At 39.6% G+C, this 121,896-nt stretch overlaps 1 protein-coding gene and 1 pseudogene across 1 annotated transcript; one reads left to right on the top strand and one right to left on the bottom strand.

The window, feature by feature from the left end:
• Nucleotides 1–36,112: 36,112 nt before the first annotated feature.
• CPD (carboxypeptidase D) lies at nucleotides 36,113–116,061 on the top strand. The gene is made up of 21 exons (XM_032428535.1): nucleotides 36,113–36,930; nucleotides 42,670–42,917; nucleotides 64,963–65,105; nucleotides 65,649–65,818; nucleotides 66,729–67,078; nucleotides 67,760–67,951; nucleotides 69,457–69,624; nucleotides 86,330–86,439; nucleotides 91,228–91,330; nucleotides 91,816–91,958; nucleotides 93,551–93,720; nucleotides 97,690–98,013; nucleotides 99,803–99,998; nucleotides 102,580–102,715; nucleotides 103,835–103,966; nucleotides 104,767–104,862; nucleotides 104,966–105,030; nucleotides 108,733–108,864; nucleotides 109,399–109,584; nucleotides 109,994–110,093; nucleotides 111,931–116,061. The coding sequence occupies exons 1-21, from the start codon at nucleotides 36,194–36,196 to the stop codon at nucleotides 112,155–112,157; spliced, it is 4,128 nt and encodes a 1,375-aa protein (XP_032284426.1). The 5' UTR covers nucleotides 36,113–36,193; the 3' UTR covers nucleotides 112,158–116,061.
• LOC116647754 lies at nucleotides 66,048–66,188 on the bottom strand (annotated as a pseudogene).
• Nucleotides 116,062–121,896: the final 5,835 nt, after the last annotated feature.

The following is a 121,896-nucleotide window of genomic DNA, read 5'->3' on the forward strand; positions in this document are numbered from 1 at the left end:
GTTATTTTTCTGAGGAGATGCTTTCTGGCTTTTAATTAGCTTCTCAAAGGAGTCAAGATTTTTAAAAAAGAGATTAAAACCCACTCTTTCACAGTAGTATGCCCCACCTTCAAAATGCAAAACATCTATTACTCTCGGCTGAGGTCCCATTTCTGCTTCCTCTCTATCCCTTCACTCCCCGGCACAACCCTGGGCCCGCTGTCCCTCGGAGATGAGTAGATTTTGTCTGCAAACATCCCCTCCGTCATCTACACACCACACGGAGATGTCATCCGACCCTCCACAACCTGCCTACATCAAAACCAAAAATCCTTCTGATCTAGCCTACATTTTCCTCGTTCTACGTCTTGGAACGGACAACCCAGGGTTGACAGACCGGAACACCTTTCAGAGACGAGGGAGAACGTGGCAGGGATGTGACCTTTGCGATTGACCACTAGAGGTCCCTCTCATCTGCAGTGGTTTTGAAGTTAGACTGCTAGGGGTTGGAGAAGATGCTTCCCCGAGCCGCTGGGGAAGGTCGCGGCCGGTTACAGGCCTACGGTTGTATTCCGGCCGAGCAGGGGGTGGGGGGAGCAGCCACGTGATTCAGCGAGAGTGACGCAGCATGAAATGGCTTCCTTGGACGTTGGACGATGTCTTCTGGTATCAGGCTCAAAGGCAGAGTTTTTATTTATTTATTTATTTTTATTTTTTATTTTTTTTTAAAGATTTTATTTATTTATTTGAGAGAGAGAGTGAGAGAGAGAGCGCAAGAGGGGGTAGGGTCAGAGGGAGAAGCAGACTCCCCGCTGAGCAGGGAGCCCGATGCGGGACTCGATCCCGGGACTCCGGGATCATGACCTGAGCGGAAGGCAGTGGCTTAACCAACTGAGCCACCCAGGCGCCCTCAAAGGCAGAGTTTTTAAGCAGCACGGGTTTGGAGCTTCCTTCTCCTCCACAAAGAAAAAAAAAAACCACACACACACGACGTTTCCCCGCTCACCGTCACCAGGCAAACGTCCAGCTCTCTTTGGAACACAGTCTGGCTACAGAGGCGCATTTACCGGAAGCGAGTGAAGCTTCCGCTGGAGACTCCCATTTGCCTGCTCTAAAGGCCCTGACCCTAGTAGCTTTATATTTATAAGGTTGGATTCTTTTCTTTAAAGAAGGTGATCCCCCAAGTCTATAAACACCAGGCCTCCTAGGGCCTGGATGTAGCTCCTCTGGTTCCAGGATACCGGATTTCAGAGAGGAAGGGGGCCGGGGCCAGTGTCAGAGGGAGGCCGCCCTGGAGACTAATGAGGGAGAGTTTCCTGTGGGATGAGGAAGAGGTTCATACATGTGTCAAACAACGAGGCAGCCGCTTAATTGCTAAAGAACTGTAACTGTGGGGGCACCAGAAGTGAGGGAGCTCCCTCTTGCCTGCCTGGAGCTTTCCGTGGCCATCGGGAGCTTGCCAAACCTTGAGGGGCAGGGTGGTTCACTGACCCGCCTGGAGCATCCTGTTGGCTGCTTTCTGAGTAAACAAGTGGTCTTGCCAACCATTGTGTAGATTTAGGGTGGGGGGAAATACTTCAGTCCCAGAATTCCTACGAGCTGTGACAGGCCATGAAGTTTACAAAAGAGTAAATAATTAATCAGGGTTGAATGAACAATGCTGTTTGGGAGGTATAGATGGATTCTGGAATCCAAACTAAATCAAGATCCACAACTTTAGAAGCAGGTGAGTGTAAGGAGCTGGGAGTTTTTTCTGAAAGAGAACAGTGCTGGAAACCTGCAGCCCGCAATATGTTGGAACTGACTGGTACCCGCGGGTAGGAGCTGACTCTGCGCATTTCTTCTCCATTCTGCATTCAGCTACTGCAACCCGGTAGCTTGAAATCAGCCACGCTGGGAGTATTTACACCACTGAAATTGGCAACTGCTACAACTCAGGGCTCTGCCCGCCGGGACTGGTTGTTAGATATTTCCCAGCACATCACTGCCGTTACTTTACCCTTAAAACCATCCCTCACTGCCCCCCCCCCCCCCGGCCCCGGACAGACCGCAGAACCTGAAAGCGTGCCACCCTGTGCGTGTGTATTTGTGTATGGGTAAACACACAAAGGATCACATTTGTACACTTCCCCTTTGTAGCCAGCTGGGATGTCAGCAATCTTCCTGGTTCTGTGTTGACATTTTTAGTGTTTTTCTACTACTTAGATCCTGATCCCAGACAGTGATCTCTCTCTCTCTCTCTCTCTTGAATTCACAGTTGTTCTCTCCCTTATATCGTGAAGTCTTCATTACCTCAGGGATTAAGGAGCCAATTGTGAAAGCTTCTGAGGCCATAATATAGTCAGGACAGCAAATCACCTGAGCTGTCCGTAAGTGAGAAGTACAGACCGTATCAGCAACTTGCATGGTATTGTCCAAGTGGAAATCATGTTAATATTCGGTCAGTGTTCTTTCAAGATGCAGGTTCTCACCAATGCACATCCTGTTCCCCTAGCCCTCGGAGAAATTGGAGATGAGCATCTTTGTGTCAGATGGACAGAACCCAGGAACGTTATGTCACTTCCCAGCCTGAAAGTCTTGAACTGCAAAATATTATATGGGAGACATAAGACGGGGACTGACATCTTCGTGTCTACTTTAGGCAGATATTCCTGTAACAAATAGTCTTTGAGGAGATCATTATTATCCCCAATTTCCAGACAAAAGAATGGAGGCCCAGGGAATTTAAGTCATGTATTCAAGGATATATAGCTAATAGGTAGTATAATTTTTTAGTAGTAACTTAACATATCTAATATATACATAATATGGCAGAACTTGCAGGAAAATCAATCCCTTGTCCTATTTCTCTCCACGCACAGCCTCTCCTAAATCTGCTCCCCAAGGCAACGCTTTTTGTTTTGTTTTTTTTTTTAAAGATTTTATTTATTTATTTGAGAGAGAGAGTGAGTGAATGAGAGAGAACAAAGTGGGGAGGGGCAAAGGGAGAGGGAGAAGCAGACTCCCCGCTGAGCGGGGTGCGTGACATGGGGCTCCATCCCAGGACCCCGGGATCATGACCTGAGCTGAAGGCAGACACACTTAACCAACTGACTGAGCCACCCAGGTGCCCCAAGGCAACTCTTTTTAGACTTCTACTGTTCCTTCTTAATATCTCTATCTTTAACCAATAGGCTTATAAGTAGAATGAGTGTAGTGACTTTGTTTAGTTTGTTTTATGTCTGTATCCTCATTGCTTTAGGACATCATAAAAATTTGTTGAAAAAATACCATCATTTGATGTAACAGTTGGTTTCCTGCTATGTAAGATAAGGATCTGGTGTGCTAAAAACATTTCCCTTTCACCTCCCCCACTGCTTCCCATTAAGTCTTTATCAATATGTTTACTTCCTCAGCTAGTAACCTTTGTAACTCCAAGTCATGCACATACTCCTTTATTTCTTATTCCACAACTATAAATACTACCTTTGGACTCCAGCGTGAGGGTCCTGGTTTCACGGCGGGTCTGTCTGACTTGAGGACGCACAGCTTTTCCATCCCGCTGACCACTTCTGGGCCAGTGAGTGTCCCTCTGCCTCATTTTGGAAAATATATTTAAAAAATAATAGGCACTGGGTAATGGATTTTGAGCTAGAGGTATTCTTGGGCCAGCGTCTACCAACAGAGAACGGTCTGAAGATACTGGAGTGAAGTTTATGAAGCTAAAGGTAAGTGTAGTTCAGAAGCATTAAAAAATATGCACAGTCCAGAATTCTGATAGCAGGTTTGCTGAAATTCTCCTATTGCCTAAGGTGAATTCCTGCCCTTCCTATAAAACAGGACTTGCATTTTACATTAGGGAGGTGATGGACCCAAGAAACTGGTAGATACTCTGGGGTCTATCATCAGCACAAAATACCCCAGAAATGCCCCCCCCATGTGTGCCTGGAGCCAAGTTATTTCCTTGGCATGCGGTGAGAAAGAGAGTGGGAGCTGAGCATAGCCCTGGCATAAGCCTGGGTGTGGGTTCCATTAGAGAAAGTAATTGACACCGAGAAGCAGAGGCCATGAAAGGAAAACAGACGTGGCCTTTGTTTCCCAGGGCCCTCTGGCTGACATTACACACACAACGCAAACACTGTCCACGTTGGTGCTTGATACGGACTTTTGTGCCCAGTCCCTGCCTTCTTCCAGAATACAGCTTCACTTGTCTTTTATATGTACTTCCTTGTCCCTGGCAAGTCCCACTCCTTGTTCTTAAAGGTACCTGCTGGCTCTGCATAGCTGAGTTAGACAAGGGCTTGACCTACACATCTGGAACCTGCGCTTGGGCAACACCCAGGACAGATGGCAGGAGAGCTCAGTTCTGAGCCCCACAGGCACCTGCTGGTCCTGCTATCTAAAGAGAACCCCAAGGACCAGCCCCTGCCCTAACCTAGCCTCATCCCTACAGTTCAGCAGGAACGTCCCCCTCTCTGCAGATTGTGGGGTTGCCAGGGGGAACCTGGCAATGTTTGCTTGAACTCTTTGCCCTATATTTAGAGACAATACCTACCTACTAGAAGAATATCATAGGAAGTAGTGGGGGAGCGCAGGTCATGGCAAGACTAGATTTGAGTTGTATACACTGAGGGTCTGGACTTGAACAAAGCCACATCATCAGGACTAGAATCAGTTAGGAGTAACAGAAAAATCTAGAAATGACTTAAAAATGCAAATCTATTTCTCTTTCATATTTTAAGAAGTCCAGAGATAGTCATCCCAGGATTGGTAAGGTATGCCATGGTATCCTTCTTGCATATTGCTTTAGCCTGCTTGGCTTCTAATCCCGAGGTTATCTCAACAGGGCTGCTAGAGTTCTAGTCATGGCGTCCACATTATAGCCAACACAAAGGAAGAAAGGCAAAGCGGGGCTTTGCTTTCTTAAGGCTATTGCCTGGAAATAGCTCACACCAACTACTTATATTGCTCATACCAACTACTGCTTATATGTCATTGGCCAGAGCCTGGTCACGTGACCACATCTCACTGCAAGAAGACCGATCATTGTTGTTTTCACTCCAGGCGGTCATGTGCCCAGCTAATAATCTGGGATTTTGTTACTAAGTACAAAGGAAAATGGAGATTGAAGGACAACCAGTTGTCTCTAATCCTTGATGGAGCAGATCAATAAGAGATCTGCTTATTTGGGGTTGACTGGCCTAAACAAACATTACACATGTTGGAGAGCCAACTCCCAAGGACAAAGATGAAACATCCTCTCAGGTCACACCCACTCCACTGACCTCTCAGGTCAGGTCAGACCAACTCCATTTGAGGGATTGGGATAATTAGTATCCCAATGTATCCTGGCTAAGAAGGCATGCTATCTAAAGATAACCTTTGTCCCTGCCACGGGAAAGAAGAGCAATAGGCTTAGACCTGTCCCAACACACAACTGAAGGAAGCAGGGGGAAACATCTCTAATAGATATGTACCCAAGGGCATTGGACTCCAAATTAGGGTTTGATTTAGACCTTGCACCTATCTTCAATGACTAACATGGTTGGTCAAAGTATGCCTCCTGGATCACAGAGCACTGAGAATTCAGGCCATGCCAGATGGAGGAGTAGAGAGCTTCACTGACCAAGACCTGGTCAATCATGTCAATCATGGGGCACCCCTGATCCAGGGAAAGCCACACCCATGGAAGTATATGGATACTGTGGCAGGCAGTCTCTGAGAGGACCTCAATGATCCCTCCTTCCTGTTATCCATACCTGTGTGTAGTCGCTTCTCCTTGTGTGTGGGCAGGACTCACTGCCTCATTTCTAACAAAGAGAATATGGCAGAAGCTGTGGGATGTCACTGCTGAGAATAGGTTACAAAAAGACTCTGGCTTCTGTCTTGCTCTCTGTTTGAACACTCACTGAGGGAATCCAGTTGCCCTTGTGCGATGCCCTTGGGGAGGTCCACATGGCAATGAACTGCTGTCTCCAGCCGACAGCCAGGGATGATCTGAGGCCTGCCAACAGCCACCTGAGTAAGCTTGGAAATGGATCCTTCTCCAGTCAAGCCTTGAGATGACTGTAGCTCCCACCAGTAGCTTGACCACAATTTTGTGAGGAACCCTGAACCAGAGTCACCCAGCTAAGCTGCACCCAGATTCTTGCCTCGCAGAAACTGTGAGAGCATGTCTATTGTTGCAAACTGTGGAGTCTTGGGGTAATTATTTAGGCAGCAGTAAATAATGAATATAGGTTGTTTAAATCTTAGAAATTCTGTGAATTTATTCCCATTCTCAACTTTTAAAACCTGTTGCTATCTCAGCCTTGAAGTGCCAGGTTCAGGCCATGCAAGAATGTGATCACAGAGCTGAGATAATCCCCTTGAAATTAGAGAAATATCTCTGCAAGCAGTGTGAGTGTCACGAAGAAATACTATAAATCACTTTCTTTATTTAAAAAAATGTGTGGGAGCGCCTTTCCGCAGCAGACGACATGCCTCTGCTTAGAGAAGCAGAGTCTCGTTTCTTCTCACAACATGCTGAAAAGGCATTCACTCACTGGTCGCATTGCATATTTGCAATCTCCTCTCCTTCCTTCATCCCTGAGTCAAGGTCAGGGCACCTGTTGTTTGCTTTGTTCTCTGTGAGTGAAGCATTGTGTGGATTGGCATTCCGGTGCAACCTTTTATTCCTAGAATAACGCTCTCCTTTGCTAAGCATATGGCCAGGTTTCCATCAGTATCGACTCCAACATCTATTTTTTCACAAAATAATTATTATAGATGAAAACTCTCTTCTCCCGTAGCATGAATCTGTAGCGATGAATAGAATAAAATGTCATGGAGCATTTTTCCCTCCTATATTTAGCGCACATATGCCAAGGTCTGTTTTGTACATAGAACATCAGCCTTTTCCTTCCTACGTGAAGGGAAATATCTTTTAGGATGCGCACACATAGTAATTGCTTTTTTACATTGTATGCTGTTGAATTTTTGCAACAGCCTAGAACATCACTAGATAAACAACTTTTGTTTGCTTTCCCTTCAAGCATAAAATGTGTCATTAGCTCCGTAATTGGATTTAGACCTTTTTGGCAATAGAATGATTTATAGCCTTGTTTTACTGCGGAAGTGTAGATTTCAATAATGTTGCTATAGTTATGATATTTTCTGTCTGCCTTTAGAAACAAAATTCATCAATTTGGAAAGCATTATTTGTTCTTATTCTAGAAAAAATTTTATTTCTTTATTGAGAGGTCACCATCTTTTGTTTGAAAAAGACAATAAAAAGTCCTGGGTGGCTTTATGTTCATATCTGAACAAGTTCATAATAATCAATAAACTGAGGAATAGAGATGAATAAATTGCTAGCCCAGGAATATCTAATTTTCAGATACCCACTATCCCTTTTACTATTTGCACTATTATTTTTTGCCTACTTGTGCAAAATAATTACATTTTCAGATGTCTATCCTATAACACACAGAGTCATGCTCTATATTTTCACTAGAGTGCTATTCACTAACTTTATAATGCTATTTTGATTTGTGGTATTCACGTTACTGTATTCGTGATTTTTATTTTATTTATTTTATTTTTATTTTTAGAGAGGGAGGGGGAGGGGGAGAGGGAGAGAGAGAATCTTAAGCCGTCTCCACGCATGGAGCCTGACATGGGGCTCGACCTCACAATGGTGAGATCATGACCGGAGTCGAAATCAAGAGTTGGACGCTTAATCGACCGAGCCACCCAGGCACCCCTATTCGTGATTTTTTAAAAAAGCTTTAATAACAGGTTGATTGAGATATAATTCACATAAAATTTGCCCTTTGAAAGTGTGCAACTCAGTGGCTTTCAGAATATTCGTAGAGTTGTGCAACCATCACTGTTATCAAATTTTAGAACATTTTCATCACCCCAAAAATAAACCCTCTCCCCCCATTAGTAGTCACTCTCTATTCCCCCCTTCCCTCCAGACCCTGAAAACCACTAATCTGCTTTCTGTCTCCACAGGTTTGCTTATTCTGGACATTTCCAATAAAAGTAATCACACAACATGTGGTTTTTTATGTCTGACTTCTTTCACTTAGCATGTTGTTTTCAAGATTCCTCCATGCTGTGGCATCTATCATGACTTCATTCCTTTTTATGGCCAAATATTTTTCCATTATATAGATATGACACATTTTGCTTATTTCTTCATCAGTTCATGGACAATTAGATTGTTTCCTCTTTCAGCTCTCACGAATAACACTGCTACGGACATGCATGTACAGGTTTTGTGCGGACGTGTGTTTTTGTTTCTCTCGTGTATATACAGAAGAGAGGAGCTGCTGGGTCTTATGGTAACTCTATGTCTAACGTTTTGAGAAATTTCTAAACTGGCTGCACCATTTTACAATCCCCCTAGCAATGTATGAGGGTTGCAATTTTTCTGCATATTCATCATCATTTGTTATTGTCTGTCTTTTCTATTTTAGCCATCCTAATAAGCTTAAAGTGGCAGCTCATTGTGAATTTTTTGATTAACAGCTTTATTGAGATATAATTCACCTCCATACAATTCATCCACTTAAAGAGTGGGCCCAGGGGCACCGGGCTGGCTCAGCCGGTGGAGCATGTGACTCTTGATCTCAGGGTGGTAGGTTGAAGCCCCACATTGGATGTAGAGATTACTTAAAAATAAGATTTTTTTTTTAAAGCGTACCATCCAGTGGTTTTTCATACATTCACAGTTGCGCAATCATCACCACAATCTGTTTTGGAACACTTTCATCATCCTCAAAAGACACTCCATGCCCTTTAGCAATCTCATTGTGGTTTTCATTTGCATTTCCCTTGTGAGTAATAATATTGAACATCTTTTCATGTGCTTATCGGACATTCGTACATCGTCTTTGGAAAAATGTCTGCTCAAACCTTTTGCCCATTTTTGTTTTTTTTAAGATTTTTTTATTTTGAGAGAGAAAGAGAGAGAGAGAGAGAACATGGGGGGGGGGCCGAGGGAGAGAATCTTCAAGCAGACTCCCTGCTCCTGCTGAGCTCAGAGCCCAACATGGGGCGTGGGGCTCGATCCCACGACTCTGTGATCATGACCTGAGCCGAAACCAAGAGTCAGACACTCAACTGACTGAATCACCCAGGCACCCCTTGCCCATTTTCAATTGAGTTATTTTTCTTCTTATTGTTGAGTTATAAGATTCTTTATATATTCTAAATACAAATCCCTTATCAGGCATCTGGTTTGCACCTAGTTTCTCCCATTCTGTGGGTTGTCCTTCTACTTCCTTGATAGTGTCCTTTGAAGCACAAGTGTTTTTAATTTTGAAGAAGTATAATTTACCTATTTTTTTCTGTCACTTATGTTTCTGATGTCATATCTAAGACAACATTGTCTAATCCAAGATCACAAAAATTCACTCCTATGTTTTCCTCTAAGAGTTTTATAGTTTTAGCTCTAACATTTAGGTCGAAGATCCATTCTGAGTTAATTTTTTACATATGGTATGAGATAGGAGTCCACATTCATTCGTTTGTGTATGGATATCTAGTTGCCTGGGCAGCATTTGTTGAAAAGACTAATTTTTCTTCATTGAATGATCTTGATACCCTTGCCAAAAATCAATTGACCCAAAACAGGAAGGTTTATTTCTGAATACTCAATTCCATTCCATTGATCTATATGTGTCTATACTTATGTTATTACCACACTGTTTTGATTACTTTTTTTTTTTTTAAAGATTTTATTTATTGGGACGCGTGGGTCAGTTAAGTGTCTGCCTTTGGCTCAGGTCATGATCCCGGGGTCCTGGGATAGAGTCCCGTGTCGGGCTCCTTGCTCAGCGGGGAGCCTGCTTCTCCCCCGGCCTGCCGCTCCCCCTGCTTGTACTCCCTCTGACAAATGAATAAATAAAATCTTTTTTTAAAAAGGTGGAGAGAATAAGAGAGAGTGAGCACAAGCTGGGGGAGGGGCAGAAGGAGAGGGAGAAGCAGACTTCCCACTGAGCAGAAGGCCCCATGCGGGGCTCAATGCCAGGACCCTGGGATCACGACCCCAGATCATGACCCTAGATCATGACCCCAGCCGAAGGCAGATACTCAACCGACTGAGCCACCCAGGAGCCCGTTTTGATTACTTTTTACTAGGTTTTGAAATTAGGAAGTCTGAGTCCTTCAACTTTGTTCTTCTTTTTCAAGATGGTTTTGTCTATTCCAACTCCCTTTCATTTTCATATGAACATTAGGATCAACTTATCAATTTCTGCAGAAGAGAACACTGGTATTTTGATAGGAATTTCACTGAATGTGTGTAACAATTTAGAGTGTCATCATCTTAACAAAATCAAGTCTTTTGATTCATAAGCATGGGATGTTTTTCCAGTTATTTAGATATGCTTTAATGTCTTTCAATAATGTTTTGTAGTTTTTGGTGTACAAGTCTTACAGTCATTTTGTTAAATTGATTCCTAAGTATTTTAACTTTTTTGATGCCATTGTAAGTGAAATTGTTTTTTCTTTTTTTTTAAAGATTTTATTTATTTGAGAGAGAGCATGAAAAAGAAAGAGAAAGAGAGAGAGAGACAGAGGATGAGTAGGCAGAGGGGGAGGGACAAGCAGACTCCCTGCTGAACAGGGAGCCCGATGCAGGGCTCGATCCCGGGACCCCGAGATCATGACCTGAGCTGAAAGCAGCAGCTTAACTGACCAAGCCACCCAGGTGCCCCTGAAATTGTTTTCTTAATTTCATTTTCAAATTGTTCATTACTAGTGTATAGAAATGCAGTTGACTTTTCCATGCTGATCATGTGTCCTACAACCTGGCTGAACTTGTTTATTAGTTCTAATAGTTATTAGTCTCCATTAAGGATATTGTGTATATAAGATCAAATTAAATCACCTAAAAATATAGTTTTACTTCTTCCTTTCCTATCTGAATACTTTTATTTGTTTTTTCTTGTCTAATTGCCCCAAATGGAACATCCAGTATAATGTTGAATAGAAGTGGTGAAAGCAGACATCCTTGGCTTATTCCTGTTTTTAAGGAAAAGTTTTCAGTCTTTTACCATTAAGTATAATAGTAGATGGGTGTTGTATTCATATTTTAATGAACTACTTTTGAGCTGCTAGTTCTTTTTTTTTTATATAGTTCAATATAATTTAATAGCAAACTTACAGGAATAGCACAGAAGACAGACAATGTTAAAAACATGTACTTGCACGTAGGACAAGTCAGTTAGAAAAGTATAGTGAATGGATGTAATCTACTACTTATAAAAATGCTATAAACACCAGTTAGTTGCTGTCAATAAGAAATTTACTTGTTTATTATGCTAAGCGAAATAAGTCAATCAGAGAAAGACAATTATCATATGATCTCACTGATATGTGGAATTTGAGAAACAAGGCAGAGGATCATAGGGGAAAGGAGGGAAAAATGAAACAAGGTGAAACCAGAGAGGGAGACAAACCATAAGAGACTCTTAATCTCAGGAAACAAACTGAGGGTTGTTGGAGTGGAGGGGCGTGGGAGGGATGGGGTGTCTGGTGATAGACATTGGGGAGAGTATGTGCCATGGTGAGCGCTGTGAATTGTGTAAGAGTGATGAATCACAGACCTGTACCCCTGAAACAAATAATACATTATATGTTAATAAAAATAAAAAGAAGAAATTTACTTGTTTTGGGTGCCTGGGTGGTTCAGTTGGTTAAGTGTCTGCCTTTGGCTCAGGTCATGATCTCAGGGTCCTGGGATCCAGCCCTGTGTCAGGCTTCCTGCTCAGTGGGGAGCTTACTTCTTCCTATCCCTCTGCTGCTCCCCCGGCTTATACTCTCACTCTCTCCTCTCTGTCAAATAAATAAATAAAATCTTTTTAAAAAAAGAAATTTACTTGTTTTTTAAAAAAATCCAAAATCCAAATACTGGCATTGTCCAGAAAAATTTAACAGGTTTATTTGTGTGGTTTTTTTTTTTAAGATTTTATTTATTTATTTTTAGAGAGAGAGAGAGCATGAGCAAGGGGGAAGGGTGGAGAGAGAGGGAGAAGCAGGCTCCCCACTGAGCAAGGAGACTGAACCAGGGCTCAATCCCAGGACCTCGGGACCACAACCCGAGCAGAAGGCAAACATTCAACCGACTGAGCCACCCAGCCACTGCTTAACAGGTTTATTTGTAATTGTTATAAAGTTCAACTGCTGAAACATGTTCACTGAAACATTCTGACTTGCGTTAATGCTTTATGTCCCTGCCTTTCTATTAAAAATTCACACACACACACACACACACAAATGGAAAAACTGCCAATACCTGATTTCTGCTCCCTACTTTTCCACTTGCAGTCATATACTTAGGTGCCTTTTAATCCCATGGGAAAAAAATATCTAACATTCAGAATTACCAATAACAGGAAGAAGAGAATTTTTTTTTTAAAGAATGAAATGTTTTCCATCATAGTGGATTCTTTTTTTTTTTTAGATTTATTTATTGATTTATTTGAGAGAGAGAGAGAGAGCATGCAGGGAGGGGCAGAGGGAGAGAAGCTTCAAGCAGACTCCCCAACAAGCAACTGGAGCCTCACACCGGGCTCTATCCCACAACGCATGAGATCATGACCCCAGCTGAAGCCAAGAGCAGGAAGCTTAATTGACTGAGCCACCCAGGCGCCCCCATCATAGTAGATTCTTTTTTTTTTTTAAGATTTTATTTATTTGTTTGAGAGAGAGGGAGCACAAGTGGGGGGAGGAGCAGAGGGAGAGGGACAAGCGGGCTCTGTGCTGAGAGCAGAGCCCGACGTGGGGCTTGATCCCACGACCCTGAAATCATGATCTGAGCTGAAATCAAGAGTAAGACGCTTAACTGACTGAGCCACCTGGTTGCCCCCCATCATAGTGGATTCTTAAGCACGTTCTCCACATAGGCCAGGTGCTAGCTGGATGTCTTTTGGCATAATTGTTATATGTTTGGCATGGATAGCACACAGGCTGGTGTCTCCAAAGAGGCCCATCAGATAGACCTCGCTTGCCTCCTGCAAAGCACCAATAGCTACAATCTGGAAGTGCAGATCTGTTTTGAAGTCCTGAGCAATTTCTCACACCAGACTCTGGAAAGGAAGTTTGTGGATCAGAAGTTCAGTGGACTTATTTTTTTTAATTAACATATAATGTATTATTTATTTCAGGGGTATAGGTCTGTAGTTTGATGGACTTCTAATAACGTCTAATTTCAGAGTGCCATGGGACCAGGCCTGTAACGATGAGGTTTCTTCACCCGTCCAGTAGAGGGCGCACTCTTGCGAGCGGCTTTTGTAGCCACTGGCTTCCTCTGTGCTTTACCGCAGGTCCATTTGCAGGCAGTCTGCTTTGTACCAGCCATGGTACAAAGACCTCCTTAATTACCCCCCTTCTCCTTGGGCTGGGCTTGGCAAGCTCGAGGCGGCCCTGGCGTTAGTGAGTGACGAGTGACGGTGGCGAGGAGGCCTGAGCTACTAGTTCTTTTTAAAATCTTTTGGAAATATGGTGCCCTGGGATAGTGGCAATGAAAATGCAAATTTAAGCATTGTTCAGTCAGTGTTCTTAGTTGCAAGCAGCAGAAACTAACTCTAGGTGATTTAAGCATGAAAGAAAATTTCCTAAAGCGATCTTGCTGGGACTGATGGAGAAATAGGCTCTGAGAATCGTCAGAATGAGGGGTGTTCCAGCAGTAACCAGGACCACAGCCTAAATATTACCATAAATCAGTCCGGGAAGATCCTGTGGCTACAACTGTGGAACCACTGAATGCCACAGGTTGGCTCGTGCTCCCCAGAGGCCCTGGACACTGCCTCACTGCTAAAACCGTAGCCCCTGCAAGTGGATATTTCTGCCACCACGGCGCCACCAGCCACCACAACCAGTTCCTGATTCTCCGTGTCACTTGTCCACAGTCCAAAGTTGGAGAAAGGACGGTGCAAGACCACGTCTACACTTGTGTCTCAGACCCGTTGACGCTTCCCAGCCCGCCTTTGGAATAAGACTGGGGCAGCTCAAGGGTGCAGCAATCTGGTTGGAAGGAGGTCTTGTGTTGAAATTGCATTTGCAGCATTAACAAATTGTGTTTCCTTAGACTGTGTATTTATTTAGGGTGGCTTTGGGCATATAATGGAAAGTAGGAAGAGGCTGGTGATGGTAGAACTCTTCCACAAGTCACCCTTCGGCATGTAATTCAGACATACCTAGGTTTAACTCCTAGCTGAACCACTTAATTTAGTTACGGAGCTTAGGAAAATTACGTGAGTTTTCTGAGTCTTGTTTCTTTCTTTCTTTTTTTTTTTTTAAATAGATATTTTGTGGGTTTTTTTTTTTTTAAAGATTGTATTTATTTCAGAGAGAGAGAAAGAGGGCACAGAGGGAGAGGGAGAAGCAGGCTCCCCACTGAGCAAGGAGCCCAACGCAGGACTCGATCCCAGAACTCTGGGATCATGACCTGAGCCAAAGCAGATGCTTAACCGACTGAGCCACCCAGGCGCCCTGAGCCTCGTTTTCTTTGTCTAGAAAATGAAAACATAATAGTACCTTTTTTACAGGGTCATTGTGGGAGTCAGAGGAGCAATGAACATAAAAATGAATAAGACAGTGTTTGGACATAGAAACGTTAAGAACTGGTGGCTGTTGTTTATATTCTTGGGTCAGTCTGTTTCTTGGCTACCAGGTCTTTTTTCTTGGAGTCAGCAACAGCCCGTTTTTCACTCTAGCTTTTGAACCATCTCTGGCTCCTAGACTTTTGTGTTCCAGCTCCCAACCAAAGCCAGTGTTTCTGAACTTGAGTATCTGACCTACTCAGAAGCAGCACTGCCTCATATTGAACTTGGTATTGGACGTGTAGTCCTGGCCATGTTATCGGCAGAAACTGTCGGGCTTAGAAATGCCTCTCCACCCCTTCCACAATTAGCCAGGCACACTGGCAAGAGACAGAGCAGAGAAATCAGGTGTTGTAAGCACAGGCTCTGGAGTTAGACTGCGTAGACTCGAACCCACCCGTCTCCACCACTTATTAGGTATTAACTTTGGAGAAGTTATATCATCTCTCTGTTTCCTCTTCTGTAAAATGGGGGTAATGGTATTATTATTTCATGGAGTTATGATGATTAAATAAATATATTTTTTAGAACAGTACTAGGCCAGGAGGAAGCTCTGTAGTACTTGCTTTTATTTTATTTTATTTTATTATTTTATTTTATTTTTTAAGTTTGAGACTCAAACCTAAGCACTGAAGAATGAGGACACAAGGCAGGAAAATTATAACTGGGAGCTAAGACGCTAAGGTCAGATTGTGCCCAGCAGAAAGCCTGGCTCAGGCCGAACAGGGAGCTGCTGGTGCTGGCCTACTGGCAGAAGAACGACAGAATCAGAGCCATGCTTTGCAACAGGGGTCTCCAGAGGGGGTATGTGTGCTCATTCCTGGGGCTGTATTAGATGCTACCTGGGATACAGAAAAAAATATTACAATTTCTATTTATTTTTCTTTAAAAAAATGAAACTTTTCTGCAATCTACTGTATGGACTGATGCTGGCAGCCACACTTATCCATGAGAGAGGTCTCCTGAAAGGAACTTGTGTGCCCTAGGGTATCGTCGTTAAGGCCATTTTTATGAAAACAAAACCAAAAAACCCAAGACTTTTAAGTAGTAGAACCTTGGTGGTTGTTGTTGTTGTTGCTTAGTAAGTTCTGTGCCCGAGGTGGGGCTCAAACTCACGACCCCGAGATCAAGAGTCACATGCTCTACAGACTGAGCCAGCCAGGCGTCCCCTAAGTAGTAGAATCTTTGTAATATTGTATAATGAGTTAGGGAGAGACGTAAAAATCAGTTGTATCAAACAGGCTCATAGGTCACTTTGGGGTAGAGGACTTAAAAGAATTGCCAATTTAAAGATAAATTACAGGGGCGCCTGGGTGGCTCAGTCGGTTAAGATCTGGGGTCCTGGGGTGGAACCCCACATCGGGCTCCCTGCTCAGCGGGGAGTCTGCGTCTCCCTCTGCCTCTCCCCCTGCTCATGCTCACTCTATCTCTCAAATAGATAATTAAAATCTTTTTAAAAAAGTAAACACTATGCTACCTAGCAGATATTAAAAGAATAAATACGTTTAGACAGTATCTTTAAAGAAAAGGTGGTGCAATGTAAAAGTAACTGCTTTTGCAAAGAAACTCTTTATTCAGAGACCATTTTGAAAATGGATGCCTGGAGGGGCGCCTGGGTGGCTCAGTGGTTAAGTGTCTGCCTTCGCTCAGGTCATGATCCCAGGGTCCTGGGATCAAGCCCCGCATCGGGCTCCCTGCTCCACGGGAAGCCTGCTTCTCCCTCTCCCGCTCCCCCTGCTTGTGTTCCCTCTCTCCCTGTGTCTCTCTCTGTCAAATAAATAAATAAAATCTTAAAAAAGAAAGAAAGAAAGAAAGAAAGAAAGAAAGAAAGGAAGAAAGAAAGAAAGAAAGAAAGAAAGAGGAAAGAAAGAAAAAGAAAGAAAGAAAGAGAAAGAAAATGGATGCCTGGAAATGTTTCCATTGTTATTTTATCCCTGAAATTGATATAACTGTATTATCACCTAGGAAACATTTGAATCTTCATGCTTAAAAAATTTTGGAAACAAAGTCCTCTGATCTATTCATATTCCAGACATAGGTTTACAATACCTTTCAATTGGCTTGCAAGAATAACTCTTTGACAGTACATTTATTGGCTGAATTTTGATAAAACTGCATAATTGGTGGATGGAAATGAGTATTAGGGCCTAGTAATGCATTTTTGGTGCATTTTAATACTACATTACTTTGTGAGACTCTTTTTTCAGCTATGGTGATGAATAAAACCTTTTTTCAAAATAAACCGAAGTTAGAAACATATTTGTGAATCTCTGAGTCACAAATTATTAAACCAACATTAAAACAAAAACAGTGAAATTTATTCAGGTATAGAGAGAACAAAAATGTTTTGTATCTCTGACATGTCAAATAAAAATTTAAAAATATTCATTTCCTCTCTATTTCTTTTTAATTTATATTCTTCTGCACATTTTACAATGTTCATCTATGTTTCGTCGTATGCGTACATTACTTAGAAATAAATAAATATACTAGAGATTCATGCTCAAGCATTTTTGTTGAGAGGGAAGTCTGAGCCTGTGTAGGAGATAAAGGAAGAGGGAGGCAAAAAGATGTTAGGACCCAGACCAGTCCAGCACCTCTGCCTCGTAACATCCCAGGTCAGTGGTAGTAAGAGAATGAATGAGGGTGGTGACATTTTGAATGGAAAGGGACAGTTTCAGGAAAATGAGGTGATGAGAAGACAGCAAAAAGGTTTGGTTACTAATGGCACTTAGAAAGCAAGGAGAGGGGCACCTGGGTGGCTCAGTTGGTTAAGCATCTGTCATCGGCTCAGGTCATGATCTCAGGGTCCTGGGATCGAGCCCCACGCCGGTCTCCCTGCTCAGCGGGGAGTCCGCTTCTCCCTCTGCCCCTCCTCCTGCTCCTGCTCTCTCTCTTAAATAAATAAAGTCTTTTTTAAAAAATCCACCATTTAAAAAAAATAGAGAGCAAGGGGAAGGAGGTATCAATAACTGAACTGAGGACAAAAAGTTTGGGGCATAAAACAATGAATTTCATTTTAAGCATGTTGAACTTGAGTGCCTTTTGGGACCTTAAGAGAGAAGATCAAAGGAGCAGTTGAAAAAAAGAGAGTGGGTGACAGTGGCTAAAAACGACTTTCCAGTCCATATGTTTTACAGTTCTAACATATTGCTGTAAAGATAATACACATTCATGGGAGACAACGGATTTGACTTCTTAAAATATGAGTACCCTTTAGAGGCACACATATCTCTCTTTCTCCTTTAAGGACTTCCCACTGTAGCAGAAGATGGGTGAGAGAGGGAATCGGGAGGCTTAAGGTGGAGACACTGCTCTGGGAAACTCAAATTCCAAACCCACTCTACCACTCACTGGTAAGGCAACTCTGGAGACTTACTTAATCCTCCTAAGACTTAGTCCCGCCATTATTAAATGATGGCCTAATAATAAGTATTTTATAATGCTATTGTGCTAATTGAATGAGCCACATAAAGTACTTATATCCTCGCCTTATACCGTTTTTAAGCATTATTTAAGCATTAAATAAAAATTGGTTCTAATTATCGTCTGGTCTCCGTAGTTCTTGGCAAACAAATTGGCTGCTGTGGTATCTTTCATCTCAGGCCACTATATCAGAGACTACACATTCACATACTCATAAAGCCTGGACCTTGTGTTATATCTGTCCCCAAATAAGTGTTGTTTTCTCCCCTTCAATACTTCTATAAACAGTGGCACCACGCAGCACATTTGGGTTTTTTCTAATGTTTCATATAAAAACTATATACTCACATTCACACGCGCACACGCACACACACACACACACTCACACACATACTAAAGACTATCCACAAAGTTTTGAGACCTGAGCTGAGAAAGAACATTAAAATTCCCATATTTGTGGGGTTTTTTTTCAAAGATTTTTTATTTTTTATTTGTCAGAGACAGAGTACAAGCAGGGGGAGCAGCAGGCAGAGGGAGAGGGAGAAGCAGGCTCCCTGCTCAGCAGGGAGCCCGATGTGGGGCTCGATCCCAGGACCCCGGGATCATGACCTGAGCCGAAGGCAGACGCTCAACCATCTGAGCCACCCAGGTGCCCCAAAATTCCCATATTTGGATCATACCTATAATAATGATGATTATCCTTATGTTATAGACTGGATGTTTGCGTCTCCCCAAAATTCATATGTTGAAATCCTAACCCTCAATGTGATGGCATTAGGAGGTGGGGCCTTTGAGAGGTGATAAGGTCATGAGGACAGAGACCTCTTTTATAAAAGAGACCCCACAGAGTTCTCTTGCCCCTTCTGTCATGTGAGGACAGTGAGAAGACATTTATGAACCAGGAAGTGGACTTTCATCAGACACCGAATCTGCTGGCACCTTGATCTTGGACTTCCTAGCTTCCAGAACTAAGAGAAATAATTTTCTATTTGTAAGCCACCCAGTCCATGGTATTTTTGCTACAGCAGCTCAAACTTAGACATTTTACATCTATGTAAAATTTTGCAGTCACAGAAATGATACACATTGAGAAAAGACAACGGAAATCCACCACGTATATACGTGGTGTCCCTGAAGTAGAGAGCTGAACAAATTGAGAATAAAAATATTCGAAGAGAGGGCGCCTGGGTGGCTCAGACGGTTAAGCGTCTGCCTTCGGCTCAGGTCATGATCCCAGGGTCCTGGGATCGAGTCCCGCATCGGGCTCCCTGCTCCTTGGGAGCCTGCTTCTCTCTCTGCTTCTCTCTCTCTCTCTCTGTCTCTCATGAATAAATAAATAAAATCTTAAAAAAAAATATATTCGAAGAGAAAAGTAGTTCCCTGAAATGAAAACCGAATCTACAAATTTAAATCATACACTGTGTTGTAGGAAAAATTAATATAAGAGGCATAAAAACATGACATAGTCACATGAAATGACTAAACTTCATGAACGAGTGAATAATCCTACATACATCTAGGCAAAAAACACAAGTCACTTGTAATAGGAAGAGGTAAAGCTGGATTCAAACGTATTTACAGCGATGGTCCATGCCAGAACATGATAGAGCAATGTAAGGAGAAATTAGTGTGACCCAGGAATTTTATACCCAGCCCAGTATCTACCTGTGTATGAAGGCAACCAACAAAGAGTCTGACACGTGGTTAGGCTTAGCTCAGGTAAGGCAATATAGAAATACTTTTTGTAAAAGCTACCTAATGATGAAATCCAGGCAATTAAGACATTTCAGAAGAAAAAACTAGGGAACGGGGGAAATGTGATATAACAGGACTAGTCATCTATGTAAATATAGAAATAAAGCAACACAATTACAGATCGTTACAAAATAGGTCCTCCATGTTTGAACAAAGAAGAGCCAGCATGCTAAGTGAGGACATCGAAGTGGTGGTGGTGGTCCATCCCAGGATATCAGAGCCTGAGTGGAGCAAGGAGGGCATCCATGCAGAGGAGCAGCCCCACACAGGGTAGGTGTCAGAGTCCATGCAAAGTACTGGTGTCGGAGGGCCTCTTGAGTACACGACATTGGAGCCTGTGAGGGTGAGAAGGGTATCCACATTGGGTGGCGATGGCGGTGGCTGAGGGCAGGGTGTGAGAGTCTGAGCCAGATGGCAGAAGTGTCCATGCATGGAGGTGACCTGGCAAGGGTGTCAGAGTCCAAGCAGGGTGAGGAGGGCCTCTCTGTGGGAGCACAAACTGGTATAGAGTACGAGAGCTTGAGCATGGTAAAAGGGAATCTCCACTGCAGGGCGTAAAAAAGTGTCTTGTCCTTATTTGTGATTTTTCTGACCGTGTGTGACTGTTTTTTAAAATGTGCTTTAACATAGACTTTTTTTCTGACATTGCAGCTACTTACACAGGAGGAAACAACACAGAAAATGGTTTTAAAGTCTTATTTGGGGCGCCTGCGTGGCTCAGGCGTTAAGCGTCTGCCTTTGGCTCAGGTCATGATCCCAGGGTCGTGGGATCGAGTCCCACATCGGGCTCCCTGCTCGGCAAGAAGCCTGCTTCTCCCTCTCCCACTTCCCCTGCTTGTGTTCCTGCTCTCGCTATCTCTCTCTCTGTCAAATAAATAAATAAAATCTTTAAAAAATAAAAATAAAAAAATAAAGTCTTATTTGATATGTATGTATACAAATGCTAGGAGTATGATATTAATCACATGGCATGGATTCCTTTCAACTGTGTCTTGCTTTTCTAATACATAAATCCTTTTGTCTATATCATTAAGGAATTTTGGTATGCTAATTTAAAAAGTATTTTAATGCCACTCAAAGAATACGAAGTGGGTAGACTATAGACCCTGAGACTTCCTAGACCACCTCACTTTGCAGTGCGCATTCACTTCTTTCCTTGGCAGGTGCATGAAGCTTAGTTAGTGTTCAGGCTCCCAGGATTTTCTGAGATTCTGCTGTAGAGGCTGAACCTCGAAACCAACTATGCATTTCCTTGTGGTTTCACACTTGTTATATATTTTTTCTCACCTTACCACCACCCAGACAAGCTCAGCCTCCCTAGCTACATCAACTTTGGGTTGATTCACTTCCTGGCTTCTGGGAAACCACAGCTGCCGGAGCTTTTGCTGGCTAAGCAGTGGCCCCGTTAAAAGCACGCAAATTAGAACGTAGGTGTAGGAGAATCACCAGTGTGGTATCCGATGGCGTCAGGGGGAGGAGAGCCCAGTTTCCCCAGCTGTCTTCACTGTCATCCTCTGGTCAAGAGGTCTCTCTGGTCTTCAGTCTTTCAGTAGCTGTCTCTGGGCCATTTTTGCATTAAATTCTTCCATATGAAAGAAAGTGTGCTTTCAGGACACTAGAAATGTCATATTGGCTCAGAATAATGGTTTGGGGGGCTCAGGATTTCTGCTGCTGGTGCTGCCATCAATCCCTACTTGGTAGATCTACCGGTCTCTGGTCTCCCAATTGGTGCTAATCTGGGAAGTTGTTTTTTTTTTTTTAATTCACCAGTAATGAAATAAAAAGAGTAAGAATAATATGGGAGAACATACCCAAATGTCATTTTGGGGAAAGAACTGTTTTTTATCCTGAGGCTATGTCCTTCTTACATTTCTTAACTTCAAAAACATACCTCCTTTTATGAAATGCATAATGCATATGAGATGACAGGTTATAGTTCTTCAGGATGCTTACTTGGCAAAGCAAAAGGTAGACAACTTCATGTCAATTTGTGGGCAGCCTTTTCTCAATACTCTTTTTTTCAATTTGTGGTAAAATACATATAATTTAAAATTTATCATCTTAACAATTTTAAGTATACAGTTCAGTGATGTTAAATACATTCACACTGTTGTGCAGCCTTCACCACCGTACATCTTCAGAGCTCCTTTTGTTTTGCAAACTGAAATTCTGTCCCCATCAAAGAATAACTCCCCATTCTCTCCTCCCCTCACCCTCGGTAACCATCATTCTACTTCCTGTCTCGATGAATTTGACTCTAGGTACCTCATCTAAGTAGAATCATATAGTGTTTGTCCTTTTGTGACTGGCTTATTCCACTCAGCATGATGTCCTCAAGGTTCGTCCATGTTGTGGCATATGTCAGAATTTCCTTCCCTTATAGGGCTAGATAATCTTCCATTTTATGTATATACCATATTTTATTTATCCATTCTTCTGTCAATGGACACTTGGATGGCTTTTACCTTTTGGCTACTGTGAATAATGCTACTGTGAACAAAGGTATACAAACATTCTTTTAAAAAATCGAGATATCATTTACATATAACAAAATGCACAGATTTGAAGTGAACCGTTTGATGAGCTTTGAAAAATATATTGATTAATGTAACTGCCACCCTAATCAAAATATAGAATATCTCTGTTACCTCAGAAAATTTCCTTGTGCCTCCTTTCAATCTCTTCTCCCCAACAAACACTGTTCTGACTTGTATCACCATAGGTTCATTTTGTCTATTCTAGAACTTAAAATAACTGAAATTATACAGTATGTACTCCTTTGTGTCTGGCTTCTTTTGCTCAGTATAATGTTTTTGAGATTTAGCCATGTTGTAATTCATTCCCCTCTATTGCTAAGTGTTAGGTCATTGTATGAACATACGCAATTTGTTTATTCATTCTTTTTTGGGTTGTTTCCAATTTGGGGCTCTCATAAAGCTGCTATGAAAAATCTTGTATATCTTTTTTGTGGACATATATTTTCCATTTCTCTTGGATAAATGCCTAGAAGTGGATTTGCTCTCATCGGAGAAGTGTATGTGTAACTTTATTAGAAAATGCCTAACAGCTTTCCAAAGTGTTTTATTTTTACCATTTTACCTTGTACTCCCCGGCAATGTATGAGAGTCCCAGTTTTTCCACAATTTTGCCTTTGGTATTGTCAGTTTAAAAAATTTTTAACCATTCTAGTTGGGGTGTGATGGTACTTATATAACTTTATATCAATTCCCCAGGCAATCAATTTCAAGGAGTATTCCAGATTAGCTTTCCTAGGATAGGACTCTTTGGATAGAGTTAAAGAAACACAGCTGAAGCTAGTTTAATTGGAAACCAGTCTTTATTGCCTCCTCAAGCTAACCATGGAGGGCAGAGGTGGAGCTGCCCTCAGGAATGACTGAAATTAACCTCAATTCACTCCTGTTCTCTCTATTCGCATGTTGGCTTCATTCTCAGAATTCATTTGTCCCCGCTAAATTGGAACTTTGTCTTCAGGCAAGTCTAGGCTTTCATCCATACAGTCTTCTAACTGAACAGAGAAGAAATCACCTTCCCATTAGTTCCGGTTAGAAACTGATCATTCTAGCTTGGGGTACACACCATCCCTGAACCAATCACCATATTAATGGCAGAGAGCAGCCTGGGTTGTGTGCCAGTCCTGTAGCTGGAGAACGGAGAAACTATGATTGGACTACCGCACCATAACTATGTTTGGAATGGGGAAGAGCAGTTTCCAAAGAGGTAGAGTACTCTTTGAGGCAGGTAAAACAATACATATCTATATATTCATCTTGATTTTTAAGAATGTTTATGGGGGCGCCTGGGTGGTTCAGTCGTTAAGCGTCTGCCTTCGGCTCAGGTCATGATCCCGAGGTCCTGGGATCGAGCCCCGCATCGGGCTCACTGCTCTGCGGCAAGCCTGCTTCTCCCTCTCCCACTCCCCCTGCTTGTGTTCCCTCTCTCGCTGTGTCTCTCTCTGTCAAATAAATAAATAAAATTAAAAAAAAAAAAGAATGTTTATGTTTCCATGAGATCCAAAAGTCTTGGGCCCTTGTTCTTCACTTGACTAACAACCACAAGTCAGAGATATAGCCCAGACACTTCTAATCTTACTTAACTCATTGTACATCTTTTAGCTCTGAGTTTATCTAACCATCCATGACTTAAGAACTGGGAGGGGACTGCCACTTGAACAACACTCTGTTGGGCCCAGTAGCCAAAACGCCATCTGGGCCTCCTAACAAACAACCTACCCCACCTTGCTAACATGTTGACATTCTCCCTTTGGCTACTTCATCTTGCTTGAGAACACAACTCTAGTTAGTAAATCATTGGCTTTTAACTTTGGAAACTTTCTTTTTCTGCAATTTCCAGGCTCCAATCCTAATTATTTTGGCTTGTAGAAGCCATCTCAGGAACTTGTTTTTCCTTCCTGGCCTTGACCCATTCCTATACTGCTTTTTGCTGGACCTGCTATCCACCAAGTCCTGCCTGGTTTAACATTGTCCCCACACTTTCGTCTCTGGGCTCCACTGGTACCCGAGTTCAGCTTCAAGAAGTGACTTGTAATTCTAGTGCTCAAGGCTATGGTAAAGAAGGCCACATTTACTGAGGCCGTATCTTTATGATTGGGGTCATATAACCTCCCAGTTTCTATATTTCTAGATGGTGGTCAAGGTACAAAATGATTTAGAAGATGGAAGCCATTCCTTCTCCCTAATATCTTGGTGTTCTCTAAAACCATCTCCACACCTTAAAGCACAACTACCAAAAGCTCATTCAGCATCCTGATTCAGCATCCCACAATGATTTTGTGGAATTTTGTTAACAAGCAGGCTGGTTCTTTTTCCAGAATACCAATTTCTTCCTTGTTGCCACCCCATCTTCCTTTCACTCATTAACAACCATGACGACTACCAGAAATTGGGAAAGAGAAGGGCAGTCATGGCGGCCAGAAAAGCAAGAGTCGTCCTCCCATGAGCCTTTAAAGGGCATGGAAAGTGTCCACAGCTGGTCACCCCTTAAGACACCAGCAGAGCAAGAACACCAAAGTGAAAGCAAGAGAAACATTCATCTTTAATTAACGTACCCAGAATTTTGTCATCCTTAAATCTAGAAGGAAGCTATTTTAATTTGAGCATATATGTAAGGTTTTGTGGCATTTTGAAAAATAAAATCTTATTTTGAATTTTCTTTTGGGAAGGGGACACCATAATCTCTTCAGTGCTTAAGGCCTGGGAGGGTTTTCTTAATCTGGTCTTAAATGTGTTTTTTTCACTTCTGTATGTCCAGAGCCTTGTCCTGGGTCTGGCATGGAGACCATGCTTCGTCAAGGTCAGCTGGATGAACTAATAGATGGATGGAATATCTGCAGAGCAGAATGCAGTGCTGGGAAGGAGGCAAAGATGAGAGGGGGAGGGGTATTGGGAAGCAGCATTTGAGAACCTGATGGAAACATCTGCTCTAGTTCCCTTAGAGATTGGCTATAATTTCCACTCATTCTGTCTTAGCTTTGGTTGCATCAGTTCACTCTATTTTATCTGGCTTCATTGTCTCTCGTTTCTTTCTTTGGATGCTGTGAAAAGTGTTTCCCTTGTCTAGTGAGCATATGAGCTAATAATTGCTTCTTACAAGGGTCATTTTGCAAACTCACTATCTTGTTCTGTGTCCCCAGCACTCAGGGTCTCCTGGGAGCGTTGGCTCCTGAGTGTGGGCTTGAGGCATTTCAGTAGCTGCTTTCTCCTTATAGCTCCTTCTATCCCTTGCACCATTTCCACCCAGACCTATAACAGCAAGATGACTGCAGATTGTTCCCATAAATAGCATCAATCTCTTCACCTTCTGGAGCTTTATCATGTACTCTTGAGTTGGAGTCCAGCTGGCTGGGTGTGAATGTGCGTTGTTTGTGCCAATTCAGTCTCGGCAAGTATTTTCATCAAAATTAGAGGCTGGAATTGCTGGCTGCAAGAGCATCCCTGGTAACTGACAACTTTTCTGGTTAAGGGGTGTGCGTTGTGCTCTGAGGTCTTTATGCAAGAGTGCATAGTCTCAGTTACTTGCTCTTTTTTTGGAGGGTGTCTTTGGATCTGGGCATTCCTTACAACATCTGGGCAAGAGAGCACTTGGTCCTGTTTGAATGTGTGGTAGAATCAAGGGTCTGCCTCGGGCAAACCTGTAAAATAGGTATAAGGTATTACCCAAATAAAACTAGGCTATATTTAGCCCTGTCTCAGCACAGAATCACATCCAAAAGAAATCCAAATCCAACTCCCATAAAAGCCTTAAAAAGTAAAGTATGGTTAACTTTACATTTTGCTTTATGATTTACCTTACCATTACAGAGCACACTTTCTCTCTCCTAAAGTCTCTCTTCTTAAGAGCTTCCTCCAATTTTCCTTTTTTCTCTGAGACTCTCCACCCTCATACATGCCCTTTTTTACCCTCTCCCCTCTTAGGGGATGCAAGGCGCTAGTATCTTTTTAAAATTTTAACTGAAGCACAATTCACATAACATAAAATTAATCATTTTGTTTTATTTCTTTTTAAGTAGGCTCCAGGACCAGCATGGAGCCCACTATAGGGCCTGAACTCATGACCCTGAGCTCAAGACCTGAGCTGAGATCAAGAGTCGGAGGCTTAACTGACTGAGTCATGCAGGCGCCCCTAAAATTAATCATTCAAAGTGCAGAATTCTTCTTTTTTTAAAAAAGATTTTATTTATTCGGGAGAGAGAGAGAGACAGAGACAGAGAGAGCACAATCAGGGGGAGAGGGAGAGGAGGAAGCAGACTCCCTGCTGAGTGGGGAGTCCAACGAGGGGCATTCTGAGACCCCAAAATCATGACCTGAGCCAAAGTCTGAGGCTTTGGCTAAGCCACCCAGGCGCCCCTAAAGTGCACAATTCAATGGCATTTAGTCCATTCACAATGTTGTGCTACCACCAGTTTTATCTAGTTCTACAATATTTTCATCACCCCAAAGGAAACCCTATCTCCGTCAAGCAGCCATCCCCCCTTCCCCTTACACTCGTGCTTTGTCTAAGTTCCCTAGGTGATTCTAAAGGGTAACCAGAGTTGAGAACCATCAGCATCAATCACTCCTGTGTTTCCTGGGGCTTCCTTTGCTGACATCTCCACTCTTTACCCCGGCAGACTAAACAGCCAGCCAAGCCAAAGATCCACAATAGCAATGTGGGGGCAAAGTCTGTTTTTGGCTCCAGTCCCATGGCAACCCTATTCTTTTTTTAGTATTTCTCTCCTTCTCCTGTCCCACCCACCTATATCCCAGCTCTCAAGCAGCTGTTAGCCAAGTCCTAAGATAAGAATCCCTACCTTTCCTGCTCCCATCCCTGGTCTCAGCTAAGATCGCAAGATCCCTGACATGCATGCCTATGAGTTGAGAGAAAAGCCTTTCAGACTCCGAGAAACCCCTCTCTAATGGTACATTTCAGGCACTAGACATATGGGGAAAGGGAAGGACTGTTTGGGGATCAAAGGAACCTTTCTCACTTCCTCCATTATCTATGAATGAAGCGTGGAAGATCGTGTGGTCCTCGGCACCAGCTATTTAATCTCTCAGAGCCTGTATTCTCACCTGAAAAATGAGGATGATAAAACTGACCCCAGGAGGGGCACCTGGTGGCTCAGTCGGTTAAGCGTCTGCCTTCGGTTCAGGTCATGATCCCAGGACCCTGGGATCGAATCCTGCATTGGGCCCCTTGTTCAGCGGGGAACCTGCTTCTCCCTCTACCTGCTGCTCCCCCTGTTTGTGCTCTTTCTCTCTGACAAATAAATAAATAAATAAAATCTTAAAACAAAAACAAAAACAAACCCCAGGGATGCCTGGGTGGCTCAGTGGGTTAAGTGTCTGCTTTTGGCTCAGGTCATGATCCCAGGGTCCTGGGATCCAGCCCCACGTCGTCGTCGTCCTTCTCGTCCTGGGCTCCCTGCTCAGCGGGGAGCCTGCCTCTCCCTCTCCCTCTGCCCCTCCCCCCTGCTCGTGCTCTCCCTCTGTTGCTCTCTCAAATAAATAAAATCTGAAAAAAAAAAAACAAAAAACTGATCCCAAAGTGTTGTATTTCAATAAGTTGCAGCCACAGAAACTGATTCTGGTTGAAGATGAATTTATTAAAAGGATATTGGTTGGTTTGTGGGATTGCTAGGAGGATTGGGAAACCTGAAATTCTCCCTGGAGAGTTACGATGCTCCAAAGCAAGCAGCAGAACTTGGGGAATTGCAAGTACCAGCTGCGGCAGCTTCCCCTGCCACTAGCCCTGGCACTCAGAGTGGGGTGTCCTGTTCGCTCCGTCACCTGGAAACCTATAGGTGGCTGGCACTCTCACTCCACTACAGCCAAAATGAATTTCCCACAGTCTCTGCCTCTTTGCGTCACAATTCAAAGCTGGTCGCAAGTTAATCTGCTTGGCCAAGTCCAGGCTGTGGGCCCAGGTCCCGGGAGAGCAAGCACCTGGCACGTTCAGCCTGTAGAGTAGGAGGAGGTCCGCCTCCCACCAAGACTCGTAAGGTGGGACGATTCCCTAAAAGAAGGGAGGGGGTCTGGATCCTGGACAGCCAGAAATGAGGACAAATGTTCCTCTTCAAATTGTGGGGATGAGCAAGACAGACTGTATGGGAAGCACACTGTAAAAGCTCTAACGCCCACACGGGTATTAGTTATGAGCACTGCCTACATCCACAGTTACTTCTTCACGTATTTCTTACTTCTTCCACTGTGTTGCTTAATTCACTGCATTGCAGCACTTTCTCTTCCTTCTTCCTTTCTTCTTCCTTCTGTCTCATACACAGTTACGTGCCCCCCCACACACACACCCACCTTCCTCCCCACCCCGCCCCGCCCAGGACAGGGCACAGAAATATACCTCATAAATGTTGAGTGAATAGAATGTTCCGGTGTTAGTATGGTGAGGCAGGTTGGTATAGATTGGTTGTCTTCCCAGCTTCCATTCACCACCTACTTTTTGCCATAGGCTCTGATTTCCATTTGGGATTCCTGGGATCAGATTCCGTGCAATTCCTGGGATTGGATTGCATTTGGGGCCCCAGCCATGGAGTTCATATCCTAAGCCAAGTCAATGAGTATACTCCATCTCGCCTGTAGTGATTGGTTCAGGGGTGGGCATGTGACCTAAGCCGATCCAATCTAAGTGAAACTCAGCACTATTAATAGGATAAGGGCATCCTCTGTTTCTTGCTGAGTATGAATGAGAAAGCATGTGGTTTTGGGAGCTTCGGGCAGCCCCCTTGGGACCACAAAGGGAGACAAACTTAGAATAAAGTGAACATTGTAGAAAGCAGGTGCTTGGTGACCATTTAGTCACAGGGTAAAGCTATGCCTCAATCCAGACTTCTCCTTCGGACTTCTCAGTTACATGAGCCAATAAATTCCATTTATTATTCAAGTTAGAATGAGTCAGGTTTTCTGACAGGTGTAACTGAAAGTATTTGATACTTGCTTCCCTCCCTCTCTGCCTCATGAGAATAGAACTGCTGTCCATTTGGTGCTGGCTGATAGTGAATTTTTTGGAAATAAAGATCAAAATCACTATAGTGGTGAGGGCTCCTGGGTGGCTGTCGTTAAGCGTCTGCCTTCGGCTCACGTCATGATCCCAGGGTCCTGGGATCGAGCCCGGCATCGGGCTCCCTGCTCCGTGGGAAGCCTGCTTCTCCCTCTCCCACTCCCCCTGCTTGTGTTCCCTCTCTCGCTGTGTCTCTCTCTGTCAAATAAATAAATAAAATCTTTAAAAAAAAAAGAATTTATAAAAAAAAATCACTATAGTGGCATCATGATTGGGCAACAGCATTTCTATGCCCTAGAAACAGGCCTAACTAAAATTTAACGAACAGGCTTACCTAACCAAGGTAAATTTTTTTTTTAAAGATTTTATTTATTTATTTGACAGAGAGAGACACAGCGAGAGAGGGAAGACAAGCAGGGGGAGCGGGAAAGGGAAAAGCAGGCTTCCCGCTGATCAGGGAGCCTGATGCGGGGCTCGATCCCAGGACGCTGGGGTCATGACCTGAGCCGAAGGCAGACGTCCAACGACTGAGCCACCCAGGCGCCCCTAACCAAGGTAAATTTTGAGAGATTTCGATCAACATCTTTCATTTCTCTTTGGTCTGGAAAGATGCAGACTCCAAGGAAGTAAGAGCAAACTCTATGAAAACAAAAACAAAAAAACGACAAACAACAACAAAAACATAAAGCAAAATGTATTCCATCTAACTCATAGAGAGAAGTACTATGGGGTTACACCCTATCTGGCTGTCTTAAAGCAGGATTTCTAGAAGCACAGTCTGAGACAGGGATTCTTGGATGAATGATTTATTGAGGAAGCACCCTCAGGAGAAACCTGTAAGAGATTAAAGGAAGCAACATAGGGGAAGAAGCTAAGTAAAGATGAAAGAACTCTAGCCTGATTCCACAGAAAGCTCTGGGACATAAGTTGCTCCTAAGTTTGTCCCATCCAGAGGCAAGGGACCCTGCATCTGTGAGACGGTAGGACGACCCTGGTGGGATGGTGGAGCGAGGAGCGGGGAGGCGCATACAGGCAGTGTGTGTAACTTGACAGGGATTTCTGGGCAAAGCATCTCCTGTCAGCTAAGGAAAATCTTCCAGAAAAGAGTGCAGGTGTAACAGCAGCTGGGGGATGGGTATGCTGGTTTGGTAAAGAGAATCTGGGCAGGGAACCAACAGCACCTGCAAGAACTGATACGGTCAAATCTTCCCTCGAAAATTTCCTTACTTCGCCCATCTTGAGGCTTCATTCCCTTTTTAAAAATTCCTCTTCAGAAATGAAATCATTCTTGTGCTTTGCCACTTGGAACAACATCAGCAAATTTGTGAAAATTCTAATTGGATATCACTGCATGTTTTCATCATCCTTGTCCTCCTAGAGATAGCTTTTTTGTCAGTTTCTCTAATTTTTTAAGTGAATGTGTCTCCACAGCCCTCAGTTAATTCTTCAGTTTCTTTTTCCACAGGCACTAACCATGTGTCTGGTCACCTGAAAAGTGCATTTCATTTCTCTGTTAATGATCACTAATCCCTTTAAATTATCTCCACATTCTTTAAAGAGTTTTCACCAACATACACTTCTACTTCTGTTTTAGGCTTGGTTGCTTATTTCTTTCAGTCTTTCTCATTGTAAGTTAGATGTGCACAGCATGTACATACACTGCTCAGAGTGGGCTGAGTGCACTGAGCCTCAGGGTGTGACGGCAGGAGTTCTGGAAAGATTTTGCAGATAGGGCTGGAGCTCCCAGCTCCGCCTCGTGTCTAGCTCAGGGACTTGTCTGAGCTGGTTAGCAGTGGCTTAAAACTAGAACCTTTTTAGGCTGCCCTGCTACCCTTCAGAGTTGTTGTGAGCATGAGTAAGATAACATACATGAAATCACGTGTAAGGTGGTATTGTTACACAAACTGTGCATTGACATGATATCCTTCTTTCAGATCCCAAATTTGCTTTCAGATGGTTGCTTTGGGTCAGAATGAGATGACTTAATCTCTTACTAGTGTTTCTTGGGCTGCAAGCTGCTAGGATTGGACATTCTCTTGCAGAGGTAACCAAGAGCAAGTGGTCAACACTAGGGGAACCTGGGCATGGAGCAAAATTCAAAATGAAATGGAGAATTTAACTGTGATCCAATCTTTCCCTCATCTACGTTTATCTTCTCAGCCTTCAAGCTGGCTTTTCAGAACCTAAATTTTTGGACTCTGACTACACTTTTCAGGCTCCCAGACAATCTCCTCATCAAACAAACAAACAAACAAACAAACCCTTCTGTTCCATGTCCCATTAGCTTTCAGGTATAGAGGTGAGAAAAAAACAGGTTATAAAAAAACAGCTGGTCCTTATTAAGTATCAATGACTGGAAACTATTATTACTCTCTTTTTCTCTCTCCCAGTCTTTGAGATGATTATTTCACACCTTCCTCTCTTTTCTCAAACTTCTGACACCTACTATAACATCTTTACCCTTGGCTGATGGCCTTATTTCCCATTTCATTAAGAAAAGAGAAGCAATCAGAGAATATCCACCAGCTCCCCACACCTCGCCTACCCACTTATTTGTACCTACCTCCATGTATTCTGCGTGACTACAGATCAAGTGTCTGTGCTCCTACCTAAGGCCAGCCCTTCCACTGGTGGATTAGATTCTGTGGCCCCAGCCATTCTCCGCCCTCTCTATTGCATCAACTGATTTTCCCTCTTTACTAGATCATTCCCATCAGTACACAAACAACCTATAATTTCTCCCATCTTAAAAACGAAAAAACAAACTTAAACCCAAAAAACTGTTGGCTTTGTGCCCCCCTCCAGCTTAGTCCCAATTTTCTACTCTCCTCTATAACAGGACTCCTCAAAAGAATTACTTCACCAACTCCACTTCATTGTCTTCTAGTCTCTCTTGAACCCAGTCTATTCCAGTTTTTCCTGCACCACTCTGCCAAGACTGCTCTTATAAAGGTCACCAGGAACTTCTGCACTGCTAAATCCAATGGTCAATTCAATTCAGTCCTCATCTCAAAGAGATTTCTTCTGCCTTCCTTGTCTGGGATCATGGCAAGGCCATCTATCTGGTCACCCTCACTAGCTTGTGAAGTCGTCTCTTCCTTCTTCTTCTTCCCTCTTACCCATGCGGTTGTTAAATCTTGTCAATCCAACAACCCAAACATCTTCCTAATTTAGCCTCTCCTTTCTACCCTGGCAAAGTTTGCCAGACCGCTCTTGTCCGGATGGTAACTGCTCTTTAGCCGCCCCACACGGCCCCTGCAATTCTCTTGCTAGAACAAAGATGTAATCCACGCCACTCCTCTCATAAGTGGCTCTGTAAGTTTCCCATTTGCTGTGCAATAAAGCAAAACCCCCTCAGCCTAGTACTGAAGTCCTTTTACCACCTGGCACCATCCCTCCTGCTCCTCTCAACACATCTTCGCGGCCATTCACAACCTGCCTCTGTCCCTCTACCCCTGCTGGCCCCTCTGCCTGGAGTGCCCCTTTCTCCATGTTTCTCCCCCTATGTGAGAATCCTTATTATTATTAAAAAAAAATAATGATTTTTGAAAGCTTGCAATATGCAAAGTATGACATAAATATTATACATGTATTATTTAATTATCAGAAAACGGAAATAACTTTCCCAAGTTAAAACAGCTAGGAAATGGTTGATCTAGGATTTCAACTTGATTCACGATCTGATGGTATTGGTGAAAATTCCTCTGACTCATCACAATTAGTTGCCTTTTCCTGTGTTCCAACAGCAGGGGTTTTGTTGTTGTTTGTTTTTAGTTCACTACACAAAAGCAGATTTATTACAGAGATTAAACATACAGACTCTGAAGCCAGATTCCCTGGGTTTGAGCCCTAGATCTGTGGCTTGCCAGCTGCGAGACCTTGCACCTCAGTCTTTTTATCTTTGAAATGGGAATGATAATAGTACTTACTTCAGGATGGTTGTGAGGATTAAATGCATCAGCCAACAGAAAGGGTTTAGCATAGCGTCTTTGCATAGCTCTGGCCCTAGGGACACATCCTGTCCTATGTTCTATCTCCCTCACTAGACTCTGGCCTCCTGGGAGAGGGGAATCTCTCATTCATCTTCCAATCCTCCTGCGCCCAGCAAGGCAGACCTTTCACTAGAGTGGGTGCTCCATAAACATCTATCAAACTGAATTTGTAAGTCTATGGGTGTTCACGCCAGACAATGTGACGTTTACAAGTTCATGGTCTATGCTGTGCTTCAGTTACCTCTATGTCTTTTAAAGAAAGTGGTTACCAAAGCAACAAGGCCATCCAACAGCTCTGCCTTGTTTTGAAAAGTCCGGGTCTTTACTGCTCTGCTTCTGTGAACAGGAAGCCTTTTCACCTTCAAGCTTTTCCTAAGTTCCTTCACCTGTGAGGCCAACACTTTCTTTGTGGGGGAGGAGGAAAGGGACACCTGTCACAAGGTTCAAGACTTCTCCGGGACAGCTAGAGGTATGTAGCTGGAGATTTCCCCTCCAGTGAGCAGTGACCGGGGTCAGGTTTCACTTCTAACCCCTGGCACCGCGTACATGCTTAGACCGGAGGCTCCAGACCTGAAAGAGGTCTGAGGATTCCTGGGAGACCTCTGGCTCGAGTTACATCACAGTGTTTCACTGCCCTCCAGCTTGTTTGTTTACATTTCAAGGCTGCCTCGCTAGGTGAGGCTGCGGGAGTGAGAGTGAGGTGGCAGGAAGAGGTTTCAAAGGAGTGTGAAAATGGTAGAAAAGGAAATATTTGATTAGAGGTTAACATGTCCCCTGGGGCTTCTTCGATTTGGATGATTGTAAAAGTGCATCGGGTAAAGATTAAGCACTCCCCAGGGGGCAGTGGTCTCTGCTCCGAGTGGGGACTTCTGCTCCTGATGAGTTGCAGCTGCTGTGTATGCTGTGGACTAAACCAAATGGGGCGTGGAGGAGAAAGAGGCATTCACAGCACCAATCACAGTGACTGTGCTAAACTCATCATCTTCACCTACGCCTGAGTTTCTTCTGTCTTGTATCTTGGTGAACACTTGCAAGTTGCTTAGGCTGTAACTTGGAATCAGCCTACAATCCTCTCTCTCTGCCATCAGCTCCTGTATACTTTCTCTCCTGAAGGTCTTTCAAATCCATTTCCTTCTCTCCGCTTCCACTGGCATCACCTTTGAAGGTTAAGAGTTTCATCATGTTCTTGGATTATAGCTTCCTGATGGTTTTCTCGGTCTCAAGTCTTAGGCCTTCCACTCCATTCGCTATGTTACTGTCAAGGGGATTTTTCAAAATTAAAATCCATCCAGTTTAAAATCCATCAGTGGCTCTCCATGGTCTTCTGTATTAAATGCTCCCCAAAGCTGGGCTTGTGAGGCTTTTCGGGTTCTGGTCCTGCTTCTCTGGCTTGTGTCCTATCAGGTCACCTCCATATCTGTGAGTACCTTCACATCAGTAATCTTGATCTGCATGCAGTCCTCAGAACATGCAGTATTTGCTCTCAAGCCTGGCAGCTTGCTGTGCTTGCTCCTCCCTCTGCCCAGAATTCCTCCTCTCCCCTTCAGCTTCTCTTCTCCTTTTCTCCTCCTCAGGTTGAATGAGGTTTCCCACGCCTGAATATCTCTCTCACAGACTGTATCTGATCTCTATCTTACCAGCATCTGGCTCTGACATACAGTAGTTGCTCAATAAATATTTGACAGAGAAATGAATTAACCCTTTACTAGTCATATTAGGGTTCAATCATAGTTCAAAGAAGGGGCCTTGAAATGCCTGGCTCTGAAAGAAGGAAATACCACAGTCATTACAATTATGTTGTTAGATGGGTAAAATTTCACACTTGATAAAAGAATTGTGAGGTTTTGTGTTTCTTCAAGCTAAAGTGACTGAAGCTTATTTTAAAAACCAGTTTAAAAGGCTTCATCTCTAGATTATAAAGACCGTATTTGCCAGCTTTGACACAACATTGAGGAGTTCAGGAATTATACTCACCAAGCAAGTGTTTCCAGAAATGTCATACCTGCTGCTTTAAGTATGTCATTTTAAGGCCACAGTTAAACAAATAACTCTTTCGGGAGAGTTGTGAGAGGTGAGAAAGTGAACATGAAATCTGCCGACAGAGGGCTGAGACCAGCACACACAAGAATTAGTGGCCGTGAAATAACATATATACAATATACATTATTATACAGCAACACAAAGAGAGCCTACTACATAGCAGATCTCTGCTAAACATAAAGGAGGCACCTTCTTTCAACACAGAAACCAAAAGCTGGAATGGACTGCCTTGTGAGGTGAGCTTCGAGTGCCCCAGTGTCCCACGGCCTTCGGTGGCTTGCGGGGCGCTGGGCTCAAGCCAAGTCAGGGCGGCTCCAGTGGAAAAGGCGTAGGGTGGAAAGGGCTAAGGCGTCCTTTGGCTCTTTCAAGGTAGATTCTTTCGAATCTTTTGATTTTTTTTTTAAATTTTATTGGAGTTCTTTGATTCTTTGGAACCTTTGGAACCTTTCGATTCTTTTGATTCTCGATTCTAAGCGTTAAAGAGCAGCGAGGAAAAGCTGCAACAAAGATGGGAAGGGAGTTGGTAAGAGTACTCAGAGAAAAGTGGGTGAGAATTTAACGGGTAAGCCATCGAGGAGAGATTGGGCGAGTAGAGAAAAAGCAGAGCAAACGCAGAAGAGGAAACGGGGAGGAGGGAAAGAGAGGGAGAGGAACCCTAGGGAAGGAAGAGAGTGACCAAACTCGTCCGGGACAGGAGGAAGGCACGCCCAGAGGGAGCTGTTTCTTTAAGGAGAGCCCCGCCCCCTGCGTGTCGCCGCAGCAGGCCCGTCCACGATTGGCTGCGGCCGGAAGGCGGGAGGGGGGTTGCTAGGTGCGGAGGGGATCCGGCGGGCCCCCTCCTCCCGGAGCGCGGAGCCGCGGGAGCGGAGCCGGGGTTAGCGGCGCTGCTGAAAGATGGCGAGTGGCCGCGATGCGCGGCCGCCCTGGCGGCCGGGGCGCCTCCCGCTTCTGCTGTGCCTGCTGCTGCTGTTGCTGCGGAACCCGGGCCGGGCAGCGCACATCAAGAAGGCGGAGGCGACGACAACGACGACGAGCGCAGGCGCCGAGGCGGACGAGGGCCAGTTCAATCGCTACTACCACGAAGAGGAGCTGGGCTCGGCGCTGAGGGAGGCTGCGGCCGCGGGGCCCCCGGGCCTGGCCCGCCTCTTCAGCATCGGCAGCTCGGTGGAGGGTCGGCCGCTGTGGGTGCTGCGCCTCACGGCCGGCCTGGGGCCGCCGTCTCCTGACAGCGACTCGGGGCCCGACGCGGAGGGGCCGCTCCTGCCCGGCCGACCGCAGGTGAAGCTAGTGGGCAACATGCACGGCGACGAGACCGTGTCGCGCCAGGTGCTGATCTACCTAGCCCGCGAGCTGGCTGCTGGCTACCGCCGCGGGGATCCGCGCATCGTCCGCCTGCTCAACACCACCGACGTGTACGTGCTGCCTAGCCTCAACCCCGACGGCTTTGAGCGCGCCCGGGAGGGCGACTGCGGCCTCAGCGATAGTGGCCCCCCCGGGACCAGCGGTCGCGACAACAGCCGCGGCCGTGACCTCAACCGCAGCTTCCCCGACCAGTTCAGCACTGGCGAGCCACCAGCCCTGGACGACGTGCCCGAGGTGCGTGCCCTCATGGACTGGATCCGCAGGAACAAGTGAGTGTCATAACCCCCCGCCCATCCACGTGAGCCTGCAGGGGCAGAGGCTGGGTCCGGCACTCAGTAGGCATTCAAACAGTGCTTGTTTGCAGGCCTAAGGGACCGGGGTAGTGAAGGTGGAAGGCGACACCCCATAACCGGGACAGGGCCCAGGCCGCTTAGTCTCTTGTCCCGCTAATAGCCCAAGAAGCACTGCCTAGAGGCTGTCATTTGTTCAACGGATGCAAAGAGCTGTTTGGCTAGAAGCGAGACTTCTTTCCGACATTCTCGTCCCTATTGTCACAGGACCATAGAACATGAGCAATAGAAGAGAACTTAAGGATAACTTAGGTCAGCTCACTCATTTTATAGATCAGCTGTCAATACTCTATTATTACTGTAGGCACGGTGCTAAGTAAGCTCTTTCTCTGGACTGCATGACCTGTCTCACTTTATGTTGGCCACAACCTCATGAAACAGACATCATTAATATCCCTGTTTTGCATATAGGGGAAATTAAGGGTCAGAGTGGTTAAATAATGTACACAGTAGGGAGTGTAGCTGGGACTTAGATGCAGCAATCTGACTCTTGTCAGTGCTCTTAACAGCTACAGAGGGAGGCTGTAACCCATTAATGATAAATGACACTCCCTGGGTCTTGGTTATTTGATGGAAACTGGTTCTCTTCCAGTCTTTATTCTGACTCAGCTAGGGAGCATATGGCTATGGCTGGAGAACTTGCACAGAGCTGGTACTTTCATCCCTGCTTCATTTTAGATTCTCTAAAAGGTTTCTGTTGCCATTTGTGCACTTCATTAGTGGGCCAGGGCTGAATGGCTAATTATCGCATTTAGTACACACCTTAAGTGTTATTAAGCATTATGTGGGATGTAAAAAATTAAAAGCAATAGGACCTCAAGAAATTGATGAATAACAAGAGAATATCATAAATATCTGTGAGGTGTGTTTATGTACCCAGTTAAACTTTACAGGAGTTGTTCCTACTGGCAAAATATGTGTGGGCTGCAATAATACAGATCATCTCTGTGGAAGAGGTAGAACTTGAACGGCGTTTCGAGAGATGAGTAGGATTTTCAGCGAAAAGGAGGAGGGGAGGAATAAAAGAACAGAGAACTTACTCCGGATGGAATAGTGTCTGAAGTGAGCATGTACTAGTTCCCTTTTCAAGCATCGGCTTTACCAGCGTATCCCCATTTTTGTGTCTTTCATAAGGCTTGCGAGGCAATAGTTAATCTTTCCATCTGGATTTGAAGATTTCTAAGTGACAGATACAATAAAAGTAATAATGAACAGAAGTTTCTCTGTGGGACTTGGGATCACCTCTTCTATAAGATTTCAATACATATAGCAGACCTAGAAAATTCATAGGCATTATGACAACCCTAGATTTTTTTTTATCTTCCACCTTTCACTTTACTCTTCCTTTTGAGATCCCTTGTAGATATTTAATTTCACATATATATTCTGGGAAGATTTTTTTTTTTCTTGTAAAGATAACCATGTCATGATCTCTGAACATTTGTCTAAGAAACATGACTTTAATGTATATCTTGCTGTCAGAAGCTATGATGGCCAGGGCTTTTCTGAGATGATATATCGAATGCACTGTTTGCATTGCTTAAATGAAAATGCCCTGTCATGACCCTTGCAGGGATATAAATTCCGTGACTAGATTTTTCTCTTCAGTATTAGTTCTGTGGTGACCAGAAATGAAAATGAGCTTTGCCTTGGTGCAAGTCACCTTGAGGCTGCATCGAAAGCCTTAAACTTTAAATGTGGAACCAAAAATTTGCTCTCTGGTTAACATTTTCATATCACAGTATTTAATGATTATAAGTTTTGGTTTGGGCGGGTTAGTTCAATGATAGGAGCTTGTGACAATTTTAAAAGTTAATCTGGGTTTGTTGTCATTACACAAAAAGTCATTTTGTTCCGTGGCTGTGGACTATCCCAATCTGAACCAACCACGTTTCAAACATGTAATTCTAATAAGGGAAAGTAGGTGACTATATAGGGTGAAAAGTACATCCATCCATCCTCAGTTTTCACAAATTAACTCAAAATGCATATTCTTTAATGATAAATTAATAACAAAGGACACTGATATGTGAATAAAATGAGAAGCACAAGCATACACACAATTTGAGATTGATGCCTAGAGTCAGCTCCATGAATAGGAAATTTAAGAACTGAACACATTAGTCTGTATGGGAAAATTACCTTTTTCAGTGTATTTTCTGAAATCATTTGAGTAATTTCTAGATCTGCAGTTCACCCAGCTATATTAGAAATAGATTTTTGTTGCTATTTTGGGTAGGTAAGAATTTAAGACTTATTTCCTTCTGCTTAGGAAAGTGAATTTTATTTTCTTTGTTTCACTTTATACTTCATCCAGTGGGTGCCTCTGTATTATTGATAATTGACACATACTTAGGAAAATATACAAGATTTTAACCCCATCATTAAAATAAAGATTTTATAGTTTTCTTGGCCCCCATTTTTGGCACACTAGGCTTCTTTAATTAAATGTATCTGCTTAGACTTTAATAGGAGATTAGCATATAAATGATTTTTGGTATGTTGGTGAAAAGCATTACCATATTGCTGGGGGTGGGTACAAACTACTATTGAGGGGCTTATATTATATCTTTAGTTTCCTGAATCTTTAGAATTTAGTTTATCAGACTCAAGTTCTCATAATTTTTATTTATTTTTTATTTTTATTTATTTTTAAATTTATTTTAGAGAGAGAGAGAACATGGGAGGGGAGGGGCAGAGGGAGAGGGAGAGAGAGCTGGACGCGGGGCTCGATCCCATGACCCTGAGATCATGACCTGAGCCAAAATCAAGAGTCAGACACTTAACCCACCTAACCACCCAGGCGCCCCTCAAGTTCTCATAATTTTTAAAAGTTATTTATAGGGTTATCTGGAGAGCATAATAGAGTTAACTTAGAGATTAACTTTTTTATATCTATAAATCTTGTTTATAATATTTATAATATATTTAGCAGGTACCTTAAATCTTATGCAAGGAATAATATATGATCCTGAAGTATGAGGAACATTTAAAAGAACTGATTTGAATGAAAACAATAAGGGGCACCTGGGTGGCTCAGTCGTTAAGTGTCTCCCTTCAGCTCAGGTCATGATCCCAGGGTCCTGGGATCGAGCCCCAAATCGGGCTCCCTGCTCGGCAGGGAGCCTGCTTCTCCCTCTCCCACTCCCCCTGCTTGTGTTCCCTCTCTCGCTGTGTCTCTCTCTGTCAAATAGATAAATAAAATCTTAAATAAAAAAAAGAAAACAATAAAATACCTTTCAAATAAAATTGGATTGACATGCAAAGTTGGTTTGATAAAGACTAAAAACGATAAACTTATAGCGACTGTAATAGGTATCACTTTGTCTTGAAATCCTTGTAAGGGTGGCATTCATACTTTTAACACTACATAAGTAAAGTAAGGAAAATCTAACAGTTGAATTTTATCACTCAAGTAGATTGCAAATATTTTGTTTTTCTAAAAGTATTTCATTAGGCCATTTTAATATTTCTGAGAAGCATGGCAAGCAATGCCAGACAAAGTGAAAACAGCATTTAGTCGAGAATCTCGGACTTTAAAGTTTTAATTGAAAATATACAATTAAAAAAAAAAAGAAAATACACAAAGTAGCATGCTTCACTTATTTAGAATATGCAGTTATCCATTTTATTTTACTAGAATATGAGTGCCTGTGGGCATTTTTATGTTTGTTTGTTCCCTGGCGTATTCCTTAGTGCCTAGAACATTTGGCACATGGTTGACACTTAAGAAAATTTGTTGCTGAGTGGAACTAGGCTAGCCTTCTTGTAACTTTCCCAAAATCAGAGGGGGGAGAGAAAAGTACTTCAATTACTTTAGGCATACAAATCAGAAGTAAATTGGTAATACCTTAGCAGTGAGGGCCAGATGGGTAGAATGGAGTTAGAATTTCTGTATCATTCTATCACCCAAGAGCTAGCACTGGTAGTGGGGAAAAAATGAAAGTCTGAAGGCAGTGATTCCCGAAGTAGGATGCTAGATATCTCCAAAGGAGTGGACATCAGTTGTTGTGCTGGAAGGTGTCGTACGTGTATTAATTTTTATAACAACCCTGGGAAGCAGGTAGCATTAATCCCCATTTTACAGATGAGAGAGAAACTGGGGTTCAATGAATTTAGAGGCAGTAACTTCTTCCTGATCGTATTTCATTACTGGCGATATCATACTTATTGCTGAGCAATATCATATTTATTACTGGTGACATCATATTTATTACTGAGTGACAGCTCTGGGAGACTGAATGTTCTTGCCCATATTTGCCTGGCTCCAAAGCCTGAGCTATTGCTGCTCCACCAAATGGCATTCTCTGGTGTCTGGAAGATTGCTAATTATAATTATATATGTTAGTTTTTAACTAGTCTCTTTTCATACTCTATTCTAGTATTTAATCACTGTTTTTATTGGCTAAGTTCTATCTTCTGATGAACAGATTCTGTGTTACAAGTAATTTTCACTTTTTGATATTCCCTGGGATGGTACTGATCACACTTAAAATAACCTTTCAAATTAGACATACTACAGGTTTAAGTTTCTTTGAAGCATATAGAAAGAAACGTTATACATAACCCCCTTTAGAATTTCTGTAGGTCAGTTCATTTCAGCCACAAAAAGGCAGAAGCAAGAAAATCCAATTTAGAGTGCAAAGAGGAAAGTGTTTAATCTGTAGTCACAGTAATAGTTTGAACTGTTCCGTGAGGGAAAGATGTATAAATAGGACTTCAGCATGTTTTTGCCTTTAGCTTTCACCATAAAAGGAGTTCTTCAGTATTTCTGTATCTATAAATTTCACCAAATTATAAATTGTTTCGCTTAGAAGTAGAAACATAAAAAAAAAAAAAATGTTTCTTTTATGGGAGCGGGCCCTGTCTCCATGTCAGTTTATTTTTTAATGGACCAATCAGAAACCTTGGGCTTAGAAAGAGAGCTGCTTCTATGGTGATGCACTGAAGGACTAATCTCTGTGCTATATTGTTTTTCTCTGAAAGCAGCTCACTGTATCAGGTTCTCCCCACCCCCAGTCTTGTCAACTGCGGCTTCTCTCTTGAAAATGTGAATTTAGTATATTGTGAAACTGGAGTCAGGCAAAACACATCCTGTTTTAAATTAGACTCCCTACCTTAAATATTTTGGAATAGTAAATATAAAAAATCATGGAAGTTATTAACCTAACTCACATATTCAACACATATTTATACAGGCCATGTTTTCTGCGATGTTAACATGTTATGAAATACAAGTATTAGGTTGAACTATATGAAATTGTCGCTTTTGTAGTTGAAATGTGACTGAACACTGGCAAGTTCGTATTGTTCAACCTAACACATATATTTGAATTCCCTGAATAAGATGTCTCCTGGAATGTTAATTCGTACTGTTATTCAGCTACTTTTTCAATGATGGGAAAATTCTTTAAAGTTACTTAAGGTTAACTTAAATTGCAAAAACTGTTTGCCTGAAATTTGTTCAACTGATGATGCTTTCTTTCCTTTTCTTTTGTTGTTGTTCTGCTTCCAGTAGCTGATAGTGTTGTCTTCTAAGTCTCTAAGAGATACCTGAGTTCATTTATGAAAGATGTAGAATTTTTAAATACATGGCATTTTCTGTGCTTTTTTTTTTTTTTTTTTTTTTAGTGATATGTGCTTTGGTTGTTTTCAAAGGTTTGTGCTTTCCGGAAATCTGCATGGTGGCTCCGTGGTAGCAAGCTATCCTTTTGATGACTCTCCAGAACATAAGGCCACTGGAATCTATAGCAAAACCTCAGATGATGAAGTCTTTAAATACTTGGCAAAAGCCTATGCATCAAACCATCCCATAATGAGAACTGGTGCCCCTCATTGTCCAGGAGATGAAGATGAGACTTTCAAAGATGGGATCACAAACGGCGCACATTGGTATGATGTGGAAGGTATGGAAAGCCCTGAATTTGCAATATTTTCCTCTTTGTTCATTTGGCTTTTCTTTTTTCTTTTCTTTTCTTTTCTTTTCTTTCTCCCTTCCTCCCTTCCTCCCTTTCATTAGGTAAGCTCTGTGCCCAATGTGGGGCTTGAACTCACTACCCCCCACCCCCACTGAGGTAAAGAGTCACATGCTGTACTGACTGAGCCAGCCAGGTGCCTCTCATTTAGCTTTCTTATGAATACTCTGAGTGGAAAAGAGGAAACTTTGAGAAATCTAATTTTTAAAAATCTTTTTTTTATTTTGAAATTTTCAAACCCACAGTACAATTAAGACTACACAAAGGCCTACATATCCTTCATTTAAATTCACCAACTGTTATCTTACCCTAAATGCTCCACCTCTCCCGTCCCTTCCTCCCCACACATTCTCTTTTGCCAAACCATCCAAAAGTAGGTTGCAGATTCCTTAATACTTCACCTCTAAGTACCTCAGCATGTATTTTCCAAGTACAGGAACATTTTTGTGGACAACCATATACTGTTGCCCTAACTGAGAGATCAACAGTAATTCAGTACTACCATCCTACATTCTATTACTCAAATATCCTTTATTATTCCTCAGATTTCCTTTATAGCTCCTTTTCTTTCAGATCAGATCCAATCAAAGTTCAAGCATTGCATTTGGCCCTTGTGCTTTTGTGGTTTCCCCAATGTAGAACCGTCATATCAATACTCTCTTTTCTTAAGAGAGTAAGTGAACTCGTCAAAGTGAATCCTTTGATGAGTTCAGGCCAATTGTCCTACAGAACATCTCATATTCTGGATCCTGGTCAAATTTTCCAGCAAGACTCCTATAGAACACATCACATCACATCAGAACGCACATAAAGTGCTTGTGCCATGTGGCCATGGTGGACATCTTAGTTAATGGGATGATCATCAGTTCTCTCCCTTTTATATAATGGCATGGTTTCCTTTTATATTTTAATCTGTGGGGTGATCGTGGAATTTTTTTTTTTTAATTGGTTGAACACACACACACACACATATAACATGAAATTTGTTATTTTGACCCTTTTTAAGTATAGAATTAAGTGGCATTCATTTCATTCACGGTGTTGTGCACCCATGTCCCCACTGCCTACTTAGAAAACTTTTTCAGCATCCCAAACTTGGTAACCATTAAGCCATAATTCTCCATTCCCTTCCAATCTACTCTCTATCTCTGTGGATTTGCCTATTCTAGATATTTCATAGAACTGGAATCATATAATGTTTGTCCTGCGTCTGGCTTATTTCACTTAGCCTGATGTTTTTAAGGTTCATGCAATTTGTAGCATATATCAACACTTCATTGCTTTTTATGATGGAGAAATATTCCATTGTATGTATATACTGCATTTTGTTTATTCATTCACCTATTGATGGGCACTGGATTGTTTTCACTTTTTGGCTGTTGCAAGTAATGCTGCTATGAACATTGGTGTACAAATATCTGTTTAAGTCCTTGTTTTTGGGGCGCCTGGGTGGTGCAGTCGGTTGAACGGCTGACTCTTGGTTTGGGCTCAGATTGTGATTTCAGGCTTGTCAGATTGACTCTGTGCTCAGTACAGTGGGCTTAGGACTCTCTCTCCCTTCCCCACTTCTCCTCCCCCCTCCATTCATGCTCTCTCTTTCTCTCTAAAATAAAGAAATCTTAAAAAAACAAAATCCTTGTTTTCATATCTTTTGGATATGTACTCAGGAGTGGCATTGTTGGATCATATGGTAATTTTCTATTTAGCTTTAAAGAACCACCAAATTGTTTACCCCAGTGGCTGTACCATTTTACATTCCCACCAGTAATACATAAGGGTTCTCATTTTCCACAGAATATTATTTTTAAAAGAGTCATTAAGTAGGTTTGTTTACCTTTTCTTTTTAAATGTTATATAAACAGCTGTTGTGCTTTTTAAACTTTTGATGTCCTTTTAATAATAACTTTTTTGATTTTATGCAGCCTTAGACTATTAAGACTAAGCAGAAGGAAGAAGTTAATTCATGGAAATGTCATCTGTATAAACTTGTTCTCCTGTTAGAATCTGCCGATGGTGAAATGCCTTATTTTACTGGCAGTTAATTACATTATAAAGTGTCTTATGATATTTCTTTTAATGTGCCTTTATTTAAATCTTTGAATTATTCTTTGACTTTATGTGTCAAGCACTGTTTACCCAAAATGAGTCCTAAGTTTGAGGACTTGATACTTTTGAGAATTTTTTGATTCCCCTATAGCTTCTACCAATATTTCTTGTATGTAACAAACATCCACAAGAGGTTTAAAATAATTAGAAGCCATTTCTGCCCATAACAACTAGAGGTGATTTGAAAATCATTTATTTTCTTTTGTAGATAAGGGACATACTTTGATGTTTAATCCCATTTCAGTCTTCAGCAAGCATATTTAATAAAACCTGACTTCATGAACTAATGGTTTTGTGATGTAGTCAAGTTGCTTCATTAATTGGAGATATTATTTAAGATAATGAGTTAAAAATAATTTACTTTTTTTGGAGAAAATTGTAAACAGAAAGTAATTTTTTGATGATTAAAGAAGGTAAATCTATGTTATACTATTAAAAAAATAGGGTGCTGCCTTCACAGTAAGTAAGATTATTTGGTTAAACCAGATACCAGATTTTTTGATTCTTCAAACATCTGAAGAAGCTACATTTTGCTGCTGCCATTATTATTGTTTTTATGAACATCAACTTTTCTCCTTTTCTAGCTGGATGGTCAGACATATTTTCTGTTATTTCTACAACTAGCTTATATCTCTTCCTGCCCCAGCAATATTGAGCAGTTTTAAGAGTTTCAACAGGGCAGATTCACTTTGTTTATCTTATGTAGGACTGCAGTGAGTAACATATTATGAAACCTTGTGACTAGGCATGTACTCAGACCCGGATGTCCTGGAGTAATTTGACGCTTTGTGTGATGTATTTACAAATTCTAGCTCAAAGTAGTATATACTTTTAGAGCTAAAAGTGAATATATTGATCTATTCCAACCCTTTTGCTTTATAGGAAATCAGGACCCCAGAGAGGAAATAACTTGTACAATATCATTTATTCCTTTAGCAAATATTTACTGAGCCTCTGCCACATCCCGTATACTGGGTTAGGTGATGGGAGCAAAAACGGTGGGAGCAAAATAGGAACGATTCCTGCTCTCAAGGATCAGACAGTGTATTAGAAGTATGGGATATGGAGTGATCTGGCCCCACCATGTTCATGTTGGTTACCAGGGTTGACTCAGCATATCTAGCTGCCTATGTGGGTGGGCCTTGCTTCTCTCAACATGTTTCTCAAACCTGCAGGATCCCTCTCGGGAATGACTCTCCTAATAAGGCCTCTGAATGAATAGTCATGCTCTGCTACTAAAGCCTCCTTATTGTGAGAGCCTAAGCTGAACTTATTCATGGAGCAGGCCTTCTTCTTTTTTAACCACAATGTACTGATTTGTATGCCTTTTGTCTACCATTCTTTTTTTCTTTCTTCACAGTTAAGGAGACATAATAATCATCTGATGGTTTAATATGTTTACTCCAAAGCAAATTTAATGAAACTGAGTGGTAGTTTTAGGTCAACTTTTAAGAATTGCCTTCTTTTAACTTACAAAATACTAAAAAGGGCAAGTAACCCCACGCCACCTATAATTGAAATTATATGATCAAAAGTCACAATTTGATATAATTTTTAGAAGCTTACTTAGGCAGAATGCTGTTATATTTTTTTCTTGCAGATAGAAGAACTCTGGAAGGCAGTGTAGTAGAGTGCCTAAGGGCAGAGCTTTGTAATCCTGCTGCCTTGAGTTTGAATCCCCGCTCTGCTGTTGACTAGACGCATGTGTGTGGGTGTGTGTGTGAGAGAGAGAGAGACAGAGACAGGGACAGAGAGGGAGAAAGAGAAGCTTGGGCAAGTGAAGTAATTTCTCTGGAACTCATTTCCCACATATAGAAAAGGAAGACAAATACTATCTACCTCATAGGATTGTGAGGCCCAGGTGAGAATGGATGTCAAGCACTTAGCCTAGCAGCTGACACCATGGCCACTTATCTGGTGGAATTTAAACTTGAGGAGGGGTGTGCCCGGGTGTCTCAGTTGTTAGTTGTCTGCCTTCTGCTCAGGTCATGATCCTGGGGTCCTGGGATCGAGCCCCACATTGGGCTCCCTGCTTAGCGGGAAGCCTGCTTCTCCCTCTCCCACTCCCCCTGCTTGTGTTCCTTCTCTTGCTGTGTCTCTCTCTGTCAAATAAATAAATAAAATCTTAAAAAAAAAAAAAAAAACTTCAGGAGGGCAAGAACTTGATTTATTCATTTTTCAGTTTTCTGTTTCTAGCACATAGAACTGTGCCTGGTCTATAGAAGGTAAACAATAAGCCTTTTTTGAATTTTGAATAAATGAATTGTTGCCATCTGAGAAATGAGTACATAGTTATTTAAAATCTTAGATGATCTTTAGACAAGATAATCTTACAAAAATTTATAAAAATATTCCTCCTAATTTTATTCACACTCTGAGAAAATAAGTTGTCTTACTGATAGATCTAAGATCAGTATTTTTCAAACTTTTTTTTTTTAAAGATTTATTTATTTATTTGAGAGAGAGAGAGAGAGAGCATGAGTGGGAGAGAGAGAGAGAGAATCCGAAGCAGACTTCACGCTTGGAGCATGGAGCCCCACAAGGGGATTGATCTCACCACCCCGAGATTACCACTTTAGCGGAAACCAAGAGTTGGACGCTTAACCAACTGTGCCATCCAGGCGTCCTGAAACTTCTTTTTTTTTATTGTAATCTACAATGTAAAATACCTTTCAGTCATTTAAATACATTTCGTATTTGTGTGTACATAAAACCGAAACAATTTCATGAAATAGTACTTTGTGATGTATTCTGGTATTTTTTTTTCTAGGCTCTACTAGTTCATTAAACAAAAAATGCTTATCTGAACCTACTTATATATCTCACAGTGCACTAATGGGTCATGACCTACAGTTTATTTATTTATTTTTTTAGATTTTATTTATTTGACAAAGAGAGACACAGCGAGAGAGGAAACACAAGCAGGGGGAGAGGGAGAAGCAGGCTTCCGGCAGAGCAGGGAGCCCCATGTGGGGCTCGATCCCAGGACCCCGAGATCATGAACTGAGCTGAAGGCAGATGCTTAACGACTGAGCCACCCAGGTGCCCCATGACCCACAGTTTAAAAGTACAGTTTTTGTTCACTATTGGTAAAATTGATTTATTTTCAAATTCTAAGTAAGAACAAAACACCTTATAAATTGTGTGTAGTAACTTACTATTTAGGCTTTTTATTTTGTCCTGTCTTGTTACGTCAGCCATTTCCAGTGAGGACTGAGCCATATGTATGTATCTGAGATGACCTACTTTTAGACTGTTTTCCTTATATGAATGAGTACTGAGATAAGAAACTGGTCAGAAATATTGTCAGGTCTGTGTGTTGTTCATGTGAGTCTATGTGTCTCTAATTAGTTAGGTCAGCTGCCATAGGCTTAAACTTATATCTTTTTAAACCACTGCTAACTTGGGGCTGAGTCTTTTCAAACTGGTAATTATGAATTTTTTTTCTCCTCTGGAAGAAGAAAATTTTCTGTGAATTTATCAAACTTTCTTCCTTCTCCTTTTATACTTTATTTGAACCTTTTTCCCCTTCTCCTTTTATGGGCAAAGAGTTATGAAATGTGACCAGATAGCATATAATGTAACTAATTCAGTTTTTTTGTGAGAATAAACTTCTTTGATCATGTGGGCAGGTATTCTCTGCATAAAGTGGAGGTCAGACTGAGCAGCACTAATGTGCTCTAAATATATTGAGGTGTATTTGGCTTGAGGTAGATTGTTGCCAGAAAGGGAAAAGCATGGGGAAAATAATTACCAAATTGTTTTGAACAGCATGAAAGGTTATATTTGGTCCAAGAATGAACTGAAAAGCTTATTCTTGAGGGGCATATTCTGTGTCATTGAATAGGGCATTATGGTGAGGACATGGAGAAAAAGGAGCCCTGGTACAGAGTTGGTGGGAATACAAGCTGGTGCAGCCATTGTTGACAACAGTATGGAGGTTCCTCAGAATATTAAAAATAGAAATACCATATGATCCAATAATTCCACTATTGGGTATTTACCCAAAGAAAATAAAAACACTAATTTGGAAAGATACATGATATGCATCCCTATGTTTATTGCAGTATTATTTACAATAGCCAAGAGATGGAAGTAACCTAAGTATCCATCAATAGACAAATGGATAAGGAAGATGTGATGTGTATACACACACACACACGTATATACACATATATACGTATACACACACACAAATATGTGTGTATATGTATGCACACAATGGAATATTACACAGTGTTAAAAGGGATGCAGTTGTGTCATTTGAGACAACATGGATGGAGGGTATTATACTCAGTGAAATAAGTCAGACTGAGAAAGACAAATAGCATATGATTTCACCCATAAGTAGAATCTAAACAAATGAATGAATGAATAAAAAAATAAATAGCTGAATCAAACCTATAAGTACAGAGAACAAACTGATGTTTGCCAGAGGGGAGGGGGTGGAGGCTTGGGCAAAGTCGGTGAAGGGGAGTGGGCGATACAGGCTTCCAGTTATGGAATGAGGAAGTCAAGGGAGTAAAATACGCAGCATGAGGACTGCAGTCAATGATATCATAATAGTGATGTGTTGGGATAGGTGGCAGCTACACTTGCAGTGAACATGGCATAGTGTATGAACTTGATGAATCACTGTGTTGTACACCTGAAGCTAAGGTAACATTGTGTATTAACTATACTCAAATAAATAAAAAGCAAACAAATGCAGGGTATTATGGATTAATCATATGATGCCAGAAAATTGTAATCTATTTAAAACAAACAATCAAATGGACAGTGCAGAACTGAAAAAAATGCAATATCTGAAATTAAGAATAGACAAATCCATAAATACAGTAGGAGATTTTAAACACAGTATTTGGTAGATCACAAAGACAAAAATATCAGTAAGGACACAGTAGATTTAAATAACATAAATAAACCAACCTGACTAATGAACATATACAGAATATTGTCCTCGTATCTAATTTTCCTGCAGTCTTTAGTAATTTGAAGTAGAGAGGAAAGTATACTTATGGAAGATGTGTCTGGTTTTATTAGTGTTTGTATTACTTTGTTTTTAAAATTATATATTACAAGCAAAGTAGCAAACCTACAGAAACCTAAAGCATTCTTATACCTTTGCTTGTTTCACATTTTAATGGGATCAAGTCTAAACTTAATAGCATGACACTAAAGGTCGCAGAGTCTGACTCAACCCTACATTTCTGGTCTTCTCTCCTACTTCTCCCCTGTCATTAAACTACTTGTCCTTTCCCCAGAACGTGAACCTTGGGCTATTTTCTGGGATGCTTTTCTCCAGTTCCACGTAGTGGAAGCTCTAGGGTCACTGTCACTGTCTTACCTTCCTAGAGCTTTTTTTTTTTTTTTAAAGATTTTATTTATTTATTTGACCGAGAGAGACACAGCAAGAGAGGGAACACAAGCAGGGGGAGTGGGAGAGGGAGAAGCAGGCTTCCCACGGAGCAGGGAGCCCGATGCGGGGCTCGATCCCAGGACCCTGGGATCATGATGAGCCGAAGGCAGATGCTTAACGACTGAGCCACCCAGGCGCCCTCCTAGAGCTTTTTTTGATACCATCAATATGATGCTTGTCCAGTTATGTTGTTCATAGTTTTTTGTGTTTCCTGCTAGAGTGTGAATTATTTGATCATAAGGACAGTGTGGTACTATTCATTTGGAGTTATCTTTATACAAAATGTATTGGCAGGGAAAGAGTGCTAGAGGAAGAGAGACTAGGGAGGTGTTTACAGTTCTTTGGAGCAAGGTTTTTTTTTTTTTTTTTTTGGAGATAAGGGCTTTATCTAGAGGGATGCTGTGGGAATAAAGAGGGAGTATGAGATATAAGAAATTGTGCAAAAAGAACTGCAGGATTGATCATCCATTAGATGGTAGAACAGAGTATCAAAAAGAGGACCCAAAGGTATAACTTGGAGATTTTGAGCCTGGAAAAGTGATTGAACCTGGGAAAACTAATTGGAGGAGTATGTGTGTGTGTTCGTGTTCTCTTCAGGTGATAGAGGAGTGAAGATCGGGGATGGTACTTGATGCACTAGTTACAAGTACCCAGTGGGCAGTTGGGAAATAGGCTCTGAAAATTGGAAGAGAAGTCAGGATGATAAAGAGATTTAGCAGTTTTGAGATGTGGAAAGTGTATGGCAGCGTATATGATTTTGAAAATTGAATTGATACTGTGTCCTGGCATAATTTAATTGCTTAGAGCTGGAGCCAGAAATTCAATTAGAATATATATGTATAATAGAATACATAGGGCGCCTGGGTGACTCAGTCGGTTAAGCGTCCACCTTCGTCTCGGGTCGTGATCCCAGGGTCCTGGGATCGAGCCCCGTATCGGGCTCCCTGCTCAGCGGGGAGCCTGCTTCTCCTTCTCCTGCTCCCCCTGCTTGTGCGCGCACGTGCTCTCTCTCTCTCCCTCTGATAAATAAATAAATAAATAAATAAATAAATAAATAAAATCTTTTGAAAAAATAGAGTACATATATAAATGAACAGATGGGTGGGGTTTGGGTTTTTTTTTTTTTTAACCTCTAAAGTGAATGTACTCCTGGCATTTTGCAACGGGATGTTTTCTTTAAGGAATGCTGGAAGTTCAGATATTAATTCTCGGTCCATTGTTCATGTTTAAGAATACTATTGATAATCAAATATGCATTAGTAAAGTGCTTTGGTCTTATGTGATCTTGTATATTAAGGAGGTGCTTGGACCTCTTCCTTTTTTTCTCTCTGTTTTAATCTGAGTGCTGCCTAATTTGAAAGGAAAGCAAAAGGTAAAACGGTTCTCAAACAGAATATTTGCTTCTACTCGAGTCATGAGTTTGCTTTAGTAAACTAAAATATAGCCTTTAGGAGCAGCGAAGTTGTATATTTTGTAATGTGATAGACTTACATGAAGGTTGAGAACCAACCATTAATCACTACTTTAGGCTTTGGTACCTTAAATCTTCAGATCTGAGGTCTAGATATTAGATGTGCTTTTTTTTCTTTTTTCTTTTTTCTGTTTAACTCAGGTGGTAGAGAATGGGAAAGTACTTTAAAAAAAGGAAAATGCAGTTCAAAGAGCTGTGTGAGAGATCATGTTGACCAACTTAAACAAAACTGAAAATAGATGCAGGACTGTGTAATTTAGTTTAACTTTGTAGAACCATATCATTAGCAAATATATATTCAGTGGGAGTGGTGAAGGAAATAGATAAAGTTGCTGAGAATACAAAGACCAAGTTCAGTTAAGATTTGCTCAAAGTAAACTTGAATTTAAAGACCTGGAACATGGGGAATTTTTTTCAAGGGCAACCTCGGTTTTTTTCTATTCATTTGACCCAGATGTCCCACTTAAAATTTTTTATGAGCACTATGCTCATTAGCTTTTAAAAATATCTCAGGGAGGGCGCCTGGGTGGCTCAGTTGGTTAAGCTACTGCCTTCGGCTCAGGTCATGATCCTGGAGTCCCTGGATCGAGTCCCACATCGGGCTCCCTGCTCGGCAGGGAGTCTGCTTCTGCCTCTGACCCTCCCCCCTCTCATGTGTTCTCTCTCATTCTCTCTCTCTCAAATAAATAAATAAAATCTTTAAAAAAAAATAAAAATATCTCAGGGAGTACAAAATTATCACTTAAAACTCACTTATTATCTATAAATAAATTGTTCACAAATGTCAAAATTGTGAGAACTTCTCACTATTCCCTGTAGTTTTTCTTTTTTTTTTTAAGATTTTATTTATTTATTTGTCAGAGGGAGAGAGAAAGAGCACAAGCAGGGGGAGTGGCAGACAGAGGGAGAAGCAGGCTCCCTGCTGAGCGAGGAGCCCCATGTGGGACTCAGTCCCAGGACTCTGGGATCATGACCTGAGCCGAAGGCAGACGCTTAACCAACTGAGCCACCCAGGTGTCCCTGAAGTAGTTTTGTTTTTGTTTTTGTTTTTTAAAGATTTACTTATCTGTCAGACAGAGAGAGAGAGCACACACAAGCAGGGGGAGTGGCAGGCAGAGGGAGAAGCGGGCTCCCTACTGAGCAAGGTGGGGACTCGATCCCAGAACCCTGGGATCATGACCTGAGCTGAAGGCAGACACTTAACAGACTGAACCACCCAGGAGTCCCTCCTTTGAAGTAGTTTTATTAAAGAAATAGCAGTAAGCTCCAAATTTGAATCTACAGTGGAAATTGCCTATCTATATTCCTATACTCCAAAATGTTTTTCCTATAAAATTTCCTAATATGTTGCGATTTTTTTCTGTAAAAAATTTATAGGGTTCTTATATAATACAGTTTGATACTTTATAGTTTGGCCTACTAAGGCAAGTTAAAATAAACTTGGTATGTTTAATTCTTAATACTGAAACATTGATTTTTTTTTTTTCTATTGAGTTTCTGCTTGAGACGTAAGAGTGAGTCATTCATTAGTTCTCTGTTTTTGAATGAAGGTTCCTCTCCTCCCCCGACAAAGCTAGATCTCTATAGTGAAAACAGTAATAGGGACTGGTTCCATGATAAGGATGAATTGAGTGTCCTGAAGCATATGAAAATTTGTTGTTAGACAAGTGAAGGAGTTTAATGGGTATGAGTAGATCCTTTTATCAGAAGATTTAGCCACCCGTAACAATTACTGTTGATCACAATTTGTTGTACTACTGGACAGATTCCTAATGGTTACATTTTTAGTCTTGTTTTTTGATGCTGCTAAAGGAATGAAAGCATTATAGGTTTCATAGTACATTGCATTCAGTTTTTTCTGAACAAAGAAAACTTTGGATTGGTAGGTAGCATTTTTTTTTTTTAAGTTTTTTTTAGTTTAATCTCTACAACATGGGGCTCGAACTTACGACCCGAGATCAAGAGTTGTACACTTTTCTGACTGAGCCAGCCAGACACCCAGGTAGGTAGGTTTAAAAGCAAAATTTATACCATTTTTCTTTCTTTGTCAATTCTCCTTGTGAGTAGAGGAAATAATCTAAATCAGTGGTTTTCAAACTGAGGTATGTGTGCGGAGAAGGAAGAGACCTGTTTCAATAACTTTAAGGAAATAAATTTCCAGATCTTCCATACCTACTCTTTCCTAAAATTGGTTGGCCTGAGAGAGATGCTTACTGCGGGGGTTCGATCACATGTCCTCTTTGCCCACTTGACTGAAGATAGGCATAGTTTTCTACCCACCTGAAGCTCACTATGGTATGTTGACTCAGTTTTACAAAATTCCAGGGCACCGAAACAAAAGGGACAATTTTACTTTAACAGTATCATAAAAGCATCACACCAAACTTCTCATTAAAAGGTATTTTTGGGGCACCTGGGTGGCTCAGTCAGTTGAGCTACGGACTCTTGATTTCGGCTCAGGTCATGATCTCAGGGTCATGAGATTAAGCCCCACGTTGGCTCTGCATTCAGCGGGGTGTCTGCTTGGGATTCTCTCTCCTTCTCTCTCTGCCCCTCCCCCCCATAATAAATAAATAAATCTTTTTTAAAAAACATATTTTCAGGGGCGCCTGGTGGCTCAGTCTTTAAGCGTCTGGCTTCAGCTCAGGTCATGATCCCAGGGTCCTGGGATCAAGTACCGCATCAGGTTCACTGCTCAGTGGGGAGTCTGCTTCTCCCTCTGCTTCTGCCCTCCCCCCCTGCTTGTGCTCTCTCTCTTATGCTCTCTCTCTCAAATAAATAAATAAAATCTTTAAAATAAATAAATAAATATATTTTCAGTAACTATTACCTGTTTATTAAAATTTATAATTTTGCCTTTCTGATAAATTTTATGCCAATAGTTATTGTAATAATTCAATCTAAAAGACAAAAATTAGTACTTAGGGCATTAGAAATTGAAAATTAAGGAAAATTTAAGTATGTATACATACATATTATAGTTTGAAGTGTTACAGGATGATCAGTGTAAGACTTTGGACCATATAAGTATATCACGTTCAAGTAACAATCTGTGGATGAAGCGGAATAGAAATATAAGTTCAAGTAGAAAAAGGGAAGATATAAAATTCCTATTGTTAAAGAAGAGTATATGTTCACACAAGTTTTAAATAGATGATTCCAGGAATTAAATCTATATTTTTATTTATTTGGGTACATCTAAAATAATAATGTAAGAGTTTTATTTAAAAGTATAAAAATTATACCATCCAGGAAATTACACTGTTTGCAACTATTTAAACTTAAATGAAAACTTTTAGATACCAACTTAAAAATATGTAAAGCACTGCATAATTTTTCAAAAATTATTTTAGTATGAATAAACAAGTTTGAAGGTCATTGGCTTAGATAGCCCCCTGAGAGACTAATGGATAATAGAGGCTTGCTTATTTATGATTGTTAATAAGTCAGATAAATAACAGATCCTTTTATACTATTAATAAAGTGCTTTATTGCTTTGAGGCATGCCTGTAATGAATGTTCCACTCCCCAAATTTAAATTTTCTTTAATTGGATAAAGATACTGTTCTGAGGTCTGATATTTAATCCTTTAGTCTGTTTTGAGCCACATGACATCACCTTAAAAAAAGCAAACATATTAACTGAATCTGGAAGTAGCTCAGCTGCCAGTAACATCAGGCTTATCTACAGATTAATGGCTGTTCTGTTACAGGGAACTGTAGCTTTGTATAGGTAGGTTTTTTTGTTACTGAGGAAAAGTTCAAGACAACAAGATCTAAACCAGCTGCCTAGTTAAGATTACTCATTGACGGGCACCTGGGTGGCTCAGTCGGTTAAACGGCTGCCTTCGGCTCAGGTCATGATCCCGGGGTCCTGGGATCGAGTCCCGCATCGGGCTCCTTGCTCAGCGGAGAGCCTGCTTTTCCCCTGCCTGCCGTTCCCCCTGCCCCCTGCTTGTGCTTGCTCTCTGTCTCTCTCTCTTGCTCTCTCTGTATCAAATAAATAAATAAATAAAATCTTTAAAAAAAAAAAGATTACTCATTGACATTTAGTATTGGTAAAATAAATGTTAAGTTTAATACAGATAACAAATAATGCCTATTTGTAGCACCTCGCAAAAGAAAATTCTTAAGTTATTCATAACTCAGTTAATATCTTCATTTGCTTCTAGGTTTTTTTAGATGATTTAAAAAAAATAATTTCTTTTTTTTTTTTTTTTTTTTTTAAGATTTTATTTATTTGCGAGAGAGAGAATGAGAGACAGAGAGCATGAGAGGGAGGAGGGTCAGAGGGAGAAGCAGACTCCCTGCCGAGCAGGGAGCCCGATGTGGGACTCGATCCCGGGACTCCAGGATCATGACCTGAGCCGAAGGCAGTCGCTTAACCAACTGAGCCACCCAGGCGCCCCTAAAAAAAATAATTTCTAAAGTGAAACTTGAAGCTGGTGAATAAAAACTTTCTGATATTCTAGAGTTAGGATAGCTTTTTTATATTTTTTTTGTATTGCAATTAAAAGTTTAGTTTGCTACTATTCACATTGGTGGGTTCCTATGAGTTTAGAAATGTAGATTAGGTAGATACCACAACTCATAAGTTGCTTTCTGAGAATAGTTTATTATTATAGACTCAGAGGAAATTTGCTTTACTTTTTTGAGATTTCATTAAGAAAAGGATATTCTGTATATAGCTTTCTATTACTGATTTCTGTGTAATTCCATCATGTCAAAGAATATACCTTATATGATTTCAGTTCTTGTACATTTGTTAAGTTTGTTTTACAACCCAATAGACCCAGTATTGTCTGTCTTGATGAGTGTTCCATTTGTATTTGGAAAGAGTTGTGTATGCTGCTCTTGTTGGGTGGGATGTGCTATAAATGTCATTTAGATCTAGTTGATGGTAGACTTGAATTGTAATGTTTTCTTGGTCAATTGACCCTTTTATCATTATGTAATATCCCTCTTTAACCCTGGTACTTTTCCTTGTTCTCAAGTCTACTTTAGCTGATACTACTATAGCCCCACCAATTTTGTTTTGTGTTCACATAGTATATCTTTTTCTCTTCTTTTACTGTTAACTTACCTATACCATTATATTTAAAGGGAGTTTCTTGGGGTGCCTGGGTGGCTCAGTCGGTTAAGCATCTGCCTTCCGCTCGGGTCATGATCCCGGGGTCCTGGGATCAAGCCCCTCATTAGGCTCCCTGCTCAACGGAGAGCCTGCTTCTCCCTCTCCCTCTGCCTGCTGCTCTGCCTACTTGTGCTCTCTCTTTCTCTCTAAATAAAATCTTAAAAAAATTAAAGTGAGTTTCTTATAGACAGCATGTAATATGCAATAGTATGAATGAATCTCAGAAGCATTGTGCTGAGTGAAAGTAGCTTCATACAAAAGGCTTTACATTACATGATTTCATTTATATGACATTCTGGGAAAGCAAAAATATAGGCAATGGAATTAGATTAGTGGTTGCCCAGAGCCTGGGAGCTGGGGGAAAGGAACTTCCTGGGATGACACAAATGTTCTGTATCTTGATTGTGGTGGGGCTTATATGAATGTACACATTATACTATATACTTAAAAGGGGTGACTTTTACAGTATATAAACTATGACTCAATAAAACCGCATGTTGGTTAGAGAGATTGTCAGAATTGTTTTGAATCAGTTAACTCATACTTGAGTATAGGGGAACTGAGAAACTCTGTATGTTTCAAAGAAGAATAAAGTTTAAAGTATCATGCAAAAAGATATATCTTTATATGCTGTTTTATAACCTTTTTTGTTATTATATGGTAAATATCATACCCATAAATGTGTGTCCACAATACCTTAACTAGTTGCACAGTAGCCCATTTTATATAATTATAAACTGATCCCCCATTTTTGGATAGTCAGGTTGTTTCCAGTTTTATTCTCCTTCAATTTAAACACTATAGTCCTTATCTTTGTAGCTATTATCTTGGAATAAATTCCTGGAAAAGAAATTTCTCTGTTAAGGTCATGCCAAAGATTTTATACCCATAATTATTAAATTATTACCCAGGAGTGTTCTATACTCCCTTATTTTATGTTTTTTTCCTTAGTCCCTTTTTAAAATTTTTAAGGTAGTTTTTTGATCAACAAATATTTTACAGTTGTTACTAGTTAAATCTATCATTTTTTTCCTTTTATGCTTTCATACTACTTTGCTGTCAAACTTAGAAAGGTTCTCCTCAAAAAAAAAAAAAAGAAAAAGAAAAAGAAAGATTCTCCTTATCCTGAGAGTACAAAAATATTTATGTTGGCTTCCAGTTTTGCTTACGGTTTCATTTTTACATCAAATTCCATATGGATTTAAGAGTTTATTTGGTATGATATGAGGTAAAGCTCACCTGTATTTTTTGTCACATAGTTAACCAGTTGTTCATGTAACAATTACTGACTAATTCATTCCCCCTTGGTCTTAAATGTGTCTTTAATCATATTGCAAATGCTTTTATTTCTGTGCTTTCTACTTTGTTCTATTGGTCTGTTTATTTTGATATTAATTGCTCTGCTTTAGTAAGTACAGTTTTAAGACATTTTAATATGTGGCAATGCAAGTCCCTGTTGTCATTCTTATTTTTTAATGTTTTCTTGGGTATTCTCACCCATTTGTTTTTCCAAATTCTAGATCATTTTGTCCAGTTCCAATAAAAATCTGTTTTTCTGAGTAGTATTTGTAAATTAATTTCAGGGAAATTTAATATTTTTATAAGCCTCCTATCTAGAGGCATGAAATCTACATCCCTCAGTAAAATTTAATAATGTTAATTTATATTAGGCATTTTATTACATTTAATCCTATATGTGTTATAGGTTTTGTTGCTGAGATCTTTTTTTCTGTTATGTTTTCTGATTATTGCTGAAATATGGGGAAGGAATTAGTTTTTGTATTTTTTTTTTTTAAATTTCATTTATTTATTTATTTGACAGAGAGAGACACAGCTAGAGAGGTAACACAAGCAGGGGGAGTGGGAGAGGGAGAAGCAGGCTTCCCGCGGAGCAGGGAGCCCGATACGGGGCTCGATCCCAGGACCCTGAGATCATGATCCAGGCCAAAGGCAGCCGCCTAACAACTGAGCCACCCAGGCGCCCCGTATTGTTTTTCTGTAGTGTAGTCATCCTTTTATTTCCAATATTTACATGGTTTTCTGTTAAATAGGGTCTTATCAAAGGAAAATTTGGGGACTGTATGTCAAGATTTAATGAATATTTTGTATTTCCACTAGATTCTATGCTGTGAAGCTATAATTAACTCCACAAAGATGTGTTACAGTTAGGTACACTATTCACTGTAATATTTCCTCAAATCTATAGGACCTACAAAAAGAGTTTTGTCTCCATGAATCTGACTTTCAGTTTTAGATTGTTTCTAAAGTTATATGATAAAAAAAAAGTCGCTACAGTGAGTGATCTGTGGGACTAGAGGCCACTGAATGTGATTTCTTCTCTTAAAGTCTTATTTTCAAAGACTTCTTCCTCTCTACCCCCATCCTGGGAATATATTTCTATGTGTCATTGATTGGCACTGGCTAGTTACAGTACTATTAAAGTTAAGTCTAAAAAGTGGATTAGATAATATTCCAAAATATTACTGTAAACTTGGTCTTCTTGTTGCTCTTAGCTAGTGTTTCTTAAATTGCTACTGAAGTAAGACAATTAAGGGACAGACAAAAGAATGCCAGGACTCAAGCCTGGTGATTATAGTGTTGTAAGTAGTCTCCTTCACTGCCTTCTGGCATAATTAAAGTATGAGTTGGCCATGTTTGCAATTTAACACAGCTATTAAGTTTTACATATGCAAAAAAACATATTAGCTCATACTTGCATTGCTCTGAAATTATTATTTTTATGTGTTCTGTATTTTGCTTCCTAACCAAGACTCTAGACTATGAATGAAGGTATGTCTCTTATTTATAAATCCCTATAATCTTAGTATAATGTCTTAAACACAATGACCATTATACTATGACTAATACAGTAGTAAAAATTGGAAAAGACTAATAAATATTATATATGATGAACAGTATGTGTGTGTCCACATGTGTACATACAAGTGAGAGTTAACCAAAGATGATCATAGATGCCAGACCCAAAGTGAGTACCGAGATGCTGGACAATAAGAGAAAGCCAAAAGATGGATACCTTGCCTTCTAAGAAGAATGTTAAGACCAAGTTACTGGGCTTGTGGTGGTTATAAACATGCATGTATTCTGGGAAGACAAAGTCTTTGACATCTCTATATAGATGTTCAGTGGGCATCTCAAATTTAATACATTCAAAACAGAAATCTTAATTACCTACTTAGTTTCATTCTTTCAACAGATATTTACTGAAGGACTACTGTGTGCCAGATACTGTTCTGGTGCTTGGACTATCCATCAGTGGGTATAACAAATATCTCTGCCCCTGTGTTGCTTATAATCTAGCAGAGAGAAATAGGCAGTAAATAATAAACTTAGTAGGTAAATTGTTAAGTACTGTAGAAAAAAGAAAAAGTACAAAAGGGTGAGTGGAATTGTGAGTGTTGGTGGGATGGGCTTGAGGATAATGGTGGGGAGAAGCAAGTAGCAACTTTAAGTGGGGAAGTCAAGTTGAAATTGGAGCAAAGAGCTGGAGGTGAGGGAATTAGTCAAGCAGGGATATCTGGGAGAAGGGCATATGAGGCAAAGGAGTAGCTAGAGCAAAGATCCAAAGTCAGGAGGTACCCAGTGTATCCAGTGAACTGCAGGGAGGTCATGTGGCAGATGCAGAGCCAGTGATGGAGAGAGTATGAAAGAAGGTTAAAGTGGGGAGGGAAATGGTAGAAGACAAATCACGTAGGGCCTTAGGCCACTCTAAAGACTTTGGCTTTTAGTCTGAGTGAAAAAGAGAGTCATCATACAGAAGACTAACATCTGACTTACATTTTAACAGAATTAATCTGGCATCTCTATTGAGAAAAGAATATAGAAGGGCAAGGGCAGGTACAGGGAGAACTGTTAAGAGTGATTGAAGAGGGGCGCCTGGGTGGCTCAGTTGGTTAAGCAACTGCCTTCGGCTCAGGTCATGATCCTGGAGTCCCGGGATCGAGTCCCGCATCGGGCTCCCTGCTCGGCAGGGAGTCTGCTTCTCCCTCTGACCCTCCTCCCTCTCATGCTCTCTGTCTCTCATTCTCTCTCTCTCAAATAAATAAATAAAATCTTTAAAAAAAAAAAAGAGTGATTGAAGAAATCCAGGCAGAGAAAGATGGTGGCTTGTACGAGGGCAGCGGCCATGGAGGTGAGGAGAAATCTTTGGATTCTGGATTTTGCAGTTAGAGCTACCATGATTTTCTGATGCTTTAGATTGGGATGTGACTCCAAAGGCTTTTGGCCTGAGCAGCTGTAAGGATGGAAGTGCCATCAGCCATGATAGGAGAGACTGCAGGTGGAGCAGGTTCAGAGAAGATGAAGATATGTTAAGTTTGTGATATTCAAGTAGAGATGTTGAATAGACAATCGGATGTACAAGTCTGGAGTCTGGGAAAGAGGTCTAGGCTAGAGATAGAAATTTGAGAGTTGTCAGCCTGTAGGTAATATTTAAACCACGAGACATCAAGGGAATAAGTAAGAGAAGAGGACCAAAGACAGAGCTTAGGCATGTCATAGCTTCTTCCTTTGTTCTCCTTTCAGATAGTTAATGGCACTACTATCTCCCTAGTTTCTCTAGCCAAAAATCTGGAAGTCATCCTTGGTTCTGTATAAACAAACCCTTTCTAAATCCAAATCTGCCTGCTTCATGTCCAATACTAACCTAGTCCAAGCCATCATTTTCTTCTAATTCTTCACTCTGCTTCACTTTTACCCCCCACCCCCAGTCATTCTCCACCCAGCAGTTAGAATGATCTTTTAAAAAGGCAATTCATGGGGCACCTGGGTGGCTCAGTTGGTTAAGTGTCCAACTTTTGATATCAGCTCAGGTCTTGATCTCAGGGTCATGAGTTCAAGCCCTGCATTGGGCTCCATGTTGGGCGTGGAGCCTACTTTTTTTTTTTTTTTAAAGGCAATTCAGATCATATCACACTTTTGTTCAAAACCCTCCAATGTCCTGGGTAGCAAGGGAAGCAATCAACAGAGTAAAAAAGCAGTCTATGGAAAATATTTGTGAACCATATATCTGATAAAGGGTTAATATTTAGAATATATAAAAAACTCCTACAACTCAAAAAAAAAAAAAAAACACACAAGTAATCTGATTAAAAATGGGCAAAGGACTTGACTAGACATTTCTTCAAAGAAAATATACAAATGGCCAACAAGTATATGAAAAGATACTCAATATCACTAATCACCAGTGAAAAGCAAATCATAACCTCAATGACTTATCACCTTGTACTCCTTTGGGATGGTCATTATCAAAAAACAAAACAAAACAAAATAGCAAGTGTTGGTAAGGATGTGGAGAATTTGCAACCCCTTGCCTGGTTGGTGGGAATATAAAAATAGTGCAGCTGCTATAGGAAACAGTATGGAGCTTCCTCATTAGAAATAGAATTACCATATGATTCAGCAATCCTGCTTCTAACTACATATACAAAAGAATTGAAGCAGGATCTTAAAAAGATATTTGCACACCCATGTTCACTGCAGCATTATTTACAGTTGCCAAGAGACAACCTAAATGTCCACTGACATCTGGATAAAGAAAATGTGGTACACATGTACAGTGGAATATTATTCTGCCCAAAAAAGGAAGAAACCACATCTGATAAAGGACTGTTATCTTAAATACATGAAGAACTCTTAATTAAAACTCCACAATAAAAAAAATAACCTGATTAAAAAGTGGGCCAGAGACCTTAACAGACCCCTTACCAAGGAAGTTATGCAGGTGGCAGGGGCGCCTGGGTGGCTCAGTCAGTTAAGCATCTGACTCCTGATTTTGGCTCAGGTCATGACCTCAGGGTTATGGGATTGAGCCCCACGTTGGGCTCTGTGCTCAGTGCAGAGTCTGCTTGTCCCTAGCCCTCTGCTCCTCCATCCACTTGATCTCTCTCTCAAATTAATAAATAAAATCTTTAAATAAAAAGAGTTATACAAGTGGCAAATAAACATGAAAAGATATGGGGAGCCTGGATGGCTCAGTCAGTTAAGCATCTGCCTTCCGTTTAGGTTGTGATCCAGGGTCCTGAATGGAGCCCTGCATTGCATCGGGCTCCCTGCTCAGCAGGGAGTCTGCTTCTCCCTGTGCCCCTCCCCCCAGTCGTGCGGGCTCTCTCTCTGTCTCAAGTAAATCAATAAAGTTTTCAAAAAAGAAGGAAAAGATGCTCCACATTGCATGTCATCAGGGAAATGCAAATTAAAGCAACAAGTTACCACTTCCCACCTACCAGAAGGGCCAAAATCCAGAACACTGACAACAAATGCTGACGAAGACATGAAGCAACAAGAACTCTCTTTCATTGGTGATAGGGGAAGGCAAAATGCTACAATCACTTCGGAAAACAGTTTGGTGGTTTCTTAAAAAACCGAACATACTCTTACTATATGATCCAGCAACTATGCTCCTTGGTATTTAGCCAAAGGAGTTGAAAACTTATGTCCACGCAAAAATCTGTATACAGATGTTTATAGTGGCTTAATTCATAATTGTCAAAACTTGGAAGCAACCAACGCACCCTTCAGTAGGTAAACAGGTAAAATAAACTGTGGTACATCCAGACAATGGCATATCATTCAGCACTAAAAAGAAAACTATCAAGTCATAAAAAGACATGGAGGAGCTTTAAATACCTATTACTAAATGAAAGAAACCAATCTGAAAAGGCTATATACTGTGAGATTCCAACTATATGACATTCTGGAAAAGGCCAAGCCATATGGAAATAGTAAAAAGATTAGTGGTTGCCAAAGGTTAAGGAGGGGGAGGGGTTAATAGGTGGGGCACAATGGATTTTTAGGGCAGTGAAACTACTCTATATGATACTGTAATGGTAGAAACATGTCACTATACATTTGTCAAAACCCAGAGGATATACAATACCAAGAGTGAACCCTAATGTAATTTGTGGACTTTGGGTGGTAAGAACATGTCAATAATGTAGGTTCATCAGTTATAACAAACGCACCACTCTGGTGCAGATGTTGATAACGAGGGAGCCCATGCTTGTATAGGGACAGGGGGTAAATGTACCTTCTCAATTTTGCTATGAACCTAAAATTGCCTTAAAAAATAAAGTCTATTAAAAAAATCAAGTGACAGGAATGATAAGGTAATAAGCTTTCTACAGAATGAGTACGTGGGCTTATATGGGTGTAGAAGTGGTGAAGGTAGTCGGTTGTGGATGCTTACTCCCCTTTTTACTTCCCTCTTCCATTGAACACATTTTGAAAGGATTTGTTGTGTCTCACCTTCTCCCCCTCCCCCATTTGTGTAACTGCACCACCCTATGTTTGGCCTTTCTTTTTTCTCTTGCCACCTTCTTGAAAAGGGAAATACAGTTAGAATAGTAGGCACTTAATAATGCTTTGGCATGAACATCCTTCACAACTTTAAGATCATGTGTACCTTTCATGCTCATGCTGTCAAAAATCTTAACCTCTCTCTCTGTATCCTACTTCTCACATAAAATGGGTGAAATAATACCTACCTTATACACTTGTTGTAAAAATTAAATGTTAATACTCTCAAAGCTCGTAGGACAGGTCTGGCATATGGCAAACACCCAAATATAGAGCTGTTATCATTATTACTGTTGTTATTAACTGATGTGTTTGTGCTCTTCATAATTGTTCATCCTATCAGTCAAATACATTTCCTTTATGTATATTCCTTTTCAGTGTATATTCCTTTAATCTTCCTTCTTAGTCTGCTCTGTAATCCAAGAGCCTTCCCCAATTTCAAACAATGTTATGAGAAGAAAATGTATAGATGCAGAGATGGCTGATTTAATTTTTTTGGTCTTTCTGAGAGTAAACTTACTTTTTCCTTTATGTTACAGGTGGTATGCAAGATTACAATTATGTATGGGCCAACTGTTTTGAGATCACATTAGAGCTCTCTTGTTGCAAGTACCCACCTGCTTCGCAGCTTCGACAAGAATGGGAGAACAATCGTGAGTCTTTGATCACATTGATTGAAAAGGTAAAAGTAGCTGACTGGAAGGTTGGGGAATAGAAATAGCGGATGATATAAGGGAGAAATTCAGTTGCATTGGAATAACAATCCTTAACAGTTCTCTTCCTCTGGAGGGCTTTCTCTGATTGTCTTAGAACATTATAGACTGAAATAATCAGCCAAACTTGTACTGTCAGGTTCTTACAATGTCATGTGATCATATTTGCTAGAGAGCCTTTGACCACTATATGAACCATGGACATCAGCTTAATTTAAATATCAGACAGGATAATATACGATTGAATATATCAGAAATTATTACTTAATGAGAAATTATTACTTGTTGAGAAAATTAGAAGTCTGGTTTGGAGGAGAGGGAATTTCAAAAGCATATTACTAGTCTACATGTCAGACACATATGACTTAAGTTTAAGAGTCAGTATTTTTTGTCTATATTTTATTTTCGCTTGGAGCATAGGAAAATAGAGAAGCAACCTTTTTTTTTTCTTTAGCAGTTCTAGCATCAATGAAGAGAGGTTATGCAGTCTACTTTGATTCATGTTTTTTTAGGTTCACATTGGAGTTAAAGGATTTGTTAAAGATTCAGTAACGGGATCTGGTTTAGAGAACGCAACCATCTCAGTGGCTGGTATTAATCATAATATCATAACAGGCAGATTTGGTGATTTCCACAGATTACTTGTTCCTGGAACTTACAACATTACAGCTGTTTCAACTGGGTAAGAATTTAGAATCTAAAAATATCAAGCCTCTATTTATAGCTAAGACAGAAATATAGTCTAGGAAATGTTATTTACTGTATCTGGCTTTATTTTTCCTTGTATTCTGATTTTTCCCTTTTATAGTGAAAAAATAGTATTGTGGAGTCTTTTGTGACATAGTCTAACAGTATAACTGGATATGAAGCATAATTGTAAAATTGTGAGGAAGGACAGTTTCAAACGCTTAAAAAGATGGTCAGCTGTGTAAAGCATTGCCTCAAAGCTAATTGAGTACAGAGTAGAAGAAACTCGGAGCTCTGGGAAAGACATTTTAAACTGATAAGAACAGATACTACACTTGATCTTAGCCAAAAGGCCGAGAAGCAATCTGGGAAAGACATTTTAAAAAGTTGTCTTAACATCAGCTTTCTAATATATGAAATGAGTGGTTTCTCACCTCCCCGGACTCCTTTCTGGAAGCTCAGTTTGCTAAGGATTTAATTGAAAATGTTTCATTTAATTTTGAACTTTCCTATTTACGAAAGTAGTTGGAATGTAAGTTTGAAAAGGCACAGCAAAGAATTGGACGGTTTATCCTTCTTTGAGTATTGTAGCAATGGTTACAGTGGGTTAATGACCTCCATCTTTCATATTACTCTTTCCTTTGCATGTAATTTTTGGTAAGCATTCTAATGTGTGGAACTGAGATGAGGGTGAGAGAAATAGTTCTTTAAAGACTTAATTTGGGATTCTCTGAGATCATATCCTAAAAGTCTTGAATTTACCCATTTATCTTTATTTAGTTTGAGTTTTGATAGACCACTAAGTGTAAGAGTATGAAAAGGCTATTGTGCTTTTATAATGTTAAAGCATTGTGTGTGTGAATCTAACTCCAAGCCACCTACTTTTTCAAAAAAATTTTTTTCAGGTATATGCCACTGACAATTAATAATATAATAGTGAAAGAAGGACCAGCCACAAAGGTGAATTTTTCCCTTCGGCCAACCGTGGCTTCCGTAATCCCTGACACAACTGAGGTGGTAGTAACTGTTAGCACAGTTGCTCTGCTTAATAATCTTCCTGGAACACAATCCTTCCACCAGCCAATTCAGCCCAAGGACTTTCACCACCACCATTTCCCGGATATGGAAATCTTCTTGAGAAGGTTTGCCAATGAATATCCTAACATCACCCGGCTTTATTCATTAGGAAAATCAGTAGAGTCAAGAGAACTTTATGTAATGGAGATATCTGATAATCCAGGTGTCCATGAACCAGGTAATTAGCATGGTCTTATACAGAATTTCAGTAGTGCCTTTCAGAGCTATGTACCATATTTCTGTGTTTCATCTAGAAAAGCACCTTAAGTATGTATAACTGAAACAAAGAAAATGTAACCAGGGGCACCTGGGTGGCTCAGTCAGTTAAGCGTCTGCCTTCGGCTCAGGTCATGATTCCAGGGTCCTGGGATCGAGCCCTGCATCTGGCTCCCTGCTCGGCGGGAAGCCTGCTTCTCCCTCTCCCACTCCCCCTGCTTGTGTTCCTGCTCTCGCTATCTCCCTCTCTGTCAAATAAATAAATAAAATCTTTAAAAGAAAAAAAGAAATGTAACCAATCTTTTGCGAGAAAAAAAGGAAATCCATTTAATAATCCATATTAGGCACAGTATTTAATATACTGCATAGATTAGATTTTTTTCTGCTAATAGTATTTTTATTTTCATATTATATGGCATGTGCATATCTGCGTGTGTGTGTGTGTGTGTGTATGCTTTGAGCCTCCTCATACGTATATATTGTAAGGAAGCTGCTTTATAAGATACTTTTTCCCGCTTCTTTTGCCAAAATATATCTTTTCTTAAATTTTTGGTTCAGGGTCTTACATATGTTGGGGAAAAAATAGAGTCCATGCTAAAATAAAAAGGAAAAAAACTCTTCCATGTAATTATTTTGTTTACAGGTGAACCAGAATTTAAGTACATTGGAAATATGCATGGAAATGAAGTAGTTGGACGAGAACTGCTATTGAACCTCATTGAATACCTTTGTAAGAACTTTGGAACAGACCCTGAAGTGACAGATTTAGTTCGCAGCACTAGAATTCACCTTATGCCATCCATGAATCCTGATGGGTATGAAAAGGCCCAGGAAGGTAAAGAATAGCTGTCTATTAATGCTTAACCTTTTTGATTATCATATAGCGTGATTATTTGGGAGTAGAAGAGAATTTGAACTGGTTGTTTCCTTGGAATTTATTATTTTGTTCTTATATAATTGTTCTGGCTTTCATATTCTTATAAGATTGGCTAGTTCATTCAACAGTTATGATATCAAGTTTATATTTAATGGAGTTCTCCACTTTGGTAATGGCTCTTATTTCCTAAAAAAATAATATAAGATTTTAATAAATTTTTCCATTCTAACAATAATTTTAAAGAACTTAATTATTTGATTAATAATAAATTAACAAATAACTTAATAAAATACATTTAATTATTTTTTTAAAATTACTGTTACATAGTAATTTCGTTAAATTATTGTATTGGGAACACTATCTCATACGTGAAAACTCAAACCAAATTTCTTTTGAAGCCAGTAACTCTAAATTGACTCCCAGTTGTGCTCCCCATGCATGCATATTATAAACCTGCTGAGTTATTGAGTACCATTCCTCTGCCTCCTCTGGGCCAGCCCATCTCTCCTGGGGCAATATAGTCAGCAGGGTCCGGGGCAACTTGCTTACAGGGGCCACTTTATGCAGAACGCTAGGAATGTGAGAATCTGTTTTTTCCCAAACTGTGGTTCCTTCCAGGCAATCATACCAGTGTGTAGAGTAGGTACCACCATATGAATATGCAACCACATGACTCTCACTGACTGAACACTGAGAGAATCACCTAATGAATGACCAGGTTAATCCATTTTTTATTATTCAGTTTACTTCGCTAGGGACCTTATTCTTTGTCATCCTCACAAATCCCTCCACCTTCCTCTTTTGAGACCTTTCTGAGAGATAAAACTATTTACTACTAGTGAACCCTCCAGTAGGTTTTTCTCATTCACTTGCAAATTTTTCTCATCACTATGATTATAATAGGATTCCCACTCCTTATTAAAAAGGAGTAAATTTAAATTCAACCCTTTCTTCATCAGGTTAAACTTCCAACTATGTTCTTGACTGACTACCTTTTTGTGATTACTTTAATGTAAGCATATCACAATTTTCTTCTTTTCATTTGGTCTGTTTCTTTACGATGTTTTAGTGATGTGTATATCAATACAATAGAACCTCCCTCTGATTAGTCATGTCCACTCAACATTGTGATCATGTCATTGTGTATGGATTATTGACAATTGAGCAGTACTTTTTTTGAGCCAATACTCTAATATAATTTATACAGTTGGATTTTTTCCCCCTCAAAGTATGAACAGAGGGCAGAAATGAAAGGATAATGGTTTTACCTTTCTGTTCAAAAGATCTGGAAGAGATATACTTTTTTAATGTACAATACCAGAAAATGTGTGTTTTAATCATAATGTGATTAATCATAGTGAAGCCTGATGTGTTCACATTTACCTTTGAGTTAAGATAACTGAAGTAGTATGTGTTGGATTAAAATGTAAATATGGCTAAAATTTAAATACTTTATCATACAGGAGATTCAGTAAGTGTAATTGGCAGAAACAACAGCAACAACTTTGACCTGAACCGAAATTTCCCAGACCAGTTCTTTCAGATCACAGATCCTACCCAACCAGAAACTATTGCTGTAATGAGCTGGATGAAGTCCTATCCGTTTGTACTGTCAGCAAACCTGCATGGAGGTAATAGCAACTTGATATTCCAGTAATTATTTCTTGTTGAGAGCATTTGAAAATCCTGGGGGAATGTTATCTGTTTATAGTCCTAGGCTATCTTAAAACGGGTATCCTATTATCGCTTTTACAGCAGACAGTTATAAAGATCTTTTCTCATTGCTTTTTAAGCCAATTTCCTGGCTATTTTCCCCCCTTCCTCTCCCACTCTTCCCCTCCCCTATACTCCCTCCCCACTTTCTTCTCCCTCCCTCCCTCCTCCCTATCTCTCTCTCCCCTTGTCCCTCTCTCCCTCCTCTCCCACCCCCCACACTTAGTTCTTCAAGTGTTTTATATTTATCCTTCACATGTGTTTTATATTTATCCCTCTCACTGGGAATTTGGTAACATCCTCTTTGTCATTCAGAAAAATTAAACACTAACAAACTGGAAATCTTTAGTCCTATTCTTCCCTAAGATTTAATACTCTTTTATGTAGGTTTATAAGACATTCTCTTATTTTTTTCCTTACTATGAATTTAACTGCAGCACAATGGCCTCATTCTCTTGTGGTGTTTGGGTTTATATACCTTCATATAATTCAGCAGGAGGTCAAGATTAAAAATCATCACAATGTCCAACTAGGGCTATATGACTAAGAGTGAAGTGTAAATACCAAAGAGAACTGAAAAAATATGTCTACATGTAAACTTGCACATGAATATTCATAGTAGCATTATTCATAATAACCTAAAAGTATAAACCCAAATATCCATCAACTGATGATTGGATAAATAAAATGTAGCATACTCATACAATTGACTATTATTCGACCGTGAAAAGCAATGAAGTCCTGATGCATTTTACAACATAAATGAACCTTGAAAATCTGCTAAGTGGTAGAAGCCAGTCACCAAAAACCATATATGATTACATTTTATGAAATGTTCAGAATAGGTAAATGCATAGAGATAGATAATAGATTTGTGGTTGCCTCAGGCTATGGTGAATAGTGGTGGGAGGAAATGGGAGTGACTGCTAATGGGTATAGGGTTTTCTTTTGGCATGATGAAATGATCTATAATTAGATAGTAATGATGGTTGTACAACCCTGTGAATGTACTAAACAACGTTGAATTATATACTTCAAATGGATGGATGTATGTTATGTGAATTACAGTTGACCCCTGAACAACATGAGGGTTAAGGGGGCTAGCCCCTGTGCGGTTGAAAATCCATGTATAACTTTTGACTCCCCCCAAACTTAACTACTAAGAGCCCACTGTTGGCCAGAAGCCTTACCGATAACTCAACAGTTGATTAACACATAATATTTGTATGTTGTATATATTATATACTGTATTCTTAGAATAAAGCAAGCTTGACAAAAGAAAATTTTATGTTACTAAGAAAATCATTTATAGAAATACATTTCTACATTTCTACAAAATCATTAAGAAATACATTTATAGTACTGTAGTGATAAAAATCTGCATGTAAGTGGATCCATGCAATTCAAGCCCCTGTTGTTCAGGGGTCAACTGTTCATCCCAGTAAAGCTGTTTTTTAAAAGAAAGAGCACAAGGTATTAGCACCAGGGGTAAGGGAAGTAATTTAGTGTCAACATATGTTGGAATATCTAATAAAGTATCACAGTTGAGATTTGATGGCATTTAGATTAACCTGCCATTTATTTTATTTTATTTTATTTATTTTTTATTTATTCTTTTTACCTGCCACTTTAGAATGACAGTACACACTTATGATGTTTATAATACTAGTTACATTCCAATGAAAATAATTTACAGATTTACACACGTGGTATCAAGACCTTGGCATGGTGGGAGATACATCTTAGTCATGTGCACTTGTTTCTTTGCAGGACATATTTTGCTGTAAACTTCCCTTTTATAACCACTTTTGCTGCATCCCAAAGGTTTTGAACCATTGTGTTTTCATTTTCATTTGTTTCCATGCACTTTTTTATTTCTTCTTTTATTTTCTGATTGACCTATCCATTGTTTAGTAACATGCTATTTAACCTCCATGTATTTGTGGTCTTTCCAGATCTTTTCTTGTGGTTAACTTCTAGTTTTATAGCATTGTGGTCAGAAAAGATGCACGGTATGACTTCGATCTTTTTAAATTTCTTGAGGCTTGCTTTGTGGCCCAATATGTGATCTATTCTGGAGAGTGTAAACATGCACTTGGAAAGAATGTATATTCTGCTGTTTCAGGATGAATATATCTGCTAAATCCATCTGGTCCAGTGTGTTGAAAGCTATTGTTCCCTTGTTGATTTTCTGTTTAGATGATCTGTTCATTGATGTAAGTGGGGTGTTAAAGTCCCCAATTATTGTATTATTATCAATTATTTCCTTTATGTTTATTATTAACTGTTTTATGTATTTGAGTGCCCCCATATTGCGTACATAAATTTTTTTTAAAGATTTTATTTATTTGTCAGAGAGAGAGCATGCACAAGCAGGGGGAGCAGCAAGCAGAGGGAGAGGGAGAAGCAGGCTCCCTGCTGAGCAAGGAGCCCAACACGGGACTCAGTCCCAGGACCCTGGGATCCTGACCTGAGCCAAAGGCAGATGCTTAACTGACTGAGCCACCCAGGCATCCCTGGGTGCATAAATATTTACAATTGTTATATCTTCTTGTTGGATCATCCCCTTTATTACTGTATAGTGTCCTTCTTTGTCTCTTGTTACAGTCTTTGTTTTAAAGTCTATTTTGTCTGATACAAGTATTGCTACTCTGGCTTTCTTTTGACTTCCATTTGCATGATAGATGTTTCTCCATTTCCCTCACTTTCAATCTGCAGCTGTCTTTAGGTCTAAAATGAGTCCCTTGTAGGCAGCATATAGATGGATCTTGTTTTTTTTCCATTCTGTCACTCTGTGTCTTTTGATTGGAGTGTTTAGTCCATTTATAGTCAGAGTAATTATTGATAGGTATGTATTTATTGCCATTTGATTACTTGTTTTATGGTTGTTTCTGAAGATTTTCTCTTATCCTTTCTTGTCTCTCTCCCATGGTTTGCTGGTTTTCTTTAGTGATATATTCGGATTTCTTTCTCTTTATTCTTTGCAAATTTATTAGTGGTTTTTGATTTGTGGTTACCATTAGATTTGTATATAACATCTTCTGCATATAGCAGTCTATATTAAGTTGATGGTTGTTTAAATTTGAACCCATTCTTTACTCCTCTCCTCCCTATGTTTTAGGTATATGGTGTCATATTTTACATTCTTTTATTTCATTAGTTCCTTGACTGATTTTTTTACAGGAATATTCATTTTTACTGCTTTTGTGTTAACTGCCTTCATACTGTCACTTTTTATCTCTCCTTTTTACTCAAAGAGTCCCCTTTCGTATTTCTTGTAGGGCTGCTTTACTGGTCATGAACTCCTTTCGTTTTTTTGTTCGTGTGGGAAACTCTTTATCTCTCCTTCCATTCTGGATGATAGCCTTGCCGGATAGAGTATTCTTGGTCCCATTTAGCACTTTGAGTGTATCATGCCACTCCTCTCTGACTTAGAAGGTTTCTGCTGATGGCTTTATGGGGTTTCCTTTGTATGTAACTGTCTTTTGTCTTGCAGCTTTTAGCATTTTTTCTTTATCAGTATATTTTGCCATTTTAATTACAATATGTCTTGGTGTGGATCTACTTTTGTTGATTTTGTTGGAGGATCTCTGTGCCTCCTGGATCTGCATATTTGTTTCCTTCCCCAGATTAGGGCAGTTTTTAGCTATTATTTCTTCAAATAAATTCTCTGCCCCCCTTTCTCACTTTTCTTCCTCTGGGACTCCTATAATATAAATGTTATTATGTTTGATGGAATCACTGAGTTCCCTAAGTCTAGACTCATTTTGCGTAATTCTTTTCTTCTCTCTTTTGTTCAGACTTACTACTTTCTATTACTCTGTCTTCTAGGTCTGTTCATTCCATCAAACATTTCATTTATTGACCCCTTTAACTCTTCTGTTATTCTTTATGTCTGTGTTAATGGTCCCATTGATGTCCTCCACTCTTTTCTCAAGTCCAGTGAGTATCCTTATGATCATTGCTTTAAATTCTCTATTAGGCATGTTATTTATATCTGTTTTGCTTAGATCTCCAGCCATGGCCTTGTCCTGTTCTTTCATTTGGGACAAATTTCTCTGTCTTCTCATTTTATCTAAGTTTCTGTGCCTGTTTCTCTGTGTTAGGAAAATCAGCTATATCTCCTATCTTGAGGATAATGGCCTTATGAAGAGGTCCTGTATTACCCTGCTCTGTGTAGCGTCCCCTCTTCCCCTAAAAGCCTGGTGCTTCTAGTAGTGTCTTCATTGTGTTCTGTGTGTGCTCTCCTGTTTTGTCCTGGCTACTTTATCCTTCAGGCCAGTTGCCTGCAGAGGCTCTCTTTGCCTGTTATGGGCAGTGTTTGGTCCCTGGCCTGAATGTGGTGAGTTTTAACTAAATATGCTCTGGTTTGCTTGTGAAATGAGATCTGTTGCCACCACCACTGGAACTGAAGCCCTACAGAACTCCCAGTTCAGGAGACGCACTGTGGGCAGGGGTTGGGCCAGTCTTCTGGGGGAGGGGGCCCACCAGGTTGGGACTCAAGCAAGCGAGACTGGGAAGGGTGGTTCTTCCAGAGTATGGAGGTGGGAAGTTGGGGGTATGGGGTATAGGGCTTGGTGTAAACAAGTTGGGTATTGCATGTCAGCACTGCACTTGTTCCCACAGGTGGCCCTGTGCTTATGCTGAGGGATGGGGGAGGGAGATAGCTCTGGCCAGTTTCCTTGTTCCTGAAGGACTATCTCCATGAATGCTGCCTCTCTGGGACACAGTCTGAGATGAGCAAGTAACCTCCCCATTGTGTGCCCCAGGTGCTCTTCAGATTGCTGCTTCCATGCTGTATGTCCATGGGCTGTTTCTCCTGCCTTCTCTTCAAGAGCAGCCCCAATGTCCTCTAAGCTCTCTCAGAGCCAAGCATGCTGACCTTTAAAACTACAGGCTTTTTTTTTTTTTTTTTTAAGATTTTATTTATTTAGGGGCGCCTGGGTGGCTCAGTTGGTTAAGCGACTACCTTCGGCTCAGGTCATGATCCTGGAGTCCCGGGATCGAGTTCCGCATCGGGCTCCCTGCTCAGCAGGGAGTCTGCTTCTCCCTCTGACCCTCCCCCCTCTCATGCTCTCTCTCTCTATCTCATTCTCTCTCTCAAATAAAAAAATAAAATCTTTAAAAAAAAAAAAGATTTTATTTATTTATTTGACAGAGAGATAGCGAGAGCAAGAACACAAGCAGGGGGAGTGGGAGAGGGAGAAGCAGGCTTCCTGCCGGGCAGGGAGCCAGATGTGGGGCTTGATCCCAGGACCCTGGGATCATGACCTGAGCGGAAGGCAGATGCCCAATGAATGAGCCACCCAGGAGCCCCTAAACCTCCAGGCTTTAAGCCTCACTGGTTGCAAGGACTCATGGAAGTCAGGCCTTTTTGCTTTCCAAACCAGTTGCTGTGGGGATTTGCTTTCCCCTGTGCATCCCTCTGTCTCTCGCCCTTCTCTGCAACCATGGTTCTCTTTCCACCCCAGTGGCCATGATCCATTTCTCTCCTAAACCGTGTCTCCACACTTCCTACCTTCTTCCATGTGGCCTCTTCTCTATGTTTAGTGGCCTCTTCTCTATGTTTAGTTGTGGAATTTGTTCTGCCAGTCTTCAGATCAATTTCTGGGGTATTTAGGATGATTTGATAGTTATCTAGCTGTATTCATGGGATGAGGTGAGCCTAGGGTCCTCCTATTCTACCGCCATCTACCTCTCCCTCTCCATGACATATTTTGTTTTCTCGTCATAAAATCTTTAAATGGGTTTTGAAATCGTAGCAAAGAAATTTAAAAGAGGATTTCTTTGGTGTCAACAATTTAGAAGGATTTTGAAAGACTATAGAGAAAAGTAAAATTCCTCCTTGTAAATTTTGATACTAATTTTTTTATTGAGGTGAAATTCATATAACATAAAATTAATCATGTTGAAGTGAACAATTCAGTGACATTTAGTACATTCACAATGTTGTGCAACCACCATCTCTATTTAGCTCCAAAACATTTTCATCTCCCCAAAAGGAAATTTCTTACCCATTAAACAGTTGCTCCCTATTTTCCCCTCCCCTTAAGCCCTGGTAACAACCAGTTTGTGTTCTGTCTCTGTGGACTTGCCTGTTTTGGATATTTCATAGAAATGGAATCATGCAATATGTGATCTTTTGTGTCTGTCTTCTTTCGCTTAGCATAATGTTTTCAAGTTCATTCATATTGTAGCATTTATTAATACTTCTTTTCTTTTTATGGCCAAATAATATTTCGTTGTATGTATATACCACAATTTATTTATCCATTTTTCCATTGAGGGACATTTGGGTTGTTTCCATTTGTTCACTATTATGAATAATATTGCTGTGAACAATGGTATACAATATCTGAGTCTGTGCTTTCAGTTCTTTTGGGTAATTCCATGTTGAGTGCTTTCTAAAAAAATTTAATTCCAGTGTAGTTAACATACAGTGTTATATTAGTTTCAGATGTACAATATAGTGATTCAACAATTCTGTACGTTACTCAGCGCTCATCATGATAAATGCACTCTTAATCCCCTTCACCTATTTCCCCCTTCCCCCCACCCACCTCCCCTCTGGTAATCCTTAGTTTATTCTCTATAGTTAAGAGTCTGTTTTCTGTCTGTCTCTTTTTTTCTTTGTTCATTTGTTTTGTTTCTTCATTTCCACATATGAGTGAAATCATATGTCATTTGTCTTTCTGTGACTGACTTATTTCATTTAGCCATATTTAGTTTTTGATGGAAATACCACCATATGATAATTGCATGTTTAGCTTTTTAAGGAACTGCCAAACTGGTTTCCACAGTTGCCATCCCATTTTACATCCCCAGCAATGTATGAAGGTTCCAGTTTTTCTTTATTTTTTAATTTTATTTTATTATGTTATGTTAATCACATACATTACATCATTACTTTTTTTTTACTTTTTTAATTGTTATGTTAATCCCCATACATTACATCATTAGTTTTAGATGTAGTGTTCCATGATTCATTGTTTGTGCATAACACCCAGTGCTCCGTGCAGAACGTGCCCTCCTCAATACCCATCACCTGGCTAACCCATCCTCCCACCCCCCTCCCCTCTAGAACCCTCAGTTTGTTTTTCAGAGTCCATCATCTCTCATGGTTCGTCTACCCCTCCGATTTCCCCCCCTTCATTCTTCCCCTCCTGCTATCTTCTTCTTTTTTTTTTTCCTTAACATATATTGCATTATTTGTTTCAGAGGTACAGATCTGAGATTCAACAGTCTTGCACAATTCACAGAGCTTACCAGAGCACATACCCTCCCCAGTGTCTATCACCCAGTCACCCCATCCCGCCCACCCCACCCCCCACTCCAGCAACCCTCAGTTTGTTTCCTGAGATTAAGAATTCCTCATATCAGTGAGGTCATATGATACATGTCTTTCTCTGTTTGACTTATTTCGCTCAGCATAATACCCTCCAGTTCCATCCATGTCGTTGCAAATGGCAAGATCTCATTCCTTTTGATGGCTGCATAATATTCCATTGTATATATATACCACCTCTTCTTTATCCATTCATCTGTCGATGGACATCTTGGCTCTTTCCACAGTTTGGCTATTGTGGACATTGCTGCTATAAACATCGGGGTGCACGTACCCTTTCGGATCCCTACTTTTGTATCTTTGGGGTAAATACCCAGTAGTGCAATTGCTGGATCATATGGTAGCTCTATTTTCAACTTTTTGAGGAACCTCCACACTGTTTTCCAGAGTGGCTGCACCAGCTTGCATTCCCACCAACAGTGTAGGAGGGTTCCCCTTTCTCCGCATCCCCGCCAACATCTGTCATTTACTGACTTGTTAATTTTAGCCATTCTGACTGGTGTGAGGTGGTATCTCATTGAGGTTTTGATTTGGATTTCCCTGATGCCAAGTGATATTGAGCTCTTTTTCATGTGTCTGTTGGCCATTTGGATGTCTTCTTTGGAAAAATGTCTGTTCATGTCTTCTGCCCATTTCTTGATTGGATTCTTTGTTCTTTGGGTGTTGAGTTTGATAAGTTCTTTATAGATTTTGGATACTAGCCCTTTATCTGATATGTCATTTGCAAATATCTTCTCCCATTCTGTTGGTTGTCTTTTGGTTTTGTTGACTGTTTCCTTTGCTTTGCAAAAGCTTTTTATCTTGATGAAGTCCCAATAGTTCATTTTTGCCCTTGCTTCCCTTTGCCTTTGGCGATGTTTCTAGGAAGAAGTTGCTGCGGCTGAGGTCGAAGAGGTTGCTGCCTGTGTTCTCCTTTAGGATTTTGATGGACTCCTGTCTCACATTGAGGTCTTTCAACCATTTTGAGTCTATTTTTGTGTGTGGTGTAAGGAAATGGTCCAGTTTCATTCTTCTGCATGTGGCTATCCAATTTTCCCACCATTTGTTGAAGAGACTGTCTTTTTTCCATTGGACATTCTTTCCTGCTTTGTCAAAGATTAGTTGACCATAGAGTTGAGGGTCCATTTCTGGGCTCTCTATTCTGTTCCATTGATCTATGTGTCTGTTTTTCTGCCAGTACCATACTGTCTTGATGATGACAGCTTTGTAATAGAGCTGGAAGTCCAGAATTGTGATGCCACCAGCTTTGCTTTTCTTTTTCAACATTCCTCTGGCTATTCAGGGTCTTTTCTGGTTCCATACAAATTTTAGGATTATTTGTTCCATTTCTTTGAAAAAAGTGGATGGTATTTTGATGGGGATTGCATTGAATGTGTAGATTGCTCTAGGTAGCATTGACATCTTCACAATATTTGTTCTTCCAATCCATGAGCATGGAACGTTTTTTCCATTTCTTTGTGTCTTCCTCAATTTCTTTCATGAGTATTTTATAGTTTTCTGAGTACAGATCCTTTGCCTCTTTGGTTAGATTTATGCCTAGGTATCTTATGGTTTTGGGTGCAATTGTAAATGGGATCGACTCCTTAATTTCTCTTTCTTCTGTCTTGTTGTTGGTGTATAGGAATGCCACTGACTTCTGTGCATTGATTTTATATCCTGCCACTTTACTGAATTCCTGTATGACTTCTAGCAGTTTTGGGGTGGAGTCTTTGGGGTTTTCCACATAAAGTATCATATCATCTGCAAAGAGTGAGAGTTTGACTTCTTCTTTGCCAATTTGGATGCCTTTTATTTCTTTTTGTTGTCTGATTGCTGTGGCTAGGACTTCTAATACTATGTTGAATAGCAGTGGTGATAGTGGACATCCCTGCCGCGTTCCTGACCTTAGGGGGAAAGCTCTCAGTTTTTCCCCATTGAGAATGATATTCGCTGTAGGTTTTTCATAGATGGCTTTTATGATATTGAGGTATGTACCCTCTATGCCTATACTCTGAAGAGTTTTGATCAAGAAAGGATGCTGTACTTTGTCAAATGCTTTTTCTGCATCTATTGAGAGGATCATATGGTTCTTGTTCTTTCTTTTGTTAATGTATTGTATCACGTTGATTGATTTGCAGATGTTGAACCAACCTTGCAGCCCAGGGATAAATCCCACTTGGTCGTGGTGAATAATCCTTTTAATGTACTGTTGGATCCTATTGGCTAGTATTTTGGTGAGAATTTTTGCATCCATGTTCATCAGGGATATTGGTCTGTAGTTCTCCTTTTTGATGGGGTCTTTGTCTGGTTTTGGGATCAAGGTAATGGTGGCCTCATAAAATGAGTTTGGAAGTTTTCCTTCCATTTCTGTTTTTGGAACAGTTTCAGAAGAATAGGTATTAATTCTTCTTTAAATGTTTGGTAGAATTCCCCTGGGAAGCCATCTGGCCCTGGGCTTTTGTTTTTTGGGAGATTTTTGATGACTGCTTCAATTTCCTTAGTGGTTATAGGTCTGTTCAGGTTTTCTATTTCTTCCTGGTTCAGTTTTGGTAGTTGATACATCTCTAGATGCATCCATTTCTTCCAGGTTATCTAATTTGCTGGCATAGAGTTGCTCGTAATATGTTCTTATAATTGTTTGTATTTCTTTGGTGTTGGTTGTGATCTCTCCTCTTTCATTCATGATTTTGTTGATTTGGGTCATTTCTCTTTTCTTTTTGATAAGTCTGGCCAGGGGTTTATCAATCTTGTTAATTGTTTCAAAGAACCAGCTCCTAGTTTCGTTGATCTGTTCTACTGTTCTTTTAGTTTCTATTTCATTGATTTCTGCTCTGATCTTTCTTATTTCTCTTCTCCTGCTGGGTTTAGGCTTTATTTGCTGTTCTTTCTCCAGCTCCTTTAGGTGTAGGGTTAGGTTGTGTACTTGAGACCTTTCTTGTTTCTTGAGAAAGGCTTGTATTGCTATATACTTTCCTCTTAGGACTGCCTTTGCTGCATCCCAAAGATTTTGAATAGTTGTGTTTTCATTTTCATTGGTTTTCATGAATTATTTTAATTCTTCTTTAATTTCCTGGTTGACCCATTCATTCTTTAGTAGGATGCTCTTTAGCCTCCATGTATTTGAGTTCTTTCCGACTTTCCTCTTGTGATTGAGTTCTAGTTTCAAAGCATTGTGGTCTGAAAATAGGCAGGGAATGATCCCAATCTTTTTGTACCAGTTGAGACCTGATTTATGACCTAGGATGTGATCGATTCTGGAGAATGTTCCATGGGCACTAGAGAAGAATGTGTATTCTGTTGCTTTGGGATGGAATGTTCTGAATATGTCTGTGAAGTCCATTTGGTCCAGTGTGTCATTTAAAGTCTTTATTTCCTTGTTGATCTTTTGCTTAGATGATCTGTCTATTTCAGTGAGGGGGGTGTTAAAGTCCCCCACTATTATTGTATTGTTGTCGATGTGTTTCTTTGCTTTTGTTATTAATTGCCTTATATAATTGGCTGCTCCCATGTTAGGGGCATAGATATTTACAATTGTTAGATCTTCTTGTTGGATAGACCCTTTAAGTAGGATATAGTGTCCTTCCTCATCTCTTATTACAGTCTTTGGTTTAAAATCTAATTTGTCTGATCTAAGGATTGCCACCCCAGCTTTCTTTTGGTGTCCATTAGCATGGTAAATGGTTTTCCACCCCCTCACTTTCAATCTGGGGGTGTCTTTGGGTCTAAAATGAGTCTCTTGCAGACAGCATATCGATGGGTCTTGTTTTTTAATCCAATCTGATAGCCTGTGTCTTTTGATTGGGGCCTTTAGCCCATTTACATTCAGGGTAACTATTGAAAGATAGGAATTTAGTGCCACAGTATTGCCTGTAAGGTGACTGTTACTGTATATTGTCTGTGTTCCTTTCTGGTCTATGTTGCTTTTAGGCTCTCTGTTTGCTTAGAGGACCCCTTTCAAGATCTCTTGTAGGGCTGGTTTCGTGTTTGCAAATTCCTTTAGTTTTTGTTTGTCCTGGAAGCTTTTTATCTCTCCTTCTATTTTCAGTGACAGCCTAGCTGGATATAGTATTCTTGGCTGCATATTTTTCTCATTTAGTGCTCTGAATATATCCTGCCAGTCCTTTCTGGCCTGCCAGGTCTCTGTGGATAGGTCTGTTGCCAATCTAATGTTTCTACCATTGTAGGTTACATATCTCTTCTCCAGAGCTGCTTTCAGGATTTTCTCTTTGTCTCTGAGACTCGTAAGTTTTACTATTAGATGTCGGGGTGTTGACCTATTTTTATTGATTTTGAGAGGGGTTCCCTGTGCTTCCTGGATTTTGATGCCTGTTTCCTTCCCCAAATTAGGGAAGTTCTCTGCTATAATTTGCTCCATTATACCTTCTGCCCCTCTCTCTCTTTCTTCTTCTTCTGGGATCCCAATTATTCTAATGTTGTTTCGTCTTATGGTATCGCTTATCTCTCGAATTCTGCCCTCGTGATCCAGTAGTTGTTTATCTCTCTTTTTCTCAGCTTCTTTATTTTCCATCATTTGGTCTTCTATATCACTGATTCTCTCTTCTGCCTCATTTATCCTAGCAGTTAGTGCCCCCATATTTGATTGCACCTCATTAATAGCCTTTTTGATTTCGACTTGGTTAGATTTTAGTTCTTTTACTTCTTCAGAAACGGTTTCTCTAATAACTTCCATGCTTTTTTCAAGCCCAGCTAGTATCTTTAAAGTGATGATTCTGAACTCTAGATCTGACATCATACTAATGTCCGTATTGAGTAGGTCCCTGGCAGTCGGTACTACCTTTTGTTCTTTTTGTTGAGGTGATTTTTTCCGTCTTGTCATTTTGTGCAGAGGAGAATAGATTAATGAGAGAACAAAATGCTAACAGGGTAACAATGTTCCCAGAAAATATACTCTAAACAAATCAGAAAAGACCTGAAGCAGTGGGAAAAGAAAGGGAAAGAGAGAAAAAAGAAAAAGAAAAAAAAAAAGGAAAAGAAAAAGATAAAGATAAAAACAAACAAAAACAGAACAAAACAAAAAAAACCAGAATGTGATCAAATATGATCAGGCTGGTATATAGATCAGTGCCACACACTAGATTTTGGGTGTATTTGGTCTGTTAGAAGAAAGTGCCTCCCAAAATTTTAAAGAAAGAAAAACTTATATATGTACAAAAATAAGGGTTGATATGATGAAGGGATGGAATATGACTGTAAAGTGGAAATTATAAAAAATTTTATAAAAGGAATTGATAAGAAGTTGTTTGAAAAAACAAAGAAGAGGATTTTAAAAAAAAGAGAAAAAAAGGAGAGAATGTGATCAGGCAGGGGAGTAGAAAAAAACCATACAATAGAGATTTAGGGTATATTTTGATCTGTTAGAAGAAACTATCTCAAAATTTTAAAGAGAGAACAACTTATATATATATGCCAAAAATACAGGTAACTACTATGAAGGGATAGAATATGACTCTAAAAATGAAAAATAAAAATGAAAAATAAAAGTTTTTTTTTAAAAAAGGGATTGATAAGATGTTGGTTGAAAAAGGGAAAAAGAAAAATTCAAAAAAAAAAAAAAGACAGTTAAAAAAAAAATTAACTTTGAAAGACTAAAGAATCATGGTAAAAAAGCCATGAATTCTATGTGCATTATTCCCCTAGCGCTGGAGTTCTGCCGTTCTCATTGATCGGTAAACTTGGTCTTGGCTGGTGGTTCTCACTGATCTTCTGGGGGAGGGGCCTGTTGCCATGGTTCCCAAATGTCTTTGCCGGAGGCGGAATTGCCCCGCCCTTGCCTGGTCCGGACTAAGTAATCTGCTCGGGTTTGCTCTCGGGAGCTTTTGTTCCCTGCAAGCTTTCCGTACAGCTTTGGAGGCGGAGAGTGAAAATGGCGGCCTCCCAATCTCCGCCGCGGAGGAGCCAAGAACTCGGGGCCCTGCTCCTCAGTGCGCCCCCAGAGAAAAGCAGTCAGTCACTCCCATCTCCCCGGTCTCCGGCCGCACTCCGCGCTCACCCGGCCTGTGACCACGCGTTTCTATCTCTGGCACCCGACCCCGTGTGGAGTCTCCAAACCCCGCAGATCCCTGCGGTGCGCTCCCGCACCTCTCCTCCCGGGGGAAGAAGGTGAGTCTCCCCGGATCTGCCGCTTGTTGGGTCCCTGCTGGAGGAGCAGTGGCCCGACTGTGCCGCGGATCACGGTTTATGGCAACCCCGAGCTGAGAGCCCGCACCTGGGCTCCGTCTCTGCAGCCGGCTTCCCTGCTCCGATACCTGGGAGCTCTGCCACACTCAGGCACCCCCGGTCTTTCTGTGACCCCGAGGGTCCTGAGACCACACTGTCCCGCGAGGGTTCCACCCCCCGCTTAGCACCGGAGTGACGTCCCTCAGCGAGCAGACTTCTAAAAGTTCCAATTTTGTGCTCCCTGGTTCTATCACTTGCCAGAAGCGGCCGACGGAGGCCCCTGCCCCCGCCGTCTATCCTCCTGAATATCGCCTCGGATTCACTTCTCCGCACGTCCTACCTTCCAGAAAGTGGTCGCTTTTCTGTTCAGAGAGTTGTTGCTCTTCTTTTCTTTGATCTCCTGTTGAGTTCGTAGGTGTTCAGATTGGTTTGATCCCTATCCAGGTGAATTCCTGAGAGGAGACGAAATCCAGGTCTCCTGCTCCTCCGCCATCTTGCTCCACCCCCACATCATTACTTTTTGATGTAGTGTTCCATTATTCATTGTTTACATATAACACCCAGTGCTCCATTCAGTACGTGCCCTCTTTAATACCCATCACCAGGCTAACCCATCCCCCCACCCCCCTCTCCTTTAGAACTCTCAGTTTGTTTCTCAGAGTCCATAGTCTTTCATGGTTCCTCTTCCCCTCCGATTTACCTCCCTTCATTTTTCCCTTCCTGCTATCTTCTTTTTTTTTTTAGCATATAATATATTATTTGTTTCAGAGGTACAGGTCTGTGATTCAACAGTCTTACACAATTCACAGCGCTCACCATAGGACAGATTTTATTTATTTATATATTTGTCAGAGAGAGAGAGCACAAGCAGGGGGAGTGGCAGGCAGAGGGAGAAGCAGGCTCCCTGCTGAGCCAGGAGCCCAATGCGGGACTTGATCCCAGGACCCTGGGATCATGACCTGAGCCTAAGGCAGATGCTTAACTGACTGAGCCACCCAGGTGTCCCTGGTTCCAGTTTTTCTACATCCTCATCAACACTTGTTAGTTTCTATTTTTATATTATAGTCATTTTAGTGGGTAAAGAATGGTATTTCATTGTAGTTTTGATTTGCATTTCTCTGATGACTAATAATGAGCATCTTTTCTTGTACTTGGCCATTTGTGTTATCTGCTTGGGAGAAATATCTGTTCAAGTCTTTCACCAATTAAAAATTTTTTTTGTCTTTTCGTTGAGCTGTAAGAGTTCTTTATATAGTCTGGATTCTAGACCCTTATCAGATTGCTGATTTTGAAATATTTTCTCCTGTTCTCTGTTCTATAGGTTGTATTTTAACTTTTTTTTAATTTTAACTTTCTTAATAATGTCCTTGACACACAGAAGTTTTTCATTTTGATGAAGTCAAATTTATCTGTTTTTTTCCTTTATGGTTCCTGCTTTTTAGGTTGATACTAATTATTTTTTTAAAATAGACTGTTTCATAGAAATGTCTCTTTTTTTTTTTAAATGTTTTATTTATTTGACAGAGAGAGGCACAGCGAGAGGGAACACAAGCAGGGGGAGAGGGAGAGGGAAAAGCAGGCTTCCCGCTGAGCAGGGAGCCCGATGTGGGGCTCGATCCCAGGACCCTGGGATCATGACCTGAGACGAAGGCAGACACTTAATGACTGAGCCACCCAGGCGCCCCAGAAATGTCTCTTATGACCTTTTTTTCCTGTCCTTAGAAAATTAGCTGTTTGAAAAACAGTATTGAATAGACGTTGATGTTGACTTTTTTCTGTTCGAATTTTTAGATATGGGTCATAGTTCTGGGGTGAAATTAAATTTTTTTGAGACATTAAATTTGTCTAAGAAGAGGTATTGAAGTATACTTGTTCTTGTTAGAACTATTTTGGGGAATAGAATGAACATAGTTCTTCATACTTGCTTCTTAATGTTTTTCTCTGTATAAATGTTGGCTGGTATTTGTTACCACAGGATTACTTCATCTGAATTCAAATTGAATATGTTCTTTCACTTCCATTCCCATGAAGTGGAATGATAAAAAGTGCAAAGATGTGTAGCTTAGTAGTGGTAGGTAGGATACGTGGACAGATGAACAAATGAAAACAATGTGACTAATAGGAAAATAAGGGATTTCATCTTGTGGTAGGAGAGTAGGCATGTGTAGCTCAGGGCTCTTACCTGAGAAACACCCTAACTTCTTTATGCCCTATGGGGAGCATGAAGGGACTTGATATCATTTACATATGTTTTAAAGCATCACTTCCTTTATCTTAAGTCATGAAAAATCATACAATGCAACTCCAGTTGACTAATTTCTAATGTGAGCATAAGGGAAATTTTTAGCATTTTTTACTGAGTGTAGGTCAGGGCCGGCTCTGCTCTCCATACATTAGTCATTTAACCTCTCTGTTTTAGACTCCACATCTGCAAAATGAAGAGGATGGATTAATTGAACTTCAAGGATCCTTTCTTTTTTTTTTAATTTTATTTTTATTATTTTTTTTAAGATTTTATTTATTTATTTGTAAGAGAGTGAGAGGGAGAGAGAGCACAAGGAGCAGGGCGGGGCAGAGGGAGAGGGAAAAGCAGGCTCCCTGCTGAGCAAGGAGCCCGACGCAGTGCTTGATCCCAGGACCCTGGGATCATGACCTGAACTGAAGGCAGTTGCTTAACCGACTGAGCCACCCAGGCGCCCCTCAAAGATCCTTTCTTATTTTAAAATTCCATGATATTATAAATGTCTGAATTTTACTAGAAAAGTATCAAATTTTGCTCATTTTTTCTGATCCTATGTATTATAAGACTGAAACTGTTTAAGTTAAGCCTGTGTACTTCTGGTTTTGGCTCTGACATAAATTATACCTAGAAGTTCAGGTAAATTCCTAAGACCTTTCTAGTTAAGGCAACCTTTAAGTGTCATCATAGCTATTTAATATTTCACTTATCCAATTGATTTTCCATTGAGGAAATTAGCAACTTCTTCATTTCTAATGAGGAAATTAGACTTGGAAAATTGTATTGGTTTCCAGTCTCTGGCAGTATTGTGAAAGTGTACTTTATGTTGATGATCCGTCTTGAAGGAGATAACATGATACATTTTCCTCTTTTCCCTTTGCAGGTTCTTTGGTAGTGAACTACCCTTTTGATGATGATGAACAAGGGCTTGCCACATATAGTAAATCACCAGATGATGCTGTGTTTCAACAAATAGCACTTTCTTATTCCAAGGTAGGCTTGTGTTTAAACATAAAATGCTATAAAATTCTTTAATTAAAAAAATGAATTGAAATGAAGTCCAGTAAGACTCTGGTCAAGTGCTTTCTCCTTGATTAAGCCTTCCATGAATTCCTTTCCATGATTCCTTTCAGTCAGTCTTAACTGCTTTTTCTCTTGTTTCCTACCTCACTTTGAACATACCATGTATTTCCCCATTACCTTTAACCTCAAGTAATGTCTTTTTGTCTACAGTTTTTAGCACAGTACCTGAATCATAATAAACTAAACATAATAAATATAAATTAGCATGCTGGTTTGTTTCACTTGACTAGTATTTAAGTTATAAGCCTACTTGTAGTCTAAAGTGGAGGTTGACAAGCTACAGCGGTAGTGCCGAATCCAGCCCAGTAACTGCTTTTATAAGTAAAATGTTATTGATACACAGCCACATCCATTTTTTTACGTATTGTCTATGGCTGCTTCCTCTTTCAGCATTTGAAAAGAAATGAGTGTAATTAACCAGTATTAGCAGAGTAAAGAAGAAAAACACAGCATTCATCTCAATAGGTGCAGAGGGTAAAGTTGAGTAGTTGCAACAGACACGTTCAAGCTTGTAAAGCCTAGAACTTTTACCGTCTGATCCTTTACAGAAAAAACCACTAGTCTAAGCTATTGAAGAGCCCATTGTAACATATAGCGAGGGAAAGCAGATAGATATTTATGTATTTTCTAAATTTTTTATAGCGAACACACGTTACTTTTATAGTCAGAAATGGTATATGTATGTGTGCATGCTTGTGTGAAATTTTAATTGAAAAATTATTCTAGATAACGTGTTAAAAGTTGGGGCTTGGAAACTAGGCCTGTTAGTTTCAATTTTTGGTCTTAACTACGGACTCAGTCTGTGACTTTATTGGTTATAGATAACACTGCAACTCTATGGTCTCTAATCACAGCCTTCTGTTATTTCACATTGCCCATGCCTTCATCCTGCACAAGTGGACCCTGTGAGATTGTTAAGAGTTTCTAACAGGGGAATACGTCTATTATTACACTTTAAGGAAGAGCTGTCTTCTGTTTGGGCACACCATTGTTAGAGGGATGTTCATGACATAGAATATTCTACCCTCTGAATAATCAAAATAAAAATTAAGTGATCAGATTTTGTTCATATCCCCATCACATTTGGTGCCCAGTCTTATAGTTCTGCTTTTTATCCTCATTGTGACTTCAAGTTCCTTAGCCTCTTTTTGTATTTGAGAGAGAGAGAGAACACGAGCGCAGTTGAGCAGGGGGGAGGGGCGGAGGGAGGGGGAGAAGCAGACTCCCTGCTGAGCAGGGAGCCCGATGTGGGGCTCCATCCCAGGACCCTGAGATCATGACCTGAGCTGAAGGCAGACGCTTAACCGATTGAGTCACCCAGGCGCCCTTTTTGTTTTCTTTGACCTTTAATTCTTTTGATTTTACTTTCTATCCACCTTAGACCTATGGATGTCCCTTTCAGTGATGCTCTCACTCACACCTTGGGATACCCTTTTGACATACCTGCCTCGCCAGTGTCCATTCCGCAGTAGTTGCCACCACCATCTCCCTTCTACATCCCAGAAAAGTCACAGAGTCATGGAAATTGACCACACTCTATCTATGCTCTCTAACCTCAGGAGAGGTTTATTATATTTTAAGTATAATGAAATTCAATGAATTCAATTTAGTGAAAGTGAAGAAACAGCTTTCTGCTGTACAATGTGACAGATATCAAGTGACAAGGAAATTTTAAGGAGGCATTAGTGGAATAACTAGTAAGTTATGAATAAAAATTAATTTATTTTAGTTAACAATATTACACCAGTGTTAATTTCCTTGTTTTGATAATTACTTTGATTACATAAGATGCTAACATTAGGGAAAGCTGGATCAAGGGTATATAAAACTCTGTACTATTTTTTTTTTTTTTTTAAAGATTTTATTTATTTATTTGACAGAGGGAGACACAGTGAGAGCAGGATCACAAGCAGGGGGAGAGGGAGAGGGAGAAGCAGGCTTCCCGCGGAGCAGGGAGCCCGATGCGGGGCTCGATCCCAGGACCCTGAGATCATGACCTGAGACGAAGGCAGACGCCTAACGACTGAGCCACCCAGGCGCCCCTCTCTGTACTATTTTTGCAACTTCTCTGCAAGTCTAAAATTAGTTCAGGATGGGGCGCCTGGGTGGCTCAATCATTAAGCATCTGCCTTCGTCTCAGGTCATGATCTCAGGGTCCTGGGATCGAGCCCCGCATCGGGCTCCCTGCTCCGCGGGAAGCCTGCTTCTCCCTCTCCCACTCCCCCTGCTTGTGTTCCCTCTCTTGCTGTCTCTCTGTCAAATAAATAAAAAATAAATAAAATCTTTATAAAAAAATAAAATTAGTTCAGGAGAGAGCAAAAGAAAAGAAGAAAACTGAGTAGTCTCTTGTCTCCGCTTCCTTATTGTTCTCTCCTCTCAAGTTTCCTGTCATCTGCCTTCTGCCTACATTGTTTTACCTGGACGTGCCCCCTCAAAGGTTACCAGAAATCTGTTGTTGTTTTTTTAACTTTCTTGACCTCTGAAGTCTGACATGTTTGTCTTCTCCCCTTGATCTCTGCCCCATTGCATAGTAGAAAGCTCGGCTTTTTTTCTCTTTTGTTGGCTGGACATTGTCTCTTTTACTTTTTTTTCCCTCCTTCTTCCATCCTCAGCCATTTTTACCATCTTAGCAATTAATCCAATTGGCTTACCTGTCAATACTAAGTAAATGCCTCTTTAAAAAACTGTTTCATAGAATGGGAGTTATTGTAAACAGATGAAAAGATACAGGCAAACAACAAGAAGAAAATAAACCTAGAGAGCACCCATCATTTAATATCTTGGTATATGACTTTTAGACTGTGTGTGGACTGAGACTGGACATCCTCACCCTCAGGCTTCTTGTCAAACCGTTTGCTTGAAAAATTTAATTAGGTTTTAAAAAAATGATCAGAGTAGCGAGAATTAAAGGAGATGGCAAATGCACATGGTAAAATCAAAGTCCACAACCTTCTGGGGGCTCGTGATCTCACACTTGGATTATTTCAGTAGTACTCTGATGGGTCTCCCTGGCTTTGGTTTCTTTTTCACATTATTATTTGGATAAACTTCCTAGAGCCATGAATATTTCGCATATCACTCTTTCTTCAGAGATTTTTAGTGGCTCTTTGTTACTCTGAGAATCAAGCCAAAATGTTAATAGCTACTTCCTACAACTATGGTGTCTAAAGTGAGGTTTATACTAGATGATCCATTGAGATGTAGGAAGAATATATTAGAAATTCTATTTATACTTTTATATTTATCCCTTAAATATTTTTTATTTTTATGCAGATTTATATTATATGTATTGTATTAGTATAGTAGTACATCTATGTAATTTATAACTGAATGGATAGATAGATACTGATGGAAATGAAGAGAGAGACATAGAAGGTGCATGCACATCTTCAGTGAAAAAACCAGAAAGCAAAAGAGCATGTACCCAGTTATTACAGTAATCCAAAATAATAATTTTTATTTGATAAGAAAGCAGTGGGATCATAAGCTTGAAATTCATATGTTAAGTTTATGAAAGCATATTGTTTATATATATTTTTTATTTTAAATCCAGGGGGCTTGTTTATATACACATACATACATATACATATACATATGTGTGTGTATACACAAACACACACACACACACATATATTTTTAAGTAAGCTCTACGTCTAACATGGGCCTTGAACTCACGACCCTGAGATCAGGAGTCGCATGCTCTACTGACTGAGCCACCCAGGCGCCCCTCTTAATATATTTTAAAGTTAAATGGTTAATTCTCAATAGTGGGAAAACAGGAAATTGTTATTTTTCTTTTCATGCTTTCTATACATTTTTTTTTCTATTTCCACAAGAAAGTCGCTCTGGCCAGCAATCTTTCTCTTCTCTAGATTCCAGTAGCACTTCCTTGTGTCTTCATGGCAGTTTGTCTTACTCTTCCTCGGGCAAGCTATTGCACGTGTGCTATGCTAGACACTGCTAGATGCTGAGGACACGAAGACATACACTGTTTCAGGGAGTAGTGTCTTGTTTTTAGGGAAGAAAAAGGTGCAACCAGTTGTAACAGAGTACAGAATGCAGTCAAAGCACAGGGGGACCATCTGGGAGTGAGAGAAAGCTGCTTACTCCACATCATGTGTGAATTATCTTCGGGACTTTCAAGCTTCTTGAAAACATGAGTATGAACACTTTTTTGTGGGATTTATTTTTTGGAGAGGGATTGAGTTGGGTTTTATATTACTTGTAACTGCAAGTCATAAAGTTTTACTTTTTTACAGAACACGTTTAATTTTGATTTTTAAAAGTAGGTAACAAGTTCATATAGTAAACAATGAAAATGGCATAGAAAGTTATACATTAAAAAGTCTCAGTGCGGGGTGCCTGGGTGGCTCAGTCCTTAAGCATCTGCCTTCGTCTCAGGTCATGATCCTAGGGTCCTGGGATCGAGCCCTGCATCGGGCTCCCTGCTCAGCGGGAAGCCTGCTTCTCCCTCTCCCACTCCCCCTGCTTGTGTTCCCTCTCTCGCTGTGTGTCTCTCTCTCTGTCAAATAAATAAATAAAATCTTTAAAAAAAAAAAAGTTTCAGTACTTCTCATGGCTCCGCTCACCCCATTCCCACCTCCACATACTCCCTATTGGTAACCACTTTTATTATTTTTCCTTATCCTTCTTGTGATGCAAACAAATATAAGTAAAGATTCTTAATTTTTTTTTCAGGAAAATTCCCAGATGTTTCAAGGTAGACCTTGCAAGAATATGTACCCAAATGAATATTTTCCTCATGGAATAACAAATGGAGCTAGTTGGTATAATGTCCCAGGTAAACATTCTTTAATATCCAGGCCATATAACTTGATGGATTTTCTGTCCCCCTGGATGGTGCTGCTTCTTATTGATTTTTTAATTTTGAGAAAATATCACTCTTTTAAAAATATTGTTTAAATAATTTAAAACTTCAAATAACCTTTTCAGCTATTTTTCAATTTGGTACACTCAGAGTTTTGAGTAAAGAGATTGTACTAAAACTTTATGAAAGTGTTATATTTTACCTCTGGCTGTTACAAAAAACCTTAGGTGTGCTAATAAGTGGGTAAGCTATACTTGAATTCTTCCTGAACATGAAAGTACAGGTGTCTTACCTGTACCATAAACATCGAGGAGCTCTCAAATGAACATATTATTGTTTTTCAACCAATGCTGAGAAAAGATGGATTTGGCTTTTTTACTAGGAATTTTGCTTACTTTTTGGGATCTGATCTAGTTCTACTTCTTCAGAGTTACTGATTTTAATTTTTTATCTGTTAGGTGGTATGCAGGACTGGAACTATTTACAAACAAATTGCTTTGAAGTGACTATTGAGCTAGGTTGTGTGAAATACCCATTTGAGAAAGATCTGCCAAAATTTTGGGAACAGAATCGAAGATCTCTAATCCAGTTTATGAAGCAGGTAACTATTCAGGAGTGAAGTATGAAATTTCTCCCAAGAGCAAGAATACTTTTGTGTGTACATTTGGTTTTCACACAGTGATTTTCAAATACATCCTTCTGAATTCAGCCTGTTCATGTTTTAGTGTGTTTATCTAGAAAATTTATGGATGAAAATGAGTTTATTTGTATGTGTGGGGAGGAATTGAAAATGATTAAACATTTAATCATTTGTTTAAAGTTGATTAAACATTAACAATTGTTAATTGTTAATTGTTGAACAGGGTGGTGGTGATTTGCTTTAAAAAAAAAAATTTATTTATTTGAGAGAGTGTGCACAAGTTGGGAGAGGGGCAGAGGGACAAGCCAACTCCCTGCTGAGCGCAGAGCCTGATGCAGGGCTCCATGCGGGGCTCAATCCCAAGACCCTGGGATGATAATCGGACGCAAGTCAGATGCTTAACTGAGCCACTCAGACACCCCTGGAGTGGATCTTTTAGAATAAGGATATTCTCCTATACGACATCTTCAGGTGCCATTATCTCACCAAAGAAAATTAATAGTAATTCTCTAATATTACCGAGTACCTAGTCCACATTCAAATTTCCCTCTCTTTTACCCCAAAATGTCTTTTTCTTCCCCCATCTTCTGCCCATTTTTTAAAAATTTTTATTGTTATGTTAATCACCATACATTACATCATTAGTTTTTGATGTAGTGTTCCATGATTCATTGTTTGCACTGGGTGTTATATCCAAAATGTCTTTTCATAGCTATATTTTAGAACCAGGATCTAGTCAAGGTTTATGCATTGCATATGATTATTACATCTCTTTACTCACTTTAATCTGGAACAGGCCTTCCATTTTTTAAAAAATGACATTTCCCCATTTATTTGAGAGAAAGAGAGTGCGAGCAAGCGGAGGGGGGGCAGAGGAAAAGAATCTCAAGCAGACTCCCTGCTGAGTGTGGAGCCCCAACATGGGGCTTGAAATGGGGCTGGATGCAGGGTTCAATCTCTTGATCCTGAGATCTTGATCTGAGCCGAAATCAAGAGTCAGACACTCACCTGACTGAGCCACCCAGGCGCCCCTGACATTTCCCATTTAAAGAGGGCAGGACAGGGGGCGTGTAGGTGGTTGAGTCAGTTAAGTGTCTGCCTACGCCTCAGGTCATGATCCCAGGGTCCTGTGATTGAGCCCTGTATCAGGGGCTGAGCAGGGAGCATCTCCCTCTCCTGCTCCCCCTACTTGTGCTATCTCTCTCTCTCTGTCATATAAATAAATAAAATCTTTGAAAAAAAAAAAAATAAAGAGGACAGGACAGTTTTCTTGTAGAATGTCCTATATACTGAAATTGTCAGATGTGCTAAAGTTTAAACAGTGTTATTTATATTCCTCATGATAAAGACAAACCTAGGCTATGAAAAATTAGCCTTTCAGAAACTAAAATATTTTGCTTAGTGGGTGTTTACTTAGCTTTACTCTCAACTTCTAAATTCCTGTTTGTTCCACATGTTTATTATCAATCTGTTATTTTGGATATGAGAGCTCCCGAAGTAATTAAATGATGATCTTTACCTTTGACATCTGGGTGTCCTTGTACTTTATCCAGGTTCATCAGGGTGTCAAAGGATTTGTCCTAGATGCCACGGATGGCAGGGGTATATTAAATGCCACGATTAGTGTTGCTGAAATTAATCATCCAGTGACTACCTACAAAACTGGAGATTACTGGCGTCTCTTGGTTCCAGGAACTTACAAAATCACAGCATCTGCTCGAGGGTGAGTGACTGAATACTTTGATATTAAGTGCTTGAGGAAAGACAAACATGGTTCTATTCTAAACAATTATTGTCATAAAGCCCTAGAAAAGTCAAGCAACCTTGAGTTTAATGCTGGGAAGTTTAGAGCTGGTTACACATTTGATTCTCCTCCAGTGATAAAGTGAGTACATAAACTGTCAGATTTAAGAAATCTATGAAATTCTGCCCTTTGAACAGTGGCCTCCTCCTCTCAGGTCCTCTGCCCCCTGTCCAGATGTAAAGCTGTAGTGAGTGATTCCTTCACTAGCTGGTAACAATTCTGGGAAGTACCTGTTAGTTGGGAAAAAAGGACTCCTGTTGTGCTGCATACTTCTAGTTATGTTGTCCAATAAATACCACCACTTTACATTTGTTCCTTTTTAAAGTTTTCTCACACTTTTTTTTTCCTATCCTCACCTAAACCATTCTTTTTTTATTTAAAAAATGTTTTTAATATGTGTATAGTTGACACCCAATGTTATGTTAGTTTCAGGTGTACAGCATAGTGATTCAACAAGTGTATACGTTATGCTCTGTTCACAAATGCAGCTAGTATCGGTCACCATACAATGCTATTACAGTATCATTGACTGTATTTCCTGTTCTGTAACTTTCATCCCTGTGACTTATTCATTCCGTAAATGGAAGCCCATACCTCCCACTCCCCTTCACCCATTCTGCCCACCCACGCTCCTTGCAACCATGTGTCTGTTTCTGCTTTTTGTTTGTTCATTCGTTTTCTGAGATTCCGTATCTGAGTGAAATCATATGGTATTTGCCTTTCTCAGTCTGACTTATTTCACTGAGTATAATACCCTCTAAGTCCATCATGTTGTTGCAAGTGGCATGATCTCATCTTTTTATGGCTGCATAGTATTCCATTGTGTATGTACACCACACCTTCCTTATCCATTAGTCTATCGATGGACACTTAGGTTGTTTCCATATCTTGGCCATTGTAAATAATGCTGCAATAAACATAGGGGTACATGTATCTTTTCGATTTACTGTTTTTGTTTCCTTTGGGTAAATGCCCAATAATGGAATTATTGGATCATAGGATATTTGTATTTTTAATTTTTCAAGGAACCTTTATACATTTTTCCACAGTGGCTGCACCAATTTACTTTCCCACCAGCAGTGTAAAAGGGTTCCTTTTTCTCCACCTCCTCAACGCTTGTTTTTTCTGGTCTTCTTGATTTTATCCATTCTGACTGGTGTGAGGTGCTATCTCATTGTGGTTTTGATTTGCATTTCCCTTATGATTAGTGATGTTGAGCATCTTTTCATGTGCCTGTTGGCCATCTATGTCTTCTCTGGAAAAATGTCTATTCAGGTCCTATGGCAATTTTTAATCAGATTGTTTGGGTTCTTTTGGTGTTAAGTTGTAAGAGTTCTTTATATATTTGGGATATTAACCCCTTATTGGGTATATCATTTGCAAATATCTTCTCTCATTCAGTAGGTAGCCTTTTTGTTTTGTTGATGATTTCCTTCACTGTGCAAAAGCATTTTACTTTGATGTAGTCCCAATAGTTTATTTTTGCTTTTGTTTCCTTTGCCTTAGGAGACATATCTAGAAAAATGCTTCTATGGCCAATATAAGAAAAATTACTACCTCTGTTCTCTTCTAGGATTTCTTTTATGGCTTCAGGTCTCACATTTAGGTATTTCATCCATTTTGAGTTTATTTATGTGTATGCTGTAAGGAAATGGTCCAGTTTCATTCTTATGCATTGTAGCTGTCCAGTTTTCCCAGCACCATTTATTGACGAGACTACCTTTTCCCTATTGTATATTCTTGCCTTTTTTTGTCATAGATTAATTGACTATGTATGGATTTATTTCTGGGCTCTCTATTCTGTTCCATTTTTGTGCCACTGCCATACTGTTTTGATTACAACAGCTTTGCAGTATACCTTGAAATCTAGAATTGTGATGCCTCCAGCTTTGTTTTTCTTTTTCAAGATTGCTTTGGCTATTCGGGGTCTTTTGTGGTCCATACAAATTTTAATACTCTTTGTTCTAGTTCTATGAAATATGCTATTGGTATTTTTTTTTTTTAAGATTTTTATTTATTCATTTGAGACAGAGAGATACAGAGAGAGAGAACATAAACAGGAGGAGAGGCAGAGGGAGAGGGAGAAACAGACTCCCCACTGAGCGGGGAGCCCAACATGGGGCTCGATCCCAGGACCCTGAGATCATGACCTGAGCCGAAGGCAGATGCTTAACCATCTGAGCCACCCAGGCGCCCCTGCTGTTGGTATTTTGATAGGGACTGCATTGAATTTAAAAAATGTTTTTAATTTGTAGAGTGCTTTAGGTAGAATGGATATTTTAACAATATTCTTCCAATCCATGAGCATGGAATATCTTTCAATTTGTGTCATCTTCAGTATCTTTCATCAGTGTTTTATAGTTTTCAGAGTAAAGGTCTTTTACCTCTTTGGTTAAGTTTTATTCTTTTTGGTGCAATTGTAAATGGACTTATTTTCTTAATTTCTCTTTCTGCTATTTTGTTATTAATGTATAGAAATGCTACTGATTTCTGGGTATTTTGTATCCTGCAACTTTCTGAATTCATTCATTACTTCTAGTAGATTTTGGGATAGCCTTTAGGAATATCTACGTACAATATCATGTTATCTACAAGTAGTGACAGTTTAACTTCTTTACCAATATGGATGCCTCTTATTTCTTTTGTTTGTTTGATTGATTGATTGCTGTGGCTAGGACTTCTAGTAGTATGTTGAATAAAAGTGGCAAGAGTGGACATCCTTGTCTTGTTCCTGATCTTAGAGGAAAAGTTCGCTGCTTTTCACCATTGAGTATGATGTTAGTTGTGGGTTTTTCATATATGGCCTTTATTATGTTGAGGTATTGTTGTGGTGGAATTTTCTTTCTTATTTCTAATTCTCTAAGAAAGGCAATTTTCATCTTTTTTATAAGTTTATTTCTACAAAGGCATATTTAGTCAAAAAGAGAAAATGAACTTACGACTTTTTCTTTGGAAAAAACTTAATTTTCTTTATCTTCCCCATCCTTTACAAAACACCTTTTTAATTTGAAACTTATCATTTTTACCTTCTTGTAGTTTTCTTTTTTGTGTTTTAATAAGTGTAGATGTTAACAGTGGATATTTTCCCCTCCCCTTACTGGCTATCTTATTTCTGAAGATATTAAATTGAAGTAAGGGTAAGTACATGAAAACACTTATAGTTACTGCTACCTTTTTTAAAAAAAAATGATTTCAAATATCTAATGGTCTGTAAAATGGATGGATTAGAACTTAAACTAATGAGAAATGAGATCTTTTCTGTTTTTCTTCCATTTTGGCATAATATTAGAAAAACAAGGGGCGCCTGGGTAACTTAGTCGTTAAGCATCTGCTTTCCGCTCAGGTCATGGTCCTGGGGTCCTGGGATCGAGCCCCGTGTCGGGCTCCCTGCTCGGTGGGAGGCCTGCTTCTCCCTCTCCCATTCCCCCTGCTTGTGTTCCCTCTCTTGCTATCTTTCTCTGTCTGTCAAATAAATTAATAAAATCGTTAAAAAAAAACAAACAGCAAGATATCTGAAAAATAGGCTAGGAATCATGCATTTGGTAGATCATGTCCTAAGTTAGTACCTCTCAAATTTTTCCAGCCATACACTCTGATCACAGACAAGTGAACTCAGATTCCAGGAGACATGGGGTATTTACTGCAAGTATGAACTTTCTTTTGTAGTCATATACTTAGTCTTAAAAATGCATTCACATTTTACAGTCTACCCATGTCTGTTCTTTGTTAATTAATGTTTAAAACAAATGATAAATTATCACAAAGTTACATATTTGACTCTCAGAGGATTTATCTCAAGGATTCACGTATCCTCTGCAGACTTCTATTTCCCCAAGGCCTGGGTATTCCCACTGCAGAAGCCTGGCTCTGATCTCTCCTTTATTACAGGTATAATCCAGTTACCAAGAATGTGACTGTGAAGAGTGAGGGTGCTATTCAGGTCAACTTCACCCTTGTTCGATCTTCAGCGGATTCAAGCAATGAATCAAAGAAAGGAAAGGGGGATAGCACCAACACTGATGATGTCAGTGATCCAACTACTAAAGAGTTTGAAACTTTAATTAAAGACCTTTCGGCTGAGAACGGTTTGGAAGGCCTCATGTTACGGTCCTCCTCAAATCTGGCTCTTTATCGATACCATTCGTACAAAGACTTATCAGAGTTTCTGAGAGGACTTGTGATGAACTACCCACACATCACAAATCTCACCAAGTAAGTGCCACCCTCTCACTGCTTTTCTTTCTTTCCTTTTTTTTTTTTAAGAAGTTACATTCAACATAAGCCATGTTGAATGGTTCTTGTAATTTATTTGGGAGCTGCATATAGAGAGAATTGGAGTTTACTTATTTTGAAACAGATATTGCTTAGAGATCTTTCTAACACTGACTCTGGAGAATTTTATGAGGAACATTGGAGGAGAATTACTTGTTAGATTAGCAATGGATGGTCTGTGCCTCCTGGAAATGTAAAATTACTCTCCCTGATGATTATTTTGACTGAATTAAAAACGCTCTCCACTTCTCAGCTGCATATTCATGTCCTGACTGTTACTTAGTTTGTTTTATTTTGCTGAGGGCAAGGGACAGATTTGGAACTGTGAGCTCACCTGTCAGGGATCATTCTTTTTTTTCAAAATGAAAAGGAAGCCTGGTTTCTGTCATTTTCTGTACTCTAGTCTCTATTGACAGTTGCTATTCCCCGAAGACTTAGGGACAGTATGGGATTTAGGGTCCTGGAAAAATATGCAGTACTGGCTTAAGTAAAACTGATGCTGAGCCAGCCTGTCTTCACTTTCTGTGGCTGCTCTGCCTCACTTTCCCTGATTGTAAATCTTCTTTAGGTCTTGTTGCAGTTACTTGAAAATAATTTTCTTAATTTGTTGATTCCTATTGTCTGCCTATTGTGGGCTTTACTCTGCATTTTTCCCTGAGCTTTGTATTTTAGTTCTCTACCACATACCTAATGAACATTTTCTAGCCTTTGACATTTTTACTTCATTTTTCTTCATTGGTCCTTCTAATATTACCAGTACATTTAGCTTCTCAAATACTGGTTTATAATGTTCCTAGATGCAAAGAGTGATATCTCCTTTGGCAATACCAATTACCTCTCTTCCTCAACTGATTCTTGAATATTTCTGCCCAATTCAGGTTTTAATATTGTCCATCTTAGTGCCGTATAGAGCTTATAGACTTTCTTATTTTAAAGTAAATGAAAAATTGGACATTATTTTTGCTATCCATTACTTAGTTCATTTAAGTTTTTTTAACCTTCCAACTCAAGATGCACTTTTTAGTTAAGTATTTTCCCCCAAAATGCAACACCTGCCAGTGGTGAGACACAAGACAGTTTTAGGTGGTCCACCAATGGGCACTAAGTATCATTGAATAGAATCATGGGAAAACAATAATTTTTCTATTCTATTAACCCTTCTCAATTTAATGCTAATATTTTTTTCTATATAACTCTTGGAAATATCCTTTTGTATCAAAGAAAGCAGGCGTTAAGCTCAGAGCTCTTGGGCAAGCACAACACTTTAAATGATTTTTGCTGCAATACTATTATTACATTTATAGTAAAGTATAAAGTATCTTATTTATGTAAATTAATTTACATTTAGAAAGTAAGGTTCTGTACATTTGTGTATATATAAATTCTTCCATAATAAAAAATTTAAGTGAATTAATTTAAAAAACATATGTTAGCTAAATAGTAGTATTAAGATTATAGAAGGTAGGGCAAATATTGTGAAGATGGTATGAGAATGACTGAATTTGGAGGAACGGTGAACCACATCATACTCTTTCCTAAATCTGATAATATCTCACTTGTATTTGATTTTCTTTGGCCAAGGAAAACTAATTTTTGGACACAATGATTCATTCTTTAAAGACTTTTAAAGGCTTTTCATGTTTGTTTTCATGTCTTTTTTAAAAATCTGTATGTCAACATTAACATAATGCTTGATTACTTCCGACTTTTTGTTTCTGATTTTTGAAAGTTTGGGACAGAGCTCTGAATATCGTCACATTTGGTCCCTTGAAATCTCCAATAAGCCCAACATATCTGAGCCCGAAGAACCAAAGATCCGTTTTGTTGCTGGTATCCATGGAAATGCTCCAGTTGGAACTGAACTACTTTTGGCTCTGGCAGAATTTCTCTGCCTAAACTACAAAAAGAACCCAGCTGTTACTCAAGTAAGAGAAGAGCCTGTTTTGACATGCTTTAGAAGGAAGAAGCTCAGTCACACACTGAGATGAATGCACCATTAAAAATTTTTTAGGGGCGCCTGGCTGGCTTAGTCGGTAGAACCTATAACTCTTGATCTCGGGGTTGTGAGTTCAAGCCCCACGTTGGGCCTAGAGCTTACTGTTTCCTGTTGGATTTTACACAGAGGCACTTTTAATGCATTACCACTTTAAAAACGGACCGTCTTTGTCTATACTCATTGTTAATAGTGTCTTTCTGTTATATTTCTTTGTGTGTAATTAAGAGGCATAGAAGAAAAAGTACTAAAGATTTGCATTCAATCCTTTACTCCTTTATTTAATAGTCAAATTACTCTTCCAGTCTTTACTAACCATTCTGTACATTATAACTTGAGGGACTTCCATTGCTAGTTACTTATAATTAGGATACTATATTGAAAATGAGGTGGAAGACAAATAGTTTTTCTTTTCGTTTAAGGAGTTCAGAATTATTGGACATCTTGGCTGCTAAGAGATTTTAGGAAAAGCAATATGGCATTGTCTACTTTAGCCACCCATGACTACAGAAAAGAACTTTGATCCAGAGGATTGGTCACTTATGATTGAGTAACCTAGTTCTGTGTTGTCTTAGAGAAAGGAAGGAGAGAGTGTGCATCCTTCTAGAGTACTCACTAATTGGCACTGTCTATATAGACTTTAGGAAAGGGGAAAGGAACTAATATTTGTTTAATACCTACTGTGTGTCAAGTGCTTACACCAAGTACTATACATGTATCATAATTTAATCCTCAATTTATGTTATCTTCATTTTATAGATGTAAAAACTGAGGCAGAGATATTTGATAACTTACAGGAGGTCACACAGCTAGTATGTGGTAAAACTGAGATTTAAACCCAAGCGTGTCTCATTCTAAAGTCTATGCTGTTTTGTTTTACCATACTGCCTCCCCTAAAAGAAATTTGGGAAGAATTTATGTCATGATTAGGATCAGAAAGCACCTATGGGATTAGGTGAGATGAACTTAAATCAGACTTGGCCAAAAATTATTTTACCATTTTCAGCAAAGCAAATTGTATTGATTACTTAATGTGAGTTGTAAGGAGTATCCCAAGGACATTTTTTTGTTCTTTTCTTAAAAAATGAGAGAGTATCTAGGATACTGGTTCTCAAGCCTGGCTACACATTAAAAACATTTGGGAAGTTTTTAAAAATACCAATGCCTGGGCCCCATCCCCAAAGACATCAGTATTCCTTTAAAAGCTCCTTAGGGGGCATCTGGGTGGCTCAGTTGGTTAAGTGCCTGCCTTTGGCTTAGGTCGTGATCCCAGGGTCCTGGGATCGAGTCCCACATCGTGCTCCCTGCTCAGCCGGGAACCTGCTTCTCCCTTTCTGCCCCGCTCATGCTCTTTCTCTTGCTATCTCTCTCTCTCAGACAAACAAACAAATAAATAAATAAAATCTTTAAATAAATAAATAAATAAATAAAAGCTCCTCAGGTTATTCTACTATTTGGCCATATTGCTACCTACTGATACTATGGTTATAAGAGACTATATGTCCTAGGTAAAATACCTACCAGGAATTTCAAAACTTCTAGTTTATGAGAATTTGCCTCACTGGTCTAATTAGGCTTGAGCTAGTAATCTTACTCTAGATTGCCATTTGTTTCGAGATAAGTAAGGGTCAGAATTATCTGGCAAGTTCAAGAAAATATACACATACCCAGAGACCTGTAGCAAAGCCCAAGCATGTACATTTTAGAAAAAAATCTCTCTCCCAGGGGAGAAATTTAAAAACCAATGAATTTAGGGTCTCCAATATTTTCAATCTATAGACTATTTTAACAGAATAAATAAGCCAGGCATCATTTATTCTGATTTACTATCAGAAATATATAGGATGAAGTATATCAGAATTTAGTTAATGCTGCATATGTAGGTATTGATGCCTATGGATTATCCAGAGGAGAAATTATTATGAGGAAGACAAATATCTACTTCATTTTTCTTGCTGATTTCAACTTTTCTGTCTCATTGTTTCCAGACATACACTGATGTTTGTTAGACTACGAATTTCAGTTTCTAATCTGGAAAATATAGTCTATTATTATTGGTTTTAGCCAGTGGTCAGCAAACGTTTTCTATAAAGGGACAAATAGTATATATTTTAGGCTTTGTGGGACAGCTGTTCTGTGTTGCAACTATTCAAGTCTGCCATTGCAGCACAAAAACAGTCATATGAATGGGCGTGGTGGTGTGCCAATAAAACTTTATTTACAATAGCAAGCAGCTGGCTGGACTTAGCCTGCAGGCAGTGGTTTCTGACCCCTCTGTAAGTCATCAGGAGGTCTCTAGGAATATTAGTTGTGCAGTAATTTTTCATTTCTTTTTAAATTTATTTGGAGCAAGAGAGAATTTTCTATCTATAATTTTCTATCTATCTATCTGTCTGTCTATTTTTAGTCCTACCTTTTAAGTCTGTTTAAAACAAGAAAGACTTTCTGTTTGAGGCATGGGAGGGTATCTTAGGATTCCACATAGAGCTAACTGATTTCTCTTTCTGTTTTAGCTGGTTGACAGGACTAGAATTGTGATTGTCCCTTCTCTAAATCCAGATGGGCGAGAGAGGGCACAAGAGAAAGACTGTACTTCAAAGAGAGGACAAACAAATGCTCATGGCAAAGACTTGGATACAGACTTCACAAGTAAGCCTAATTTTTAGGCCATTAAAGTACTTTGCAGATAATTTTATTTTTCTTTACTAGGAGATTGATAGATTGTGTAGATGAGTAATGGGGTTACTTTCGTTCTAGGTTGTACATATAAAGTATAAATGACAAGCTAGAAACTTGTCAAATTTTTCTCCTTTATCATTTGTAAAAGTAATTCAAGTTTTTTCTTAGAAATTCAATCAATAATATTGGAGGGGTTCCATCACTAGCCATACAGATAGGTATATTTTCTCTCTCTATCCCCCATATACATGTATACACACGTACACACGTGCACACACATGGTGTATGTGTATATTGATTTGATGGAGTCTTTCTTATTGACTTAAATAGGATCATCAACTATACATATTGTTCTGCAACTTTTTTCACTGAGTATATCACTGATATCTTTCCATTTCAGTACTTAGAGATCTCTAACATATTCTTATTAATGACATCTTAGTATGCTGTTAACAGTCTAGTTTATTCAACAATTTTCCTACTAATGGACATTTAGTTTCTTTCTAATTTTTTGCTCTTGCAAACAGCACTATGGAAAACATCCTGATTTCTGAAAACTTTATTTTCTTTCAAAGATAGGTTATATATTCTCGATATTATTTTTTAAAAGAGGATATATCCATCCCTTTTTGTTTCCGATAAGAATTTTCTTAAATTTCCTTAGATCGTTAACCTTTGAAGTATATAAAACTCAAGATAATCTGCCTTCTAGAGTGTATCTTTTATGCTTTTGAGATAGTGGCTTGTGGAGTAATAAAGTATTTATATACAGATTTTTTATATTAGCTGCTGAGGGCGCCTGGGTGGCTCAGTTGGTTAAGCAACTGCCTTCGGCTCAGGTCATGATCCTGGAGTCCCGGGATCGAGCCCCATATCGGGCTCCCTGCTCAGCGAGGAGCCTGCTTCTCCCTCTGACCCTCCCCCCTCTAATGTACTCTCTCTCATTCTTGCTCTCTCAAATAAATAAATAAATCTTTAAAAAAAAAAAAAATTAGCTGCTGATTGTGTTCATGTACAGAATATTTTATTGGCTATTCATACTAAAATTTTAATACTTGATATTTTATATTCGACTTTTATGTTTTTTAGATAATGCCTCCCAGCCTGAGACTAAAGCCATCATTGAAAATTTGATTCAAAAACAGGACTTCAGCCTTTCTGTTGCTTTAGATGGTGGTTCAGTGCTGGTCACATACCCATATGACAAACCAGTACAAACAGGTATGTAGAATGTCAGTTTATTATATAGTATTCAAGCTTAGGTAGGAAATTCCAATTAGGTAATGTCCCTTCTAAATTTTTTAAAAATCGTGAGCATTTGCGCACACTCCATGAGCAAATAACCAATGTAGGAAGGTTGTACATATATCAACAGCTTAGTTACTTCGAGGAGAGAGATCAGATCTAAAGATGAGCTAGCTTTATTGCATGTAGCCATCTTGTCACATTTGTTCAGTTTAGTTCACAAGCATTTATTGAACAATTATTATGTCTGTAAACATTGGGAATGCAAAAGTGAATAAGACACAATGCCTACCTCAAGAAACTCATTATTATATGTAACCAAATATTAACAATACAGAATTGCCCTCCCCTGCTTTAAACCTTGACTGACTGGTTGCACTTAAGATGAGATTAACAATTGCTTGTTGAATCTCTCTGGGACCATTGTATATGGAGTTTGTGTTGTTTTCAGTGCAGCCTAAAAGAAATATTGTCATTAGGCCACAATTGCCCTAAAATGTAGTAAAACCAAAACAAGTTTGTATTTTAGTGTGGTAGGCTCTTGTGTAAACTAACCATTTATTTTTATCTTTTAATATAAGGAAGATGTAGATCTTCTTTGTCTGATTATCCTGGACTAAAAAGAACCATGTAGTTAATTATAATAACTCCTCGATAAACTTCAGTGGGGTATAAGATTTACTAGAAGGAGAAAAAGATGACTTTTGTATCCATGAAGTTGAACTTGGAGTAAAATATTTTGGATTTCTCCAACTTCTGAATTTTTCTTTTTATAGTGGAAAACAAAGAGACGCTGAAGCATTTGGCATCTCTTTATGCAAATAACCATCCATCCATGCATATGGGACAGCCCAGTTGCCCAAATAAATCAGGTAGGTATTTTCCATACCCCTTGTTATTGTTGCTGCTTTTGAGGATAGAGAGTGTCTTACCTTTAAGATCTTGTTGATCCTGTATCTCTCGATGCTTTTATAGATGAGAATATCCCAGGAGGTGTAATGCGTGGAGCAGAATGGCATAGTCACCTGGGCAGCATGAAGGTATGCTCTATAGAATACAGTGAGAATAGAATTATAATTATTGGCCATTGAGCAACAGAATAGGTGACTTTTCTGATATAATCAAAGTGAATGGCATCTGCTTCATGGCTTTCTTCAAGACAGCCTTCAACCTCTGACAGCATTTTTTTTGTTTTGCCATTGTAATCATTTTTGTACAATTCAGTGACATTAGTTACATTTAACTGTTGTGCAATCATCATCATTCTAAGCCATCTATTTCCAAAGCTTTTTTATCACCCCGAACAGAAACTGCAATCCGCTAAGCAATAACTCCTGATTCTGCTGGTAAGCCCCAACTCCTGGTAACCTCTTTACTTTCTGGGTCTATGTTTTTGCCTATTCTAGATATTTCTTGTAAGCTGAATCATACAATTTTTGTCCTTTTGTGCCTGGCTTCTTTCACTTAGCGTAACGTTTTCAGGGTTCATCTGTTTTGTTAGCCTATATCAGTACTCCAGTCCTTCTTATGGCTGCATAGTGTTCTATTGTATGTATATCACATTTTGTTTATCAGTTCATCTGTTGATGGACACTTAAGATGTGTCTGCCTTTTGGCTATTGAGAATAACAGGCAATGAACATTTGTGTACAATTCTAAGTTTGAACCCTTGTTTTCAATTCTTTGGGGCTGCATACCTAGCTGTGGAATTGCTGGTCATGTCCGAATTCTATGTTTAGCTTTTTGAGGAACCAACAAACTGTTTTTCACAGCAGCTGAACTGTTTTACATTCCCACCAACAGTCTATGAGGGTTCCGATTTTTTCACATCATCACCAACGCTTGTTATTTTCCTTTTTATATAGCAGGTGTGAAGTGCTAATTCATTGTAGTTTTTTTTTTGTTTTTGTTTTTGTTTTTGTTTTAATATTTTATTTATTTATTTGATAGAGAGAGACACAGCAAGAGAGGGAGCACAAGCAGGGGGAGTGGGAGAGGGAGAAGCAGGCTTCCCGCTGAGCAGGGAGCCCAATGCGGCGCTCGATCCCAGGACCCTGGGATCATGACCTGAGCTGAAGGCAGACGCTTAACAACTGAGCCACCCAGGCGCCCCAGTCATTGTAGTTTTGATTTGCATTTCCCTGAAGACTAATAATGTTGAGCATCTCTTCATGTGCTTATTGACCATTTGTATATTTTCTTTGGAGAAATGTCTGTTTCTCCATTGCCTGTTTTATTTATGTATTTATTTTTATTCCATTGCCTATTGGCCTATTTTTAAATTGGGTTGCTTGTCTTTTTGTTGTTGGGTTATAAGAATTCTGTATTTATTTTGGATGTTAAACACTTACCATTTGTTTGATTTGCCAGTAGTTTCTCCCATTATGTAGGTTGTCATTTCACTTTCTTAATAATGCCCTTTGATGCACAAAAGTTTTTAATTTTGATGAAGTCAAATTTATCTGTTTTTTTCTTTCGCTGCTCATGCTCTTGTTGTCATATCTAAGAATTCATAGCCAAATCCAAGGTCATGAAGATTTACCTCCATGTTTTCTTCTATGAGTTTTATGTATTTAGCTCTTGTATTTAGATCATTGATACATCTTAAGCTGATTTTTGTATATGATGGGAAGTAGGAGTTCAACTTCGTTTTTTTGCATGTGAAAATCTAATTAATTGTCCAAGCACCATTTGTTGAAAAGACTACTTTTTCCCCCCATTGAGTGGTCTTGGCACCCTTGTCAAAAATCAATTGACCATAGATGTATGGGTTTTTTTCTGGACTCTCAATTCTATTTCATTGGTATTTATATCTGTTCTTCTCCCAATATCCCTGTTTGATTGCTGTAGCTTTGTGGTAAGTTTTGAAATTAATAAGTATAAGTACTCCAACCTTTTTATTTTTCAAGGTTGTTTTTGGCTTTTCAAGGCTCCTTGCAATTCCATTTGAATTGAGGATTGGTCTTTCTTTCTTTCTTTTTTATTTTTTCTTTTCTTTTATTTTTTCTTTTCTTTTCTTTTTCTTTTCTTTTCTTTTCTTTCTTTCTTCCCGTCTGTCTCTTTCTTTCTTCCCGTCTCTTTCTTTCTGTCTTCCTGTCTGTCTCTTTCTTTCTTCCCGTCCGTCTCTTTCTTTCTGTCTTCCTGTCTGTCTCTTTCTTTCCTCCCGTCCGTCTCTTTCTTTCTGTCTTCCTGTCTTTCTGTCTTTCTTTTCAAAAAATGCTGTTGGAATTTTGTTAAGGGTTTTGTTCAATCTGTAGATCACTTTGGGTTATATTGACATCTCAATAATATTGTCTTCCTCTTCATGAACTCAGTTACATCTTTCCATTTACTTAGGTCTTCTTTAATTTCTTTCGGATAATATTTTAATTGGTTGTCCATCCACTTCAAATTAGTAAGGAGTTGTTAGCAGGTGGGTGGTTAGCTCATCATTTCATTAACATGTGCAACTAGAAATTTGACCTCATTCTCATCTCTGCCTGCCTTCCCTCCTTTATTTACTAAGAACTTACTACGTGTGAGGCACTTTGCTCTACTAGTGATAAATAAAATATATTTCCTATCCCACTGTACAAATAACTATGTTACAGAATTAATTGATTTGACCTCAGGAAGAGCAACTCTCAGTGTGCCATGAGAAATTAAAGACAGAAAAGATTACACCTAGTCAGAGATATAGTGTTCTCTTCATAGAGGAAATGGCATTTGGGATGTAGAGATGGTGAGGCAGAACATTCCAGAAAGAAAAAGCAGTATGGGCAGAGGTCAATAAGCATTCTAGTTTAGTTAGAACAGGAGGTGTAATGGAGAGCAGCAGAAGACGAGAATGGAAAGAGAGTTTGGGGCTCTGAATACTTTGTTTTAGTAAGGAATGGGAAGCCACTGAAGGTTTTGAGCAGATGTATAGTAACATGATCAGAACTGTGCTGTGGAAAAATTAATCTCTCAGCAGTGGGTTAAGATAGGTTGGAGGAAAGAGAGACTGTGGCACAGGGAGACCGGTGTAGAATAGCCTAGTCAAGAAATAATGAGGGCCTGGGTTAGGGTGGCGACAATGGGAATGGAGTCAAGGGATGAAGTTACAGCGATATTGCAGAGATAGAAATGACAGGATTTGGCAAATTATGGATGATGGTGAGAAACTGAAGTCAAAAACAAGAGATTTCATGTCTGCGTGAGAACATGAGTTAATACCATTGACTGAATAAGGAAAAAGGACAGGTTTGGGGTGGGTAGGGGGAGCTGGTAAGTTAGGTTTTGGAACCCGTCCACACAAGCAGTTCCGGTGCCTGGAGAATTGCCCTCCGGGAGGCATTGGCTGCTGTCCCCGGCAGGGTGAAGGTATCAGAGGGCAGGTGCTTGAGCTTCTGCCTCCAGGCTCCAGGAACGGCTGTGAAGTTCCGGAGTCGCGAAGGAAGCTGCCCGTCTGCATGCACTTATTTATTCACTCACTTATTCAACAAACCCTAATAAGCCCCCTCTACCTGCCAGCCACCGTGGCAAGCCCTGGAGATACAGCAATGGATTAGACCTAGTCCCTGGTCCCAAGGACTCTCTTAGCAAGAGCCGTGTTTGTGACTGATGATAATACTGAGTGGTTCATTTGTATTGGCTATAAAATGCTCTACTGATTCTTGGTTTATATCCCCCAGGTTTTCTTTCTGTTCCATTCGTTGGATGACATAGCCTCCTCCTTACTTTTGTTTATTACTTTTTCTACATCTTTGAATTTTATATTGCAGGATTACAGTGTCACCTATGGCCACTGCCCGGAAATCACAGTATACACCAGCTGCTGCTACTTCCCCAGCGCAGCACAGCTGCCTTCCCTGTGGGCGGAAAATAAGAGGTCTCTTCTTAGCATGTTGGTGGAGGTGAGCCTTTCCCTTCCAACTAGCAGCACATCCCAGCAGTATGTTCAACGAAAAGCTTTATCAAAACATTTCCTTAATCTTTTACCAATAATTTATACTCTTGTTTTTAAAAATATATATAGAAAGAGTCTTGTTGAATTTCTACCACCTTAAACAGGTGCCGCGATTTCACATATTTGGAATCTGCCGTACTTGAGGTGATTTAATCCTGTGAGGTGTTGCACATTTTCTCGTTGAATATCATGCAGAGAGAGTGTACTGTGGTGGAAAGTCAGTCCTCAAGACATCAGAAGGTTTGGGTCCTAACCCTTCAGGCTTTGACCGTATCAGAGTTCTCTTTTTCCCTTATGTCAGCTCTGTGCTCTGAAGCAAGGAATGCGTAGCAAACGAGGCCAGAGTCAGTGGGGAAGGACCAACAAGCTAGTTTTATGGGGGGGTTTTGTTGTGGCTTCGTTTGTTCGTTGTTTTTGTCATGGCTCAAGCTATTGCCCTGAGAATATTGAAACAAATTTATATTTTGAATATTTTTTACAGGTTCACAAGGGAGTCCATGGTTTTGTTAAAGATAAAACTGGAAAACCAATTTCTAAAGCAGTCATTGTACTCAATGAAGGAATAAAGGTGCACACAAAAGAAGGAGGCTATTTCCATGTGCTGTTAGCCCCAGGCGTCCATAACATCAATGCCATCGCTGATGGGTACCAGCAACAACATTCCCAGGTAAGAAAGTCAAGTTTAGTAGTATCATGTAAATCCTTAATCTTAATAGCATTTCCATTTTATTTTGAAACTCTCGTGAGGAAGAAATAAGATGTGTAACCAGCTCTTAATTATGATATCTTTCCTTCAGCAACAAAAGGGAAATTTTTATACCATTTTGTATACCTCTGAGGACAATGACTCCTCTCCTTGGTTTAGTATAAAGGCCTTAGGAGTATTTCTGGGATACAATATACCTTAAGTATATTGTGTGAAAAGTTGTATCAAAAGTAAACTTTTTCATAATTTTTGCACTTTATATTGTATGAAAAGTTGTATACTGTATGAAATTCTTGCACTTTATACTGTGGCAGTTGTATATTGTATGAAAAGTAAACTTTTTCATGATTCTTGCACTTTATCCCTCTAGGTCTTTGTGCATCATGATGCAGCTAGTTCTGTGGTAATAGTCTTTGACACAGATAACCGGATATTTGGTTTGCCCAGGGAGCTTGTGGTAACTGTATCAGGTAAAGAAATTTAAATTTTCGGTAGTTGAAGTGAAAACCAGTTCTGTTCCTGAAACCAATATTGTACTATATGTTAACTAAGTAGAATTTAAATTAAAATTTGAAAAAAATAAAAAATAAATAAAGCCAGTTCTGACGTTTTAGTTTGAGAGTAGATCACCTCCCCATCACCTGAAGCTAATCACTTTTCTTCTCATACTGGTCACCCATATATTCTCACGGCTTGCTCCCTCACATTGTCAGGTCTGTACCCAAATGTCACCTCGCCAGAGCGGTCTTCCCCGATCACCCTAGCTAAAATAGCACCCCTGTCACTCTCTCCACCCCACTTTTTTTTTTATTATAGAACTTACTACCACTTAACATTGTATTATATATTTAGTCACTTACTTGTCTATATTTGATCTTTCCCACTAAAACATAAATACTCTGAGAGGACAGGGAGTTTATCTACATCTCCAGCACCTAGGACCATGGCTGGCATGTGGTGGGTCTTAGTGAAGAGTTGTTGACTGAATGAATCATTTGCTTTATATTAAGATCATAAGTCCCTTGGACTTTGACTTATAGTTATTTTTTTAAGATCATGGAAAGAGGAAATATTTGTTTTCTCCAGGATTAATTTGTGCCATAGCTTGAATTACTGAAAGTTTAGAAAGGAAAAAAAATGTAGTAAAATAATAAGTGCTCTGCTATATTGTATCTTTTTGACACAGAGAACCTTGGTTCATTTCTTTTCTTCTTTTTATTTTATTATGTTATGTTAATCACCATACATTACATCATTAGTTTTTGATGTAGTGTTCCATGATTCACTGTTTGCGTATAACACCCAGTGCTCCATTCAATACACGCCCTCTTTAATACCCATCACCGGGCTAACCCATCCCCCCACCTCCTTCCCCTCTAGAACCCTCAGTTTGTTTCTCAGAGTCCATCGTCTCTCATGGTTCGTCTCCCCCTCCGATTCCCCCCCTTAGTTCATTTCTAAAGTGCAATTTGGACTTGACCAAAATAACCAAGTTTAAGTATAGGGTGTGTGGGGGAGAGATTCTTAGTTAATAGAGAATAGTATATTGGAAACATGGTCAAATCATTTCAACTTTTAAAAATCCCACAGGTGCTGCTGCTTTTTATCTGTGAAGCACTAGTTTATTCTAGGAATGCCTAATTCTCTCATATTTCCTAAATTTGAACCTTTTTCTGTTGTGGAGTGTTTAAAGTAAAGAGTATTAGCTTGAACCAGATAAAGGGTGAATAACTTAGTGGTTAGAAACATAGGAGCTAGGAGTCAGCAATGGTTTAAATCTGGCTTTCCCACCCATTTGCTGTCATGAACTTAATTTTTATTATGGGTTTATTATTTTCTGATACTGAGACTCTTATTTTGATAACCTATGTATAAATATTTTGAATAAATGAGGGGTTTGGGATGAGGTAAAATTTACTGGAAAGGATCCATAGAAGTCACTGATACAGAGCCAGTTGTAGAACAGTAGACAGTTTGGTTTCATTGTGGTAAAAGAAAAATATGCATATACATACATATGCATGAAGAAAGCTCTGAAAAATATTCACGAGAGTTGTTAAAAATGATCTCTGGTTAATGGAGATGTGATGTGGAGTTTTGGTTTGGGTTTTTGGTGTTTTTGCTTATCTGTATTTTTCTAATTTTGCATAGTAAACATGTACTGCCTGTGTAATAATAAACGTTGTTTCTAAGTGCATGAAATAAAAATAAAATAAATAAAGGGCATGTCATAGAAAGTGTCACTGTAAGCAGCTTATTTATATTCTTAAAGTGGAACACCACTCACATGGTGATTTTGTTTGGCAGGCGCCACCATGTCAGCATTGATCCTAACAGCTTGCATTATTTGGTGCATCTGCTCAATCAAGTCTAACAGACACAAGGATGGCTTTCATCGGCTCAGGCAGCATCATGATGAGTATGAAGATGAAATTCGCATGATGTCAACAGGCTCCAAGAAGTCCCTCTTAAGCCATGAGTTCCAGGATGAAACGGACACTGAAGAGGAAACGTTATATTCTAGCAAACATTGAAACACAGACTTCGCACATCTCCCAGCATAAGTACCAAGCAAAATTACAGTTCCTTTTGGGAGACACTGCATTAAGAAGAGAGACTCTCTTGCTTCTTCAAAGAGCTTTGGGGAGTTAACTTGCTAAATTTGTATTCTCTGTGAATTTGGCTGGCAGTTTTGAACTTCCCCTCCTTTAAGTACTCTTACCTTAAAAAAAAAAAAAAAAAAAAAGATCTGCTTTCTATTTATGCAGCAGAAATGGGACAGCCACTTTGTTTTTCTTTTTAATTTAAGATGAGCTGTTTGGAGCTTGTGTTATAACTGCATAAAGCCAACTAGTGGATGTTATATTTTGCACATCAGGTGTTTACTAGTGGCTTTAGCTTTTTCTCTTTATTTTAGATGGCCAAAAGAATCCAGAAACATTTAGGCAGGGACGGCAGTCAGAATCTGACATAAAGCTTTAAAAACTCAAGGTTTTCTCAACCTACTGAGAAGTACTTTCCTCTAGTTATTAAATAGCTGGAGTTTTCTCTTATCATTCAGGTTTAATGGAGGCTGGATTGATTTTTAAATATATATAATATTAGGAAATGAATAAATGGGCTTCCGCATTTGGCTTTCTACTTGTTCCAAGGTTAGATCAGAACTGGTGGGCTATGCTTTAAGCAGGATTTCACTACCTCTCTTATAAGGTTTAGCAAAGTTCTAAATACCCCCATTTTAAGGGAGAACTTGTTGACTTTGTTGTAAAAGATCTAAATGTCCATTTGAATAGAACTGAGAGGGAGATCTACCAAAAGCTAAAACTTGTGTCGCATATCTTTCAACTTTTAAAAATCCCACAGGTGCTGCTGCTTTTTATCTGTGAAGCACTAGTTTATTCTAGGAATGCCTAATTCTCTCATATTTCCTAAATTTGAACCTTTTTCTGTGTTGTACACTTATGGCTTTCAGATGACCCGGCAATGTACAAGATCTGAATTCTACTGAAAATATCTGGAAGTCTGGAAGAGACCTACTTGCACATTCTTTAACCGACATTTGAACACAAAATATCTACAGTTCATGCTCCAGTTCAAGCCTACGGATATCCTACTGTTATTGAAATAGCTTGGCCAGTCTTATTCATAGAGGCCTCCGCAAGTGATTGGGTTCTTTGTCCTAATGTTTCACTTGACAGTCTCTTTTTGATCAACCAGTTTTGTTAAAAGTTCAATTGAAAGCATTTAAATATGGCTCCCTCCATTAAAAAAAAAAATGTAAACTATGGACTACCGTGTTCTGTAACACTGTGGTGAGAAAGTGTCATCTTCACTGCCACTCAGGTTATTGCAAAGACCTGAAAGATTTTCTTTTACTGTGTCTGTCATATCATGCTTTTCAATGGAATTGATGCTTTTTGTAAGTATGAGTCTTACCAATGATCTAATGGTTTAATACCTTTGAATGTTTTTAATGGCCAAGTTGCTGCTGAATTTGTACTAAATCAGGGGATCAAAAAACTTGCTCTCATCTTTTCAAATTGTATTCTATATCCATTAATGTATCAGTCATCCCAAAGCCTTCATATGGAGTGGTTTACCACCGTGTAGGTCATTCCAAGTTTTTTGAGGAATGCGCCCAAAGTGGCTTTATATAAAGAGATTTGGTTTAGCAGGAATAATGAGATCATGACATTTGTTAGTGAGTATCTGTGATAAATTTGGGTGGTTCAAGGTTAAGCCATTTTGATATTAATCCTATTATTAACAACTCTAAATTTTGAGCCCTTGCCACCCACTCTCACCCCACCACATACACAGCTAATACTTAATGAAATAGACATGATTTAATGTCTTCTAATAATACTTTACATTTTCTTTAAGGGGGTGATGTGGTGGCATTGCTCTTTTTAGCTTTACTTTTAAGAGTGCAAAGTCAAAACCAACAAAGGGCTGAGTGGCTGGCCCTGCTTGGGACATTGCAGCTAGAAATGAAACAAAGTTGATGTGACAGTCTTTACTTTATTAGCATTGGTCTTCACTAGAGGGTGCCTTTTAAATTCATTTCTCTTTTGAATTAACCATGTCTTTAACTGTTCATCACAGTGGCTGGAGTCCATGTCTTTAAGCATGTATACAATTTTTTTTAGAAATGAACATACAGATAGTTCTTTTAGTAATTTTTCCTGAAAGTAAAACCAAATTCTGCTATAAATCTTGAATCTTTAATGAGTTTCTAAATCATGCATTGCTCTGGAAAATAAGACCTTCTCAGCCTGTGTTAGCTATGAACATGAATGTATAGGATCATGACTACTAAGATTGTGTTCTCAGCCCTGCTTTGTCTTTTATTTGTGGATCTAATCTTAGACCACATTAACCGCTTAAGGCATTGAAGCCATATGGAATGGGGAATGCATTTCTTCAGTGTTTCTCCTAGAGACTTTCCATTTCCTTGGAGTCATGGAGGCAAGTAAGTATCACAGTATTAAGAAATTTGCCCAAATCTGAGTTGTGCCTTTCTTTACTCACAAGGCATGTTTTTTGTCCTGGTGATCAGTTTGTAAGCCTTCTTCCTTCCCAGCTCCTTAATAAAAGCAAAGTGATTGAGTAGGTAATTTTCAAAGTGTCTGCCTGTGTAAATGTACTTGTACTGGTTATGCAGTCCGATAAGATGAACTCAAGTTAATTTCAGATGGAGAGACCTTTTGGTTTTGATGTATTTTGCTGAACACTTGCTTAGTGTTTGGGATCCTGTCCAGTTGAGGAATGCTTGCAATTCTCACTGGAGGGAATTTGCTTGGGGACTTTGTCATCCTCCAGAAAGGAAACATAATGTATATTTGGCCCAGTGTGATTGATTGGTTAATCTTTGGTAATTTTCACCTGGATGGATTTGCTGAATTAACGAATATTGAACTTAAAAATAATTATGATTTGACAAATAAATAAAAGGTAGTCCTTAATGCCTGAGCTTATTGTGTTTCTGAGCTAATACCAGGTTACTCAGTAACCATGACCTGCTCCTCCATTTCCATTTATTCTCAATAGTAAATAGTTTTCTCTTCTTGTTGCCAGAAATGCACTTGTTGCCAGGTTTTGTCCCTGCTGTATTAAAAGCTTCTTGGCTATGAATGCTGTGATGGTGCCCCGCCTGTGGTTCTCTGGTAGAATTGTTTTTAAAAATAGCAACTTTATTGTTACTACAAAAAATTCCGCTGTGGTTGATGTTCAGTGACTTTCTACCTAGCAACTTTTTGGTAATTCTTTGAGTTTCTGATTTGTTTTAACTATAGCAGATTCTTTGGGGTAATTAGGGCCTTTGATTAATGTCAACTAAACATGGATTTCCAGTTCATAAAGAAACATCTCCCAACACCCATTTCTCCAATCTTTAGCAATAATTAATATTCCACCTGATTTTCAGAATATTGTCCTAGTTGATTTTGATTAGACAGAACATATTATGAAATTTGAAAATAGGCTATCATTTTAAGGCAATTGGATATAAATTATGTAAATATGTATGATTATGACTTTTATAAATGGCATAACATGAATGTACTAGCTACATTCTATGCTGGCCATGCTGCAGATTTTCTGGAGGTATGACATAATGGTATTTTTTTATGCTCAGAGTAAAAATAAACTTTTCACCTCTCCATCTTTTCAGAGTGACATTCCCAGGCTCCAGAACAATTCTATAGCTATTTATATGAGGTGCCCAACACTTGTTCATCTCAAGTGCTTCAGTCTTTGGTTTATTTCATGCACTGTGCCTTCAAAATGAAATTTTTAAAAGGGACTTTAAATGAAGTTGAATAGTAGTTTTAAAAAGTCAATCTGTGTAATTTATGTGAAATCTAATTGTAACGAGGTCCTTTCTGTTTTTTATATGTAAACAGATCTAATCCTGTATAAAAGTTATTTTATGATGTTTGTCTTTCTTTGTGTTTTGTCTCATAATCTTTTTTCAAAAGCAATAGACAAGAAAAAACTATTGTCTCGATTTGAAAGTTATGTATTTCGTTTTCCTACCTATACTAGGGGAAAAATAGTACCAGGCTAGGAATACAGAGTGTCACCTGTAGAGTGTTTTTGTCTTCATGAATTGACTCGAAAGAAAGCTGTTTCTGAAATAATCACATCATATAGTAGCCAGAGTTCTTTCTGTTTGTGGCTCAGCTAGATTGATACATGTCCAATCACTCCACAACAAACACCACAAAACTGGCCATTGAAAAGTTTATGTGCACATTTCAAACTTGTTTGTTAAAAATTTTGTCCTTTTTCCAAATAAGACACATTCTATAATGTGTCCTACAGCGTTAGGCACAGTGGTGATGTATTGACCATCCCCTTTGAGTTTTTGTTGATACCGCTGGGTCCAATAGGAACAGGGAAAGTGAAGTTCCTAAAAAGATGGGCTCTGCTGACAAGGAACTCATAGTCCAGACCAGAGAAATAGAAATGAGAATAAAGCTGTACTTCCATAGTGGTTGGTTCCTCTAAAAAGAACATCTCTGCTGGAGGGGAACTATAACATGGAGATTCAAACACGGACATTGGAGTTGGCCCCATCTGTGATTGATTCTCGGCTCTCCTACTTGCTTCCTATGTGAGCTTGCATTGTATAGGTTTCTTCACGTTCTCTAAGTCTTACTTTCTCTACTAGTTAAGGAATAATACCCAATAGGATTGTATTGATATAATACTTGACTCAGAATTGAATGCCCGTGATAACCAGGATCATTTTCCTTCATTTGCTGTTTTCTGATCTTTTGAAAGAAGAAAGAAAGGTATTGTATCAAATATATGAACAAACGAAGATCTGTTTACAGGTGGTCATTTTAATTTAGAAGAAATCCCTACACATGAATACTAAAAAAAAAAAAAAAAAAGAGCTATGAAATTTTCCATTATGTAGTCCCATAGATTGTCTATAGCATGGCAGTAAAGTTTTTAGAATTGTGCCAAATGCTTCATATTTGTTTTTAAATGAAATTAGATTGTATTTATGCCTATTCAGTGAAAAGAGCCTTACTTACCTTGTGGCAAGAAGTCTGAATAGTAATAATGGTTCTTTTCCCCTCAATGTTTGAAATATTTTCCTGAATTTTTGTCAGGAGTTTTCTCATAACTGATCAAGAACCTTTTGGTTTGTATCATAAGTGGTGATCTATCAATTATGTTTCATTTTTCAGGTTTCTAGAAGCTGATTGTTCTCAGCAATTACGCATGATGCTCAGTGCTAACACTACTCAGTTATGAATAAATGCCATTGTGTTAGGGCTTCATCTCTTATTTTTACCTGCAGCTAGAATGCCAACTGATCGTATGCTGTTTATTGCAGACCTCAGATAAATACCTCAGTTATTACCCACAATTTAAAAGCAATGAAATCAGTATATAAAGCCCAACTTTATTTTTTTAAGATTTTATTTATTTATTTGACACAGAGAGAGAGACAGCAAGAGAGGGAACACAAGCAGGGGGAGTGGGAAAGGGAAAAGCAGGCTTCCCGCCGAGCAGGAAGCCCAATGCGGGGCTCCATCCCAGGACCCCGGGATCATGACCTGAGCCGAAGGCAGATGCTTAACAACTGAGCCACCCAGGCGGCTCCCAACTTTAACTTTAATATCACAATTTCCACCTACATTAATCAGTAGAATGTTAAAAACAAGCATGTTACTTCTGCATTTTGTCTGAAGTCAGATGGAATCCTATTCCCTATTAACTGTATAAACAAATGTAGACAAGGCAAGCAAGAACTGGAGCAGAAAGTTGTCCAAGTTTAGAGGCCAGCATGGACAAGATTGAAGACAGAAGGCTGAGAAGATTGAAAGTGTGGTAATTGGAAGGGGGAGTATATTGAGATGGACACCTCAAATTCAGCAAAGACAATTTATGGATTCAATTACAAGCAATATAAAGGGGCTGTGATGCAATCGAAGCTGTAGGTGGAAAATAGTAGCAGTAGAAATTTAAGATGGAACATGTAGAAAGAGATTGTAGATCAAATAGAAATTGTAACATGGATTACATTCTGTGATTGTCATGGAGATTGAGCCAAAGCAAAGGGGTCATGGGGAGAGATCTAGATGGCTAGATCTGAACCACTACTGTTTTTGAGTATTTGAAGTTATTCTAATGTTTATAATTATTATTGTCACTTACTAGGTTTTGTATGATTCCAGTAGAGTTCAAGATCAAACAGGCTTTTGATTTAGTGTTTGAAAGATGTGAGGTGCCCATAAGAATTGATCCTACAAATAAGGAATGGGATAGGTGGCGAGTGGGCTGCTTATGATAATGGCTGAATTGGACAACTGGATTTTTTTAGAAAATAATTTTAGAATAGTTTTAGATTTACAGAAAAGTTGCAAAGATAGAGTTGGCACTGGGTTTTTATTTGGAGGATGTGGGTGTTGGGAGGGCAACAGGGGAAGGATTGTATATATAGTTTTCTATTCAGCAGGACTTGAATGGAACACATTTGAAAGGGACTGGGCACAGCAAATATTGTGTCTAGAATCTAGCCATGCACGCATAGCCTAGGTGATCCAGGTATCAAGCCATGTAGTGATACCTCTAGGTAACTGAGTTAAACTCATTTCTTCTCTAGTGGAAGGTATTTCCATCCTAGATTTGATGGAGACCTCATGATTTTGCAATGACCAAACACAGGCAAAGATAACCAAGCATGTAGAGAAACCACCAATAAGAAAGCAGAAAAAGTCCTATACTGGTTTCAGGTGTTGACATTATCAGACACTGTAAAACAAATATACTTATGTTTTCAAAGAATAAAAGATAAGCCTGAGACTATCACAGGAAACTATAAAATAATAGAACTTCCAGAAATGAAAGTACAGAAGTTAGAATGCACAGTCACAATGGCAGATTGGACACAGAGAAGCAGTGAACCTCAAAACAGACCCAAAGAAACTCTCTTATGCAGCATAGAGACAAAAAGGTAGAAAATAGGAAGGTGAGGGTAAAAGTGTGGACTTAACATAAGACTAATACGTGTTTGATCATCAGAGTTATAGAAGAGAAAGAATGGAGCATAAGAAACTATTTTGAGACAATGATGCAGAATTTTCCCAAATTGGTAAATGGTATCTATAGATTAAAGAAACTCAATTCTAAGTAAGAAAAAGTAAACACCCACACCTAGACTCGTCAGTGAAACTGCTGAGCACCAAAGACAAAGAGAAAAAAAAAAAGTAAAGCGGTCAGAAAGAAAATAAATTAACTTCAAAAAATTAGCAGTTAGACTAAAAGATTAGACTCACTCCCAACCATGGAAACCAGAATACAGCAAAAATTATACTTTGAAAGTGCTGGGTAAAACATTAAATAGCTTCCAACATAGAATTCTATATTGAACATACTGTTCAAGAATATGAACTTCCAGGTAACTGAAGTCATTGGTGGCAACCTAAGCTACCTGTTTCCCAATATTTCATTGCAAAATAATGCAAAGAACAAGAAGGAAAAAGTAAACCTACACAAAAGCCACACTCTCAGCGTAACTTGAAGTCGGAGAATTTTGAAACGTCAAACTACCTGAATAAAATGAGAAAAATCACCAAATCTTAGCATGTACTCTCATATGCTTGCCCCAGCACCACCCCAGTGCAAGGTTTTGTGCAGCAAAGGCAGACGGAGATCAACTGCAAGAAAGACAGAAGGAGGATGCCTGTGCAAGGGCATTGCAGACATTAGTCCTGTAACTACTGCCAGAAAGACCAAGTCCATCTTCAGTCTGAGTCTAAAAACATGTCCAAGTAGATCAGAGCACAAACTATAGGCAAGGGGCTTCAAAGTGAGCACAATTCACAGGGGGCAGGCATGATTTGAAGGGACAGCACTGAAACATAGCTTCTGGTGGAGGAAAAAAGTGAAAAAGGAGAAGCACCCTTTGACAATGAGGTGATGAGAAAGAAAAGCAGCAAAGAGGAAAATTTAAGAGTCTTGCAAGATAAATGAGTATTGCAAAATTGGAGCACTTACAGCCCCTCCCTATCACCAAAACAAACCCACAAAAAAACCCACTAAAGTGCCTGAATTTCACTAGCTTGATGGAAAAGACCTCAGACATGAAGCATGAAAATATAAATAACATATGGATATTGACAAGGAAAAAGCAAATTTGTCATCACTTGCAGATTTGATTGTGCACGTGAAAAATACAAAATAACCAACAGGTAAATTAGAAATAATAAGATAATTCAGTTCTACTTCCAGCTGTGGGTGAATTGGCTTGAAACAAAAAGACCTACCCATCAAGAACAATTAGAAAAGCTGGATTTAAAAACAAAACAAAACACTTGTTTGAAGGATTGAAGAAGTACTAAGGTACCAAGGACTTATGGGGTCGAGATCCTAGAGCAAAGAGAATTCAGGGGTGAACATGATACTAAAGTTTCACCTTGAGGCATTTGTTGATTCATAACCAGTGACTGAGAGAGATACCTAGTAGCAGGGAGGTCAGTCAAGAGGCAGAGACCTCAAGCAGAAGCTGTAGGCAGTATCATTGGGTCGGGGAAAATACAAATTTGGCACCTATCAAGGAAGGGGGCACTGTTCAACAGGCTTTCAGTTAGGACACTTGAGTGGCTACATATTAGAAGCAAGGGCTAATCAGAAACAGACAAATTTGTACAAACCCAGAGTCCTACGTGGTCTTAGTCCCACCCCGGACTGGAGTAAGCTGATGTGCCACTACTCGAACTGCCTGCGCGAAGCAGCAGTAAACTGTCTCTGGAGGAAGATATCATCTGAAGCCTCAAATGATTACCACAAATTTTAATTTATAATATACAGCATCCAGCTGAAAGTTACTTCACTTTGACAATATCAAAAGATGAAAGATCAAGGGAGAAAAATAGAAACAGTCCCATGGGAGTTATAGACTTTTCATGTATCAATCAGAAACTTTAAAATAATGGCAATGAATAAATTCAAAATGAAAAGATGAAGAATTTTAGCAAAGAATTAAAATCTATTTAAAAGTAAGTTGAGGCTTTTGATTCCAGACAAAATGGAGTGGATGTATTTCTCTGCTATTCCTCCCAGTAAGCAGAGCAAAAAACCTCATATGTATTGTATACAAAACAAGTAAGACTCAGGACAGTGGAGAGAAGAATGCAGACCAGTCAGGGACCTCAGGATCCAAGGAATGGTATGTGGTGAAGTCCTTGGGTTTTCTTTCTGCCTCATATATCCTACAGTGGGTGTTGCATTATATATCCCATAATGGAGGAGCTGCAATCCAGAGACGCCAAATGTGCACACAAAAAGCCCAGGAGAAAATACTTCTGTAGCCAAAGGACACAGAAAGGGGCAGCCTACCAAGATGGACTAGTTTTAGACAATAATTGCACTACTCCAACCAAATGCTACCAAGAAAACTGAGGCCCATCTCTACCCCTTACAGCAATGGCTGAGCTGGGGGCGTAGACTCCACCCTCACCTGGCTGTAAAGAAGCCAGTGTGGTGGGTGGTGTCAAAGGAGGCTCAAGTCGGGGCGCTTGGGAGTCTCAGTTGTCTGAACATCAGACTCTCTGGGTTTCCGTTCAGGTCATGATCTCCACGTCTGGAGATGGAGCCCACTTCAGATTCCGCACTCAGCGGGGAGTCTGCTTCCTCTCCTAATTTTCCTTTCTCTCTGCCCCTCACCCCCCACACACACACTCTGAAATAAATATTAAAAAAAAAAAAAGGCCCAAGTAGAGAGCTAGGACCTCCATCACAGCACAGTGGTTA

This window comes from Phoca vitulina, unplaced genomic scaffold, assembly GCF_004348235.1.
Source record: "Phoca vitulina isolate PV1807 unplaced genomic scaffold, GSC_HSeal_1.0 scaffold40, whole genome shotgun sequence".
Lineage (NCBI taxonomy): Eukaryota > Metazoa > Chordata > Mammalia > Carnivora > Phocidae > Phoca > Phoca vitulina.

Excerpts from the sequence above, each read along its gene's own strand:
- CPD (XM_032428535.1), top strand. The coding sequence starts at position 36,194 with ATGGCGAGTGGCCGCGATGCGCGGCCGCCCTGGCGGCCGGGGCGCCTC. Across the intron at positions 103,967-104,766 it reads TGACAAACCAGTACAAACAG|TGGAAAACAAAGAGACGCTG; the intron begins GTATGTAGAATG and ends TTCTTTTTATAG. Across the intron at positions 110,094-111,930 it reads GCTTGTGGTAACTGTATCAG|GCGCCACCATGTCAGCATTG; the intron begins GTAAAGAAATTT and ends TTTGTTTGGCAG.